The sequence below is a fragment of the Kogia breviceps genome, chromosome X (assembly GCF_026419965.1).
Source record: "Kogia breviceps isolate mKogBre1 chromosome X, mKogBre1 haplotype 1, whole genome shotgun sequence".
Classification (NCBI taxonomy): domain Eukaryota; kingdom Metazoa; phylum Chordata; class Mammalia; order Artiodactyla; family Physeteridae; genus Kogia; species Kogia breviceps.
This window is the reverse complement of record NC_081330.1, coordinates 87788560-87932738: the sequence shown is the minus strand read 5'-3', so window position 1 is coordinate 87932738 and position 144179 is coordinate 87788560. Positions and strand designations below refer to the sequence as shown.

Here is a 144179-nt window from a genome sequence, read left to right as displayed (position 1 = left end):
TGTTGCTCATCGTTGCTTGCTTCCTCTTTATTTCTTCTAGGTCCCTGTTAACTGTTTCTTGCAAATTGTCTATTCTATTTCCAAGATTTTGCATCATCTTCACCATCATTATTCTAAATTCTCTTTCAGGTAGATTGGCTATCACCTCTTCATCTGTTAGGTCTGGTGTGTTTTTATCTTGCTCCTTCATCTGTTGTGTGTTTTTCTGTCTTCTCATTTCGCTTATCTTACTGTGTTTGAGGTCTCCTTTTTGCACGCTGCAGGTTCGTAGTTCCTGTTGTTTTTGGTGGCTGTCCCCAGTGGCTAAGGTTGGTTCAGTGGGTTGAGTAGATTCCCTGGTTGGGGGAACTAGTGCCTCTGTTCTGGTGGATGAGGCTGGATCTTGTCCTTCTGGTGGGCAGGTCCTCGTCTGGTGGTGTGTTTGGGGATGTTGGTAACCTTATTATGATTTTAGGCAGTCTCTCTGCTAATGGATGGGGCTGTAGACCTGTCTTGCTCTTTGTTGGGGATAGGGTGTCCAGCACTGTTCTTTGCTGGTCCTTGAGTGAAGCTGGGTCTTGGTGTTGAGATGGAGGTCTCTGGGAGATTTTCGCCGTCTGATATTACGTGGAGCTCGGAGGTCTCTTGTGGACTAGTGTCTTGAGGTTGGTTCTCCCACCTCAGGGACACCGCCCTGGTGCCTGGCTGGGGCGCCAAGAACCTTTAATCCACACGGCTCAAAATAAAAGGTAGAATAAATAGAGAGGAAAGAAACGGAAGGAAGGAGGGAGGGAGGGAAGGAAGGAAGAAAGGAAGGAAGAAATGAAGGAAGGAAGCAAGAAAGCAAGGACGGAAGGTGCAGAGGAAGAAAGGGAGGAAGGAAGAGAGGAAGGGAGGAAAGAAGGGGGAAGGAAGGAAGAAAGGAGGGAAGGAGGGAAGAAAGGAAGAAAGAAAGGGAGAAGACAGAGTAGTATAAAGTATAGTTATTAAAATAAAAAATAATTATTAAGAAGAAAAATTTCCTTTTAAAAAACAATACAAAAACAAAAACAAACAAACAAACAAACAAACAAAAAACAGAAAAATGGGTCGGTCTAACCCTAGGACAAATGGTGCAAGCAAAGCTATACAGACAAAATCTCACACAGCGGCACACACATACACACCCACAAAAAGAAAAAAAAAAGGGGAAAATAATAGTATATCTTGCTCCCAAAGTCCACCTCCTCAACTTGGGATGATTCGTTGTCTATTCAGGTTTTCAACAGATGCAGGGCACTTCAAGTTGATTGTGGAGCTTTAATCCGCCGCTTCTGAGGCTGTTGGGAGAGATCTCCCCCTCTCCTCTCTGTTCGCACAGCTCCTGGGGTTCAGCTTTGGACTTGGTCCCGCCTCTGCGTGTAGGTTGTCCGAGGGCGACTGCCCTTCGCTCAGACAGGACGATGTTAAAGGAGCAGTTGATTCGGGGGCTCCAGCTCACTCAGGCTGGGGGGAGGGAGTGGCAAGGGGGCGGGGCGAGTCCGCGACGTCAGAGGCCGACGTGACGCTGCACAGGTCCAAGGCGCGCCGTGCGTTCTCCCGGGAAAGCTGTCCCTGGATCCCGGGACCCCGGCAGTGGCGGACTGCACGGGCTCCCGGGAGGGCCGGTGCGGAGAGTGATGTGTGCTCACACACAGGCCTCTTGGTGGTGGCAGCAGCAACCTTAGCGTCCGACACCCGTCTCTACTGTCCGTGCCGACAACCGCGGCTCGCGCCCGTTTCTGGAGCTCCTCTACGCGGTGCTCTTAATCCCCTCACCTCACACCCGAGGAAGCAAAGAGGCAAGAAAAAGTCTCTTGTCTCTTCGTCAGCTCCGCGCCCGGTTCTAGTGCTCCTTTAAGCGGCGCACTTAATCCCCTCTCCTCGCGCCCAGGCAGCAAAGAGGGAGGAAAAGGTCTCTTGCCTCTTCGGCAGCTCCAGACTTCTCCCGAACTCCCTCCCGGCCAGCCGTGGCGCACTAGCCCCCTTCAAGCTGTCTTCACTCTGCCAACTCCAGCCCTTTCCCCGGGATCCGACTGAAGCCCGAGCCTCAGCTCCCGGCCCCGCCCGCCCCGGCGGGCGAGCAGACAAGCCTCTCGGGCTGGTGAGCGCCGGTCGGCACCGATCCTCTGCGGGAATCTCTCCGCTTTGCCCTCCGCACCCCTGTGCCTGAGCTGTCCTCCGCGGCTCCGGAGCTTCCCCCTCCGGCGCCCGCAGTCTCCGCCCGCAAAGGGGCCTCTAGTGTGTGGGAGTCTTTCCTCCTTCTCGGCTCCCTCCCACTGGCGTAGGTCCCGTCCCTATTCTTTTGTCCCTGTTTATTCTTTTTTCTTTTGCCCTACCCAGATATGTGGGGAGTTTCTTGCCTTTTTGGAGGTCCGAGGTCCTCTGCCAGCGTTCGGTGGGTGCTCTACAGGAGAAGCTCCACGTGTAGATGTATTTCTGGTGTCTCTGTGAGGAGGAAGGAGATCTCCGCGTCTTACTCTTCCGCCATCTTTAAGCCGTCTCCTAATACTTACTATTTAGTGAGTGCCTACATGTTATACATTTTATCCCTGGTCCTAATACAAACTTGGCCAAATATGTTTGGTTTTTTGTTGTTGTTTTTTTAAAAAAATATTTATTTATTTATTTATTTATGGCTGTGTTGGGTCTTCGACCTCTCTTGTTGTGGGGCACAGGCTCCAGATGCGCAGGTTCAGTAGTTGTGGCTCACGGGCCTAGTTGCTCCATGGCATGTAGGATTTTCCCAGACCAGGGCTCGAACCCGTGTCCCCTGCATTGGCAGGCAGATTCTCAACCACTGTGCCACCAGGGAAGCCCCAATATCACTATCTTGAAGAGATATCTTCACTCCCAAGTTCATTGCAACACTATTCACAATAGCCAAGATGTGGAAACAACCTAAAGTGTTTTTCAATGCAAAAACCAAAGCCTGAATCATGAAGAGTAAACTTTATGAAATGGACTTTGTCAATATTACAAACTTCTGCCCTTTGAAAGACATTATCAATAAAATGAAAAGGCAAACCACAGACTGGGAGTATATATTTGCAATGTCTATTAGAAAGAAAATCCAGAATAAATAAAGATCTCTTAAAAGTCAACAATAAGAACACACAAAACCAATTAAGAACTAGGATAAGCAATGCTAAGTGAAGGAAGCCAGGTTCCAAATCATACAATATGACATTTTGGGAAAACAAAACTATAGGATGGAGAACAGATAAGAGGTTGCTAGGAATTAAAGTTGTTTGGAGGGTTTGACTACAAAGGTTTAGTATGGTGGAATTTTGGGGGGGTGATGGAACTGTTTTGTTTCTTTTTATCATAAGGGTAATTATATGCATCTATGTATTTGTTAAAATCCATAGAACGTACACCAAAATATAAAATTTACCACATGTAAATTAAAAACAAATTAAAAATTGGGCTAAATATTTGAACAAATGCTTCACAAAAGAACATGTACAAATGTGCAGTAAGCATGTGAAAGATGTTTAATGTCACCACCTCTAAGGTAAATGAGAATTAAAACCACACTAACACACCACTACACAACCACTGGATGAATAAAATTAAAACACTGAAAATTCCAAGTGCTTATGAAGATGTAGAACAATTGAAACTCTCATGCATTGCTGGTGGGAGTGCAAAATGTTGTGGCTACATTGGCAAACAATTTGGAAAAAATCATGAGTTTAAATATACACTTACCATATGTCTCAACAATCTCATTCTTAAGTATTCACTCAAGAGAAATAAACTCATGTCCATAAATGACTTGCACAGAAATGTTCATAGAAGCTTTATTCATAATAGCCTCCAATCTGGAAAAGAGCTAACACTTTTTGATGGGCAAATGAACAAACATAATGGTATCTTTATATAATGTAAATCTACTCAGCAATAAACAGAATAAACTTATGTATGCAAAATCATGGAGAAATCTCAAATACATTATGATGAGTTTAAAAAGCTGTTCTCAAAAGAGTATATAGTATATAATTCCATTTATATGATATCCTTTTATAAATTCTTTTTGTAAATTCTTTTATAAATTCTATTTATATGACAAAATAATATTTTTTTGACAGAAAGAAGATAAGTTGTTGCCTAGGCCTTGGAGCATGAGGGAACTTTTTTTTGGGTGATGGAAATATTCTATATCTTGATTGTGGAGGCTGTTTCATGGGTGTAAACATTGTCAAACTCATTAAACTGTAAATGAAAAATGGCTGCATTATCCTGTATACAAATGATGCCTCAATAAATTTGATCTTAAAAACAAAATGATTGTTATTCTTTGCATTACCATAATAAAGCAAAAAATGGCCATCTCAGTAGATGTACCAAGAGAATTGATAAAGTCAATACCTGTTCAGGATTAAAATTCTTGGCAAACTTGATTTCAATCTGATAAAAGGTATTTGAATCTTACTTAATTTGTGTCTTACTTTGCATTTTTATCTTAATTTATCATTATTATTTCTTTCATCAGAGTATTTTAGTTTTCCACATATAGATCTTGCACATATTTTGTTAGGTTTACAACTAAGTGTTTAATTCTTTTGGTGCTAATGTAAATGGCATTCTGCTCTAATTTCAAATTCCAATTGTTCATTGCAGGTGCATAGGAAAGCAATTGAGTTTTGTATATTAACCTTGTCTACAGTCTTGCTATAATCATTATTTCCAGGATGATTTTCTGCTGATTATTTGGATTTTTTTACATAGACAATTATGCTATCTACAAAAACAAAAAACCAAACAAAACCAATTTTAGATCTTCCATCCAACTATGTATGCCTTTATTTACTTTTCTTGTCTTATTGTATTAGCTAGGACTTGCAGTATGATGTTGAATAGGAGTGGTAAGTGAGGATACCCTTTCCTTGTTCCTAATTGTGGGAAAGCATCTCTAGTTTCTTGCCATTAAGTATGATGTTAACTGTAGGTGTTTTTGTAGATGTTATTTACCGAGTTGAGAAAATTTCTCTCTATTCCCAGTTTGCTTAGAGTTTTTTTTTTTTTTATCACAAATAGGTGTTGAGTTTTGTCAAATGCATTTTTTGCATCTATTGATAGACTTTTCTTCTTTAGCCAGCTGATATGGTGGATCACATCAATTGATTTCATTAGTTGAAGCAGCCTTCAGACCTAGAATAAATTCTGCTTGGTGTGTAATTCTTTTTATACATTGTTGGATTCTATTTGCTAGTATTTTGTTGAGGATTTTTGAATCTATGTTCATGATATATATTGGTCTGTAGCTTTCTTTCTTATAATGTCTTTGACTTGTTTGGTATTAGGGTGATACTGCCTTCATAGAATAAATTAGGAAGTATTTCCTATACTTCTATTTTCTGGAATAGATTTTAGAGAATTAATATACTTTCTTCTTAAATGTTTGGTAGAATACACCAGTGAACTCCTCTGGGTCTGGTGCTTTCTGATTTGGAAGGTTATTAATTGTTCATCCAATTTCCTTAATAGAGATAAGCCTGAGTGACATCAACAAAATGATGGATTGGGAAACTCCAGGTCCCGGTTCTCCATAGAAACATTAAAAAAAACCTAGATAATAATAAAAAATGTCTTTATAGGAGTTCTGGAAAACAAGAAAGGATCTACAATACCCAAGTGATTGCCCAATCAAGAAAATGCCACATTCAAAATGATAGAAAATTCCATGATATATTTTTTTGCTTTTATGCCACACCCTCGAAGGCATGGCATGTCCTGGTCTGGAGGAAGCAGCAGCCCACTTCCCAATATCCTCTTTTAAATTAGAGGGAGCAGAGCAGACTTTATTTGCCACAATTTAACTAGTCTAAGGGATGTCTAATGGACTGTTCTCTATTTTTCTCAATTTTGTTCTCAGGCAGGAGAAGCAGTGGGGACACCTTGGGAAGGCTGCAGGAACATTGACAAGTGAAACATATACCAGACCATCAAAGTCTTCAAGAAAGACTCTTTCAGAAGTTATGATATTTAAAAGCAACCAAGTATGTGGAGAAATTTAAAAAGCTACACAGAGGCTGAGTCAAGACACATGCTCAAAAAAGGCCCAAGGAGATATTAAGCTTTTTCCTCATGCTTATCAGAAGCCTCAGAACCAAGGCCCAGCTGATTAGTGAAAGACTTCCCCAGCACAGAGCCAGTCTGCAAAGATTGAGAGAGTTGGCAGTTTTTTTTTCAAATGCCCAATTTTCAACAACAGCAACAGCAACAACAAAATTACAAGGCACACAAATAAACAGGAAAACATGGCTCATTATAAGGGAGAAAAGTAAAGATGGCACCAGAAACCATCCCTGAAGACATGCAGGCTTCAGACTTACTAGACAAAGACTTTAAAACAACTGAATTAAATATGCTCAAAAAGCTAAAACAACAACAACAACAAAGAGAAGAACTAAAGGAAATCAGGACAATGATATATGATCAAAATAAAAATATCAACAAAGAGAAATTATAAGAAGGAAACAAAAATTCTGGAGTTGAAAACTATAACAACAGAATAGAAGCATTCACTAGGGAAGTTCAACAGACTTGAGCAGGCAAAAGGAAAAATCAGTGAGCTTGAAGATAGGACATTTGAAATTAGTGAGTCTGAGGAGCAGAAATTTAAAAAAGAATGAAAACAATGAAGAGAGCCTAAGGGACTTATGGGACGCAATAAAGCAGGCCAATATACGAATTATGGGAGTCCCAGAAAGAGACATGGGAAGGTAACAAAGAGTTTTTGAAGAAATAATGGCTAGAAATCTGCCAAATGAAAGGAAAGATATGACTCTACAAGTCCAAGAACTCAACAAATGTCAAGCAAGATAAACACACAAAAATACATACCAAGAAATATAATTCAATTGTTGAAAGCTAAAGACAAAGAGAGAATTTTGAATGTAGCAAGTGAGAAGCAACACAACTTATGAGTCCTCAATAAGTTCATCAGCCAATTTATCAGCAGAAACCTCAGAAACCAGAAGACAGTGGAATAACATATTTAAGATGCTGAAAGAACTGTCAACTGAGAATCCTTTCTTTTTCATGTTTAAATGGACTTTATTCCCCCCCACCACTTTACTGAAGTATAATTGACAAAGAAAATCATATATATGTAAAGTGCACAATTTGATGAGTTGATAAACATAAACATTGTGAAATGATTAACACAACCATTAATTAACACATCCATCACTTCACATATTTTTTGTGTGTGTGGTGAGAATGTTTAAGATCTACTCTCTTAGCAAATTTCAAGTATACATTAAATGTTATTAACTATAGTCATCATGCTGTACATTAGACACCCAGAGTTTATTAATCTTATAACTGAAAACTCGTATCCATTGACCAGCATATCCCCATTTTACTAGCCTCCCAGCCCCCATTAATCACCATTTTACCCCCTGTTTCTATGAAGTTTCACTGTAGGACCCCCACTGTTAATGCACCTGTGAAGTGTGGGGTGTGGCCCTGCCATAGCAGCCTCATTCTTAACGTGTTCACAGGGGATACAGCAGACCTCTGGGATTCTGCAAGCACCAGAGGGTTGCCCCCACATGGAAGCAGGGCTGAAATCTAAGTGGATTCCTTGTGGGTGTGTGACTTCAGCAGATTCATGCTGGTGGCTTTGTGAGTGCAGCACCTGGGAAAATCTGAACTGATTACTGTGCTCTCATGGCTAAGTTGTGTTGGGTGCTAGCAGCAGTAGGCTTTGCAGGCACACAGGCAGAAGCGAGGCTGAAATCTGAGCTGATTACCAGCATCCCCACAGTGGAGGAGGGGCCGAGGGCAGTGCCAACAACAGTGTACTTTGTGAGCAAACACACTGGGTGACAGGTGATGTCATAGAGTTTTATGTCCTGAGGGGCAGCTCCTGGGGAGGAAAACACAGCAGCTCCTTTTCCAGTGGGAGTGCTCCAGTCCCACTTATGTCACACCATAGTGTAGAAATGGATCTAGGGACCTCTACTCCAACAACTGGGGAGCAAACCCTGCTCCTGACAGAGCAAAGAGGAGGTCCCAACCAACATCCACTGCAGGCTTTGGTCACCACAACGTCAATCACACCACTAGCAAGGGACTAATGAACAACACATTCTGAGAAAGGACATGGCAGGCATCCATACCAAATACAGCCCTTGCACCAAAATATTGAACTCACAGCCTACACAAGGATGTTCCTACATTAAAACAGCCCTTCAAGACCACAGTAGGTAAATGTATCTCCTAAATTCATAGAGTCAGAGGAATATAAGTAAAATGAAAAGGCAGAGGAACCACTCCCAATTAAAAGAACAGGAGAAAGCCCCTGAAAGAACAATGAAACAGACCTCTCCAGTCTACCAAACCCGAGTTCAAAAAGGCTGTAATAAAAATTCTGAAGGAATTAAGAAAGACTATTGATAGAAATGCAGATCACTGTGGCAAGGAACTAGAAATTATAAAGAGGAGCCAATCAAAATTAGACAACTCTATTGCCAAGATGAAAACCAAGCAAAAGGCAACAAATGAAAAACTAAATAATACAGAAGAACAATTAAGTGGTCTGGAAGATAGAATAATGGAAATTAAGCAGAACAGGAGATAGAAGCATATTATACACACACACACACACACACACACACACACACACATGCACCCGATACAGGAGCACATAAATATATAAAACAAATGCTAACAGACATAAAGGGAGAAATTGACAGGAATTCAATAATTGTAGGAGACTTTGCACCCCACTGACATCAATAGGCAGGCCATTCAGATAGAAAAATCAATAGGGCAACAGAAGTTCTAAATAACACAATAGACCAGTTGGACTTAACTGATATCTACAGGACACTACATCAACAAAACAAAAAAACCCAGAAAACACAGTCTTTTCAAGTGCTGATAGAACATTCTCTAAGGTAGACCACATACTAGATCACAGAAGAGCAATTTTAAATTTAAGAGGATTGTCATTATTTCAAGCATCTTTTCTGACCACAATAATATGAAACTAGAAATCAACAACAGAAAGAAAAACAGGAAAAGGAACTAACACAGGGAGACTAAACAGCATGCTACTAAAAATGGGTAAATTATAAAATCAAAGAAGAAATCAGAAAATACCTTGAGACAAATGACAATGGAAACACAACCTTACAAAATTTATGGGGTAAAAGCAGTTGTAAGGGGAAAGTTCATAGCGATACAGGCCTTCCTCAAGAATAAAGGAAAATTTCAAATAAACAGCCTAAGCTATCACCTAAAAGACTTAGAAAAAACAACACACAAAATCCAAAGTCAGCAGGAGGAAGGAAATAATAAAGATCAGAGAGGAAATAAATAAAATAGAGATAAAAACAATAGAAAAGATCAATAAAACCAAGAGCTGTTCTTTTTTAAAGGATAAACAAAATTGACAAACCTCTAGCTAGGATCACCAAGAAGAAAAGAGGATCCAAATAAACAAAATAAGAAATGAAAAAGGAGAAATAACATCTGATACCACAGAAATACAAAAAACAAAAAGAAAGAAAGAATACTATGAACAGTTATATGCCAACAAACTGCACAACCTAGAAGAAATGGACAAGTTTCTAGAAATAGGCAGGCTCCCAAAACTGATTCAAGAAGAAACAGATAATTTGAACAGACTGATCACTCGAAGCAAAATAAAATCTCTAATAAAATAAGTTGTTGCAAACAAAAATCCAGGACTGGATGGCTTCACTGGGGAACTCTGCCAAACATACAGGGAAGAACTTATATCTATCCTTCTCAAACTATTCCAACACATTGAAAGGGAGGGAATGCTCCCAAATTCTATGAAACCACCATCACCCTTATACCAAAGCCAGACAAAGAAACTACAAAAAAATTACATATACAATAGAATATTACTCAGCCATAAAAAAGAACAAAATAATGCCACTTGCAGCAATATGGATGGACCTAGAGATTGTCATACTATGTGAAGTAGGTCAGACAGAGAAAGACAAATATCAAATAATATCACTTATATGTGGAATCTAAAACAATGGGTACAAACGAATTTATGTACAAAACATAAGTAGAGTCACGGATGTAGAAAACAAACTTATAGTTACCAGGGGATGGCGAGGGGGAGGGATAAATTGGGAGATTGTGATTGACATATACATACTACTATATATAAAATAGATAACTAATAAAAACCTGCTATATAGCACAGGGAACTCTACTTAATACTCTGTAATGGCCTATATAGGAAAATAATCTAAAAAAAAAGAGTGGATATAAGTATATGTATAACTGATTCACTGTGCTGTACACCTGAAACTAACACAACATATTAAATCAATTATGCCCTGATAAAAATTAAATAAAAAATTACAGGCCAACATCTTTGATGAATATAGATGCAAAAATCCTCAACAAAATATTAGGAAAATGAATCCAACAATACATAAAAGGACCATATACCATGATCAAGTTGGGTTTATTCCAGGGTCACAAAGGTGGTTCAACATATGCAAACCAATTAATGTGATACACCATATTAACAGAAGGAAAGACAAAAATCACATGATCATCTCAATAAATGCAAAAAAGCGTTTGACAGAATTCAATATCCATTCATGATAAAAACTCTCACCAAAGTGGGTATAGAGGGAACATATCTCAACATAATAAAAGCCATTTATGACAAACCCACAGTCAACATAATCCTCAATGGTGAAAAGCTGAAAGCGTTCTCACTAAATTCAGGAACAAGTCAAAGATGTCCACTCTCACAACTTCTATTCAACATAGTATTTAAGTTTTAGCCCCAGCTGTCAGACCAGAAAAAGAAATAAAAATATCCAAATTGGAAGGGAAGATGTATAACTGTCACTATCTGCAGATCACATGATACTCTATATAGAGAACCCTAATGTCTCCACACAAAAACTATTAGAACTGCAAGGTAGCAGGATACAAAATTAATATACAGAGATCTGTTGGATTTCTTTATGCTAACAATGAAATATCAGAAAGAGAAAGTTTAAAAAATCTTGTTTAAAATCATGTCAAAAAATAAAATATCTGGGCATAAACTTAAGCATGAAGTGAAAGAACTATACTCTGAAAACTATAAAACATTGCTAAATGAAATTGAATATAACTCAAAGAAATGGAATGATATCCCATGCTCTTGGATTGGAAGAATTAATAATGTTAAAATGGCCATACTACCCAAAGCAATCTACAGGTCTAATGTAATCCTAATAAAAATACCCATGACATTTTTCACATACCTAGAAGAAATCATCCTAAAATTTATATGGAACCACAAAAGACCTAGAATTGCCAAAACAATCGTGAGAAAAAACAAACAAAGCTGGAGTCATAAGTCTTCCAGGCTTCAGATGATACTACAAAGGTACAGTAATCAAAACAGCATGATATAGGCACAAAAGCAGAAATATAGATCAATGCAACAGAATAGAGAGCTCAGAAATAACCCCACATAACTATGGTCAATTAATCTACAACAAAGTAGGCAAGAATGCACAATGTAGAGAAGACCATCTCTTCAACAAGTGGTGTTGGGAAAGGTAGACATGTAAGTCATGTAAATTAATGAAATTAGAACACTCCCTCACATCATACAAAAATAAACTCAAAATGGTGTAAAGACCTAAATATAAGTCATGACACCATAAAACTCTTGGAAGGGAACATAGATAAATCCTTCTCTAACATAAATCGTAACAATATTTTCTTAGATCTGTCTCCCAAGGCAAAGAAATAAAAACAAATGGGACCTAATTAAACTTAAAAGCTTTTGCACAACAAAGGAAACCATCAACAAAATGAAAAGGCAATACATGGAATGGGAGAAAATATTTGGAAATGATATCACTGATATTGGGTTAATATACAAAATATAAAAACAGCTCATACAATTCAATACCAAAAAAACCCCCACAAACAGCACAATAAAAAATGGGCAGAAGACCTACATAGACAGTTTTCCAAAGGAGACATACAGATGGCTAACAGGCAACTGAAAAGATGCTCAACATCGCTAATTATTAGAGAACTGCAAATCGAAACCACAATGAGGTATCATCTCACAACAGACAGAATGGCCATCATTAAAACGTCTACAAATAGTAAAGGCTGGAGAGCATATGGAGAAAAGGAAACCCCTCTAAACTCTTGGTGGTAATGTACATTGATGCAGCTACTATAGAAAATTGTATGGAGGTTCCTTAAAAAAACTGAAAATAGAGCTACCATATTATCCAGCATTTCTACTCCTGTGTATGTAATCAGAAATAACAAAGGCTCTAATTTGAAAAGATACATCCCCAGCTCCATCTGATCCTCCCAGCTCCATTTTTATTTCTCAATATTGCTTTAGATATTCTGGGTCTTTTGTATTTCCATATAAATTGTGAAATTTTTTGTTCTAGTTCTGTGGAAAATGCCATTGGTAGTTTGACAGGGATTGCACTGAAGTTGTAGATTGCTTTGGGTATTATAGTCATTTTCACAATGCTGATTCTTCCAATCCAAGAACATGGTATATCTCTCCATCTCTTTGTATCATCTTCAATTTCTTTCATCAGTGTCTAATAGTTTTCTGCATACAGGTCTTTTGTCTCCTGAGGTAGGTTTTATTCCTAGGTATTTTATTCTTTTTGTTGCAGTGGTAAATAAGAGTGTTTCCTTAATTTCTCTTTCAGATTGTTCATCATTAGTGTATAGGAATGGAAGGTATTTCTGCACATTAATTTTGTATCCTGCTACTTTACCAAATTCATTGATTAGCTCTAGTAGTTTTCTGATAGCATCTTTAGGATTCTCTATGTATAGTAACATGTCACCGGCAAACAGTGACAATTTTACTTCTTTTCTGATTTGGATTCCTTTTATTTCTTTTTCTTCTCTGATTACTGTGGCTAAAACTTCCAAAATTATGTTGAATAATAGTGATGAGACTGGGCAACCTTGTCTTTTCCTGATCTTAGAGGAAAAGATTTCAGTTTTTCAACATTGAGAATGATGTAGGCTGTGGGTCTGCCATATATGGCCTTTACTATTTTGAGGTGAGTTTCCTCTATGCCTTCTTCCTGGAGAACTTTTATCATAAATTGGTATTGAATTTTGTCAAAAGATTTTCTGCATCTTTTGAGATGATCATATAGTTTTTCTTCTTCAATTTGTTATTATCACATGGATTGATTTGTATATATTGAAGAATCCTTGCATTTCTGGAATAAACCCCACTTGATCATGGTGTATGATCCTTTTAACGTGCTGTTGGATTCTGTTTGCTAGTATTTTGTTGAGGACTTTTGCATCTATGTTCATCAGTGATATTGGCCTGTAGTTTTCTTTCTTTGTGACATCTTTGTCTGGTTTTGGTGTCAGGGTGATGGTGGCCTCGTGGAATGAGTTTGGAAGTGCTCCTCCCTCTGCTATATTTGGGAAGAGTTTGAGAAGGATAGGTGTTAGCTCTTCTCTAAATGTTTGATAGAATTCACCTGTGAAGCCATCTGGTCCTGGGCTTTTATTTGTTGGAAGATTTTTAATCACAGTCTCCATTTCAGTGTTTGTGATTGGTCTATGTATATTTTCTATATCTTCCTGGTTCAGTTTCAGAAGGTTGTGCTTTTCTAAGAATTTGTCCATTTCTTCCAGGTTGTCCATTTTATTGCCATATAGTTGCCTTTAGTAATCTCTCATGATCCTTTGTATTTCTGCAGTGTCAGTTGTTACTTCTCCTTTTTCATTTCTAATTCTGTTGATTTGAGTCTTCTCCCTTTTTTTCTTGATGAGTCTGGCTAATGGTTTATCAATTTTGCTTATTCTCTCAAAGAACTAGCTTTTAGCTTTATTGTGCTTTGCTATCATTTCTTTTTCATTTATTTCTGATCTGATTTTTATGATTTCTTTCCTTCTGCTAATTTTGGGTTTATTTTGTTCTTCTTTCTCTAATTGCTTTAGGTGTAAGGTTACATTGTTTATTTGAGATATTTGTTTTTTAAATTTATTTATTGATTTTTGGCTTTGTTGGGTCTTCATTTCTGTGCGAGGGCTTTCTCTAGTTGCAGTGAGTGGTGGTTACTCTTTATAGTGGTGCATGAGCCTTTCACTGTTGGGGCCTTTCTTGTTGCAGAGCACAAGCTCCAGATGCGCAGGCTCAGTAGTTGTGGCTCACGGGCCTAGTTGCTCCACGGCATGTGGGACGTTCCCAGACCAGGGCTCGAACCTGTGTCCTCTGCATTGGCAGGCAGATTCTCAACCACTGCTCCACCAGGGAAGCCTTGAGATATTTCTTGTTTCTTGAGGTAGGATTGTATTGCTATAAACTTCCCTTTTAGAACTGTTTTTGCAGCATCCCATAAGTTTTGGGTCGTTGTGTTTTCATTGTCATTAGTGTCCAGGTATTTTTTGACTTCATCTTTGATTTCTTCAGTGATCTCTTGGTTATTTAGTAGTGTATTGTTTAATCTTCATGTGTTTGTATTTTTTACAGTTTTTTTCCTGTTATTGATATCTGTTCTCATAGCGTTACTGTTGGAAAAGATACTTAGTATGATTCCAATTTTGTTACATTTACCAAGGCTTGATTTGTGACCCAAGATATGATCTATCCTGGAGAATGTTCCATAAACACTTGAGAAGAAAGTGTGCTCTGTTGTTTTTGGATGGAATGCCCTATAAATATTAAATAAGTCCATCTTGTTTAATGTATCATTTAAAGCTTGTGTTTCCTTGTTTATATTCATTTTGGATGATCTGTCCATTGGTGAAAGTGGGGTTTTGAAGTCGCCTACTATGATTGTGTTACTGTCGAGTTGCCCTTTTATAGCTGTTAGCATCGGCCTCATGTATTGAGGTGCTCCTACGTTTTGTGTAAAAATATTTAAAATTGTTATATCTTTTTCATGTATTGATCCCTTGATCATTATATAGTGGCTTTCTTTCTCTCTTGTAATAGTCTTTATTTTAAAGTCTATTTTGCCTGATACGAGAATTTCTACTCCAGCTTTCTTTTGATTTCCATTTGCATGGAATATCTTTTCCATCCCCTCACTTTCAGTCTGTATGTGTCCCTAGGTCTGAAGTGGGTCTCGTATACACAGCATATATATGGGTCTTGTTTTTGTATCCATTCAGCCAGTGTATGTCTTTTGATTGGAGCATTTAATCCATTTACATTGAAGGTAATTCTTTTTGTTTGTTTTTCCCTAGCTTTATTAGATAAAATTGACATATAACATTGTTTAAGTTTAAGGTTTACACTGTTTTGATTTGATACACGTATATTGCAAATTAATTACCATCATGGTATTAGCCAACACCTCCATCATGTCACATAATTTTGTTAACATCTTTATTGGAGCATAATTGCTTTAAAATGGTGTGTTAGTTTCTGCTTTATAACAAAGTGAATCAGTTATACATATACATATGTTCCCATATCTCTTCCCTCTTGCATCTCCCTCCCTCCCACCCTCCCTATCCCACCCCTCTAGATAGTCAAAAAGCACTGAGCTGATCTCCCTATGCTATGGGACTGCTTCCCACTAGCTATCTATTTTACGTTTGGTAGTGTATATATGCCCATGCCACTCTCTCCCTTTGTCACAGCTTACCCTTCCCCCTCCCCATATCCTCAAGTCCATTCTCTAGTAGGTCTGTGTCTTTATTCCCGTCTTACCCTTAGGTTCTTCATGACATATTTTTTTCTTAGATTCCATATATATGTGTTAGCATACGGTATTTGTTTTTCTCTTTCTGACTTACTTCACTCTGTATGACAGACTCTAGGTCCATCCACCTCAATACAGATAACTCAATTTCGTTTCTTTTTATGGCTGAGTAATGTTCCATTGTATATATATGCCACATCTTCTTTATCCATTCATCTGTTTATGGACACTTAGGTTGCTTCCATGTCCTGGCTATTGTAAATAGAGCTGCAATGAACCTTTTGGTACATGATTCTTTTTTTTTTTTTTTTAACATCTTTATTGGAGTATAATTGTTTTACAATAGTGTGTTAGTTTTTCCTTTACAACAAACTGAATCAGTTATACATATACATATGTTCCCATATCTCTTCACTCTTGCATCACCCTCTCTCCCACCCTCCCTATCCCACCCGTGTAGGTGGTCACAAAGCACAGAGGTGATCTCCCTGTGCTATGCAGCAGCTTCCCACTAGCTATCTAATTTACATTTGATAGTGTATATATGTACCTGCCACTCTCTCACTTCGTCACAGCCCACCCTTCCCCCTCCCCATATCCTCAAGTCCATGCTCGAGTAAGTCTGTGTTTTATTCCCGTCCTACCACTAATCTATTCATGATATTTTTTTCCCTTAGAGTCCATATATATGTGTTAGCATACGGTATTTGTTTTTCTCCTTCTGACTTACTTCACTCTGTATGACAGACTCCAGGTCCATCCACCTCATTATAAATAACTCAGTTTCATTTCTTTTTATGGCTGAGTAATATTCCATTGTATATATGTGCCACAACTTCTTTATCCATTCATCTGTTGATGGACACTTAGGTTGCTTCCATGTCCTGGCTATTGTAAATAGAGCTGCAATGAACATTTTGGTACATGAGTCTTTCTGAATTATGGTTTTCTCAGGGTATATGACCAGTAGTGGGATTGCTGGGTCGTATGGTAGTTCTATTTGTAGTTTTTTAAGGAACCTCCATACTGTTCTCCATAGCAGCTGTATCAATTTACATTCCCACCAGCAGTGCAAGAGGGTTCCCTTTTCTCCACACCCTCTCCAGCATTTATTGTTTCTAGAGTTTTTGATGATGGCCAATCTGACCGGTGTGAGATGATATCTCATTGTAGTTTTGATTTGCATTTCTCTAATGATTAATGAGGTTGAGCATTCTTTCATGTGTTTGTTAGCAATCTGTATATCTTCTTTGGAGAAATGTCTATTTAGTTCTTCTGCCCATTTTTGGATTGGGTTGTTTGTTTTTTTGTTATTGAGCTGCATGAGTTGCTTATAAATTTTGGAAATTAATCCTTTGTCAGTTGCTTCATTTGCAAATATTTTCTCCCATTCTGAGGGTTGTCTTTTGGTCTTGTTTATGGTATCCTTTGCTGTGCAAAAGCTTTTAAGTTTCATTAGGTCCCATTTGTTTATTTGTGTTTTTATTTCCATTTCTCTAGGAGATGGGTCAAAAAGGATCTTGCTGTGATTTATGTCGTATAGTGTTCTGCCTATGTTTTCCTCTAAGAGTTTGATAGTGTCTGGCCTTACATTTAGGTCTTTAACCCATTTTGAGTTTATTTTTGTGTGTGATGTTAGGGATTGTTCTTATTTCATACTTTTACATGTAGCTGTCCAGTTTTCCCAGCACCACTTATTGAAGAGGCTGTCTTTTCTCCACTGTATATCCTTCCCTCCTTTATCAAAGATAAGGTGACCATATCTGTGTGGGTTTATCTCTGGGCTCTCTGTCCTGTTCCATTGATCTATATTTCTGTTTTTGTGCCAGTACCATATTGTCTTGATTACTGTAGCCTTGTAGTAGAGTCTGAAGTCAGGGAGCCTAATTCCTCCAGCTCCATTTCTCGTTCTCAAGATTGCTTTGGCTATTCGGGGTCTTTTGTGTTTCCATACAAATTGTGAAATTTTTTGTTCTAGTTCTGTAAAAAATGCCAGTGGTAATTTGATAGGGATTGCATTGAATCGGTAGATTGCTTTGGGTAGTATAGTCATTTTCACAATGTTGATTCTTCCAATCCAAGAACATGGTATATTTCTCCACCTATTTGTATCATCTTTAATTTCTTTAATCAGTGTCTTATAGTTTTCTGCATACAAGTCTTTTGTCTCCTTAGGTAGGTTTATTCCTAGATATTTTATTCTTTTTGTTGCAATGGTAAATGGGAGTGTTTTCTTAATTTCACTCTCAGATTTTTCATCATTAGTGTATAAGAATGCCAGGGATCTCTGTGCATTAATTTTGTATCCTGCAACTTTACCAAATTCATTGATTAGCTCTAGTAGTTTTCTGGTAGCATCCTTAGGATTCTCTATGTATAGTATCATGTCATCTGCAAACAGTGACAGCTTTACTTCTTCTTTTCCTATTTGGATTCCTTTTATTTCTTTTTCTTCTCTGATTGCTGTGGCTAGAACTTCCAAAACTATGTTGAATAAGAGTGGTGAGAGTGGGCAACCTTGTCTTGTTCCTGATCTTAGTGGAAATGGTTTCAGTTTTTCACCATTGAGAACGATGCTAGCTGTGGGTTTGTCATATATGGCCTTTATTATGTTGAGGAAAGTTCCCTGTATGCCTACTTTCTGCAAGGTTTTTATCATAAATGAGTGTTGAATTTTGTCAAAAGCTTTCTCTGCATCTATTGAGATGATCATATGGTTTTTCTCCTTCAGTTTGTTGATATGGTGTATCACGTTCATTGATTTGCGTATATTGAAGAATCCTTGCATTCCTGGGATAAACCCCACTTGATCATGGTGTATGATCCTTTTAATGTGCTGTTGGATTCTGTTTGCTAATATTTTGTTGAGGATTTTTGCATCTATGTTCATCAGTGATATTGGCCTGTAGTTTTCTTTCTTTGTGACGTCTTTGTCTGGTTTTGATATCAGGGTGATGTTGGCCTCATACAATGAGTTTGGGAGTGTTCCTCCCTCTGCTATCTTTTGGAAGAGTTTGAGAAGGATAGGTGTTAGCTCTTCTCTAAATGTTTGATAGAATTCGCCTCTGAAGCCATCTGGTCCTGGGCTTGTGTTTGCTGGAAGATTTTTAATCACAGTTTCAATTTCAGTGCTTGTGATTGGTCTGTTCATATTTTCTATTTCTTCCTGGTTCAGTCTCAGCAGGTTGTGCATTTCTAAGAATTTGTCCATTTCTTCCAGGTTGTCCATTTTATTGGCATACAGTTGCTTGTAGTAATCTCTAATAATCTTTTGTATTTCTGCAGTGTCAGTTGTTACATCTCCTTTTTCATTTCTAATTCTATTGATTTGAGTCTTCTCCCTTTTATTCTTGATGAGTCTGGCTAATGGTTTATCAATTTTATTTATCTTCTCAAAGAACCAGCTTTTAGTTTTATTGATCTTTGCTATTGTTTCCTTCACTTCTTTTTCATTTATTTCTGATCTGATCTTTATGATTTCCTTCCTTCTGCTAAATTTGGTGTTTTTTTGTTCTTCTTTCTCTAATTGCTTTAAATGCAAAGTTAGGTTGTTTATTCGAGGTGTTTCCTGTTTCTTAAGGTATGATTGTATTGCTATAAACTTGCCTCTTAGAACTGCTTTTGCTGTATCCCATAGGTTTTGGGTCATTGTGTCTCCATTGTCATTTGTTTCTAAGTATTTTTTGATTTCCTCTTTGATACATGATTGTTTTTGAATTATGGTTTTCTTGGGGTACATGCCCAGTAGTGGGATTGCTGGGTCATATGGTAGTTCTATTTGTAGTTTTTTAAGGAACCTCCATACTGTTCTCCATAGTGGCTGTATCAATTTACATTCCCACCAACAGTGCAAGAGGGTTCCCTTTTCCCCACACCTTCTCCAGCATTTATTGTTTCTAGATTTTTTTGAAGATGGCCATTCTGACTGGTGTGAGATGATATCTCATTGTAGTTTTGATTTGCTTTTCTCTAATGATTAATGATGTTGAATATTCTTTCATGTGTTTGTTGGCAATCTGCATATCTTCTTTGGAGAAATGTCTATTTAGGTCTTCTGCCCATTTTTGAGTTGGGTTGTTTGTTTTTTTGTTATTGAGCTGCATGAGCTGTTTGTAAATTTTGGAGATTAATCCTTTGTAAATTGCTTCATTTGCAAATATTTTCTCCCTTTCTGAGGGTTGTCTTTTTGTCTTGTTTATGGTCTCCTTTGCTATTCAAAACTTTTAAGTTTCATTAGGTTCCATTTGTTTATTTTTGTTTTTATTTCCATTTCTCTAGGAGGTGGATCAGAAAGGATCTTGCTGTGATGTATATCATAGAGCGTTCTGCCTATGTTTCCCTCTAAGAGTTTGATAGTGTCTGACCTTACATTTAGGTCTTTAATCCATTTTGATTTTATTTTTGTGTATGCTGTTAGGGAGTGTTCTAATTTCATACTTTAAATGTAGCTGTCCAGCTTTCCCAGCACCACTTATTGAAGAGGCTGTCTTTACTCCAGTGTATATTCTTGCCTCCTTTATCAAAGATAAGATAACATATGTGTGTGGGTTTATCTCTGGGCTTTCTATCCTGTTCCATTGATCTATATTTCAGTTTTTGTGCCAGTACCATACTGTCTTGATTACTGTAGCTTTGTAGTATAATCTGAAGTCAGGGAGCCTGATTCCTCCAGCTACATTTTTTGTTCTCAAGATTGCTTTGGCTATTCCGGGTTTTTTGTGTTTCCATAAAAATTGTGATAGGGTAATTTTTGATATCTATGTTCCTATTACCATTTTCCTAATTGTTTGGGGTTTGTTATTGCAGCTCTTTTCTTACTCTTGTGTTTCTTGCTTAGAGAAGTTCCTTTAGCATTTGTTGCAAAGCTGGTTTGGTGGTGCTGAAATCTCTTAGATTTTGTTCTCTGTAAAGATTTTCATTTCTCCATCGAATCTGAATGAGATCCTTGCCGGGTAGAATAATCTTTGCTGTAGGTTTCTCCCTTTCATCACTTTAAATATGTCCTGTCCTCCCTTCTGGCTTGCAGCGTTTTTGCTGAAAGATCAGCTGGTAACCTTATGGGGATTCCCTTGTATGTTATTTGTTGCTTTTCCCTTGATGCTTTTAATATTTGTTCTTTGTATTTAATTTTTGATAGTTTGATTAATATGTGTCTTGGCATGTTTCTCCTTCCATTTAGCCTGTATGGGACTCTTTGCACTTCCTAGACTTGATTGACTATTTCCTTTCCCATATTAGGGAAGTTTTCAACTATAACCTCTTCAAATATTTTCTCAGTCCCTTTTGTTTTCACTTTTTCTTCTGGGATTCCTATAATTCTAATGTTGGCATGTTTAATGTTGGCTCAGAGGTCTCTGAGACTATCCTCAATTCTTCTCATTCTTTTTTCTTTATTCTTCTCTGTGGTAGTCATTTCCACAGAGACATTTATTCCACCTTTCCATTTATTTTATCTTCCAGGTCACTTATCCATTCTTATGTCTCAGTTATTATTCTATTGATTCCTTCTAGAGAATTTTAAATTTCATTTATTGTCTTGTTCATCATTGTTTGTTTGCTCTTTAGTTCTTCTGGGTCCTTGTTAAACATTTCTTGTGTTTTCTCCATTCTATTTCCAAGATTTTGGATCATCTTTACTATCATTACTCTGAATTCTTTTTCAGGTAGACCCCTTATTTCCTATTCATTTGTTTGATCTGATTTTTACTTTGCTCTTTCATCTGCTGTTTAATTCTCTGTCTTTTCATTTTTCTTCAGTTACTGTGTTTGGGATCTCCTTTTTTCAGTCTTCAGGTTCATGGTTCTGGTTGTTTTTGGTGTCTGCCCCCAGTCGGTAAGTTTGGTTCAGTGGGTTGTGTAGGCTGCTTGGTGGAAGGGACTCATGCCTGTATTCTGGTGGATGAAGCTGGATCTTGTCTTTCTGGTGGGTAAGACCACATCTGGTAGTGTGTTTTGTGGTGTCTGTGAACTTATGATTTTAGGCAGCCTCTCTGATAATGGGTGGGGTTGTGTTCCTGTCTTACTAGTTGTTTGTCATGGGGTGTCCAGCACTGGAGCTTGCTGGTCATTGAGCTGAACTGGGTCTTAGTGTTGAGACGGTGATCTCTGGGAGAGCTCTCAGTGATTGATATTACATGGGGCTGGGAGGTCCCTGGTGGACCAATGTCCTGAGCTCGGCTCTCCCCCCTCAGAGGCTCAGGCTTGACACCTAGCTGGAGCACCAAGACCCTGTCAGCCACACAGCTCAGAAGAAAAGGGAGAAAAAAATAGAAAAATAAATATACTAAAGTTATTTAAATAAAAATTTAAAAATATTATTAAAATTAAAAAATAGGTAAAAAAAGAAAAGAGCAACCAAAACAATAAAGAAATCCACCAATGATAATATGTGCTATAAGCTATACTAAGATAAACTTAAAAATCAGAAACTAGTCAGTCACATACAGCAAACCCTAAGCCTACAGTTGCTCCCAATGTCCACCACCTCAATATTGGGATGATTTGTTGTCTATTCAGGTATTCCACAGATGCAGGGTACATCAAGTTGATTGTGGAGATTTAATCCGCTGTTCCTGAGGCTACACAGATAAATTTCCCTTTCTCTTCTTTGTTCGCACAGCTCCTGGCTGTCACCTTTGGATTTGGCCCCATCTCTGCATGTAGGTCGCCCTCTGGCGTCTGTTCTTCACGCTGAAGCGAGGGGGTTAAAGGAGCGGCTGATTCACTCTGACTCACTCAGGCTGGGGGGAGGGAGGAGTATGGAATATGGGGTGAGCCTGCGTTGGCAGAGGCTGGTGTGATTTTGCAACAGCCTGAGGTGTGTTGTGTGTTCTCCCAGTAAGCTGTCCCTGGATCATGGGACCCTGGCAGTGGCAGGCTGTACAGGCTCCTGGAACGGGAGGTGTGGATAGTGATCTGTGCTTGCACACAGGATTCTTGGTGGTTGCAGTAGCAACATTAGCATTTCATGCCCGTTTCTTGTGTCTGTGCTGATAGCCGTGGCTCACATCCATCTCTGATGCTTCTTTAGGTGGTGTTCTGAATCTCCTCTACTTGTGCACCTCAAGACAATGGTCTCTTGACTCAGGCAGTTCCAGATTTTTTCCCAGACTCCCTCCTGGTTAAGTGTGGTGCACTAGTCCCCTTCAGACTGTGTTCATGCAGCCAACCCCAGTCTTCTCCCTGGGATCTGACCTCCAAAGCCCGAGCCTCAGGTCCCAGCCCCCACCCACCCTGGCAGGTAAGTAGACACGTCTCTCAGGCTGCTGAGTGCTGGTTGTCACTGATCCCCTGTGTGGGAATCTCTCCACTTTGCCCTCTGCACCCCTGTTGCTGCACTCTCCTCTGTGGCTCTGAAGCTTCGCCCCCACCCACACCCTGTCTCCTCCAGTGAAGGGGCTTCCTAGTGTGTGGAAACATATCCTCCTTCACAGCTCCCTCCCAGAGGTGCAGGGTCCATCCTTATTCTTTTCTCTCTGTTTTTTTTTTTTTTTTTGCCCTAACCAGTTATGTGGGGAATTTCTTGCCTTTTGGGAAGTCTGAGGTCTTCTGCCAGCATTCAGTAGGTGTTCTGCAGGAGTTGTTCCACATGTAGATGTATTTTTGATGTATTTGTGGGTAGGAAGGTGATCTCCATGTCTTACTCCTCCACCATCTTGTAGGTCCTCTATATCCATTGTATATGTTTTGATTGGAACATTTATTCCATTTACATTTGAAGTAACTATTGACAGTTATATATTTATTGCCACTTTGTTAATTGTTTTTTATAAGAAAAAAATTTTATTGATCTTAAGAATATTTTATTTTTTAATTATATAATGTTGCAAAACTTCTAAAGACAGCTTAGCATGGGCCTCTTTTTTCAATGTAAAATGTGCTATAATACTGTTAATTATTTTCTGTTTTTTGTTGTAGTTCTTTTTGGTTCCTTTCATATATAGAATTATTGTATATTTAATAAATAGAAATATAATAATAATAATTTTATATTGATGGTTTTTTAAGTTCAAATGCTTTCTAACCACCCTATCTCTCACTTTTAATGTTTTTTATGTTGTATTTTATATATTTTTGTTTTGTGTATCCCTTATATACTTTTTGTGGTTATAGTTAATTTTACTACCCTTGTGTTTTAACCTTCCTACTAGCTTTATAAGTGGTTGATCTACTACTTTTACTGTGTGTTTGTTTTTACTAGTGAGACTTTTCCTTTCATAATTTTAATATTTCTAGTTGTGGCCTTTCCTTTATTTCTACTTAGAGAAGTCCCTTTAACATTTCTTGTAAATTTGGTTTTGTGTTGCCTAATTTATTTAACTTTTGATTTTCTGTGAAACTCTTTACCTCTCCTTCAAAATCCTTTCAACACTGAATATATCATGCCACTCTTCTGGCCTGCAGAGCTTCTGCTGAAAAGTCAGCTCATAGTTTTATGGGAGTTCCGTTGTACCTAACTAGTTGCTGTTCCCATGCTGCTTTTAATATTCTCTTTTTATCTTTAACTTTTGCCCTTTAAATTACAATGTATCTTGGCGTGGTCCTCTTTTGATTGATCTTATTTGGGACACTCTGTGCTTCCTGGACCTGGATGTCTGTTTCTTTTCTCAGATTAGAGATGTTTTCAGCTATTATGTCTTCAAATATATTTTCTGCCCCTTTCTGTCTTTTCCTTCAGAAACTCCTATAAAGCGAATTTTAGTACACTTGAAATTCTCCCAGAGTTCTCTTAAACTGACCTTATTAATTTTTTTTCTGTTCATCTTGAGTGCTTTCCCCTACTCTGTCTTCCAGTTCACTAATCCATGCCTCTGTATCATCTAACCCACTGTTGACTCCTTCTAGTGTATGTTTTATTTCAGTTATTGTATTCTTCAGCTCTGTTTGGTTTTCCTTTATATTTTCTCTTTCCTAACTTCTCACTGTGTTCGTCCATTCTTCTCCTGAGTTGTCTGAGCATCTTTATGATCATTACCTTGAAATGTTTATCAGGTAGATTGCTTATCTCCACTTCACATAGTTTTTCTTCTGAGGTTTTATCTTGTTCTTTCTTTTGCAACATATTCTGTCACCTCACTTTGTCTAATTTTCCGCTTTTATTTCTATGTATTTCATAAGTTGGTTCAATTCCCCAATCTTAGAGAAGTGGTCTTATGTAGGAGATGTCCTATGGGGTCTAGCATCACACTCCCCTATGGTTACCAGAGCTATATGCTCTAGGGGTGCCCTCTATGTGAGCTGTGTTACCTTTTCTGTTGTGGTGAGCTGACTACTGTGGGTGCACTGATAAGCATTGTTGACCTATGGTTTGGTTGGTTGCCAGGCTCTGCCTAGTGTAGAGGCTGCTGGCTGCTGTTGGGCAGGGCTGGGTCATGGCACAGCTGGTTGTACACCCTATAGAGTTCTTGTTCTGGTGTCAGCCAACTGGTGGGCAGGCCTGGGTCACAAGGCTGCTGGCTGTGAAACCCTGCTGGTCTTAGGGCTAGTGCTGGCCCATTGGCAGATGTGCTTGGTCCTGACACTGCTCCCTGTGGGACCTTGGTGCTTCTGGGGCTGTTGTCTGCCTGCCAATGTGTGGTGCCATAGCCCAGGGGGTCCTGTGGCTGGTAGCAACCCACCAGTGGGTGAGGACATGTTCTGGCACTAGTGTTGGCCCACTAGTGGGTGGAGATAAGTCTTGAGGATCTTACTACAGGGGGTTCCAGACCTGGTGTCAGCCCACTGGTTGCCAGAGCCAGGGCCCAGGGAGTCTTGGGGCTGCTGCCTGCCCTCTGGTGTGTGAGGTCAGTCCCAGGGCTAATGCTGACCTGCTGATAGGTAGAACGCATCCTGGAGTCTGTGGCTGTGGGGCCCTGGGGTCCTGGAGCTGAAGTAGGCTTGATGATGAAAGGGGCTGTGGCCCATGGCATCCCATGGCAGATGCCCACTCACTGGTGTGTGAGGCTAGGTCCCAGAGCTGGTGTCAGCCTGCTGGTGGTCAGGGCTGTGTCCCAGTGGCTGGCTGTGGGGCCCCAGGATCCTGGGGCTAGTGTCAGGTCACTGGTGGGCAGGGCCAGGTCCTGAGCCCTCTAGTGGATAGGGCCGTGTCCTGAGGCAGCTGGGACCTCAGGGGTTCCTACAACAGCCAGTCTGCTGGTGGTTAGAGCTGTTTCCCCACCTGGCTAGCTGCTTGGCCTGGGGCATCCCAGAACTGGTGCTGATTGGCTAGTTGTCATGGCTGGGCCTTGGCCCTAATATGCTAGAGAAGGGATTCCAAAAGGGGTTTTGCCAGCAGCAGTTCCCTCCTGGTAGAATGAGCCCCTCAAAATGGCTACTGCCAGCATCTATATCTCCAGAAATAGTCCTAGTGGCCTCCTGCCTTTACAGGAGGCTCTCTAAGATCTTAAGTTTGTCTGACCCAAGCTCCCTCCAAATTACTGCTTTTGCGCTGGGTCTCAGAGCATGTGAGATTTTGTGTATACCCTTTAAGTACAGAATCTCTATTTTCTGCAGCCCTCTGGTTCTCCCAAAACTAAGCCCAACTGATCTTCAAAGTCAAAAGTTCTGGGGGTTCATTTTCCCAGTGTAGGACCTCTGGGCTCAGGAGTACAATGTGAAGGTCATATCCCTTGCTCTTTTGGGAGAAACTCTTCAATTGTAATTATCCTCCCATTTGTGGGTCACCTACCCAGTGGTATGGTCTTGAGGTCTTGAGTATATTGTGTCTCCGTCCCTCCTACCCATCTCCTTGTGGTTCCTTCTTTATACCTTTAGTTGTAGAAGATTTTTCTGCTAATCTTCAGGTCGTTCTCATCAATACTTTCTCTGTAAATAGTAATTTTGGTGTGGCTATGGGAGGAGGTGAGCTCAGGGACTTCTTACTCTGCCAACTTCAAATATGTGGAAATTAAAGAATACAGTCCTAATTAACTATTAGGAAATTATAAGAGAAATTAGAAAATACTTAGATAGAAGTAAAAACAAAAACACAATATACCAAAATTTATGTGATGTAGCAAAAGCAGTCATAAGAGGAAAATTTATAGTGGCAAATGTCTACATTAAAAAAGGATATCAAATCAATAACCTTACTTTACACTTTAAGGAACTGGGAATAGAAGAGAAAACTAAATCCAAAGCTAACAAAAGGAAGGAAATACTAAACATAACAGCAAAGATAAACAAAATAGAGAACAGAAAAACAACAGAGAAAATTGATGAAACTGGAAGTTTGTTCTTTGAAAAGGTGAACAAAATTGATAAACCTTTAGAGAAAAAGAGAGAAGACAAAAAAGTAAAATAAAAAATGAAAATGAGAACATTACTACCAACCTTACAGAGATAAAAAAGGATTATGAGAACAACTCAACAACAAAAAACAAATAAATAATGAGCAAATGACTTCAATATAAATTTCTCTGAAGAAGATATACAAATGACCAAGAAGCATATGAAAAGATGCTTAACATCACTGATATTAGGGAAATGCAAATCAAAACTTCAATGATATCACCTCATATCTACTAGGATTGCTATGATGAGAAATAACAATTGTTGGCAATGATGTGAAGAAATTGGAAGTTTTGTACATAGTTAGTGCAAATGTAGAATGGCACAGCTGATGTGGGAAACAGTTTGGTTGACCTAAAAAAATTAAGTGTAGAATTATCACATGACCCAGCAAATCCACACCTAGGTATACACCCAATACAATTGAAAACAGGTGTTCAAACAAAAACGTGTACATGTAGGTTCATAACAGCACTATTTATAATAGCCAAAAGGTGGAAACAATACAAGTTCATCAAAATGTGGTATATTCATTCAATGGAATATTATTCAGTCATAAATATGAATGATGTACTGATAAATGACATAAGATGTATGAACCTTGTAATCATTTTTCTACGTAAAAGATGACAGACACAAAAAGTCACATGTTGTATGATTCCTTTTATATGAAACATCCAGAAAAGATAAAGCCTTAGATATAGAAAGCAGTTTAGTGGTTACCAGAAGCTGTGGGAGAAGGAATGGAGCTTGACTGCTAAATGAATTCAGGATGTCTCTTTTGAGGTAATGAATATGTGGAACTAGATAGAGGTGTTGGCTGCACAATGTGAATATACTATGTGCTATTGTATCATATACTTTTAAAAGATTAATTTTATATTATGTGAATTTTACCTCAAAAATTATAGGAGACTACATATATTTATGCAAATAAATTAGAAAACTGAGATGAAATGTATAATTTCCTAAGGAAATATGGATTATTAAAATTGACTTCATTAGGGATATAATGCTTAAGCATTGAATTTTCATACAGGAAATAGAAAAAGATATCAAAGCAAAAAGCACCAGGTCACATGGTTTCACAAGGGAATTCAATGAAAATTTCAAAGACCAGTCAGGTCAAATTCTCTATAAATTGTCCCAGAAGATTGAAAAGGAAGGAAAAGTGTTTTTATTCCAACCGAGAAAGAGTAAGCACACTTCACCCTTTCTTTCCCACTGAATGCAACTAGCAGTTATCTAAAGACTCTTTAAATAAATAGTAAGCCTGCCACTTACAATTGGGGAAGAAAACCAGAACTCAAAGTATAACTGGACTAATGGTGGGTTTCCAATTTTTTTCCTTCAGTATATCCCAGTCTAGACTCAAACACAGCCTAAAATTGTACACTGGTGTGGAAATAAAGGGCTGAAGGAAAGGTTACTGTTTCTGGTCTGAAGAGCAGGAAAGGGAACCCCTATGGGTCAGAAACAGTAGGTGATATCCTCTGTTTATTTTTCCATAAACTACCACTCTATTTCCTAGGGAATTTTGTGGCATCAGTAGCAGCAATAGTAGCAATGTCTAGCCAGGCAACAAAACTCTAAGGGAGACAAACACTTCTCTTTGACCAGAATAACAATTGTCCAAAGAACATGGGGGTACTCCCTGTTGCTTTTAATTTTTCTCTTTTCTCTTGATGCTTGATCTCAGAGGTATATGTAGTAGATGGGAAGTTCATAGCAGAGTGGGAGAAATTAAAGCCCTGGTTTTCTAGTCAGAGGGCCATTATTGGGGGGGAGTATTATCCTGAGAACCATAAAGAGTCACAGAGATAATGGAGATGAGAGAGCTCAATAAAACCATCTCATACATTTGTGTATGAGCTTCTGACCTTAAGCAACTTACCAAAGGCTTTGAGAACCAAACTATGGGGTAGACCACTACCCACAGCCTAGAAAAGCTGTTGGATGGCACACATGCATGACAGGTTGGAATAACACTACAAAGGCTTTGAAAGTTAAATTTATATTGGAAGCACAGCTCACATATCATAGTCCATTCATGGGCTGATATAACAAACATAGCATAGACTGGGTGGCTTAAATGACAAACATTTATTTCTCCCAGTTCTGGAGGCTGGAAAGTCCAAGATCAAGGTGCTGGAAGATTTGGTGTGTGGTGAGGGCCTTCTTCCTTGTTCATAGGTGGCCATCTTCTCTCTTGCTCTGTATCCTCATGTGGTAGAAGGGGGGTGAGAGAGCTCTCTGGGGTGTCCTTAATAAGGGTATTAATTCTATTCATGAGGGTTCCACTTTTGTGGCCTAGTCACCTCCTAAAGGCCCCACCTTCAGATACCATCACATTGGTGATTAAGATTTCAACACATAAAATTTGGGAGGACATAAAACTGCAGTCCATAGCATCATAGAATGCAAGTAGAAGCTTGCCACCTGAAACTAATTGGGTCAATCTTGTGTTAAAACATAAAAAAAAATCAACATTCTTCATAAGATTTAAACAAGACCTAGAATGTTATAACATACTATTAAAAATGTCCAGGATTCAATCCAAAATTACTTGAAGGATAATCTCAACATCTCACAAGGGAAAAGACAAGAGTTATCATCTCTGGGGTGACACAGAATATTGAAATTATCAGAGACTTTAAAGCAGCTATTATAACCATACTCCAAGTAGGAAGTGTGAAAAATCTTGAGACAAATGGAAGGCTAAAACTTAACAGAGAAATAGAAGGTATAAAAAAGGAAGGAATCTTCTTCATCCTTTTAACAAAGCAAGAACAACATTTGTACCTAAACCTGATAAACTTAGTACAAAAAAATAAAATAAAACTGCAAACTAATATCATTAATGAATACTGATGCAAAAATACTAAATAGTGTATTAACAACAGAATCCAGCATCACTGTGACCATGAATTTATTCCAGGAATACAAGTTTGTTTCAATATTAGGCAATTTATTAATAGAAAATATCTTATTAGAAGAGCAAAATAAAAGTATCATATACTTATCTTTATATATGCTGAAAAGCCTTTGACAAAAGTCAACACCAATTCTTGATTAAAAAGTGAGGAAAATTGGAATAAATTGTGCTTATAGGGTATTATATCATCATTAAAAATGAGTTAAATCTGTATTAGTTGGCTTGGCAGAATCTCAGTGATATTCTGTAAGGAAAAGCAATATATAGAAATGCATATATAATCTGGTCCCAAATTTTTGAAGTACCACCCAGCTAATTGCTTTGATTCTTATCCTAAGGGATAATATCCTAAGGCATATAATGTTAAATTGAGAGCTAAGGGAGAGCCATTTCTAAAGTAAATATAACAAAGAAAAAGAAGCTTTAAATGGATGGTCTCATTCTGGATGTCCCTTTTCATAGACTGAGGAATTCAAAGGGTAGGACTGAATTCCCTCAAATAAGCTCACAGGCAAAATTTTAACAAGCAACATCACCGGGAAAATCCCAAAGCTGGGTGTTTAACGTGAACTCTAGAGTATACAGGGTTGTTTTCCTAAGATAACTGTCATTGCCTCACTATAAGCAGGACTCCAATCCCATGAAAGCAGTTGTTAAAGCATGACACATTAAGAGACAGTTGGAGGGATCCTGATAGGCTGAGTGGAGAAGTGAGCCATGATGACCCCTCCCCACATACTGAACTAAACTGGTATGTAGCTGCTGAGGATCAACTCAGCTCAGCCCTTTCTATTCCTACTCTTTCTCTGTCACAAAAGGTGATTACATCAAAAGGTGCTCCCAAAAGGTGATTACATAAACTCACTTATCCCCTTCTCAGATGCATTTGACTTGTTTCATAGGGATGGAACTGTAATGGCGGAGCTCAGGAGCAATGGGAAGCTACTTCGGGCAGGCTGGCAATTATGGGTGTGGTTTTGTATATTTCCCCTGGATTTCTGGGGATATTCAGGCCCTTTGCAGCCCAAGGGCATGTAACATCCTGGTTTATTGTTTATTTGGGGGACAGTGATAATGCTTTGATAGCAATAATAGGGGGAGTGGTTCCAAAGGGCAAACCCCCAGGGTTGTACTTCTGGATTTCCCTGTAGTATACCTCCTTGCTGACCCTCAGAGGTCAGTACCCATGCACAGCTTTTACAATAGACCTGAAATGGTTTAGTGAAAGTGGATGTATCAATTTCCTACTGCTATTGTAACAAATTACCACAAATTTGTTGCCTTCAAAGGACAGAAATGTATTATTTCACAGCTCCGGAGGTCATAAATTGCAAATTTCACTGGGCTGAAATCAAGGTATGAGCAAGGCTGTGGCCCCTTCAGAGGCTCTAGAGAATGTTTCCTTCCCTTTTCCAGCTTCTAGAGCTATATTCCTTGCATTCCTTGGGTCACACTTTGATGCCATTATCTAAGCAATCTTTATCCAACCGAGATCACAAGGAGTTTCTACTGTGTTTTCTTCTAGAAATTTTATGTTTACTTTTGGATTTATGATCCATTTTGAGTTACATTTTGTACAAGAAACTTTGTTGAAAATTAATTGACCATAGTTGTGTGGGTCTATTTCTGGACTCTGCATTCTGTTTCATTGATATTTGTGCTTTCTCTAACACCATGATATCTTGATTCCTATAGCTTTATAGTAATTCTGGAGATCAGGTAGTGATGGTTCTTGTATTTTCAAAACCCTGTTGGCTACTCTAGTATCTTTGTCTTTCTACATAAATTTTAGGAGAAGCTTGCCAAATTCTACAAAAAATCTTTCTGGGATTTTTATTGGAACTGCATTAAATATGTAGATCAGTTTAGCATGAATTGATATCTTAAAAATTTTGAGTATTCCAATTGGTGACCATAATATATCTTTCCATTTGTTTAGGTAGTTGTAGTGTTCGGTATACAGAACCTATATTTTAAAATATTTATACCTAAGTAATTTATGTTTTTGGTGTTATTATAAGTGGTAATGCTTTATAAATTTCAATTGTTTTCAGTACATTTTCAATTGTTCCTTGATAGTATATAAAAATTTAACTGTTTTTTTGGTATTGACCTTGTGTCCAGTGACTGTTGGTTTGAGGATTTTGCCCTGAGGTATGGGAGAAAGTATTCATTCTTTCATCATAAACTTTGATGTTAACTCTAGTTTTTTTGTAGATGACCTTCATCAGATTGAGGTAGTTTTCTCCTATTCCTAACTTGCTGAGAGTGGTTTTTTTAAAAAAATAATTAATGGTTCAGTTTTGATGAAGACTTTTTCTACATTGCATTAGTTTTCTACTGCTGCATAACAAATTACCACAGGCTTAGCAACTTAAAACAACACCTATGTGCTTCCCTGGTGGCACAGTGGTTGAGAGTCTGCCTGCTGATGCAGGGGACGTGGGTTTGTGCCCCGGTCCAGGAAGATTCCACATGCCGCGGAGCGGCTGGGCCCGTGAGCCATGGCCACGGAGCCTGTGTGTCTGGAGCCTGTGCTCCGCAACGGGAGAGACCACAACAGTGAGAGGCCCGCGTATCACAAAAAACAAACAAAAAACAAAACACCTATTTATTAGTTCACAGTTCTGTAGGTCAGAAGTCTGGCACACTGCAGCTAGGTTCTCTGCTCAGAATCCTGCAAGCCTGAAATCAATTTGTCAGTCAACTCAGTTCTCATCTGGAGGATTTGAAGAAAAAGTCACTTCTCAGCTCTTTCTTGTTATTGACAGATTTCAGTCCCTTGAGTTGTAGGACTGAGGTTCCTATTTTCTTGTTGGCTGTAGGCTGGGGATTGCTTTCAGCTCCTAGAGGCCACTCTCAGGTCCTTTACACATATACCACTCTATGTTCAAGCCAGTGACAGTGTGTCAAGTCCTTCATATGCTATGAATATCTGACTTTCTCTTCTTGGACCAGCCAGAGAAAATGCTACGTTTTTAAAGGGTTCTTGTGATTAAGTCAAACCCACTTGGATAATCTTTTATTCAAATCAACTATGCCATATAACATAACCAAATTATGGGAGTAAAATCCATCAAATTGACCATTTAAGGGACTATGGATAGCTTGTACATGTGGAGGTGTGCTAGAAATCTTTGGAACCATTTTAGAATTCTGCCAACCATACTACACTACAATACAGATATGAAAAGAAATATTTTTCACCTTTAGTCTGTTGATGTGGTGAATTATATAGATTAATTTTCAAGTGATGAATGATTCTTGCATTCTCAGGATAAACCTCAATTAGCCATGATGTATTACCCTTTTTTTGTATTGTTGAATTTGATTTGTTCATATTTTGTTGAGAATTTTTGAGTCTCTGTTTATGATGATCATAAGTCTGTATTACTATGTTTTTGTAAATTTAATGTCCAGCTTTAGTATCAGGGTAGTTCTGGCCTCAGAAGATAACCCTGGAAGTTTCTCTTTCTTTCTATATTCTGGAAGAATTTCAATGGAGTTGGTGTCATTTTTTCCTTAAATATCTGGTAGAATTAATCAGTGAAGGCATCTGAGCCTGGGGTTTTCTCTGTTCGGAGGTTTTTGTGTTTTTGTTTTGTTAAAAGAAACTAAAAATTCAATTTCTTTAATAGATGTAGTACTATGCAGATTATATATATATATATATATATATATATATATATATTAGAACAACAAAAATTTATTCTCTTACAAGTCTGGAAGCAGCAAGTCTGAAATCAAGGTATTAGCAGAGGTATGTTCCCTCTGAAACCAGTACGAGAAGGAGCCTTCCTTGCCTCTTCCAGCTTTTGGTAGTTTACCGGCAATTTTTGCCATTCGTTGGCTTGTAGATGCATCACTCCAATCCTCCATCTTCACGTGGGCATCTTCCTTCTCTGTGTACCTGCTTTCTGTGCCCAAACTTCTCCCATTTATAAGGACATCAGTCACATTAGATTAGGTGACACCTTAATGACCTGATTTTTTTAAAGGTATTTTTAAAATTTTATTTATTTATTTTTGACTACATTGGGTCTTTGTTGCTGTGCGCAGGCTTTCTCTAGTTGCGGTGAGCGGGGGCTACTCTTCATGGCAGTGTGCAGTCTTCTCATTGCGGTGGCTTCTCTTGTTGCAGAGCACAGGCTGTAAGTGCCCGGGCTTCAGGAGTTGTGGCTTACGGGCTCTGGAGCGCAGGCCCAGTAGTTGTGGCGCATGAGCTTAGTTGCTTTGCGGCATGTGGGAATCTTCCCAGACCAGGGCTGGAACCCATGTTCCCAGAATTGGCAGGCGGATTCTGCCAATGCAGGGGACCACTGCGACACCAGGGAAGCCCTAATGAATGGATTTTAACTTGATTACCTCTGTAAAGACCCTATTTCCAAACAAGGTCACATGCTGAGGTACTGGGGGCTAGGACTCCAACAAATCTTTTTCTTTTTTTTGGGGGGTGGGGTGAGCAGACACAATTCAACCCATAACAGAAGTCAAAGAGAACAAAAAGCATATAATACCAAGCAAAGGTCCTGTGCTCTGCCCCTCAGCACCCCATTCTCATTTTAAATGTTTCTAGTTTCAGTTCGTCTGATAGTTTGCATCTAACTTTGTAAATACTAGGCTTATATCTACATCAACTTTTTTATGTTGTCAACTTTGGACATTATCTGCTGACTTCCTGCTATGCTAGATGAGATTATAGTTCAGTCATCCTTTCATCTTTTTGCCTATATTTTTAACTTTTGATTATGGTAATTGATCAAACATATACAAAAGTAGAGAAAATAGTATAATAAAACTAACATGCTCATCACTGAAGTTCTTCAGTTATCAATTCATGACCAATTTCATTTCATCTCTCCCTACCATTACAATTTTCCCTCATAATATATAGATATATCACTATTTTCAGGTCTTCTATTGGCTACTTTTAAAAAATATCTTTATTGGAGTATAATTGCTTTACAATGATGTGTTAGTTTCTGCTTTACAACAAAGTGAATCAGGTACATATATATACATATATGTTCCCATATCTCTTCCCTCTTGCATCTCCTTCCTTCCCACCTTCCCTATGCCACCCCTCTAGGTGGGCACAAACCACCTAGCTGATCTCCCTGTGTCATGCGGCTGCTTCCCACTAGCTATCCACCCTACGTTTTCTGGTAGCATCCTTAGGATTCTCTATGTATAGTATCATGTAATCTGTAAACAGTGACAGCTTTACTTCTTTTCCGATTTGGATTCCTTTTATTTCTTTTCCTTCTCTGATTGCTGTGGCTAGAACTTCCAAAACTATCTTGAATAAGAGTGGTGAGAGTGGGCAACCTTGTCTTGTTCCTGATCTTAGTGGAAATGGTTTCAGTTTTTCACCATTGAGAACAATGCTGGCTGTGGGTTTGTCATATATGACCTTTATTATGTTGAGGAAAGATCCCTCTATGCTTACGTTCTGCAGGGTTTTTTTTTTTTTATCATAAATGGGTGTTGAATTATGTCAAAAGATTTCTCTGCATCTATTGAGAGGACCATATGGTTTTTCTCCTTCAGTTTGTTGATATGGTAGTATCACGTTGATTGATTTGCATATATTGAAGAATCCTTGCATTCCTGGAATAAACCGCACTTGATCATGGTGTATGATCCTTTTAATGTGCTGTTGGATTCTGTTTGCTAGTATTTTGTTGAGGAATATTGTATCTATGTTCATCAGTGATATTGGCCTGTAGTTTTCTTTCTTTGTGACGTCTTTGTCTGGTTTTAGAAACAAGGTTATGGTGGCCTCATAGAATGAGTTTGGGAGTATCCCTCCCTCTGCTATCTTTTGGAAGAGTTTGAGAAGGATAGGTGTTAGCTCTTCTCTAAATGTTTGATAGAATTTACCTGTGAAGCCATCTGGTCCTGAGCTTTTGTTTGTTAGAAGATTTTTAATTACAGTTTCAATTTCAGTGCTTGTGATTGATATGATCATATTTTCTATTTCTTCCTGGTTCAGTCTCGGCAGCTTGTGCATTTCTAAGAATTTGTCCATTTCTTCCATGTTGTCCATTTTATTGACATACAGTTGCTTGTAGTAATCTCTAATAATCTTTTGTATATCTGCAGTGTCCGTTTTATGTCTCTTTTTTCATTTCTAATTCTATTGATTTGAGTCTTCTCCCTTTTTTTCTTGATGAGTCTGGCTAATGGTTTATCAATTTTATTTATCTTCTCAAAGAAGCAGCTTTTCGTTTTATTGATCTTTGCTATCGTTTCCTTCATTTCTTTTTCATTTATTTCTGATCTGATTTTATGATTTCTTACCTTTTGCTAAATTTGGGGGGTTTTATTCTTCTTTCTCTAATTGCTTTAGGTGCAACCTTACGTTGTTCATTCAAGGTGTTTCCTGTTTCTTAAGGTAGGATTGTATTGCTATAAACTTCCCTCTTAGAACTGCTTTTTTTAAAACATCTTTATTGCAGAATAAGTATTCTACAATAGTGTGTTAATTTCTCCTTTACAATAAAGTGAATCAGTTATAAATATACATATGTTCCCATATCTCTTCCCTCTTGCGTCACCATCCCTCCCACCATCCCTATCCCACCCCTCTAGGTGGTCACAAAGCACAGAGGTGATCTCCCTGTGCTATGCGGCAGCTTCCCACTGGGTATCTAATTTACATTTGGTAGTGTATATATGTCCCTGCCACTCTCTCACTTCGTCACATCTTACCCTTCCCCCTCCCCATATCCTCAAGTCCATGCTCTAGTAGGTCTGTGCTTTATTCCCATCCTATCAGTAATCTCTTCATGACATTTTTTTTCTTAGATTCCATATATATGTGTTAGCATACAGTATTTGTTTTTCTCCTTCTGACTTACTTCACTCTGTATGACAGACTACAGGTCTATCCACCTCATTACAAAACACTCAGTTTCATTTCTTTGTATGGCTGAGTAATATTCCATTGTATATATGAGCGACATCTTCTTTATCCATTCGTCTGTTGATGGACATTTAGGTTGCTTCCATGTCCTGGCTATCATAAATAGAGCTGCAATGAACATTTTGGTACATGACTCTTTTTGAATTATGGTTTTCTCAGGGTATATGCCCAGGAGTGGGATTGCTGGGTCGTATGGTAGTTCTATTTGTAGTTTTTTAAGGAACCTCCATACTGTTCTCCATAGTGGCTGTATCAATTTACATTCCCAACAGCAGTGCAAGAGGCTTCCCTTTTCTCCACACCCTCTCCAGCATCTATTGTTTCTAGAGTTTTTGATGATGGCCAATCTGACCGGTGTGAGATGATATCTCATTGTAGTTTTGATTTGCATTTCTCTAATGATTAATGATGTTGAGCATTCTTTCATGTTTGTGGGCAATCTGTATATCTTCTTTGGAGAAATGACTATTTAGTTCTTCTGCCCATTTTTGGATTGGGTTGTTTTTTTTGTTATTGAGGTGCATGAGTTGCTTATAAAGTTTGGATATTAATCCTTTGTCAGTTGTTTCATTTGCAAATATATTCTGCCTTTCTGAGGGTTGTCTTTTGGTCTTGTTTATGGTATCCTTTGCTGTGCAAAAGCTTTTAAGTTTCATTAGGTCCCATTTGTTTATTTTTGTTTTTATTTCCACTTCTCTAGGAGATGGGTCAAAAAGGATCTTGCTGTGATTTATGTCATAGAGTGTTCTGTCTATGTTTTCCTCTAAGTGTTTGATAGTGTCTGGCCTTACATTTAGGTCTTTAACCCATTTTGAGTTTATTTTTGTGTGTGGTGTTAGGGAGTGTTCTAATTTCATACTTTTACATGTAGCTGTCCAGTTTTCCCAGCACCACTTATTGAAGAGGCTGTCTTTTCTCCACTGCATATGCTTCCCTCCTTTATCAAAAATAAGGTGACCATATGTGTGTGGGTTTATTTCTGGGCTCTCTATGCTGTTCCATTGATCTATATTTCTGTTTTGATGCCAGTACCATACTGTCTTAATTACTGTAGCTTTGTAGTATAGTCTGAATTCAGGGAGACTGATTGCTCCAGCTCCATTTTTCGTTCTCAAGATTGCGTTGGCTATTCGGGGTCTTTTGTGTTTCCATACAAATTGTGAAATTTTGTGTTCTAGTTCTGTAAAAAACACCAGTGGTAATTTGATAGGGATAGCATTGAATCTGTAGATTGCTTTGGGTAGTAGAGTCATTTTCACAATGTTGATTCTTCCAATCCAAGAACATGGTATATTTCTCCACCAATTTGTATCATCTTTAATTTCTTTCATCCATGTCTTATAGTTTTCTGCATACAAGTCTTTTGTCTCCTTAGGTAGGTTTATTCCTAGATATTTTATTCTTTTTGTTGCAATGGTTAATGGGAGTGTTTTCTTCATTTCCCTCTCAGATTTCTCATCATCAGTGTATAAGAATGCCAGAGATTTCTGTGCATTAATTTTGTATCCTGCAACTTTACCAAATTCATTGATTAACTCTAGTAGATTTTTTGGTAGCATCCTTACGATTCTCTATGTATAGTATCATATCATCTGCAAACAGTGACAGCTTTACATCTTTTTTTCCGATTTGGATTCCTTTTATTTCTTTTTTTCCCCTCTGATTCCTGTGGTTACAACTTCCAAAACTATATTGAATAAAAGTGGTGAGAGTGGGAAACCTTGTCTTGTTCCTGATCTTAGTGGAAATGGTTTCAGTTTTTCACCATTGAGAACAATGCTAGCTGTGGGTTTGTCATATATGGCCTTTATTATGTTGAGGAAAGTTCCCTGTATGCCTATTTTCTGCAGGGTTTTTATCATAAGTGGGTGTTGAATTTTGTCAATAGCTTTGTCTGCATCTATTGAGATGATCATATGGTTTTTCTCCTTCAGTTTGTTGATATGTTGTATGACTTTGATTGATTGTGTATACTGAAGAATCCTTGCATTCCTGGAATAAACCCCACTTGATCATGGTGTATGATCCTTTTAATGTGCTGTTGGATACTGTTTGCTAGTATTTTGTTGAAGATTTTTGCATCTATGTTCATCAGTGATATTGGCCTGTAGTTTTCTTACTTTGTGACATCTTTGTCTGGTTTTGGTATCAGGGTGATGGTGGCCTCATAGAATGTGTTTGGGAGTGTTCCTCCCTCTGCTATCTTTTGGAAGAGTTTGAGAAGGACAGGTGTTAGCTCTTGTCTAAATGTTTGATAGAATTCGCCTGTGAAGCCATGTGGTCCTGGGCTGTTGTTTGTTGGAAGATTTTTAATCACAGTTTCAATTTAAGTGCTTGTGGTTGGTCTGTTCATATTTTCTACTTCTTTCTGGTTCAGTCTTGGCAGGTTGTGCATTTCTAAGAATTTGTCCATTTCTTCCAGGTTGTCCATTCTATTGGCATACAGTTGCTTGTAGTAATCTCTTATAATCTTTTTATTTCTGTAGTGTTAGTTGTTACATCTCCTTTTTCATTTCTAATTCTATAGATTTGAGTCTACTCCCTTTTTTTCTTGATGAGTCTTGCTAATGCTTTATCAATTTTATTTATCCTCTCACAGAACCAGCATTTACTTTTATTGATCTTTGCTATTGTTTCCTTCATTTCTTTTTCATTTATTTCTGATCTGATCTTTATGATTTCTTTCCTTCTGCTACATTAGGGGTTTTTTTGTTCTTCTTTCTCTAATTGCTTTAGGTGCAAAGTTAGGTTGTTTATTTGAGATGTTTCCTGTTTCTTAAGGTATGATTGTATTGCTATAAACTTCCCTCTTAGAACTCCTTTTGCTGTATCCCATAGGTTTTGTGTCGTCGTGTCTCCATTGTCATTTGTTTCTAAGTATTTTTTGATTTCCTTTTTGATTTCTTCAGTGATCACTTCATTATTAAGTAGTGTATTGTTTAGCCTCCATGTGTTTGTATTTTTTACAGATCTTTTCCTGTAATTGATATCTAGTCTCATAGCTTTGTGGTCAGAAAAGATACTTCATACGATTTCAATTTTCTTAAATTTGCTAAGGCTAGATTTGTGACCCAATATATGATCTACCCTGGAGAATGTTCCATAAGCACTTGCTACAAATGTGTATTCTGTTGTTTTTGGATGGAATGTCCTATAAATATCAATTAAGTCCATCTTGTGTAATGTATCATTTAAAGCTTGTGTTTCCTTATTTATTTTCATTTTGGATGATCTGTCCATTGGTGAAAGTGGGGTGTTAAAGTTCCCTACTATGATTGTGTTACTGTCAATTTCCCCTTTTATGGCTGTTAGTATTTGACTTATGTATTGAGGTGCTCCTATGTTGGGTGCATATTTACAATTGTTATATCTTCTTCATGGATTGATCCTTTGATCATTATGTAGTGTCCTTCTTTGTCTCTTGTAATGGTTTTTATTTTAAAGTCTATTTTGTCTAATATAAGAATTGCTACTCCAGTTTTCTTCTGATTTCCATTTGCATGGAATATCTTTTTCCATCCCCTTACTTTCAGTCTGTATGTGTCCCTAGGTCTGAAGTGGGTGTCTTGTAGACAGCATATATATGGGTCTTGTTTCTGTATTCATTCAGCCAGTCTGTGTCTTTTGGTGGGAGCATTTAATCCATTTACATTTAAGGTAATTATCGATATGTATGTTCCTATTACCATTTACTTAATTGTTTTGGGTTGTTCTTGTAGGTCTTTTCCTTCTCTTGTGTTTCTTGCCTAGAGATGTTCCTTTAGCATTTGTTGTAGAGCTGGTTTGGTGGTGCTGAACTCTCTTAGCTTTTGCGTCTTTGTAAAAGTTTTAATTTCTCCATCAAATCTGAATGAGATCTTTGCTGGGTAGAGTAATCTTGGTTGTAGGTTTTTTTCCTTCATCACTTTAAATATGTCCTGCCACTCCCTTCTGGCTTGTAGGGTTTCTGCTGAAAGATCAGATGTTAACCTTATGGGAATTCCCTTGTGTGTTATTTGTTGTTTTTCCCTTGCTGCTTTTAATATGTTTTCTTTGTATTTAATTTTTGACAGGTTGATTATTATGTGTCTTGTCGTGTTTCTCCTTGGGTTTATCCTGTATGGGACTCTCTGTGCTTCCTGGACTTTGTTGACTATTTCCTTTCCTATATTAGGGAAATTTTCAAGTATAATCTCTTCAAATATTTTCTCAGTCCTTTTCTTTTTCTCTTCTTCTTCTGGGACCCCTATAATTCGAATGTCGGTGCATTTGATGTTGTCCCAGGGGTCTCTGAGACTGTCCTCAGTTCTTTTCATTCTTTTTTCTTTATTTTGTTCTGCAGTAGTTATTTCCACTATTTTATCTTCCAGGTCACTTATCCGTCCTTCTGCCTCAGTTATTCTGCTATTGATCCCATCTAGAGTATTTTTCATTTCATTTATTGTGTTGCTCATCATTGCTTGCTTCCTTTTTATTTCTTCTAGGTCCTTGTTAAGTGTTTCTTGCAATTTGTCTATTCTATTTCCAAGATTTTGAATCATCTTTACTATCATTATTCTGAATTCTTTTTCAGGTAGACTGGCTATTACCTCTTCATTTGTTAGGTCTGGTGTGTTTTTATCTTCCTCCTTCATCTGCTGTGTGTTTTTCTGTCTTCTCATTTTGCTTATCTTACTGTGTTTGGGGTCTCCTTTTTTCAGGCTGCACGTTTGTAGTTCCCGTTGTTTTTGGTGACTGTCCCCAGTGGCTAAGGTTGGTTCAATGGCTTGAGTAGGTTTCCTGGTTGGGGGGACTAGTGCCTCTGTTCTGGTGGTTGAGGCTGGATCTTATCTTTCCGCGTCTGGTGGTGTGTTTGGGGATGTTGGTAGCCTTATTATGATTTTAGGCAGCTTCTCTGCTAATGGATGGGGCTATAGACCTGTCTTGCTCTTTGTTGGGTATAGGGTGTCCAACACTGTTCATTGCTGGTCCTTGAGTGAAGCTGGGTCTTGGTGTTGAGATGGAGATCTCTGGGAGATTTTTGCCATTTGATATTGCGTGGAGCTGGGAGGTCTCTTGTGGACCAGTGTCCTGAGGTTGGTTCTCCCAACTCAGAGACAGAGCCCTGACTCCTGTCTGGAGCGCCAAGAGCCTTTAATCCACATGGCTCAAGATAAAAGGGAGAAAAATATAAAGGAAAGAAAGGAAGGAAGGAAGGAAGGAAGTTACGAAGGAAGGAGGGAGGGAGGGAGGGAAGGAAGGAAGGAAGAAAGAAAGGAAGGGAGGAAGGAAGGGCAGAAGGGCAGAAGGAAGAAAGGAAGGGTGGAAGGAAGTAATGAAGGAAGGAAGAAAGCAAGAAAGGAAGGAAGGAAGGAAGGAGGAGAGGAAGAATGGAAGGAAGGAAGAGAAGAAGGAAGGGAAGAAGAAAGGGAGGAAGGAAGGGAGGAAGAAAGGGAGGAAGAAAGGAAGGAAGGAAGAGAGGAAGGAAGGGAGGATGGAAGGAAGGAAGGAGGGAAGAAAGGAAGAGAGAAAGGGAGAAGACAAATTAAAGTAGGATAAAATATAGTTATTAAAATAAAAAATAATTATCATGAAGAAAAATTTCTATTAAAAAAAAAAAACGGGTTGGTCTAACCCTAGGACAAATGGTGCAAGCAAAGCTATACAGACAAAATCTCACACAGCAGCACACACATACACACTCACAAAAAGAAAAAAGGGGAAAATAGTAGTATATCTTGCTCCCAAAGTCCACCTCCTCAACTTGGGATATTTTGTTGTCTATTCAGGTTTTCCACAGATGCAGGGCATTTCAAGTTGATTGTGGAGCTTTAATCTGCTGCTCCTGAGGCTGCTGGTCGAGAACTCCCCCTCTCCTCTTTGTTCGCACAGCTCCTGTGGTTCAGCTTTGGACTTGGCCCCGCCTCTGCATGTAGGTCGTCCGAGGGCGTCTGCCCTTCTCTCAGACAGGACGGGGTTAAAGGAGGAGCTGATTCGGGGGCTCTGGCACAGGCCGGGGGGAGGGAGGGGCACGGATGCGGGGCGAGGCCGCAGCGGCAGAGGCCGGCATGAGGCTGCACTAGCCCGAGGCGCGCCGCGCGTTCTCCTGGGGAAGGTGTTCCTGGATCCCCGGACCCCGGCAGTGGTAGACTGCATAGGCTCCCGGGAGGGGCGGTGTGGAGAGTGACCTGTGCTCACACACAGGCCTCTTGGTGGCGGCAGCAGCAACCCTAGCATCCCACACCCGTCTCTACTGTCCGTGCTGACAGCCGCGGCTCGCGCCCGTTTCTGGAGCTCCTTTACTAGGTGCCCTTAATCCCCTCTCCTAGCGCCCCAGGAAGCAAAGAGGGAAGAAAAGGTCTCTTGCCTCTTCGGCAGCTCCAGACTTCAACCGGACTCCCTCCCGGCTAGCCGTGGCGCACTAACCCCTTCAGGCTGTTTTCACTCTGCCAACTCCAGACCTTTCCCTGGGATCCGACTGAAGCCCAAGCTTCAGCTCCCCGCCCCCGCCCGCCCTGGCCGGTGAGCAGACAAGCCTCTCGGGCTGGTGAGTGCCGGTCGGTACCGATCCTCCATGCGGGAATCTCTCCCCTTTGCCCTCTGCACCCCTGTGGCTGCGCTCTCCTCTGCGGCTCTGGAGCTTCCCCCTCCGCCACCCGTAGCCTCCTCCCACGAAGGGGCTTCTAGCGTGTGGAAATCTTTCCTCCTTCACAGCTCCCTCCCACTGGTGCAGGTCCCGTCCCTATTCTTTTGTCTCTGTTTATTCTTTTTTCTTTTGCCCTACCCAGGTACGTGGGGGAGTTTCTTGCCTTTTGGGAGGTCTGAGGTCTTCTGCCAGCATTCAGTGGGTGTTGTATAGGAGAACTATTTCTTTAATTTTTATTTATTTTTTATATTTTCACTTTCTAAAGCATTCACAAGAAATGCATTTATTTTGTGGAGAACAACTATTTTATTTGCAAGTAAGTAACCTAGAGAACGCTACTACAAGACCAGGGCACACTCCTGCTTTTGCATTCAGTTACTTCTGACTTCAAAACGAAGACTTATAATGGACTGTGATGCTGTAAATGAGATTGCCTTTAAACTACCTATGAACATCTAAAACGTCATATCCACTAGCATTTTCTAGGCCAATAGTTTTTTTAATTAGCTAATAAACATAGCCTACGTTATACAACCCTGGGCCTTGTCTCACTCACCCTTTTGAACATACTTCATACAAGATATCCCACTTAATGAGTTATATTATTGTCAGAGTGCTTGGGATGAAAAGGTTTCTCCTTGATAGTGTATGGTTTTGACACTTGAAACTGCTATCTTACTATAGAAGCTTTTTCCTTACTGCACTTGATTTTAGAAAGAGAGCAAATTATTTCATCAGAAGAGAAATGAGATTTTAAGCACTTCAGGATTGAGAAAGACCCATAAAATATAAATCCTTTTCACCATCCTCCTGATACCTCAAAGAAACTTCTCATCAGAATGCTTATCCTATTTACCAGTTACAAAGCTCATTCTTTTTCCTCTGACCATTCGATATAAGCTTAGTGCTGATACCCGTGGAAGACAAATGAGAACAGGCCCATGCTCTGCAAAACTGAAACCCTTGTAAGTTCAAGTACACGGCAAAATAAAATTACATTTATAAAAGACTCTGACCAAGGGTCTCCCGCTAAATGACATTTACAAAAGCACCACACAAAAGTCCTAGGGTCTAGGTCTGTGTGAAAAGGCAGGATTTTAGATTAGTTCGGGCCATAATGAAATCTGCCTGCATACACTGTAACCAAAGAAGTTTCAGTTGAGTCCAGCAGAGATTTTCCATAGCGCATTCTATTTGGAGATAGGCATCAGGACCACCTGTGGGGTTTTTTGTTAGTTTGATTCACATGCACATGCTAGGTCCCCATCCTGAGAGGTTAACTCAGATAGGCACAGGTTGTCCTGATACCCAACCACTATCCAAACAATTACTTGTGTGCCTACTATGTACAAGCAGGTACTTTGCCAGGGATACTTAGGGATTCAGCCAACAGCTAATTCCTGAGCCCAATCAGGAATCCATCCTCTTTGAGGATGACAGCGTTAAGCTATTGCAGTGACAGGAATGTAGCAATGAATGTGGACCAGGGAAATAGAAGAGGCTACTTAAAATGAATGGCATCTGAACTGGACCTTGGAGGACGTGGAGAATATTAATAGGATGGGTGTGACAAAGGGAGAGAACAACAAGAACACAAGCAGGGTGAAGAGGAGTCTTCCAGGAGACAAAGCTAGTAATTCAATGTGGCTGGGGCCTCCCGGAGAGGAGTTTGTGGGAGACAAAATATGCATGAGAAGGTAGAGCTAGGTTATCAAGGGCCTTGGATGTCATGCTGAGAAGTCTGTCAGAATAGGTACTTGAGCCTAAGAGACATGTTCTGATCTACATTTAGGAAGAGGATTCTAATGGATGAATGGAGTAGGAGGAGAATGAGAGCACAGAGACCACGGAGGAATTTTCTGCAATACATTTAGCAAGAGGCAATGCAGGTCTGAATTAGGATGGTGGAAATATAAAGGAAGGCATATATGCGATACACACCAGAAGTAGGATAGCAGGGGTCATGGAGAAAATGACAGAGACATTTAAGTTTACCCCAAGCACCCAGGACAGGTGGGGTCTGAGAAGCCAAGTTTTAGTGAATAGTTGCATGAAGAGGATGAGAAATAACAGGCAGTGAAAGCAGATTACAGCTGGGAGGTAAAAGGGGAGAAATGATCCATTACCTTGAGAGAAGAATAAGGTAGACAGAAAATTAGTTAGGAGAGAGAAAGAGCACATTATCAGGCTAATGAAAGAAGCAGTGAATAAATAGAATCTGAAGAGATGAGGAGGAATATTCATTAAAGAGCATCTTCAACAAAACAGAATGGGAATGCATATGTATATTTACAACAGAGAATTACGTAATTCTCCTTAAATGTAAAAGCAGATTAAGCTGGTATTTTATTTTCTCTTAAGCCCTAGCTTCCCTCTCAACTCCATCCCTCCATGCCTTAGAGCTTTTCATTTATGTGAACCTCAACAACAAAAAAATTTTTCACCCCTAGTACATATCCCATACCTAGAATCGTAATATGATGTTTATTCTAAGGCAGCTGCAGAAACTAAATTAAGCAAGTCCATCCAAGCACTTAAAAAGTATGTTTTCCCCAAGTTCCAAAACATTTGAAATGAAAGACTCGTTCGTGTTCGCTAAAACCAATGAAACACTGTAGAATCTTATGAACCATAGGATACCAAATCAATTTGGCTGCTGAATTACAATTACTTTCCAAATTAGCGAGGCAAAGGTACTCATGTGTTAACTTCTCTCTGTCAATGGGTAAATAATGTACACTTTTCTGTACCTCAGTTTCCCTCATAAAATGAAGTTGAACTAGACATTGAGTTCTAAGTTGTTTTCCAGGTCAAAAATTATATTCATAATAGAATCTATATAAGTATAAAACAATTTAAACAACTTCACTTTGTTTCAACTCAGTTAATGGCATTTGAACAAACAAAAGATTGATAGGTAACCATCATCTGTAGAAAAACATGAGTGCGTGTGTATCTTCAATTCTTTAAAAGAACTTAGATTTTAACATCCAGTTGGAATATAAAACTGCTCGGGATTGCTTGGTATACAACATGAGCAAAGTTTCATAAAATGTATGCAACAGATTAGGCCATTTTTGGAAAGGGTTTCCCCTGCATTTTTGAATGTATCTTTTAAATGGAGGATAATTTCAGTAGTTCACATTTTGCCATGGGTTATAAAAACAGGACTAACAACGATTATTTTGTTCAATGACAGTTTCATCCGAAATAGGTCTCCCAAAGCAGTTCTGTGTCTTAGAATGTGTATAATTAAAGGCGATGTGAATACCCAAATCTACAGTCAACCTAAGAGAAAACATTTTTTCAAAAATTATGCCAAATGTTCTAGTTGTCTTATGAATTGACACTACTTCAAACAATGACCTGACAAAGAGACAGCTCCTACCAGCTTAAAAAAGGGGGTGGAGTAGATTTTATAGAATTCTAATTTTTAAACATAGGTGGGGCTCCTGGTTCTCTTTCTCTCTCATTCGTCTCGCTTCTGATGCTCCCTTGGAATTCTAGCATTGGGATATCAAATCTTTTCCAATTCAGGTACAGAAGAGAAAAAGGCAGAGATATGTTCCTGATAAGCCAATTCTGTTCATATCTACACATTTTTTCACTCTCAATTTTTTGCTACTATTTGGCAATCTGAAATATAAAATGAATGGTCTGGGCAAGTAAGAGAGACTAATACAAAAAACATTAGTGTCTTTGTGCTTGCACTTTCCAGAAGGCTTATACTTATGTACGAGGGCACAGATTTACAGGAAAAGTGGTGATGTAATTTGTAAAGATGTAAGGTTGAACAAAAAAGAGCAGTACTCCTGAACATGCAAAGATATTCAACGAAAAAGGCCAGCATCTAAGAGAGCAAGTTACATGAGTCATACCTAGCTACAATTTACCCATCCAAGTAGCTGCCCAGGATCTGGGACTATCACCACCTGCGTACAGGTTCCAGGAGGAGGACAGGGATGGGTAATCATTTCACTTTTTGCCCAGAAAAGGGACAAGTGAGCACTACTTAGTCATTAACTAATAGGATTCATACATAAAGACTTAACAAGGTTCCTTTAATCCTCTCCTAGTAAACTATACCTCAATTAAAACAATACTATGCTAATGCCACAAGTCATTAAAATTCAAGTTCTTCCATTTAAGCACCATTAAAGCTTTGCAAAATCACCAGACTCCCCCATCCTCAATTTCCTTTTCACTTTTCCTAACCAGAAATCAAGAATCTCCTTCTAGCCAACAGCACATCATTATACTCCTGAAAATGTATTCTCCATCTAAAAATAAGGGAGGAGGATAAGATGATTATCCCCTGCTCCTATGACTGGAGAAAAGTTTAAGACCTAGCTTTTCCTGATTACATTTTCACTAAGTCTTTTTCTGTGCTTCCTTACCACCTTCTGTGAGATACAGCATACCATGGCTAAGGTCTCCAGCTCAACAGCCATTGCAATCAAGTAAGAATACTTTTTTGAAGGTTTCTTGGAATGATACATTTCTTCTAATTACAGGGCACCAATTGGATAATGTAACTTAGGCAGTGGACGAACTAGAGAGAGGCTATCTGACCACATTCCTACCTCTACATCCTGAGACTCCTAAAAGACAGGGTTTGTCTTTCTCCTTTTGGACTGCAGAGAATCGTGATTGTCCTCTTTATCATGATTCCTTCTTCTTTTCCTGAAACTAAACCACAAGAGAGAGGAGAAAATATCACCCAACAATTGATCTTTTGGACACTTAATTTGTGAGCCAGTGGCATACATATATGTGAAATCTTGTCAGAGAAAATACAAGTCATCATCTGCTACTCCAATAATTTAAAGTCGGAAGCACACATCACCTGGCACGAAGAAGAAAAATATGAAACAGGAACTCTAAGTTGAAAAGTCAAGCTGTAAATTTCATTTCTAAACATTAGCTTCATAATTTTAAATGACTCTTGGGAATAAAATAAGAACAGGAAGAATTTAATAGCTACATTTTCAGCATCTTCCTCAGTAGGTCCATTGTCTTCGTTTCCTGAAGTTACAATTCCACGTTAAGTGATTTTTAACCCCTTCTACATAGCACTTAAGACAGATGTGGCTGCCTGTGTCTATTTACTGTTAATGCTCCTGTGAAAGTGGTATAGGGACAGACAACGGGGAGACTCTCCAAGTGTGCTGTTGGTCAATTATTGTTGCCGTATCAACTACTATTATGACATAATGCTTACTTCACTAGATTGTCATCATGAGATTGTGACTGATTACTAACTTGAAATACAGCCTCTCAAAAATGTTTCTAATGGTTGGTAAGATTACATCTTCAGCCCCAATTCCCCTCTCAGTAAGTAATCAGATTGAAGCATTTGACAATGCAGTTCTTGCAGACACCCTATAATTGAACAGACATTCTTCCAAGCCATCTACTTAGAGGGTACTTTTAAGTTTATGGTACCCCTAAGGATAGCTGAATCTACCCGTTTTTATAATTTCATTTCTCTTCAATCTTTCTCCCATCTCTGGGAGACCGAGTACTGATCCCATAAACCAGTGATTTCAAACTCTTTGTTAAAGTAAAAGAAACTCCTTTCTTAACAAAACAAACAAACAAACAAACAAACAAAAAGCAATAATAAATAAGAGAAAAAAGAGGAGTCACTGCACTGAAAACACAGGCTCTTTACCCACACCCTCCCCTGGATCCCCCTCCCTGTGCTACCCATTAGTTTAGCCTGACTCTTCTTAAAACTGAGGAAACAGCAGGCCCAAAGAAGCAAAGTGACTCAGAGCAAAATAAAAGGCTGGTAGAGCTGGAACTGCAAGGGAAGTTCTCTTGAGCCCTGGCCCAAGGCCCTCCACAAAGCCCTACAGGAGGAAAACTTTAGTAAAGAACTGCACGTCCAATCAAACGATGTCTTTATGATAAAGAAAGCGTCAGGAAAAATTAATTCAGATAATATGTGTGCAGTGCTGTTACGAAAACTTTTTTTTGGTAGAAAATATGTGCTATTTTTTCAGATGTATGAGCATGCCAAGGAACCTTCAGAAATGTTAGCTGGACTTGGTAAGAGAAAGACCATTGCAATCAGTTCAGACTTCATTTGTACATACTGCTTATTGTCCAGTGACTGTGTTCCTAATTCCAAAAGCATGTCCATAATTGGGCCCCTACACTCATATTTAGGACCAGAGAACACACTAGTACCAGCCAAAGTGGCCCTGGCGATATTGGCTGAAGGAGCAAAGTGGGATGATGGTGAGGACCAGAGATGGACCGGTACAGGCCACAGTTGCCCAGACAAACATTTTGGGCACTGCAGCCTTCCTTAGTCCCACTCCCGGAACCATGGCAACAGGGGCAGGAAGTCCTGGTGCCCTGGAAAGTCGCGAGCCCGGGGGGCGGGGCTGCGCGTCGGTGGGCGGGTTCTGGGCCTGCGCGCCTGTGCCCAGTAACGTCAGTGCCAGTCTCCCCGCCCGGGTCCGCTAAGAGTTGGAGCTGATCCTGTTTCCTGCTGTGGTGGTGAGACTCCTAGGGCCTTCATTCCCTGTAGTGGGAATGTGGAAATTGGTTGAGTCCAGAGCCAGGGGTTCTACCATGAAGGAAACCTAACCTGTCTAAGGGGCTTAGATGACCCTGCAGCTGAAGCTGTGGAGTCGACACCCTGCACAGGGGTGGGATGGAGGATGCGACCCAGATTCAGAGGGGTCTGCACATGCCAGCAGAGTGAGCTGAGGCTGAGTTGGCCAGGGAGCACCAGGACCCGACCAAGAGGAGAGAGACAAAAATGCAAGTTTTACCAGGCCCACTCATGGGTGGTGCAGGTCAGCATCACCAGCTGGACCCTGGAGAGGAGAGTCCTCCTTCTCTCAGAAACCACCAAGGATACTGTGAGCAGCATAAGAATTTCATAGACCCCCACCCCTTCCCACATCACCCAGGAGATTTGTAAACCATACATATGCCTTCCCCACCTTGGGAAGGAGCAGGGAAGTGGGGTGGAGATCTGAGCTACTGAGCATTTCATCAAAACGGACAGCATTATTTTAAACTAACCATTCACATGATAGCATCAGATTGCACTTACCAGATTAGATATAAATTCAGTGTTGTTTTTTTTGCCACTTACTATCCACTCCAGAGAGTGGGCACTCATGATAAAGATCACATCATATCGGCCAGAGAGAATAAGTTAACCAAAGTCCGCATGCCGTCTGAGGAGTGCCAGTGAGTCTGTGATTTCAGCACACCATCCCCACCAGCTCCTCCTCTGCCCACCATCTCATCGGTCCATGTTTGAGGAGATTGGGGCATCCTCGCCTCATCCACCCCTTTAACTGAGGACAACGTTTCACATCCCATAAAGAGAGCCCCTACCAAAAAAAAAGGGAGCACAGAAGGAAGAACGGTCCAGACAGACACACAGAGTGGAGTAACAGATGAGAGTTGTCACTGATGTGAGCAGGGCCTCCTCAAGGCCATCCTTGCCCTCCATAAGCGATGTCAGGCTCCATTCTCCTTTAACAAACAACACAGGCCCCATTTTCTGAGGCCTGAGGCATGGAGCTTGGCTTCAGAAAATGGTTGTAGCACTGTGTACTGCTGGAGAAAATCACGGAACCACATGTTAGAGCCACTGTGCTTTCATAGTCTTCATTGTCTCCCGAGATCGGAGATCGCAGTGCTGTACAGAAAGCTTTCTTTGTGACTCCCGCACCTCCCCCAGTCCCTTCTGAAGGCTCCCAAGATTTCACCTCTCTCCCTAAATTCTCTGCCATGCATCTATCTCTTCACTCTTAGCCAAAGCACATTCCCATTCTCTGCTGAGATCCAAGCGTGCAGGGAGGGGGAGGGAGAAGTGCCTCAGTGCTGGACAGGAGTGGGGGATTCTGTTGTCTTGGCAACGTTCTTCTGCTCATCCTCACTGGATCACTCATTTCAGGGAGCAGCCCAGCTGGAAGGGCCATGACCGATGGGAAATTCTTCTCTCCATCTTGCTCTCTTTCTGTGACCAGACGCTGAGATAAAACACCGGTGTTGGTTACCAGGGAAACTGAAGCTTAATCCATCTGACTCAAGAGAAAAAGAAACCAACAAAAGAGTGGAAACTAAGGCACAGGATGTATTGTGGGAGGCCATGCACAGACATGGAATTGTGGCTCTCAATAGATGCGCTTGTCCTAAGTGTCCTGTGCATGCACAAACGTGTACTCACGAGCACCCCTTCCAGCCCAGAGCAGCACAGTGACGGTGGCATAAGGTTTGCAAGGGGGAGGCAATGAGGCAGGAATGGAGGCAAAAGCCAAATCCTGAGAGAGGAGGAAGAGGCACTACCTATCCTTTGAAATTATTGCCTACCATTTATCTCAATGTTTTTAAAAAATAATAGACTTTATTTCTTTTAGTGGTTTTAGAGTTACAGAAAAATGAGCAAGAAGTACAGATGATTCCCAAATCCTCCCACCCTCACCTCCATATCCAGTTTCCTCTGTTAGGAACATCTTGCATTAGTGTGGTACATCTGTTACAAGTGATGAGCCAATGTTGATACCTTATTACTAGCTGAAGTGTACATTTTATATTCGGTTTCACACTTTGACTTGCACTGTCTGGGTTTTGATAAATGTATAATGTATATTGACATGTATCCACCATCATGGCATCATACAGTATAATTTTACTGACCTAAAAATCCACTGGGCTCCTCCTATTCATCCCTGCTTCTTTCTTCCTAAAAACCTCTGACAACCACTGATCTTTTTGCTGTAATTTTGCCTTTTCCTGAAAGTCAGAGTTGCACTGATATGTTGTAAAACCTTTTCAGATTGGTGTTTTTTACACTGTAATATGCACTTATGGGTCATCCATGTGTTTCTGTGTCATGATGGCTCATTTCTGTTTATCACTGAATAGTATATTATTATATGGCTGTACCACAGTGTCTATCCATTCACTGACTGAAGGACATCTTGGTTGCTTCCAAGCTTTGGCAATTATGACTAAAGCTAGATAAACATTCATGTGCAGGTTCTTGTGTGGACAAAATTTTAAGCTCATTTGAGTAAATATCGAGGAGCACAACTTTTGGATCATATGGTAAGTGGATGTTTAATGTTGTAAGAAACTGCCAAACTGTCTTCCAAAGTGGCTGTACCATTTTCCATTGCCACCAGCAATGAATGAGAGTTCCTGTTAACCCACATCTTCAACCACCGTTTGATATATTCAGTGTGTTGGATCTAACCATTCAAATAGGTGTGTAGTGGTATCTCACTGTCATCTTAATTTGTAGTTCCCTAATGATACATGATATTGAATATCATTCCGTAGGCTTATTTGCCATCTGTACATCTTATTTGGTGAGATGACTGTTCAGATCTTTTGCCCAATTTGAAATCGTGTTGTTTTCTCATTTTTGAGTTTTAAGAGTTCTTTGTATATTTTGGGATACCAGTCCTTTATCACATATTTTTTACAAATATTTTCTCCCAGTCTGTGGCTTGTCACTTCATCCTCTGGACAGTGTCCTTCACAGAACAGAAATATTTAATTTTAACAAAGTCCAATTTATCATTTTTTTCTTTTGTGGGTTGTGCTTTTGGTGTTGTTTTTAAAAGGTCATTCATTGCCAACCCAAAGTCACCTAGATTTTTTCCTATGTTGTCTTCTAGGAGTTTTATAGATTTGCATTTTACATTTAGGTCTGTGATCCATTTATTTTTTTTTTATTTTTTATTTTTTATTTATTTTTTTTTTTTTGCGGTTGTGATCCATTTAAAGTTAATTCTTGTGAAAGTTGTAAAGTCTGTATCTAGATTTTTTTTTGGCATGTGGATGTCCACCAAGGCTTATGTTGATGTTGCATTAGGCTCATCTACAATTGTTTACAACTATTTATTTAGAGAAAACTCTACACTAAACCAATTTCATCTAAAAGAAAGTGCAGCCCTCTTTCAAACAGCTTATGAACAGAAAAAGCAAACATATCCTCTGTTCAGATAAATCAGGCTGGAATTTACCTACTGATAAACTGAATGAGCAAATTGATGGTGAGACGGTTATTCAATACAGCAGCAGACTTAACCTACACTTCCAAAAAAAAAAAAAAAAAAACTGACCCCCAAATTGTACCTTTTTAAACACGGCTTTAGATGTTGCACTTCCTGCTCCAGGATGCATATGAGTTGAAAAGCAACATTCACGTGGATATGTGGCTCTTAGGTCATGTGGTACTAGGGACTTTCTAGTTACTTGCTCTTTGTCAGTAGGAGGAAGCCCAGTGATTTATCACCTGGAAAGATGTGTAAAAAGCCTGGTTGCCTCTGAAATCTTTTGTTTATGAGCTGGAGACAAATATGTCACAGAAAACTCAAAGGAGGCAATGGGCCTGGAAGAGACCACAGAGGATCAGAATTTCAAAATTAGGGAAAAAGTCCTTTCAAAGGGTCCCTCATAGGATGATGCTGAAGCTTTTTAGTGCCATGTGGACTGTAGTTCAGTTCATGGCCTATGGAGGATCTCAAAGCATAGTTTTTAGATGGATAATAGATGGATGGATTCATGATATCATGCAAGCATGGGTGGATCGCTGGACACTTAAATTCCTAGGTTCTCTGATGAGGTCACAAGGGTGATTTCCAGTCCCTGCTAATTTACATGTTTTATATTTGCTTTCAGACTTAAAGTAATAATCATTGATATTCACCAGGAAGAAGTTCTGTGTGCCAATCTAGTTAGTTGCCCATCAGAAGAATACTGTGATCTGAGCTGAGTGCCTATCAGAGGATGCTACAGAAAACCAGTTAATCAATATAATCTGTCATGCATCATGAAAAGTAGAGATGCACATCTATAAGCTAATGTATATGCACATGCTCTAGTATCTATGAAGCCAGCATAACAATTCTATTCATTTCATCCCACAGGGGAATACTCAGGCATGAGGACTGGTGTCTGAAGTTTCCCAGCTAAGAGCAGGAGCCACAACATGCCAGTGTTCACCATTGTGAGGAGGAATCTCTGATTCCCACTGTGGGGAGAGTGTACCACCTGCCTGCCTCTGGAGGCACTTCCTCTGTCCAATGCTTGGTTTGGGGTTTGGTTTAGTCATTCACTCAGATTATATCTTTTTTTCCTGTGTTTGAGTCACTGCTCCTGACCTTCAGTGGAATCCAGGAGGGTATTAGTGAGTTTTAGGACACACTAATTTAAAATAATCCACTCACCATCTTAGTATTTTATAACTTCAAATAGAATCTAGAATCTAAAAATCTATTCAGACCACCAGGTTGACACAACTTAAAATTGAGCTTTATCCTCCATAAACTCCCATGAGGAGGTTCTGCTTCTGGCTACCATGGAGTAAGCCCAGTACTGCCTATCTCCCCTGCTGATTACAACTAAAGACTCTAGATAAATACACAAAGCATGTATATACCCAAGGAATCAGAAAAGTAGGCAAAATAGATGAACTGTGGTAAAGAATCAAAACATGGAATCCATCCAAATGTATATCTTGAGACCCAGACTTGTCTAACCTACCCGACTTCCCTGTTTGGATGACTCAACATGTCTGAAACAGATCTCTTGGGTTTGTTGTATATTGTTTTGTTTTGTTTTTTTTTTTTACTAATATCCATCAGCAAGCGCTCTTGATTCTATATTCAAAATATACCCTGAGGGCAGCTATTACTACCACCATTCTACAAGGAATTCCCATTGTCCTTTGAATGAAATCCATTCTCCTTAGTGCGGCCTGACAAACCCTACACTTTCTGGCTTCTGCCTACCTCTCCAACCTCTCCCCTCATTCAGTACAATCTAGCCACACTGGTCTTTAACTCTTCCTTCATCATTCCGGACTTGGTTCCTTCATCATTCCAAACTTGTTTCCTTCATAAGGCTTTTCAATTTTCTGTTTCTCTGATGTGTTATTTTTCTATTGATGTTTTCAAATTTTCCTTTCAGGCTTTGGCTTTCAGCTTGTGCTTTTCTTTGTTTCTCCTGCTTAGAGTTATTTAGTTTCCTAGACTAGATCAGTAATTTAATCCTTTTACCAAATTTGGGAATTTTTTGGTCATTTTTTTCAAAAAATCTCTTCTGCCACTTCTGTTTCTTCTGTCCTTCCTGTATTACAATTGCACATATGTTGGGATGTCTGATATTTTCCAACAGATCTCTGAGGCCTTGTTCACTCTTTAATCTCTGCTCTTCAGATTGAATAATTTCTATTGATCTATCTTCAAGTTTTGTGATTGTTTCTTTTGTTTGTCTGTTTGTTTTATTGAAGTATAGTTGATTTACAATGCTGTGTTAGTTTCAGGTGTACAGCAAAGTGATTGTGATTGTTTCTTTTGCCATCTCAGTTATGCTCCTGAGCAAATCTAGTGTTTGTTTGTTTTTTTTCATTTCAGTTATTACACTGTGCACCTGTAGAATTTCAATTGTTTTTCTCTCATAGTTTTTAATTTCTTTGTTGATATTCCCGATTTTTGATCCAGATCCACAATTGTTTTCCTTGAATTTTTAAACATTTATTTCTTAAATTGGTTTGACATATTTGTAATAACTGCATTGAAGATGCTATCTGCTAAATTCAAAATCTAGCCTCACATAGAGTCAGATTCTATTGACTCATTTATTTTCTTGACAATGGGTTATACCTTCCAGTTTTTTTCACTATTCTAGTTAATTTTTTGAAAGATGAACGTTATAGATAATATGTTCTAGTGACTTTGTTTTGTTTTTCTGAACGTTGCTGGCTTTTTTTGTTTTGTATTAATGGATAATTATTGTGACCTCACCTGGGCTCATACTGCTAAAACTGTCTCCCACATCCTGTGTGGGCAGTGATATCTCTACTTGGCAGTCTCCCCTTCACCTGTGTAGTTTTGTATTCAGCCAATCATCCGGGTAGAGTTTGTTAATACACCTCAATCCTAGGGTTGCCAGATTAACATACCAGGTGCCCCATTAAATTTGAATTTCAGATAAGCAATGAATAATATTTTAATATCTTTAAAATTCAAATTTAACTGGGCATTCTCTATTTTTATTTGCTAAATCTTGCAACCCTACTCAAGCCATAAGGTCACCTCTCTCTGCCACACAAGGGGCGTGTGGGTTGAGGAATACATCCAAATGCACAGCAACATCCACCCCTCACAAGCTGTCCCAGACTTTCAATTTTTGCCTGGCTCCCTGCGGTCTCCCACATGCATGCATATTTTAGCAGTCAGAGGGTTGGAGAATTTAACTTCTTGGCCCTTTCATGACTCTTCACTTCCAAATTCTCCCTGTAAAATTTCTATCTGGCCTGTCAACATCCCCAGATTGAGTCCACCACCTCTATACAGTAAAGGTGTGGATTTTTACCTTCTGAGCTGGAGTGTAAGGATGAGACCACCCCCAGGAAAAAGGCCACAAGGTCACCTTCTTACCCAACACAGTAGCAGTATTTCATAAAGAAACACTTCTCAGGTTATTGTCTGTCAGTGCCACGAAATAGTTGTTTTCAATAATTTTGCCCAGGTTTTTACTTGTGTTCTGTCAGCATGAATTGTGCAAACTCCTCACACCACCATTCTTGGAAGGAGAATCTCCACAGGGTCGATTTTTTTTTTTTTTTTTTTTCGGTACGCGGGCCTCTCACTGTTCTGGCCTCTCCCATTGCGGAGCTCAGGCTCCGGACGTGCAGGCTCAGCGGCCATGCCTCACGGGCCCAGCCGCTCCGTGGCATGTGGGATCTTCCCGGACCGGGGCACGAACCCGTGTCCCCTGCATCGGCAGGCGGGCTCTCAACCACTGCGCCACCAGGGAAACCCCCACAGGGTTGATTTTTAAAGACAAACAGAAAGCCCAGATAAGTGAGTCAATCGGTGCTACTTGAGTACCTACACAGTGCCTACATCCACTTAACTGGATGTCACAGGTACATAAGAGTGATGCATTGTGGTCACTGTCTTCAGTAAGCCTACAGTTGACCTGGGAAGTCATCTGTAATGACACTGTACACTGCTAAAACAAAGCACAGTTTTTCTGAGCAGAAAGGTTTTGCAGTTGCTTATGAGTGAAGGTGGATTTTAAATTACCAAAGCCTGGTATATGCAGCCCTAAGGTATTCTGGGTACTGAAAACTGTGATTCTCTCTGTGTGAGATGGCCAAAAAAAGTCAAAGTTGTAGCCATGCAACATATTCACAACTCGATACAGGAACCTCTCTAGCACCTAGGACCTACACAGATAATATCTACATTAGAATTTACAGAAAAAAATGGGGTATTCCTTCTATCAGAGCCATCACAAAGATAAATTTGTCTTTGTAATGTAAGCAAATAGTTATGCCACCATGTTCCAGGGATATTCTAGAAGTGGGAAATGAAAGAATAGATCCTAGTCCATGGCATCTGGGATCTCACAATCACTTGGGGCAGAGAGACCTATAAACAGAAAAGCAGTAGAAGTGCAAAGAGAGGACACAGGGGAAGGGGACTCTGTAAGAAAACACACACAGAAGATGTGGCCAAAGAAGCAGGAGGAAGACAAAGAGTGAAGTTTCACTTTGAGTGTGAAAGAGCTTACCTGCACTCATCCAAGGTCACTGAGCACTGAGGTCATGTCCTTGATCATGCTGTTGTAAGCCTGAGTGACATCTACAACCACTCACTGAAGAACGAAAGTAACCTGATGGCAGTGTTATATTCATCAAACAAGTATTTATTGAAGCCCAACTCTGTTCATCAGTCATTTTGTATTTAGGTTTACAAAGGGGAAAAAGTGGAGAATACAATGGTATCAGAGTATTCTGGACAAAATATGGGGATACAAGCCATCACTAACCACTACCACCCCCAACCCCATTCTCATGAACATAAATTTAAGCAGAGACTTTCTATGTTCACTCATTTTCAATATATTATTTCTTATGAACAAATTGAACCTATAATAATAGCTATAGTGTTTTGGGTGAGTAGCATGTGTCACCATCACTCATCTGCTGCGTACCGGGCTCCAGGCACTGGGTCAGGCAGGATCTGGAGACACAGGGATGATTCTTGCAGGGAAACAGTGTTTGAATAGCTCATAGTCTAGTAAGCAGACAGGCACAAATTAAATAGTTGAAAAATAAATGTGATGAGAGTCATGGCAGGAGTGAGCTAGGGACACTCAGAACACAGAGAAGAACCATGTAATCCAGGTGGTCGGGGACAGCTTCACAGAAGGAGTAATATAATATTACTACTCACATTTACAGATGAGATAACTGAGGATCAGAGAGGTTAATTCTTTCACTCAGCATTATGTACCCAGACAGTGATGGAGAGTTATCCACCTAAGCCTGTTTAAATGCAAAGTACAGTGAAAATGCACCACGCATTACAAGAATCCTTCCCTCTTTTTTTAAAAAAATATTTGTTTATTTATGGCTGAATTGGGTCCTTGTTGCTGCGTGTGGGCCCTCTCTAGTTGCAGCGATCGGGGCCACTCTTTATTGTGGTGCACGGGCTTCTACTGTTACTCAGCACGGGCTCTAGACGCGCAGGCTTCAGTAGTCGTGGCATGTGGGCTCAGTAGTTGTGTCTCGCGGGCTCTAGAGCACCGGCTCAGTAGTTGTGGCCCGTTGTGGCACACAGGCTTAGTTGCTCTTCGGCATGTGGGATATTCCCGGACCAGGGCTCAAACCCGTGTCCCCTGAATTGGCAGGCGGATTCTTAACCACTGCAGAACCAGGGAAGTCCCCTTCCCTCTTATTATTATCCTCTTTTTCAATCCACATTCACCACCTCTACTTCAACTTGGTCCTGATTTTCCTTTGATTCTTGTCTTTCTATTTTTTATTTTGAGATTTTATTGCAACAGTTGTAAATTCACATGCAGTTGGAAGAAGTAATACCGAGAAGATTTTGTAAAACTACAGTACAATGTCACAAATTGATATGGGTGCCGTCCACTGATCTTATTCAAATTTCCCAGTTGTACTCGTTTGTGCATGTGTTTGTGTGTACTTAGTGCTGTAAAATCTTATCACATGTGTAGGTTTGTGTATCCAACACCACAATAAACATACTTCAGTATTCCTTCATCACAAGGATTCCACCTATGATTCTTTGATAATGACACACGTTTCCCCACCCTACCAACCTTAAACCCCTTAACCTGGAAGCTACAAATATATTCTATGTTTCTAAAATTTCATCATTTCAAAAATGTTGCAAAAATGAAATCATACTGTATGTAACCTTTGGGGTTGTCTTCTTTTTTTTTTCCTTCAGCATAATTTCCTGAAAATTAATCCAAGTTGTTGAGTGTATCAAGAGTTCTTTTTTTATTTCTGAGTAGTGCACTGTGAAATAGATGTATCACAGTTTGTTTAACCATTCACCTGTTGAAGGACATCTGGGTTGTTTCTAATTTGGGGCTATTACAAATAACACTGCTATGAACATTTGTACAACAGATTTTTGTGTAAACATAAATTTTTATTTCTCCACGGTAAATGCCCAAGAATAAAATTGCCAGGACCTCTGGAAATTGCATAATTAGTTTTGAAGAAGCAGCCAACCCATATTGCAGAGTGGCGATATCATTGTACACTCCTATTGAAAATGTACGAGAACGAGTGATCCAGATTATCCAAATCTTTACCAGTGTTTGGATTGTCACTAGTTTTTATTTTGGCCAGTCCGATAAGTATGTAGGGCTATCTCCTTGTCATTTTCATTTGCTTTTCTCATGGTTAATGGTGTGTAATATATTTTCTTTTTTAAAAAAATATCTTTATTGGAGTATAACTGTTTTACAATAGTGTGTTAGTTTTTCCTTTACAACAAAGTGAATCAGTTATACATATACATATGTTCCCATATCTCTTCCCTCTTGCATCACCCTCTCTCCCACCCTCCCTATCCCACCCCTCTAGGTGGTCACAAAGCACAGAGGTGATCTCCCTGTGCTATGTGGCAGCTTCCCACTAGCGATCTAATTTACATTTGATAGTGTATATATGTCCCTGCCACTCTCACACTTCATCACAGCTTACCCTTCCCCCTCCCCATATCCTCAAGTCCATGCTCTAGTAAGTCTGTTTTATTCCCGTCCTACCACTAATCTCTCCATGACATTTTTTTCCCCTTAGAGTCCATATATATGTGTTAGCATACGTTATTTGTTTTTCTCTTTCTGACTTACTTCACGCTGTATGACAGACTCCAGGTCCATCCACCTCATTATAAATAACTCAGTTTCATTTATTTTTATGGCTGAGTAATATTCCATTGTATATATGTGCCACATCTTCCTTATCCATTCATCTGTTGATGGACACTTAGGTTGCTTCCATGTCCTGGCTATCGTAAATAGAGCTGCAATGAACATTTTGGTACATGACTCTTTTTGAATTATGGTTTTCTCAGGGTATATGCCCAGGAGTGGGATTGCTGGGTCGTATGGTAGTTCTATTTGTAGTTTTTTAAGGAACCTCCATACTGTTCTCCATAGTGGCTATATCAATTTACATTCCCAGCAGCAGTGCAAGAGGCTTCCCTTTTCTCCACACCCTCTCCAGCATTTATTGTTTCTAGAGTTTTTGATGATGGCCAATCTGACCGGTGTGAGATGATATCTCATTGTAGTTTTGATTTGCATTTCTCTAATGATTAATGAGGTTGAGCATTCTTTCATGTGTTTGTTAGCAACCTGTATATCTTCTTTGGAGAAATGTCTATTTAGTTCTTCTGCCCATTTTTGAATTGGGTTGTTTGTTTCTTTTTTATTGAGCTGCATGAGTTGCTTATAAATTGTGGAGATTAATCCTTTGTCAGTTGCTTCATTTGCAAATATTTTCTCCTGTTCTGAGGGTTGTCTTTTGGTCTTGTTTATGGTATCCTTTGCTGTGCAAATGCTTTTAAGTTTCATTAGGTCCATTTGTTTATTTGTGTTTTTATTTCCATTTCTCTAGGAGATGGGTCAAAAAAGATCTTGCTGTGATTTATGTCATAGAGTGTTCTGCCTATGTTTTCCTCTAAGAGTTTGATAGTGTCTGGCCTTACATTTAGGTCTTTAATCCATTTTGAGTTTATTTTTGTGTGTGGTGTTAGGGAGTGTTCTAATTTCATATTTTTACATATAGCTGTCCAGTTTTCCCAGCACGACTTATTGAAGAGGCTGTCTTTTCTCCACTATATATCCTTCCCTCCTTTATCAAAGATAAGGTGACCATATGTGTGTGGGTTTATCTCTGGGCTTTCTATCCTGTTCCATTGATCTATATTTCTGTTTTTGTGCCAGTACCATACTGTCTTGATTACTGTGGCCTTGTAGTACAGTCTGAAGGCAGGGAGCCTGATTCCTCCAGCTCCATTTTTCGTTGTCCAGATTGCTTTGGCTATTCGGGGTCTTTTGTGTTTCCATACAAATTGTGAAATTCTTTGTTCTAGTTCTGTAAAAAATACCAGTGGTAATTAGATAGGGATAGCATTGAATCTGTAGATTGCTTTGGGTAGTAGAGTCATTTTCACAATGTTGATTCTTCCAATTCAAGAGCATGGTACATTTCTCCACCTATTTGTATCATCTTTAATTTCTTTCATCAGTGTCTTATAGTTTTCTGCATACAAGTCTTTTGTCTCCTTAGGTAGGTTTATTCCTAGATATTTTATTCTTTTTGTTGCAATGGTAAATGGGAGTGTTTTCTTAATTTCCCTCTCAGATTTTTCATCATTAGTGTATAAGTATGCAAGACATTTCTGTGCATTAATTTTGTATCCTGCAACTTTACCAAATTCATTGATTAACTCTAGTAGTTTTCTGATAGCATCCTTAGGATTCTCTGTGTATACTATCATGTCATCTGCAAACAGTGACAGCTTTACTTCTTCTTTTCCTATTTGGATTCCTTTTATTTCTTTTTCTTCTCTGATTGCTATGGCTAGAACTTCCAAAACTATGTTGAGTAAGAGTGGTGAGAGTGGGCAACCTTGTCTTGTTCCTGATCTTAGTGGAAATGGTTTCAGTTTTTCACCATTGAGAACGATGCTAGCTGTGGGTTTGTCATATATGGCCTTTATTATGTTGAGGAGAGTTCCCTGTATGCCTACTTTCTGCAGGGTTTTTATCATAAATGAGTGTTGAATTTTGTCAAAAGCTTTCTCTGCATCTATTGAGATGATCATATCGTTTTTCTCCTTCAGTTTGTTGATATGGTGTATCACGTTCATTGATTTGCGTATATTGAAGAATCCTTGCATTTCTGGGATAAACCCCACTTGATCATGGTGTATGATCCTTTTAATGTGCTGTTGGATTCTGTTTGCTAATATTTTGTTGAGGATTTTTGCATCTATGTTCATCAGTGATATTGGCCTATAGTTTTCTTTCTTTGTGATGTCTTTGTCTGGTTTTGGTATCAGGGTGATGGTGGCCTCATAGAATGAGTTTGGGAGTATTCCTCCCTCTGCTATCTTTTGGAAGAGTTTGAGAAGGACAGGTGTTAGCTCTTGTCTAAATGTTTGATAGAATTCGCCTGTGAAGCCATGTGGTCCTGGGCTTTTCTTTGTTGGATGATTTTTAATCACAGTTTCAATTTCAGTGCTTGTGATTGATATGATCATATTTTCTATTTCTTCCTGGTTCAGTCTTGGCAGGTTGTGCATTTCTAAGAATTTGTCCATTTCTTCCAGGTTGTCCATTTTATTGGCATACAGTTGCTTGTAGTAATCTTTTGTATTTCTGCAGTGTCAGGTGTTACATCTCCTTTTTCGTTTCTAATTCTATAGATTTGAGTCTTCTCCCTTTCTTTCTTGATGAGTCTGGCTAATGGTTTATCAATTTTATTTATCCTCTGAAAGAAACAGCTTTTACTTTTATTGATCTTTGCTATTGTTTCCTTTATTTTTTTTCATTTATTTCTGATCTGATCTTTATGATTTCTTTCCTTCTGCTAAATCAGGGGTTTTTTTGTTCTTCTTTCTCTAATTGCTTTAAGTGCAAAGTTAGGTTGTTTATTCGAGATGTTTCCTGTTTCTTCAGGTATGGTTGTATTCCTAAAAACTTCCTTCTTAGAACTGCTTTTGCTGTATCCCATAGGTTTTGGGGTGTCATGTCTCAATTGTCATTTGTTTCTAAGTATTTTTTGATTTCCTCTTTGATTTCTTCATTGATCACTTCGTTATTAAGTAGTGTATTGTTTAGACTCCATGTGTTTGTATTTTTTACAGATCTTTTCCTGTAATTGATATCTAGTCTCATAGCATTGTGGTCGGAAAAGATACTTGATACGATTTCAATTTTCTTAAATTTTCCAAGGCTAGATTTGTGACCCAATATATGATCGATCCTGGAGAATGTTCTATGAGCACTTGAGAAAAATGTGTATTCTGTTGTTTTTGGATGGAATGTCCTATAAATATCAATTAAGTCCATCTTGTGTAATGTATCATTTAAAGCTTGTGTTTCCTTATTTATTTTCATTTTGGATGATCTGACCATTGGTGAAAGTGGGGTGTTAAAGTCCCCGACTATAATTGTGTCACTGTCGATTTCGCCTTTTAAGCCTGTTAGTATTTGCCTTATGTATTGAGGTGCGCCTATGTTGGGTGCATAAATATTTACAATTGTTATATCTTCTTCATGGATCAACCCCTTGATCATTATGTAGTGTCCTTCTTTGTCTCTTGTAATAGTTTTTATTTTAAAGTCTATTTTGTCTGATATGAGAATTGCTACTCCAGCTTTCTTCTGATTTCCATTTGCATAGAATATCTTTTTCCATCCCCTTACTTTCAGTCTGTATGTGTCCCTAGGTTTGAAGTGGGTCTCTTGTAGACAGCATATATATATGGGTCTTGTTTTTGTATCCATTCAGCCTGTCTGTGTCTTTTGGTGGGAGCATGTAATCTATTTACGTTTAAGGTAATTATCGATATGTATGTTCCTATTACCATTTACTTAATTGTTTTGGGTTTTTCTTGTAGGTCTTTTCCTTCTCTTGTGTTTCTTGCCTAGATAATTTCCGTTAGCATTTGTTGTAGAGCTGGTTTGGTGGTGCTGAACTCTCTCAGCTTTTGCTTGTCTGTAAAGGTTTTAATTTTCCATCAAATCTGAATGAGATCTTTGCTGGGTAGAGTAATCTTGGTTGTAGGTTTTTTTCCTTCATCACTTTAAATATGTCCTGCCAGTCCCTTCTGGCTTGTAGAGTTTCTGCTGAAAGATCAGATGTTAACCTTATGGGGATTCCCTTGTGTGTCATTTGTTGTTTTTCCCTTGCTGCTTTTAATATGTTTTCTTTGTATTTAATTTTTGACAGTTTGATTATTATGTGTCTTGGCATGTTTCTCCTTGGGTTTATCCTGTATGGGACTCTCTGTGCTTCCTGGACTTGATTGACTATTTCCTTTCCTATATTAGGGAAGTTTTCAAGTATAATCTCTTCAAATATTTTCTCAGTCCCTTTCTTTTTCTCTTCTTCTTCTGGGACCCCTATAATTCGAATGTTGGTGCATTTGATGTTGTCCCAGAGGTCTCTGAGACTGTCCTCAGTTCTTTTCATTCTTTTTTCTTTATTCTGTTCTGCAGTAGTTATTTCCACTATTTTATCTTCCAGGTCACTTATCCGTCCTTCTGCCTCAGTTATTCTGCTATTGATCCCATCTAGAGTATTTTTCATTTCATTTATTGTGTTGCTCATTGTTGCTTGCTTCCTCTTTATTTCTTCTAGTTCCTTGTTAACTGTTTCTTGCAATTTGTCTATTCTATTTCCAAGATTTTGAATCATCTTTACTATCATTATTCTGAATTCTTTTTCAGGTAGACTGCCTATTTCCTCTTCATTTGTTAGGTCTGGTGTGTTTTTATCTTCCTCCTTCATCTGCTGTGTGTTTTTCTGTCTTCTCATTTTGCTTATCTTACTGTGTTTGGGGTCTCCTTTTTTCAGGCTGCAGGTTCATAGTTCCTGTTGTTTTTTGTGGTGGTCCCCAGTGGCTAAGGTTGTTTCAGTGGGTTGAGTAGGCTCCCTGGTTGGGGTGATTAGTGCCTCTGTTTTGGTGGATGAGGCTGTATCTTGTCTTTCTGGTGGGCAGGTCCACGTCTGGGGGTGTGTTTGGGGATGTTGGTAGCCTTATTATGATTTTAGGCAGCCTCTCTGCTAATGGATGGGGCTGTAGACCTGTCTTGCTCTTTGTTGGGGATAGGGTGTCCAGCACTGTTCGTTTGCTGGTCCTTGAGTGAAGCTGGGTCTTGATGTTGAGATGGAGATCTCTGGGAGATTTTTGCCATTTGATATTGGGTGGAGCTGGGAGGTCTCTTGTGGACTAGTGTCTTGAGGTTGGTTCTCCCACCTCAGAGACACAGCCCTGGTGCCTGCCTGGGGTGTGAAGAGCCTTTAATCCACACAGCTCAAATTAAAAGGGAGAAAAAAATGGAAAGGAAAGAAATGGAAGGAAGGAAAGAAGGAAGGAAGGAGGGAGGGAAGGAAGGAAGAAAGGAAGGAAGAAATGAAGGAAGGAAGAAAGCAAGAAAGGAAGGAAGGAAGGTGGAGAGGAAGAAAGGGAGGAAGGAAGAGAGGAAGGGAGGAAGGAAGGAAGAAAAGGCAGGAGGGAAGAAAAGAAGGAAGAAAGGAAGAAAGAAAGGCAGAAGACAAAATAAAGTAGGATAAAGTATAGTTATTAAAATACAAAAATAATTATTAAGAAGAAAAATTTCTATTAAAAAAAAAAACAGAAAAACGGGTTGGTCTAACCCTAGGACAAATGGTGAAAGCAAAGCTATACAGACAAAATCTCACACAGAAGCACACACATAGACACTCACAAAAAGAAAAAAAATGAGAAAATAATAGTATATCTTGCTCCCAAAGTCCACCTCCTCAACTTGGGATGATTCGTTGTCTATTCAGGTTTTCCACAGATGCAGGGCACTTCAAGTTGATTGTGGAGCTTGAATCCGCCGTTTCTGAGGCTGCTGCCAGGGACCTCCCCCTCTCCTCTTTGTTCGCACAGCTCCTGGGGTTCAGCTTTGGACTTGGCCCCGCCTCTGCGTGTAGGTCGTCTGAGGGCGTCTGCCCTTCGCTCAGACAGGATGGGGTTAAAGGAGCAGCTTGATTTGGGGGCTCCGGCTCACTCAGGCTTGGGGGAGGAAGTGGCATGGGTGCGGGGTGAGTCCACGGCAGCAGAGCCCGACGTGACACTGCACATGCCCAAGGCACGCCGCGCGTTCTCCCGTGGAAGCTGTCCCTGAATCCCGGGACCCCGGCAGTGGCGGGCTGCACGGGCTCCCGGGAGGGCTGGTGTGGAGAGTGACCTGTGCTCGCACACAGGCCTCTTGGTGGTGGCAGCAGCAACCTTAGCGTCACACACCCGTCTCTACTGTCCGTGCTGACAGCTGCGGCTCACGCCTGTTTCTGGAGCTCCTTTAATGCGGTGCTGTTAATTCCCTCTCCTCGCACCCGAGGAAGTAAAGAGGCAAGAAAAAGTCTCTTGTCTCTTTGGCAGCTCCACGCCTGTTTCTGGGGCTCCTTTAAGCGGCGCGCTTAATCCCCTCTCCTCGCGAACCAGGAGGCAAAGAGGGAAGAAAAGGTCTCTTGCCTCTTCGGCAGCTCCAGACTTCAACCGGACTCCCTCCCGGCTAGCCGTGGCGCACTAACCCCTTCAGGCTGTTTTCACTCTGCCAACTCCAGACCTTTCCCTGGGATCCAACTGAAGCCCGAGCCTCAGCTCCCGGACCCCGCCCGCTCCAGTGGGGGAGCAGACAAGCCTCTCGGGCTGATGAGTGCCGGTCGGCACCAATCCTCTGCGGGAATCTCTCTGCTTTGCCCTCCGCACCCTGTGGCTGCGCTCTCCGCCACGGCTACGGAGCTTCCCTCTCTGCCACCCGCAGCCTCCTCCCACGAAGGGGCTTCTAGTGTGTGGAAACCTTTCCTCCTTCACGGCTCCCTCCCACTGGTGTAGGTCCCATCCCTATTCTTTGTCTCTGTTTATTCTTTTTTCTTTTGCCCTACCCAGGTATGTGGGGAGTTTCTTGCCTTTTGGGAGGTCTGAGGTCTTCTGCCAGCATTCGGTGGGTGTTCTATAGGAGAAGTTCCACGTGTAGATGTATTTCTGATTTCTCTGTGAGGAGGAAGGAGATCTCCACTCTTCCACCATCTTTAAGCCGTCTCCCACTGTAATATATTTTCATGTGTGTGTGTGTGTGTGTGGTTTTTCTTTTGCCATTTAATATCCTTTACAGTGAAATAGCCATTCATATCTTTTGTCTATTTTCCATTTGGTTTATTTTATTTATTTATTTTTTTTAACATCTTTATTTGAGTATAACTGTTTTACAATAGTGGGTTAGTTTCTCCTTTACAACAAAGTGAATCAGTTATACATATACATATGTTCCCATAACTCTTCCCTCTTGTGTCACCCTCCCTCCCACCCTCCCTATCCCACCCCTCTAGGTGGTCACTAAGTACAGAGGTGAACTCCCTGTGCTATGCTGTAGCTTCCCACTAGCTATCTAATTTACATTTGGTAGTGTGTATATGTCCCTGCCACTCTCTCACATCGTCACAGCTTACCCTTCCCCCTCCCCATATCCTCAAGTCCATGCTCTAGTAGGTCTGTGTTTTATTCCCTCCTACCACTAATCTCTTCATGACATTTTTTTTTTAGATTCCATATATATGTGTTAGCATACGGTATTTGTTTTTGTCCTTCTGACTTACTTCACTCTGTATGACAGATTCCAGGTCTATCCACCTCATTACAAATAACTCAGTTTCATTTCTTTGTATGGCTGAGTAATATTCCATTGTATATATGTGCCACATCTTCCTTATCCATTCATCTGTTGATGGACACTTAGGTTGCTTCCATGTCCTGGCTATCGTAAATAGAGCTGCAATAAACATTTTGGTACATGACTCTTTTTGAATTATGGTTTTCTCAGGGTATATGCCCAGGAGTGGGATTGCTGGGTCATATGATAGTTCTATTTGTAGTTTTTTAAGGAACCTCCATACTGTTCTCCATAGTGGCTGTATCATTTTACATTCCCACCAGCAGTGCAAGAGTGTTCCCTTTTCTCCACACCCTCTCCAGCATTTATTGTTTCTAGAGTTTTTGATGATGGCCAATCTGGCCGGTGTGAGATGATATCTCATTGTAGTTTTGATTTGCATTTCTCTAATGATTAATGATGTTGAGCATTCTTTCATGTGTTTGTTGGCTATCTGTATATCTTCTTTGGAGAAATGTCTATTTAGTTCTTCTGCCCATTTTTGGATTGGGCTGTTTGTTTTTTTGTTATTGAGCTGCATGAGTTGCTTATAAATTTTGGATATTAATCCTTTGTCAGTTGCTTCATTGGCAAATATTTTCTCCCATTCTGAGGGTTGTCTTTTGGTCTTGTTTATGGTATCCTTTGCTGTGCAAAAGCTTTTAAGTTTCATTAGATCCCATTTGTTTATTTTTGTTTTTATTTCCATTTCTCTAGGAGATGGGTCAAAAAGGATCTTGCTGTGATTGATGTCATAGAGTGTTCTGCCTATGTTTTCCTCTAAGAGTTTGATAGTGTCTGGCCTTACATTTAGGTCTTTAACCCATTTTGAGTTTATTTTTGTGTGTGGTGTTAGGGAGTGTTCTAATTTCATACTTTTACATGTAGCTGTCCAGTTTTCCCAGCACCACTTATTGAAGAGGCTGTCTTTTCTCCAATGTATATTCTTGCCTCCTTTATCAAAGATAAGGTGACCATATGTCTGTGGGTTTATCTCTGGGCTTTCTATCCTGTTCCATTGATCTATATTTCTGTTTTTGTGCCAGTACCATACTGTCTTGATTACTGTGGCCTTGTAGTATAGTCTGAAGTCAGGGAGCCTGATTCCTCCAGCTCCATTTTTCATTCTCAAGATTGCTTTGGCTATTCGGGGTCTTTTGTGTTTCCATACAAATTGTGAAATTCTTTTTTCTAGTTCTGTAAAAAATGCCAGTGGCAATTTGATAGGGATTGCATTGAATCTGTATATTGCTTTGGGTAATACAGTCATTTTCACTATGTTGATTCTTCCAATCCAAGAACATGGTATATTTCTCCACCTATTTGTATCATCTTTAATTTCTTTCATCAGTGTCTTATAGTTTTCTGCATAGAAGTCTTTTGTCTCCTTAGGTAGGTTTATTCCTAGATATTTTATTCTTTTTGTTGCAATGGTAAATGGGAGTGTTTTCTTAATTTCATTCTCAGATTTTTCATCATTAGTGTATAAGAATGCCAGAGATTTCTGTGCATTAACTTTGTGTCCTGCTACTTTACCAAATTCATTGATTAGTTCTAGTAGTTTTCTGGTAGCATCCTTAGTATTCTCTCTATATCGTATCATGTCATCTGCAAACAGTGACAGCTTTACTTCTTCTTTTCCTATTTGGATTCCTTTTATTTCTTTATTTTCTCTAATTGCTGTGGCTAGAACTTCCAAAACTATGTTGAATAAGAGTGGTGAGAGTGGGCAACCTTGTCTTGTTCCTGATCTTAGTGGAAATGGTTTCAGTTTTTCACCATTGAGAACAATGCTGGCTGTGGGTTTGTCATATATTGCCTTTATTATATTGAGGAAAGTTCCCTCTATGCCTACTTTCTGCAGGGTTTTTATCATAAATGGGTGTTGAATTTTGTCAAAAGCTTTCTCTGCATCTATTGAGATGATCATATGGTTTTTCTCCTTCAGTTTGTTGATATGGTGTATCACGTTGATTGATTTGCGTATATTGAAGAATCCTTGCATTCCTGGAATAAACCCAACTTGATCATGGTGTATGATCCTTTTAATGTGCTGTTGGATTCTGTTTGCTAGTATTTTGTTGAGGATTTTTGCATCTATGTTCATCAGTGATATTGGCCTATAGTTTTCTTTCTTTGTGACGTCTTTGTCTGGTTTTGGTATCAGGGTGATGGTGGCCTCGTAGAATGAGTTTGGGAGTGTTCCTACCTCTGCTATCTTTTGGAAGAGTTTCAGAAGGATAGGTGTTAGCTCTTCTCTAAATGTTTGATAGAATTCGCCTGTGAAGCCATCTGGTCCTGGGCTTTTGTTTGTTGGAAGATTTTTAATCACAGTTTCAATTTCAGTGCTTGTGATTGGTCTGTTCATGTTTTCTATTTCTTCCTGGTTCAGTCTTGGCAGGTTGTGCATTTCTAAGAATTTGTCCATTTCTTCCAGGTTGTCCATTTTATTGCCATAGAGTTGCTTGTAGTAATCTCTAATAATCTTTTGTATTTCTGCAGAGTCAGTTGTTACATCTCCTTTTTCATTTCTAATTCTATTGATTTGAGTCTTCTCCCTTTTTTTCTTGATGAGTCTGGCTAATGGTTTATCAATTTTATTTATCTTCTCAAAGAACCAGCTTTTACTTTTATTGATCTTTGCTATTGTTTCCTTCATTTCTTTTTCATTAACTTCTGATCTGATCTTTATGATTTCTTTCCTTCTGCTAAATTTGGGGTTTTTTTGTTCTTCCTTCTCTAATTGCTTTAGGTGCAAAGTTAAGTTGTTTATTCGAGTTGCTTCCTGTTTCTTAAGGTATGATTGTATTGCTATAAACTTCCCTCTTAGAACTGCTTTTGCTGTATCCCATAGGTTTTGCGTCGTCGTGTCTCCATTGTCATTTGTTTCTAAGTACTTTTTGATTTCCTCTTTGATTTCTTCAGTGATCACTTCGTTATTAAGTAGTGTATTGTTTAGCCTCCATGTGCTTGTATTTTTTACAGATCTTTTCCTGTAATTGATATCTAGTCTCATAGCGTTGTGGTCAGAAAAGATACTTGATACGATTTCAATTTTCTTAAATTTGCCAAGGCTAGATTTGTGACCCAAGATATGATCTATCCTGGAGAATGTTCCATGGGCACTTGAGAAAAATGTGTATTCTGTTGTTTTTGGATGGAATGTCCTATAAATATCAAGTAAATCCATCTTGTATAATGTATTATTTAAAGCTTGTGTTTCTTTATTTATTTTCATTTTGGATGATCTGTCCATTGGTGACAGTGGGGTGTTAAAGTCCCCTACTATGATTGTGTTACTGTCGATTTCCCCTTTTATGGCTGTTAGTATTTGCCTTATGTATTGAGGTGCGCCTATGTTGGGTGCATAAATATTTACAATTGTTATATCTTCTTCATGGATCGATCCCTTGATCATTATATAGTGTCCTTCTTTGTCTCTTGTAATAGTTTTTATTTTAAAGTCTATTTTGTCTGATATGAGAATTGCTACTCCAGCTTTCTTCTGATTTCCATTTGCATGGAATATCTTTTTCCATCCCCTCACTTTCAGCCTGTAAGTGTCCCTAGGTCTGAAGTGGGTCTCTTGTAGACAGCATATATATGGGTCCTGTTTTTGTATCCATTCAGCCAGTCTGTGTCTTTTGGTGGGAGCATTTAATCCATTTACATTTAAGGAAATTATTGATATGTGCGTTCCTATTACCATTTACTTAATTGTTTCAGGTTGTTCTTGTAGGTCTTTTCCTTCTCTTATGTTTCTTGCTTAGAGAAGTTCCTTTAGCATTTGTTGTAAAGCTGGTTTGGTGGTGCTGTACTCTCTCAGCTTTTGCTTGTCTGTAAAGGTTTTAATTTCTCCATCAAATCTGAATGAGATCCTTGCTGGGTAGAGTAGTCTTGGTTGTAGGTTTTTTTCCTTCATCACTTTAAATATGTCCTGCCACTCCCTTCTGGCTTGTAGAGTTTCTGCTGAAAGATCAGATGTTAGCCTTATGGGGATTCCCTTGTGTGTTATTTGTTGTTTTTCCCTTGCTGCTTTTAATATGTTTTCTTTGTATTTAATTTTTGACAGTTTGATTATTATGTGTCTCGGCGTGTTTATCCTTGGGTTTATCCTGTATGGGACTCTCTGTGCTTCCTGGACTTGGTTGACTATTTCCTTTCCTATATTAGGGAAGTTTTCAACTATAATCTCTTCAAATATTTTCTCAGTCCCTTTCTTTTTCTCTTCTTCTTCTGGGACCCCTATGATTTGAATGTTGGTGCGTTTAATGTTGTCCCAGAGATCTCTGAGACTGTCCTCAGTTCTTTTCATTCTTTTTTCTTTCTTCTGCTCTGCAGTAGTTATTTCCACTATTTTATCTTCCAGGTCACTTATCCGTCCTTCTGCCTCCGTTATTCTGCTACTGATCCCGTCTAGAGTATTTTTCATTTCATTTATTGTGTTGCTCATCGTTACTTGCTTCCTCTTTATTTCTTCTAAGTCCTTGTTAACTGATTCTTGCAATTTGTCTATTCTATTTCCAAGATTTTGCATCATCTTCACCATCATTATTCTAAATTCTCTTTCAGGTAGATTGGCTATTACCTCTTCATCTGTTAGGTCTGGTGTGTTTTTATCTTGTTCCTTCATCTGCTGTGTGTTTTTCTGTCTTCTCATTTTGCTTATCTTACTATATTTGGGGTCTCCCTTTTGCAGGCTGCAGGTTCGAATTTCTATCTATTTTTGGTGGCTGTCCCCAGTGGCTGAGGTTGGTTCAGTGGGTTGAGTAGGTTTCCTGGTTGGGGGGACCAGTTCCCCTGTTCTGGTGGATGAGGCTGGATCCCGTCTCCCTGGTGGGTAGGTCCACGTCTGGGGGCGTGTATGGGGATGTCGGTAGCCTTACTGTGATTCTAGGCCGCCTCTCTGCTAATGGATGGGGCTGTAGACCTGTCTCGCTCTTTGTTGGGGATAGGGTGTCCAGCACTGTTTGTTGCTGGTCCTTGAGTGAATCTGGGTCTTGGTGTTGAGATGGAGATCTCTGTGAGATTTTCGCCGTTTGATATTACGTGGAGCTGAGAGGTCTCTTGTGGACCAGTGTCCTGAGGTTAGTTCTCCCACCTCAGAGACACAGCCTTGACACCTGAGGTCTGAGGTCTTCTGCCAGCGTTCGGTGGGTGTTCTATAGGAGAAGTTCCACGTGTAGATGTATTTCTGATGTATCTGTGAGGAGGAAGAGTGATCCCCGCGTCTTACTCTTCCGCCATCTTCTCGCTCCCCCAAGATTTGATATTATCCATTTGGTTTATTTTTTAACTTTGTTTTTTAACGAATTCTTTATGTATTCTAAATACTAAAACTTTTTCAAATATGGGGCTTGCAAATATTTTCTCCCAGTCTGTAGCTTGTTTTTTCATCATATTCACATGAGTTTTCTCAGAGCAAAAAAGTTTTTAATTTTGATGAGGTTTAATTTATCATTTTTCCTTTTATGTATCATGCTTTTGGTGTCAAGCCTAAGAACTCTTTTCCTAGCCCTATACCTCAAAGATTTTTCTATGTATTTGAAATATTTTTATTGTTTTATGTTTTACTTTTATATCCATAATCTATTTTGAATTAACTTTTATATAATGTGTGAAGTTTAGATCCAGATTCATTTCTTGAGCCTATGAACCTCTGATTGCGCTAGAATCATTTATTGAAAAGGCTATCCTTCTTCCATTGGATTCCTTTTGTACCCTTCTCAAAATTCAATTCAGTGTATTTGTGTGGTTCTATTTCTGGACTCTATTCCACTCACATATATATCTATCCCTCAGCAAGTATCACACTGTTTGGATTAGTGTAGTTAAATAGTAAGTCTTAATATAACACCTACTTTACTCTTAATCAAGATTATTTTAGCTGTCCTTGGGCCTCTGAATTTCCATATAAATTTTAGAATAGATTCATCTATATCTACAAAACATCTTTCCTGGGATTTTGACAGGAATAACATTAAACCTATAAGTCTGTTTGGAGAGCCTTGACCTCTTTTCTAGTAGAACGTTCCAATCCATGAACATGGTAGGTCTCTCTGTTTAGGTCTTCTTTAGTGTAATTTGTCAATATGTTATGATTGTCATCATGTGGATCCTGCAAATGTTTTATCAAGTGTATAGGTAAGTGTTTCATTTTTTTGGAGTGATTTTAAGCAGTAATGTGGGTTTAATTTTGGTGTTCTCTAAGCATTTTTAGTGTATAGAAATGCAATTATTTTTTAACCTTGATAAAAATGTTTATTTAAGGTCATATTTTAAAGATGGAAGTGAATCTCAGATTTACAGAACAGTTTGCAACCAGCAGTATTTTGGGTAACAGAAACATCAACATGGCCAAAAGGTTAATTCTTTTCACTTTAGTGTTATTAACAAACTAATATTTGTAATATAAAATGTTACTGAGCAGGTATAAACACTGGAATTATTTTGTTTTGCTTTTAAAATCACTATTTAATAAATAATATCATAGCCCAAAAAGGCACATTCTGAAAAGTTATGAAAATTAGGGGAGAGGAAGCTTCAGTTCCATTTTTTCACATGTCTCAGTCATCATTCTTTCCTGTTTGTAAAAGTATGATTCTTATTGTAGTTGTAAGTTTTGATTAGTTTTAACATGACAACATATTAACAAATTAATTTTTCCCAGCTTTATTGAAATATGAATGGCATATAATAAATTATTTTTGGTGTAGGATTTTCAGTTTGCTCAAGATTATGAATTGTAAGTGGAATGAAGCAGCATTTCCAGTTGATAAGTGGATCTACAGGTAATGTGGTATCTCCCAAATTAAGCTTGTGACAATCAAACCAATAAACTTCAGCAATGAGAAAACTATTGAGAAAATACAACCAGGGAACGTTCATCTCAGTGTAGGCTGGAATGTGTATTTTAAGTAAAAGGATGGTTACTTGAAGTAGTGCAAATGGCAACCGGGTACCAAGAAAACAGATACTAGCTTGGTCAGGAATACTTGTTTAGAGCTCACAGTGTAACTAGCAGAATGAAAGGGAAAATATAGGATAGTCTCACTCATATAGGAAGTTATCCTAATAGCCTGTACCAAGGTAATGACTTCTGACCAAGAGGTTATAAAAGCCACAGATAAAATCATCACCATGGAAAATGACAGACTGTAACTAAACACTGAAGTAGGAAGGACATTCAAAAGAATAAACATTCTGTGCCTTCAGGCTTTGGTAGATAGCTGCATCTCCCAAAAGATAAGCAAGGACTGAAATATAAATTCAAATAACTGTGAAGAAATAAAATCATTTTTGACGATTAAATGGAAGCTTGGCAGTTTTGGAGAGATTCAGGTAATAATTTGTACAAACTCTCAGGAAAACTGTAAAATAGAAAAAAACCATAAGTAAAGGAAATAATTTGACTAAATAGGCAGATGTGATATTTAGTAAACCTAATGCCTAAAAGTACAACACTCCATGAAGTAGGATAGCATGGAAATGTTTACCAAAAATAAAAGATGAATGTTAGTGAGATGCAAAAAAAAAAAAGAAAAGAAAACAAACAAACAAACAAAAGATTGTAAAATTCTGTTATGTGTTTTTTTCTTCTCATTCCTAGCTGGAAGATATTTAATAATATGTTCCCAAGTATAATGAAGAATAACAAACAGCTGACATCTAGGAGCTGGTTGGTTTGATTGAAGTGGCAGTGAAAAGAGCCGTCTTCTAAAGAAAAAATAGTCATTTTTAAGAAAATTTCAAATGGCCTGCTGAGGGCTTCCCTGGTGGTGCAGTGGTTGAGAGTCTGCCTGCCTATGCAGGGGACGTGGGTTTGTGCCCTGGTCCGGGAAGATCCCACATGCCACGGAGCGGCTGGGCCCGTGAGCCATGGCTGCTGAGCCTGTGCGTCAGGAGCCTGTGCTCTGCAATGGGAGAGGCCATAACAATGGCCCGTGTACCGCAAAAAAAAAAAAAAAAAAAATAGGCCTGCTGAAATACATATGATAAAACACTGCTTTATTTTATTTTCCATCTTTTGCTTTCTCCAGTGGGTCTTTCTGATGATGTTTATGTTTTATTTCAGCTTTACTGCCTTCAATTATCTTACTTTTGATTCCTTGCATTTCATTTTGCTACACCACAATGCCCGGTGAATAAATTCCGAGTCACTTACACAAGTGTGGAGGAAGGCAGTGCATTTCCTCTTAGCTATACTTTTACCAGCAGACCAGCTCCAGCTGGTTGCATCCCCCTGAATGTGGAGGAATGTCCCCTGCAGCCACCTCTGGACACCACCCCAGACATAGATCCTCTGGCTGGTGCTGGGCTTCCCAGGCACTGGGGGCCCGACCAGATGTGCCATGAGGTCACCGCCCGAGCTCCAGAAACCCTGGACCCCAGGTGACTGCCCCAGGGAGGGGCAGGAACCCTTCACACCCTCTTGGCTCTGTCCCGCCCATCCTGTGCAGTGCCCTGGAGCAGAGGCAAAGGCGGGGGGCAAGGAGCAGGGTCACTGGAACCAGTTACAATCCTGTCCAAGTTCTGAGGGTTCTGAGGGCTCTTGACCAGGAAGTGCAGGCCTAGGCTCCAAGCCAATTGACTTTTGAGTGCTGATTTTGTATCCACAGATCTGATTTAACTCAATTTTTGTTTTTGCTTTTTGTTTTGGGGGTTTGTGGGTGCTTGGGCTTGTTTTTTTTTGTTTAGGTTCTCTTTTGTAGTTTTCTTGCTATTTTCTATGTAGACAATGTCATCTGCATATATCGGCAGTTTTATTTCTTCATTTCCCATCTATATGTTTTTCATTTCTTTTTCTTATCTTACTTATTTTAGGGGCTAGAACTTCCTTTTTTTGAATAAGAGTGGAGATGTTGGTCATCCTTTCCTTCTTCCCAGTCTTAGTGGTAACTATTCAGTCTCTCACTATTAAGTATGAAGTTAGCTGTAGGGTTTTTGTTGATGTTCTTTACCAACCTTAGGTAATTAATTACCATCCCTAATGTTCTGAAAATTTGTTATCATGAATTGGTGTTGGATTTTGTCAATAATCTTCTCTGTTCCTGGATGTAATCATATTATTTTTGTTCTTTAGCCTTTGTGGACTACATTAATTGATTTTTTTGAATGTTGAAACAACACTGCAAACCTGGAAAAACTCTCACTTGGTCATGATGTATAATTTTTTTATACAGTGTTAGATTTGGCTTGCTAATATTTTGTTAACAAATTTTGTGCTTATATTCATGAGGGATTTGATACATAATGGCTTTTTTGTTATTGTCTTTGTCTGGTTTTTGTGTCAGGTTAATAATGGCCTCATCAAATGAGATGGGAAGATTTTCCTCCTTTTAATTTTTGACAGAGGTTGTGTGGATTGGTGTGACTTCTTTAACTGATTCAAATAATTTTCTATTTAAATCATCTGGGCCCAGAAAATTTTTTTGGAAGTTATTTTTTAATTAAAAATTCAAGTTCTTGAATAGTTTTAGTGCTATTCAGATGTCTACTTATTTAACCTTATTTGAGTTTTGATACTTTTTGGTTTTTGAGGAATTGGTCCTTTTCTTCCTAACTGTTGAGTTTATGAGCGTATTCATAGTATTCCCATATTATACTTTGTAATAGTTGCAGACTCTGGAACCATATCCTCTGTTTAACTCCTGGCACTGGTGATTTGTGTCATCTCTCTGGTATTTTTGTCAGTCTTGCTAGAGGGTTGTCAATTTCAGTGACAGTTTTGAAAAAAATAACAATTTCTTTGATAGTCTCTGTTGTTTTCCTATTTCCAATTTGATTTCCATTCTGGTGTTTATTATTTCCTTTCTTGTAATTTCTTTTGGTTTATTTTTCTCTTTTTTCCTAGTTTCTGGGGATAGAAATGTTTGCTTGAAGTCTTTTCTCTTTTCTAATATAAGCATTTAGTGCTATAAATTTCCCTGTCGGCACTGTTCCAGCAATTTCATTTTTATTCTGTTCCATGTATATTTTATTTCCTTTGTGATCTCCTTCTTGATCCATGGACTATTTATCAATATGTTGTTTCATTTCAATGTGTTCAGAGATTTTTCCTGTTGTCTTTCCATTATTGATTTCCCATTTTGTTCCATATGGTCAGAGGACACACTCTGTATGAATGATATCATTTCTTTTCAACTTGTTAAGGTTTGTTTCATGGTCCAGGATAAAGGTCTATGTTGGTGAATGTTCTGCGGGAACTTGAAAAAAATGTATTCTGCCTGTTATTGACTGGAGTGTTCTATATATGTCAATTAGATCATGTTTTAGTTGACTGTTTTTTCAGATCTACAATATTCCTTTTGGTATTCTATTTATCAACAGTTGTTTTATTAGTTGCTCAGAGGACTTTCATTTGTCAATTCTCCCTTGATGACTCTTCTCTCTTTTCTGCTCTTGGGGAAGCTGTTCAGGTAGACAGGTCTGGATGGCACCAGGGCTGAGGGCCAATTTGCTAGGACAAATTAATTAATACCTACTTAGCTTCAATAGTGTACAAAATACAGCTCCTATACAGCTCTTTCCATTATTTCTTCAAATATTCTTTCTGCCACTTTCTCTCTCTCTCCTCCTTCTGGGATTTCTGTAATGCACGCATCGGTGCTAACAATGGTGCACCATAGTTCTCTTGGTCTCTTTTCATTTTGCTTCATTATTTTCTCCTTCTGATAGTCAGAATGGATGATCTCAAGTGCCTGGCCTTCAAATTTACTGTTTCTTCTGTGATTTTAAATCTGCTGTTGAAAACCTCTACTGAATTAAAAAAAATTATTTCACCTCTTTTTACTTTTCTTAATGTGGCCACAAGAATGTTTAAAATTATCTATGTGGCTCCTGTTATATGTTCCTTTGTGTGTGTGTGTGTGTGTGTGTGTGTGTGTGTGGTGTGCATGTTGGGTTTTGTGTGTGTGTGTGTGGTACGCAGGCCTCTCACTGTTGTGGCCTCTCCCATTGCGGAGCACAGGCTCCGGACGCACAGTCTCAGTGGCCATGGCTCACGGGCCCAGCCACTCGGCAGCATGTGGGATTTTCCCGGACCACGGCACGAACCCGCGTCCCCTGTTTCGGCAAGCGGACTCTCAACCACTGCGCCACCAGGGAAGCCCGCATGTTTATTTTTAACAGCAATTTTAGTTTCACAGCAAAATTAAGAGAAAGGTACAGAAATTTCCCAATTACTCCCTGCCTCTACATATGCATAGCTTCCCGCATTATCAACATCTCTCACCAGAGTGGTACATCTGTTATGATTGGTGAACTCGCATTGTCACATCCATCATAAGCACCCAAAGTCCATAGTTTATACGAGGGTTCGCTCAGTACTGTGCATTCTATGGAAATGCACATTTATACATGTATAAATGGAAATGCATTTATACACTTGGAAAAATGTATAAATGACATATATCCATCATTATAGAATCATATAGAGTGTTTTTACTGCCCTAAAATTCCTCTGTGCTCCACATATTCATGCCTCCTCACCTGAAACCCTGGCAACCACTGATCTTATTGTCTCCATAGTTTTGCCTTTTCCAAAATATCATGAAGCTGGAATCTTACAGGTGTGTAGCTTTTTCAGATTGGTTTCTTTCACTTAGTAATATGCATTTAAGGTTCCTCATTGTCTTCTCATGGCTTGACAGTTCATTTCTTTTAAGCACTGAATAATATTCCATTGTCTGGATGTACCACAGTTTATGTTTCCATTATACCTACTGAAGATTGAACTTCAAGGTTGCCTCTAAATTTTGACAAACATGAATAAAGCTGCTATGAACATACATGTGCATGATTTTTTGTGGACATAAGTTTTTAAATTCTATGGGTAAATACCAAGGAGTGTGATTCCTGGATAATATGTTAGAGTGTGTTTAGTTTCATAAGAGATTGCCAAACTGTCTTCAAAAGTTGGCTATACCATTTGTATTTCTACCAGCAATGAATGAGAGGTCCCATTGCTATACATTCTCACCAGCATTTGTTCTTGTCAGTATTCCAGATTTTGTCCATTCTAATAGGTGTGTAGTGGTATTTCATTGTTTTAATTGGAATTTTCCTGATAACATATGATGTGGAGCATCTCTTCCTACCTTTATTTTCCATCTGCATATCTTCTGAGGTGAGATGTTTGTGAAGGTCTTTGGCCCATTTTTTGATTGAGTTTTTTGGTTTTTTATTGTTGGGTTTTAAGTGTTTGTATGTTTTGGATAACAGTCCTTTATCAGATATGCTTTTGTAAATATATTCTCTCAGTCCATGGTTTGTGTTTTCATTCTCCTGATAGTGTCTATTGCAGAGAAGATGTTTTAAATTTTAATTAGGTCCAACTTATCAGTTGTTTTTAATGTATTGTTCCTTTTCTCTTTTATCTAAAAAGTCACCGCAATATCCAAAGTCTTCTAGATTTTTTTAAATGTTATCTTCTATGAGTTTTAGAGTTTTACATTTTATATTTAGGCCTACAATATATTTTAGTTAATTTCTGTGATGTAGTGAATTTTTCATTTGTTATCTGACATTCCAGCTCCAGAATTTTATTGGTTCCTTTTCAGAGTTTCAATCTATTTATTACAATTTTCTATTTTGTGAGACATTGTTCTCCTGATTTCCTTTAATTCTTTATTCATAGTTTCCTTTATCTTTTTGAGCATATTTAAAGCAGGTATGTAAATGCCTTTTCTAGTAATTCCAATATCTGTTCTTCCTCAAGGACTGTTTCCACTAGTTATTTATTTTGTAAATGGTACTGTGGACAAAGAATGTCACCTGCCATATCAGTAAATAAAGGATGTTGCAGCCATCAAGCCATCAGCCACTGCAGATGCCCCTCACCCTGAAGGTGTACTCTGAGGGGATTCAGGGTGGAGAAAACAGGATACTGCCCCTAGACAGTTAAGGTGCACATCAAAGGAATGATTTCAATGAGCCCCAACTCTTGCATCTTCCCTTACGTAGAAAAGTGCCTAATTCATTAACTTGAGATGTCTGGTTTTTCCTTCCAACTACCTACTGTTTTTTGGCGGAAACTCCTATATATCCCGGCTCCTTCCTTACCTTGCTAGAGTAGTCCCTGATTGCTGAGAGGCTGTCTCCCAGGCTTAAGTCCTCATTATGTCTTCCGAAGAAAACGCATTTCTCAACTGTTAGCTTGTGCATTTTTTGTCAGTTGACAGTACATAGGTTCTTATCTCTTCTCATGCTTTGAAATTTTCGTTGAAAACTACATTTGGAATGTTATAAAGAGGCAACTCTGGAAATGAGATTCTCCTCCCTTTCTTGAGTTTATTGTTGTTTGTATTTTTAGGGACTTTTAAAAATTATTTTTGAGAGACTCTATCCTTTGCCATATGTGGTCATTGAAGACTCTATCTCATTACCTTTGTTCATTAGCTTTTATTAGTTCATTTATTTGTTCATTAGCTTTTATTTCATTAGCCAGTGTTTTCACAGAGAACCCCTTAAATGTCTGGATTAAAAAAAAACAACTCAGTCTTTTCAGGTAGGCTATGTGTGTGCATTTGGGCACAACTTCAACACTTACCTAGGCAGATTACAACTCTGCGTTCACCTTCATTTCTTGTTTATACACACACACACACACACACACACACACACACAAACACACACACACTGCACATACATAAAAAGAGACAGAGAAAGAGAGAAGGAATTGAAGCATATAACTTGTAAGACAGAATAGCAGGCTGAAAATTCAGGTGAAAGATGATTTTACAGTCTTGAGTCTGAAATCAGCAGGAAAAGCCATCAGGTAGGAAACTCAGGCAGGATTTCTATGCAGCAGACTTGAGGAAGAAAAAAAGCTTGTTCAAAAAACCTTAGACTTTGCCCTTAGGGCTTCGCCGCGGATGATGCCCACCCAAATAATGAAGAGTAATCTGTTTTACTCCAAGTCTACTAACTGTAAATATTAATCACATCTAAAAATATCTTCACAGCAACATCCAGAGTGGTGTTTGGCCAAACAACTAGGCACCATAACCAGGCATGTTGACAAAAAATATTAACTATCACAATTTGCATGTAAATGTTTTTGAGGAACACTGTCCCCAAAGTCACTTCTCTGAGATGAGAGAGATCTGAATTAGGTGAAAAAAAGGTAAGTCCTTTGCATTAGACCTTCAGGGAGCCACCAGACATTTCCAAACGGACCATCACAATACTTTCAGAACAAGGATCTGCTGCTTTCAGCAGCACCAGGAAACCACACTGGGAACATGGGTTGACATAAAACCCGGGAGGTGGGGTGGGACAAAAGTGAGTTAAAATGTCAAAATGCACTCCTACCAGGTTTTAGACACCTTTTTCTTGTTTAAGCATTTGATTGGTTGCTATAAACCTTTGACTGTTTTCCAGACATCTGAAAAGTTGATTTTGACATTGATTTTACCAGTGTTTTTGTAGAGGGATGGTCCTTTGGAACTCCCTACTCTGACATTTTTGTTGATGTCACTACTATCAAGATGCATTTTAAAGAACATTTTTAAAAAAGAACGTTTTTAAAAGAAAGCTTACCCTCCATAGAATGCAGTTTATTTTTTGTCATCAGTTGACCATAGTCTGGAAATTTTTACAGTAGTAGACCTACTCATAACCATAGTACTGACTAGAATTAATATGATTTGTTGAGCATTTTACTCTGAGCAACTGATGCCCAAATTGCTTCACATGTGTGATCTCCTTTGATCCACACAGACACTGAAGCAATATGTTCTATTTAACCTAAGAACAGAAGAGGCAGATCATATAGGAACGTTCCCTATTTTATTGAAGAAGAAACTGAGGATTAGCCACTGACACAATATCAAAAGGAGACAATATAGCAAAATTAGGTTGTCACTCAATTTGGGAAAAGTCAACTTCTTGACCCTTGTAAAATGGTCCATTGTAAAATGGCAACAAGAATATCTACATGCTAGGAAAGTTCTGAAGGTATAATGGTATAACATATGTTCAATTGCTAGCAGACATATGCTCAACTAATATTTAGACTAATATTTACATTCCATCCAAAAACAACAGAATACACATTTGTAGCAAGTGCTTATGGAACATTCTCCAGGGTAGATCATATATTGGGTCACAAATCTAGCCTTAGCAAATTTAAGAAAATTGAAATCGTATGAAGTATCTTTTCTGACCACAAAGCTATGAGACTAGATATCAATTACAGGAAAAGATCTGTAAAAAATACAAACACATGGAGGCTAAACAATACACTACTTAATAATGAAGTGATCACTGAAGAAATCAAAGAGGAAATCAAAAAGAACTTGGAAACAAATGACAATGGAGACACGATGCCCCAAAACCTATGGGATACAGCAAAAGCAGTTCTAAGAGGGAAGTTTATCACAATACAATCATACCTTAAGAAACAGGAAGCATCTCGAATAAACAACTTAACTTTGCACCTAAAGCAATTAGAGAAGGAAGAACAAGAAAACCCCTAATGTAGCAGAAGGAAAGAAATCATAAAGCTCAGATCAGAAATAATTGAAAAAGAAATGAAAGAAACAATAGCAAAGATCAATAAAAGTAAAAGCTGGTTCTTTGAGAAGATAAATTAAATTGATAAACCATTAGCCAGACTCATCAAGAAAACAAGGGAGAAGACTCAAATCAATAGAATTAGAAATGAAAAAGGAGATGTAACAACTGACTCTGCAGAAATACAAAAGATTATTAGAGATTACTACAAGCAACTCTATGCCAATAAAAAGACAACCTGGAAGAAATGGACAAATTCTTAGAAATGCACAACCTGCCAAGACTGAACCAGGAAAAAATAGAAAACATGAACATACCAATCACAAGCACTGAAATTGAAACTGTGATTAAAAATCATCCAACAAAAAAAAGCCCAGGACCAGATGGCTTCACAGGTGAATTCTTTCAAACATTTAGAGAAGAGCTAACACCTATCCTTCTCAAACTCTTCCAAAAGATAGCAGAGGGAGGAACACTCCCAAACTCATTCTATGAGGCCACCATCACCCTGATACCAAAACCAGACAAAGACATCACAAAGAAAGAAAACTATAGGCCAATATCACTGATGAACATAGATGCAAAAATCCTCAACAAAATATTAGCAAACAGAATCCAACAGCACATTAAAAGGATCATACACCATGATCAAGTGGGGTTTATTCCAGGAATGCAAGGATTCTTCAATATACGCAAATCAATCAACGTGATACACCATATCGACAAACTGAAGGAGAAAAACCATATGATCATCTCAATAGATGCAGAGAAAGCTTTTGACAAAATTCAACACACATTTATGATAAAAACCCTGCAGAAAGTAGGCATGGAGGGAACTTTCCTCAATATAATAAAGGCAATATATGACAAACCCACAGCCAGCATTGTTCTCAAAGGTGAAAACCTGAAACCATTTCCTCTAAGATCAGGAAGAAGACAAGGTTGCCCATTCTCACCACTCTTATTCAACCTAGTTTTGGAAGTTCTAGCCACAGCAATTAGAGAAAATAAGGAAATAAAAAGAATCCAAATAGGAAAAGAAGAAGTAAAGCTGTCACTGTTTGCAGATGACATGATACTATACATAGAGAATACTAAGGATGCTACCAGAAAACTACTAAAACTAATCAATGAATTTGGTAAAGTAGCAGGATACAAAATAAATGCACAGAAATGTCTGACATTCTTATACACTAATGATGAAAAATCTGAGAGGGAAATTAAGAAAACACTCCCATTTACCATTGCAACAAAAAGAATAAAATATCTAGGAATAAAGCTACCTAAGGAGACAAAAGACTTGTATGCAGAAAACTATAAGACACTGAGGAAAGAAATTAAAGATGATACAAATAGGTGGAGAAATATACCATGTTCTTGGATTGGAAGAATCAACATAGTGAAAATGACTCTATTACCCAAAGCAATCTACAGATTCAATGCAATCCCTATCAAATTACCACTGACAATTTTTACAGAACTAGAACAATGAATTTCACAATTTGTATGGAAACACAAAAGACCCCGAATAGCCAAAGCAATCTTGAGAACGAAAAATGGAGCTGGAGGAATCAGGCTCCCTGACTTCAGACTATACTACAATGCTACAGTAATCAAGACAGTATGGTACTGGCACAAAAACAGAAATATAGATCAATGGAACAGGATAGAAAGCCCAGAGATAAACCCACACACATATGGTCACCTTATCTTTGATAAAGGAGGGAAGGAAACACAGTGGAGAAAAGACAGCCTCTTCAATAAGTGGTGCTGGGAAAACTGGACAGCTACCTGTAGATGTATGAAATTAGAACACTCCCTAACACGATACACAAAAATAAACTCAAAATGGGTTAAAGACCTAAATGTAAGGCCAGACACTATCAAACTCTTAGAGGAAATCATAGGCAGAACACTCTATGACATCAATCACAGCAAGATCCTTTTTGACCCATCTCCTAGAGAAATGGAAATAAAAACAAAAATAAACAAATGGGATCTAATGAAACTTAAAAGCTTTTGCACAGCAAAGGATACCATAAACAAGACCAAAAGACAACCCTCAGAATGGGAGAAAATATTTGCCAATGAAGCAACTGACAAAGGATTAATATCCAAAATTTATAAGCAACTCATGCAGCTCAATAACAAAAAAACAAACAACCCAATCCAAAAATGGGCAGAAGAACTAAATAGACATTTCTCCAAAGAAGATATACTGATAGCCAACAAACACATGAAAGAATGCTCAACATCATTAATCATTAGAGAAATGCAAATCAAAACTACAATGAGATATCATCTCACACCGGTCAGATTGGCCATCATCAAAAACTCTAGAAACAATAAATGCTGGAGAGGGTGTGGAGAAAAGGGAACCCTCTTGCACTGTTGCTGGGAATGTAAAATGATACAGCCACTATGGAGAACAGTATGGAGGTTCCTTACAAAACTACAAATAGAACTACCATATGACCCAGCAATCCCACTACTGGGCATATACCCTGAGAAAACCATAATTCAAAAAGAGTCATGTAGCAAAATGTTTATTGTAGCTCTATTTATGATAGCCAGGACATGGAAGCAATCTAAGTGTCCATCAACAGATGAATGGATAAGGAAGATGTAGCACATATATACAATGGAATATTACTCAGCCATAAAAAGAAATGAAGCTGAGTTATTTGTAATGAGGTGGATATACTTGGAATCTGTCATACAGAGTGAAGTAAGTCAGAAGGAGAAAAACAAATACCGTATGCTAACACATATATATGGAATCTAAAAAAAAAAGTCATGAAGAGATTAGTGGTAGGACGGGAATAAAACACATACCTACTAGAGCATGGACTTGAGGATATGGGGAGGGGGAAGGGTAAGCTGTGATGATGTGAGAGAGTGGCAGGGACATATACACACTACCAAATGTAAATTAGATAGCTAGTTGGTAGCTGCAGCATAGCACAGGGAGTTCACCTCTGTGCTGTGTGACCACCTAGAGGGGTGGGATAGGGAGGGTGGGAGGGAGGGGGACACAAGAGGGAAGAGTTATGGGAGCATACATATATGTATAACTGATTCACTTTGTTGTAAAGGAGAAACTAACACACTATTGTAAAACAGTTATACTCAAATAAAGATGTTAAAAAAAGAAGAAAAAATGAGGATATAAGTTGCTAATATAAGAAATGAAAGAGAAGAGATCACTACAGATCCCATAGGCACTGAAAGGATAACAGTATATAATAAACAACTGTATGCCCACAAACTTCATAACCATGACCAATTCCTAAAAAGACACAATTATCCAATACTCCTACAAGAAGAAATAGACAATCTTAATAGTCTTCTATTTATTAAAGGAGTTGAATTAATGATTAATACCTTCCAAAGCAGAAAACCACAGGCCAAGATGGGTTGGTCATTGAATTCTAACAAATAATTGAAGAAGGAATTATACCAGTTCTGTAAAAGCTACTCCAGGAGATAGAACAAGGTAGAATACTTCCTAACTCATTCTATGAGTCTAGCCTTGTCCTACTACCAAGCCCAGGCAAAAACATTTTAAGGAAAATACACATCATTATCTTTCATTAACACAAATGCAAAATCCTCAATAAAATAGTAGTAAATCAAATACTATAATTTTAAGAACAGTGAATATATCATGAACATTTGAGATTTTGAATTTACCAAAAGAAAAGTGACTCATTCCCTACAAGAGAAACTCTGTAAGACTGGGTTTCTCAGTAGAAACATTGCAGGTCAGGAGAGAGAATGATGTATTCAAAATGCTGAAAGAAAAAAAAAAAGCCTACCAAGACTACTTTACTCAGCAAAGCTGTCCTTTGCATATAAAGGAGAGATAAAACTTTGGCAGCCAAACAAAAAATGAGGTAATTAATCACCACAAAACCTGCCTTTACAAGAAATCCTAAAGGGAGTCTTCAAACTCAACCAAAATTATGTTAATTAGTAACATGTAAACCTGTATAAAACTCACTGGTAAATGTAAGTATATAGTGAAACTCAAAATACTCCAAAACTGTAATGGCAGTGTGTAAATCACATTTAACTCGAGTGTAAAGGTTAAAAGACACACACACAAAAATAAATTTAAAATAACTTTAGCTAAATAATTTGATAATGGATACACTAAGTAAAACAATATAAATCGTGACATCAAAAACATAAACGTGATGGTAAAGTAAAAGTATAGAGTGTTTGTATGCAATCAAAATTAAATTGTTATTGCCACATAGCTCGCAGTGCCATGTTGGCTGGGTTGTCTGGAATGACTCTGTTTCAGAGGAGAGAAGACAAGATGGTGGAATAGAAGATCCTGAGTTCACCTCCTCCCACAAGAACATCAAAATCACAACCAACTGCTGAACAATCAACAATAAAGAAGACTGGAAACTACTGAAGACAAAGAAGAAATCACAATGAGATGGTAGGAGGGGTGCACTCACAATATAATCAAATCTCATATCCCCCAGTGGGTGACCCAGAAGAATAATTATATCACAGAAGTTCTCCCATGGGTGTGTGAGTTCTGAACCCCATGTCATGCTCCCCAGGCTGGGGGTCTGGCTACAGGAAGAGGAGCCCTAAGAGCATTTGGCTTTGAAGGCCACCAGGTCTTGTTTGCAGGAGCTCCGGAAGAGTGGGGGAAACAGAGACTCCAATATTGGACTATGAACACAAGGTCTCATTTGCACCAGGACCTGGTACAATGTAGGAGCCTGGGCCAGACCTACATGATGGTCTTGAATTTATTCAGATATGCAAGGGTGGTTCAAAATTTGAAAATCAATTGATATAATCTATCCTATCAACAGTCTGAAGAAGATAATTGTATGAATATATATGAATATATATATATATATATGCAGAAATTGGATTGAACAAAATCCAATGCCTGTTCAGCAAAGTAGGACCATGGGAACTTCCTCAATTTGAGAAGTTCATCTACAAAAACCTACCATTAATATGACATTCAGCAAGATGGTGGAATACCATCCTTTCTACCGTCCTCTTCCCACAGAGGGATAGATTTTCGTAATCACCCCAGCATAACAGTACCTTTGTGGAAGTTCTGGAGTCCAGAGAAGTTCCAGCACACCAATGGAGCAAAAAAAATCCAAGAATAGACACACTGAAGAGGGTAAGAAGCACAGTTTCACCTGACCCACATCACCCCTCCCCCAAGGCAGCACAGCTCAGTGCCAAGAGAGATCCCCTCAACACAATTTCTCCCACAAGGGAGAGTCAAAACATAGTGAGTGAACTCATGGCTTCCCCAGCAAGAAGTCCACTTCTTTCTTGCCCCACCCAGAATACTGAGGTAGGTGGAAGTGTTTGGGTGGAGGGAAAAGAAGTGGGGACTCAAAACAACCAGGGCTCAGAATTCAATAATGAGCCATAGATCCTATTGTCAGCTTCACAGACCACAACAGGAGGCACACCTATGAGTCACTTGGTATGTCTCAGCTTCAGAATACTCCCTCCCCCAACTGGCCCACAGGAATTCCCAAAACACAGCTGTATCCAGCCTCCCCTGTGGCTGGCTCCCATTGTTTGACCCCACAGATGGCAAGTGTGATCCTCTGCAGACAGCTTGAGAAAAATGCCAATGGCCATCTCAACTCTGCAGAATTGGGAGAAGGCTCACCAACTTGAGCATTTCAGGGAACCGCACTATGGTAAACAAACAGGAGGCTCTCAGCACCTTGCCTGGTATTGTGGGATCAAGAGAGGCATAAAATCTTAGGAATTCCCTCCTCCTAAGAGGGAACAAGAAGTGCAGAGTTGGTGCATCCATAGAAATGGTTTGAAAGTGGCTCAAAATCCATAGCTGGGCAGACTGGTGAAGGTGTTTCTCTCCTATAGACAGTCTGTAAGAACTGTAGGAGGTGACTACATCTTCAAATGTGAAAACAGCAACACAGGACTTCAAGGTTAATGGAAAATCAAGAAAGCATGATACTACCGAAGGAACATAATAATATTTGAGTAACTGACCCCAAAGAAATGAAGAGCTATGAATTGTCTGACAAAAATTCAAGATAGTTGTTTTAAGGAAGTTGGTGAGCTACAAGAGAACACAGATAATTCAGCAAAATCAGGAAAACCATACATGAATAAAATTAGAATTTCAATAAAGAAATATAAATAATGAAAAAGAACCAAAGAGAAATTCTAGAGCTGAAGAAAACATCAAATAAAGAAAACTTCCATAGAGAACACCAAAAACAGACTTCATCATGCAGAAGAAAAATCTGTGAACTCAAAGACAGGTCATTTGAAATTATCATGTCAGAGGACAACAAAGAGTGAAAGGACCAAAGATAGCCTACAGGATTCATCAGACACCATGAGGGAACTAATATACAGATTATGAGAGTTCCAGAAGAAGAGAGCAAAAAAGAGATGTAAAGCTTACTTAAATAATGGCTGAAAACATTCCAAATCTTGAAAGAGCTATTTACGGATATCCAGGAACATGAAGGTCAAAGGTGCCCAAAGAGGTTCAACTCAAATTGAACTTCACCAAGACACATTACAATCAAACTGTAAATAATCAAAGACAAAGAGAATTTTGAATTCACCAAGAGAAAAGTGATTCATTCCATTCAAGAGAAACTCCATAAGATTCTAGATTTCTCAGTAGAAACCTTGCAGTTCAGGAGAGAGTGAGATGATATGTTCAAAATGCTGAAAGAAAAAAAAAAAGCCTACCAAGAATACTTTACCCAGTAAAGCTGGCCTGTGGAAATAAAGAAGAGATAAAACTGCCAGCCAAACAAAAAGTGAGGTAATTAATCACGACTAAACCTGCCTTTACAAGAAATGCTACAGGAAGTTCTTCAAGCTGAACCAAAATGATGCTAATTAGTAACATGTAAACCTATAAAAGTATAAAACTAAAAGTATAAAACTCACTGGTAAATGTAAGTATATGGTCAAACTCAAAATACTACAAAACTTTAATGGTGGTGTGTAAATCACATTTAACTCGAGTGTAAAGGTTAAAAAAACAAAAGAATTAAAAATAACTATGCTGGGGGCTTTCCTGGTGGTGCAGTTGTTGAGAGTCCACCTGCTGATGCAGGGGACATGGGTTCATGCCCTGGTCCAGGAAGATACCACCTGCCACGGAGCAGCTGGGCCCATGAGCCATGGCCGCTGAGCCTGAGCGTCTGGAGCCTGTGCTCTGCAATGGGAGAGGCCACAACAGTGAGAGGCCCGTGTACTGCAAAACAAACAAACAAAAAACTATGCTGGGAGGACCTTCAAGATGGTGGAGGAGTAAAACGTGGAGATCACCTTCCTCCCCACAAATACATCAAAAATACATCTACATGTGGAACAACTCCTACAGAACACCTCCTGAACACTGGCAGAAGATCTCAGACTTCCCAAAAGGCAAGAAACTCCCCCCGTACCTGGGTAGGGCAAAAAAAAAAGACAACACAGAGACAAAAGAATGTGGACTGGACCTGCCCCTCTAGGAGGGAACTGTGAAGGAGGAAAAGTTTACACAAACTAGGAAGCGCCTTCACTGGCAAAGACGGGGGCATGGGTGGGGGGGGGAAACTTCAGAGCCATGGAGGAGAGCACAGCAACAGGGGTGCAGAGGGCAAAGTGGAGAGATTCCTGCACAGAGGATCAGTGCTGAATTGCACTCACCAGCTTGAGAAGCTTTTCTGCTTAACCAGGGGTGGGTGGGGGGGCTGGGAGCTGAGGCTCAGGCTTCGGAGGTCAAATCCCAGGGAGAGGACTGGAGTTGGCTGTATGAACACAGCCTGGAGGGGGCTAGTGCACCACAGCTAACTGGGAGGGAGTGCAGGAAAAAGTTTGGAACTGCCTACGAGTTAAGAGAATTGTTTCGGGGTGCACAAGGAGAGGAGATTCAGAACACCACCTAAATGAGCTTTAGAGATGGGCTTGAGGCACGGCTATCAGCGTGGACACAAGAGATGGGCATGAAATGCTAAGGCTGCTGCTGCAGCCACCAAGAAGCCTGTGTGTAAGCATGGGTCACTATCCACACCTCCCTCCCTGGAGCCTGTGCAACCCACCACTGCCAGGGTCTCATGATCCAGGGACAACTTCTCCAGGAGAACACATGGCACACCTCAGGCTGTTGCAACAGCACACCGGCCTCTGCCCTCACAGGCTCGGTCCACATTCCATACCCCTCCCTCCCGCCAGCCTGAGTGAGCCAGAGCCCACTAATCAGCCGCTTCTTTAACCCCCTCCATTCTGGGTGAAAAACAGATGCCCTCAGGTGACCTACATGCAGAAGTGGGGCCAAATCCAATGCTGAACCCCAGGAGCTGTGTAAACAAAGAAGAGAAAGGGAAATGTCTCCATGCAGCCTCAAGAGCACCAGATTAAACCCCCACAAGCAACTTGATGTACCCTGCATCTGTGGAATAACTGAAGAGACAACGAATCATGCCAAAATTTAGGTGGTGGACTTGGGGAGCAACTGTAGACTTGGGGTTTGCTGTATGCACCTGACTAGTTTCTGATTTTTGTTTATCTTATCATAGATTTAGCACTTCTTATCATTGGTGGATTTGTTTATTGGTTTGGTTGCTCTCATATATTTTTTTTTACTTAAAAAAATTTAATAATACTTTTTTAGTTTTAATAACTTTATTATTTTTCTTTCTTTTATTTCTCCCTTTTCTTCTGAGTAATGTGGCTGAAAGGGTCTTGGTGCTCCATCTGGGTGTCAGGCCTGAGCCTCATAGGTGGGAGAGCTGAGTTCAGGACATTGGCCCACCAGAGATCTCCCAGTTCCATGTAATATCAAATGGTGAAAATCTCCCAGAGATCTCCATCTCAATGCTAAGACCCATCTCCACTCAACGACCAGCAAGCTACAGTGCTGGACACCCTATGCCAAACAACTAGCAAGATAAGAATACAACCCCACCCACTACCAGAAAGGCTGCCTAAAATCATAAGGTCACAGACACCCCAAAACACACCACCAGACACGGACCTGCCCACCAGAAAGACAAGATCCAGCCTCATCCACCAGAACATAGGCATTAGTTCCCTCCACCAGAAAGCCTACACAACCCACTGAACCAACCTTAGCCACTGGGGGCAGACACCAAAAACAATGTGAACTACCAACCTGCAGCCTGGGAAAAGGAGACCCCAAACACAGTAAGTTAAGCAAAATGAGAAGACAGACAAACACACAGCAGATGAAGGAGCAACATAAAACCCCACCAGACCAAACAAATGAAGAGGAAATAGGCAGTCTACTTGAAAAAGAATTCAGAGTAATGATAGTAAAAATGATCCAAAATCTTGGATTTTTCTTTGTATTTAATTTTTGATAGTTTTATTAATATGTGTCTTAATGTGTTTCTCCCTGAATTTTTCCTGTAGGAATGGGACTCTGTCCTTCCTGGACTTGGTTGACTGTTTCCTTTCCCATATTAGGGAATTTTTCAACTATAATCTCTTCAAATATTTTTCAATACCTTTGCTTTTCTTCTTCTGGGACCCCTATAGTTTGAATGTTGGTGCATTTAATGTTGTCCCAGAGGTCTCTGAGACTGTCCTCAATTATTTTCATTCTTATTTATTTATTCTGCTCTGCAATAGTTATTTCCACCATTCTATCTTCCATATCACTTATTAATTCTTCTGCCTCAGTTATTTTCCTATTGATTCCTTCTAGTGTATTTTCCATTTCAGTTTTGTGTTCTCCATCACTGATTGTTCTTTAGTTCTTCTAGGTCTTTGTTAAATATTTCTTGTATCTTCTCAATCTGTGCCTCCATTCTATTTTTGAGGTCTTGGCTCATCTTTACTGTGATTACTCTGAATTCTTTTTCAGGTATATTGCCTATTTCCTCTTCATTTATTTGGTCTTGTGGGGTTTTACCTTGCTCCTTCTTCTGTGATATATTTCTCTGTCATCTCATTTTGTCTAACCTAGTGTTATGGTCTCCTTTCCTCAGGCTGCAGTGTCTGTAGTTCCTCTTGCTTTTGTTGTCTGCCCCCAGTCAGTGAGGTTGGTCCAGGGGCTTGTGTAGGCTTCCCAGTGGGAGGGACTGGTGCCTGTACTTGGGGGTGTGAAGCTGAGTCTTTTCCCTCTGAAAGGCAGGGCCACAACAGGTAGTGTGTTTGGGGGTGTCTGTGATCTTAGTATGACTTTAGGCAGCCTGTCTGATGATGGGTGAGGCTATGTTCCTATCTTGCTGGTTACTCGGTGTGAAGTGTCCAGCACTGGAGCCTGCAGGCTGTTGTGTGGGGCTGCATCTTGGTGTTGATATGGATACCTTTGGAAGTACACACACCAATTAATATCCCCTGGGCCCAGCTATTCTCTGGCGGTCCAGTGTGCTGGACTTAGTACTACCACCCCAGAGGCCCAGGACTGACCCCTGGATGGGAAACCGAGTGCACACAAGCTGCTCAATGTAGCCAGAGATAAAAGAAAGAACAGAAACAAAACCTAAGGCAAAGAGCAAAAACAACAGCAAACAAACAGCAGCAACAACAACACAACACACACACACACAGAATAAAATAAAATTAAAACATTTTAAAAAACAGGAGAACAAACAAACAAAAGAATTCAAACATGGGAACAGTCAATAGGGCCTTAACCAACAAAAATTTAAAAATGAAAAATAAAACAAAAACTGATAGCAAACAACAAGAAAAGTGAAGAAAACATAAAATATACACATATAAACAATCAAAAAATAAAGAAAAAATAAAATGAAAAAACAAAGAACAAAACAAGAAAAGAAACAAGTAAATAAATATAGAAAAAATATATATATTTAAAAAATAAAAATAAATGATAAAAAGTAATAAAAGGAACAACACCAACAACTGAACAAAATGAAACAAACAAACAAAAAATAATAGAATTAAGAATATTTTCCTGGGCCCTCCTCTGTCAGTGTCCTTGCTCCCTCAGTGAGCCACAGTCAATCCCCACCTTCCCAGGAGGACCTCCAATACCTCTAGGTAGGTCTCTGGACCTGCTGTGGGCACTGTGGGGCCAGCTCAGACTCTGACCTGGCTTGACTCCCACATGTATGTTTCCTCAAACTCCAGTCCTGTGAAGGCTAGATCGGTCTCAATTGTGGGAACACTCATTGTCTATTCAGGTATTCCACAGAGTCTGGATTTACCAAGCCAATCTTGGGGATTTAATCCATGGCTTGTGAAGCTGCAAGGAAAGACTTCCATTCCTATTCCTTAGTCGCATGACCCCTGGGGCTCAGTTCTCATTTTGACCCCACCTCTGCATGTGTACCACCCTCAGGCATCTGTTCCTTGCCCAGGTGTGAGTGAGTGAAAGCAGCGGCTGCTTGGGGCACACTTACTCAGGCCAGGGAGGGGTATGACGGCCACAATTCTGGTGTTCATGAGTTGCCTGCAGCAGTGGGGACCAGCAGGCAGTTGCAACAGACTGGGGCATGTTCACTCTGGTAGGAGTGCCTGGCAGTACCTGCAGAGGCAGGAGCTGGCATGTGGGGGCAGTGGTGGCTCCGCCCCCCCACACCTCTCAACAATGGTGCCCCACTTTCCAGGCAGTGCATACTTCCTCTAGGGGCATTCCCAGCTGTGCATCCCTTCACTCCTGTCCCCACTGCTATATCCATGCAGCTTACAGCACTCCTCTGCCCAGATCCATTCTCCCAACTCCATGCTTTAGCACTCAGCCCCAGCCAGCATTGGCAGACGCTCATCCCAGGCAGGGGAGCCCAGGGCTGATTCCCAAGGAGGTTTTGGTATGGGCAGCACTCAGGCCCCTGGAGCCCACATGGGCAGAGGAGACCCTGGCCCAAGGGATGGGTGTCCCCGCTCAGATGGTAGACCTTCCTAATGCCCATGGAGGCTGAAGAAGTAGGCAGGTGGGGAAAGGCGTTATAATGGCAGTTCTGCCCTTTGTATGCCACTCAAAAATGATGCCTTGCTTTTATGGTGTCCCAGGTTTTTCTGCAGACTTTCCCAGTTGTGCAGCTCCTTACTCTCGTCCATTCAAGCTATCTTTTCACAGCCCAAAGCTGTCCCCTCCCTGGGTCCATGCTCCAAACCCCAATTTCCAGTACCCAGCCTCCCTTCGCAACAGGTGACTCATGACTCAGGATGGAATGTGCAGAGCTGCAGTGTAGACCATGCAGGTCTTACTTGTTCCTGCCTTCCAAAGACTGTCCACTGCATTCTCCTTTGATCCCCTGAAGGTCCTTTTCTGTCCCAGCTGATTTCCCCATCATGAGACAGTTTTTCTACGTGTGAGGACCTCCCCTCACCTTCAGCTTCCCACCAGGGTTGGTGGTCCCTTTTATGATTTCTCTTTTCTTTTTTTCTTCTTTCTTTCATCCTAGCCAGTTGTGAGGGGATGTTTCTTGTGCTTTTAGGTGTCCAAAGTCTTCCAATAATGTTCAGAAGGTGCTCTATGAGAACTGTTATGTTTGTAGTTGTATTCGTTTTTTTTAACATCTTTATTGGAGTATAACTGTTTTACAATGGTGTGTTAGTTTCTGCTTTACAACAAAGTGAATCAGTTATACATATACATATGTTCCCATATCTCTTCCCTCTTGCATCTTCCTCCCTCCCCCACCCCCATCCTACCCCTCTAGGTGGTCACAAAGCACAGAGCTGATCTCCCTGTGCTATGCGGCTGCTTCCCACTAGCTATCTATTTTACATTTGGTAGTGTGTATATGTCCATGCCACTCTCTCACTTCGTCAGAGCTTACCCTTCCCCCTCCCCAAATCCTCAAGTCCATGCTATAGTAGGTCTGTGTTTTATTCCCATCCTACCACTAATCTCTTCATGACATTTTTGTTCTTAGATTCCATATATATGTGTTAGCATATAGTATTCATTTTTCTCCTTCTGACATACTTCACTCTGTATGACAGACTACAGGTCTATCCACCTCATTACAAATAACTCAGTTTCATTTCTTTTTAAGGCTTAGTAATATTCCATTGTATATATGTGCCACATCTTCTTTATCCATTCATCTGTTGATGGACTCTTAGGTTGCTTCCATGTCCTGGTTATTGTAAATAGAGCTGCAATGAACATTTTGGTACATGACTCTTTTTGAATTATGGTTTTCTCAGGGTATATGCCCAGTAGTGGGATTGCTGGGTCGTATGGTATTTCTATTTGTAGTTTTTTAAGGAACCTCCATACTGTTCTCCATAGTGGCTGTATCATTTTACTTTCCCACCAGCAGTGCAAGAGTGTTCCCTTTTCTCCACACCCTCTCCAGCATTTATTGTTTCTAGAGTTTTGATGATGGCCATTCTGACTGGTGTGAGGTGATATCTCATTGTACTTTTGATTTGCATTTCTCTAATGATTAATGATGTTGAGCATTCTTTCATGTGTTTGTTGGTAATGTATATATCTTCTTTGGAGAAATGTCTATTTAGTTCTGCCCATTTTTGAGTTGGGTTGTTTGTTTTTTGGTTATTAAGCTCCATGAGTTGCATATAAATTTTGGATATTAATCCTTTGTCAGTTGCTTCATTTGCAAATATTTTTTCCCATTCTGAGGGTTGTCTTTCGATCTTGTTTATGGTATCCTTTGCTGTGCAAAAGCTTTTAAGTTTCATTAGGTCTCATTTGTTTGTATTTATTTCCATATTTCTAGGAGGTGGGTTAAAAAGGATCTTGCTGTGATTTATGTCAAAGAGTGTTTTGCCTATGTTTTCCTCTAAGAGTTTGATAGTGTCTGGCCTTACAGGTAGGCCTTTAACCCAGTATGACTTTATTTTTGTGTATGGTGTTAGGGAGTGTTCTAATTTCATACTTTTACATGTACCTGTCCAGTTTTCCCTGCACCACTTATTGAAGAGGCTGTCTTTTTTCACTGTATATCCTTCCCTTCTTTATCAAAGATAAGGTGACCATATGTGTGTGGGTTTATTTCTGGGCTTTCTATACTGTTTCATTGATCTATATTTCTGTTTTGGTGCCAGTACCATACTGTCTTGATTACTGTAGCTTTGTAGTATAGTCTGAAATCAGGGAGCCTGATTCCTCCAGCTCCATTTTTCATTCTCAAGATTCTTTGTGTATTTGGGGTCTTTTGTGTTTCCATACAAATTGTGAAATTTTTGGTTCTAGTTCTATAAAAAATGCCAGCGGTAGTTTGATAGGGATTGCAATGAATCTGTAGATTACTTTGAGTAGTAGAGTCATTTTGACAATGTTGATTCTTCCAATCCAAGAACATGGTATATCTCTCCATCTATTTCTATCATCTTTAATTTCTTTCATCAGTATCTTATAATTTTCTGCATACAGGTCTTTTGTCTCCTTAGGTAGGTTTATTCCTAGATATTTTATTCTTTTTGTTGCAATGGTAAATGGGAGTGTTTTCTTAATTTCCCTCTCAGATTTTTCATCATTAGTGTATAAGAATGCCAGACATTTCTGTGCATTTATTTTGTATCCTGCTACTTTACCAAATTCATTGATTAGCTCTAGAAGTTTTCTGGTAGCATCCTTAGGATTCTCTATGTATAGTATCATGTCATCTGCAAACAGTGACAGCTTTACTTCTTCTTTTCTGATTTGGATTCCTTTTATTTCTTATTCTTCTCTGATTGCTGTGGCTAGAACTTCCAAAACTCTGTTGAATAAGAGTGGTGAGTGTGGGCAACCTTGTCTTTTTCCTGATCTTAATGGAAATTGTTTCAGTTTTTCACCATTGAGAATGATGTTGGCTGTGGGTTTGTCATATATGGCCTTTATTATGTTGAGGAAAGTTCCCTGTATGCCTACTTTCTGCAGGGTTTTTATCATAAATGAGTGTTGAATTTTGTCAAAAGCCTTCTCTGCATCTATTGAGATGATCATATGGTTTTTCTCCTTCAGTTTATTGATATGGTGTATCACGTTGATTGATTTGCATATATTGAAGAATACTTGCATTCCTGCTATAAACCCCACTTGATCATGGTGTATGATCCTTTTAATGTGCTGTTGGATTCTCTTTGCTAGTATTTTGTTGAGGATTTTTGCTTCTATGTTCATCAGTGACATTGGCCTGTAGTTTTCTTTCTTTGTGACATCTTTGTCTGGTTTTGGTATCAGGGTTATGGTGGCCTCATAGAATGAGTTTGGGAGTATTCCTTCCTCTGCTACCTTTTGGAAGAGTTTGAGAAGAAGAGTTCTTTTTAGAGCTCTTCTCTAAATGTTTGATAGAATTCACCTGTGAAGCCATCTGGTCCTGGGCTTTTATTCGTTGGAAGATTTTTAATCACAGTTTCAATTTCAGTGCTTGTGATTGGTCTGTTCATATTTTCTATTTCATCCTGGTTCAGCCTCGGCATGTGCATTTCTAAGAATTTGTCCATTTCTTCCATGTTGTCCATTTTATTGGCATACAGTTGCTTGCAGTAATCTCTAATAATCTTTTGTATTTCTGCAGTGACCTTTGTTTTGTCTTTTTTTTCATTTCTAATTCTATTGATCTGAGTCTTCTCCCTTTTTTTTTGATGAGTCTCACTAATGATTTATCAATTTTATTTATCTTCTCAAAGAATCAGCTTTTAGTTTTATTGATCTTTGCTCTCATTTCCTTCATTTCTTTTTCATTTATTTCTGAGGTGAGCTGTATGATTTCTTTCTGTCTGCTAAATTTGGGGTTTTTTTTTCTTCTTTCTCTAATTGCTTTAGGTGCAAAGTTAGGTTGTTTATTTGAGATGTTTCCTGTTTCTTAAGGTAGAATTGTATTGCTATAAACTTCCCTCTTAGAACAGCTTTTGTTGCATCCTATAGGTTTTGGGTCGTGTGTCTCCATTGTCATTTGTTTCTAAGTATTTTTTGATTTCCTCTTTGATTTCTTCAGTGATCACTTTGTTATTAAGTAGTGTAATGTTTAGCCTCCATGTGTTTGTATTTTTTACAGATCTTTTCCTGTAATTGATATCTAGTCTCATAGCGTTGTGGTTAGAAAAGATAATTGATAGGATTTCAATTTTCTTAAATTTACCAGGGCTAGATTTGTGACCCAATATATGATCTATCCTGGAGAATGTTCCATGAGCACTTGAGAAAAATGTGCATTCTGTTGTTTTTGGATGGAATGTCCTATAAATATCAACTAAGTCCATGTTGTTTAATGTATCATTTAAAACTTGTGTTTCTGTATTTATTTTCATTTTGGATGATCTGTCCATTGGTGAAAGCGGGGTGTTAAAGTCCTCTACTATGACTGTGTTTCTGTCAGTTTCCCCTTTTATGGCTGTTAGTATTTGCCTTATGTATTGAGGTGCTCATATGTTGGGTTCATAAATATTTACAATTGTTATATCTTATTCATGGATTGATCCCTTGAAGTTTATGTAGTGTGCTTCTTTTTCTCTTGTAATCGTTTTTATTTTAAAGTCTATTTTGTCTGATATGAGAATTGCTACTCCAGGTTTCTTCTGACTTCCATTTGTATGGAATATCTTTTTACATCCCTCATTTTCATTCTGTATGTGTCCCTACGTCTGAAGTGGGTTTCTTGTAGACAGCATATATATATATGAGTCTTATTTTTGTATTCATTCAGCCAGTCTGTGTCTTTTGGTGGGAACAATTAATCCATTTACATTTAAGCTAATTATCGATACGTATGTTCCTATTACCATTTACTTAATTATTTTGGGTTTGTTCTTGTAGGTCTTTTCCTTCTCTTGTGTTTCTTGCCTAGAGAAGTTCCTTTAGCATTTGTTGTAAAGCTGGTTTGGTGGTGCTGAACTCTCTCAGCTTTTGCTTGTCTATAAAGGTTTTAATTTCTCCATCATATCTGAAGGAGATCCTTGCTGGGTAGAGTAATCTTGGTTGTAGGTTTTTCTCCTTCATCACTTTAAATATATCCTGCCACTCCCTTCTGGCTTGCAGAGTTTCTCCTGAAAGATCAGCTGTTAGCTTTATGGGGATTCCCTTGTGTGTTATTTGTTGTTTTTCCCTTGCTGCTTTTAATAAGTTTTCTTTGTATTTAATTTTTGATACTTTGATTAATATGTGTCTTGGCGTGTTTCTCCTTGGATTTATCCTGTATGGCACTCTCTGTGCTTCCTGGACTTGATTGACAATTTCCTTTCCCATATTAGGGAATTTTCCAAGTATAATCTCTTCAAATATTTTCTCAGTCCCTTTGTTTTTCTCTTCTTCTGGGACCCCTATAATTCGAATGTTGGTGCGTTTAATGTTGTCCCAGATGTCTCTGAAACTGTCCTGAGTTCTTTTCATTCTTTTTTCTTTATTCTGCTCTGCAGTCATTATTTCCACTATTTTATCTTCCAGGTCACTTATCCGTTCTTCTGCCTCAGTCATTCTGCTATTGATCCCATCTAGAGTATTTTTCATTTCATGTATTGTGTTGCTTATTGTTGCTTGCTTCCTTTTTATTTCTTCCAGGTCCTTGTTAACTGTTTCTTGCATTTTGTCTATTCTATTTCCAAGATTTTGGATCATCTTTTCTATCAGTATTCTGAATTCTTTTTCAGGTTGACTGCCTCTTTCCTCGTAATTTGTTAGGTCTGTTGGGGTTTTACCTTGCTCCTTCATCTGCTGTGTGTTTTTCTGTCTTTTCATTTTGCTTACTGTGTTTGTGATCTCCTTTTCGCAGGCTGCAGGTTCGTAATTTCCATTGTTTTTGGTGACTGTCCCCAGTGCCTAAGGTTGGTTCACTGGGTTGAGTAGGTTTTCTGGTTGGGGGGACTAGTGCCTATGCTCTGGTGGATGAGGCTGGATCTTGTCTTTCTGGTGGGCAGGTCCACGTCTGGTGGTGTGTTTGGGGATGTTAGTAGCCTTATTATGATTTTAGGCAGCCTCTCTGCTAATGAATGGGGCTGTAGTGCTGTCTTGGTATATGTTGTGCATAGGGTGTCCAGCACTGTATTTTGCTGGTCCTTGAGTGAAGCTGTGTCTTGGTGTTGAGATGGAGATCTCTGGGAGATTTTTGCTGTTTGATATTGCATGGAGCTGGGAGGTCTCTTGTGGACCAGTGTCCTGAGGTTGGTTTTCCCACCTCAGAGTCACAGCCCTGATGCCTGGCTGGAGCACCAAGAGCCTTTAATCCACATGGCTCAAAATAAAAGGGAGAAAAATGAAATGATAGGAAGGAATGAAGGGAGGAAGGAACAAAGGAAGAAAGGAAGGAAGAAAGAAAGGAAGAAAGGAAGAAAGCAAGGAAGAAGACAAAATAATGTAGGATAAAATATAGTTATTAAAATAAAAAATAATTATTAAGAAGAAAAATTTTATTTAAAAAATGAGTTAGTCAGAACCCTAGGACAAATGGTGAAAGCAAAGTTATACAGACAAAATCTCACACAGCAGCACACACATACACACTCACAAAAAGACAAAAAGTGGAAAATAATAATATATCTTGCTCCCAAACTGGAGCTCCTTTATGCCTGTGCTTAATCCCCTCTCCTTGTGCCCCAGGAGGCAAAGAGGCAAGAAAAAGTCTCCTGTCCCTTCTGCAGCTCTGCGCCCGTCTCTGGAGCTCCTTTAAGCGTTGCGCTTAAACCCCTCTCCTCATGCACCAGGAAGCAAAGAGGGAAGAAAATGTCTCTTGCTTCTTCAGCAGCTCCAGACTTCTCCCAGACTCCCTCCCGGCTAGCCGTGGTGCACTAACCCCTTCATGCTCTTTTCACGCTGCCAACACCAGACCTCTCCCTGGGATCTGACTGAAGCCTGAGGCTCAGCTCCCAGCCCCCGCTTGCCCCGGCGGGTTTGCAGACAAGCCTCTCAGGCTGGTGCGTGCCAGTCGGCACCGATCCTCTGTGCGGGAATCTCTCTGCTTTGCCCTCCATACCCTGTTGCTATGCTCTCCTCTGTGGTTCTGAAGCTCACCCCCTCCGCCACCCACAGTCTCCGCCTGTGAAGGGGCTTCTAGTGTGTGGGAACCTTTCCTCCTTCACCACTCCCTCCCAATGGTGCAGGTCCTGTCCCTATTCTTATGTCTTTGTTTATTCCTTTTTCTTTTGCCCTACCCAGGTATGTGGGGCGTTTCTTGCCTTTTGGGAGGTCTGAGGTCTTCTGCCAGCGTTCAGTGGGTGTTCTATAGGAGCAGTTCCACTTGTAGATATATTTGTGATGTATCTGTGAGGAGGAAGGTGATCTCTGTGTCTTACTTTTCTGCCATCTTCTCTCTTCCCTGTAGTTGTATTCTTGATATACTTGTGAGGAGTGACGAATTCCGCATCCTCCTATTCCACCATCTTGACTCCTCCCCTCTCTTGTTTCTTGATGTAGGCATTTATCAGTATAAATTTCCCTCTTATAACAGCTTTTATAGAAACACATGGGTTTTGATGTGTTTCAATTTTAGTTTCAAGATATTTCTTGATCTCACTTTCAATTTCTTCTTTGACCCATCAATTGTTGCTGAGCATGTTGTTGTTTAAAAAATCTTTATTGGAGGGCTTCCCTGGTGGCGCAGTGGTTGAGAGTCCGCCTGCCAATGCAGGGGATATGGATTTGTGCCCCGGTCTGGGAAGATCCCACATGCCGCGGAGCGGCTGGGCCTGTGAGCCATGGCTGCTGAGCCTGCACATCCGGAGCCTGTGCTCCACAACGGGAGAGGCCACAACAGTGAGAGACCCGTGTACTGCAAAAAAAAAACAAAAAACAAACAAACAAACAAAAAAAAACTTTATTGGAGTATAATTGCTTTACAGTATTGTGTTTCTGCTATATAACAAAGTGAATCAGCTATACGTATACATATATCCCCATATCTCCTCCCTCTTGCATCTCCCTCCCACCCTCCCTATTCCACCCCTCTAGGTGGTCACAAAGCACTGAGCTGATCACCCTGTGCTATGCAGCTGCTTCCTACTAGCTATCTATTTTACATCTGGTAGTGTATATATGTCCACTGAGCATGTTGTTTAATTCCCAACTATCTGTTAATTTTCCAGCTTTCCTCCTGCTATTAATTTCTAATTTCATACCATTGTCATCAGAAAATATACTAGCTATAATTTCAATCTTTTTAAAATTTTGGTAAGATTGTTTTGTGACATATTATATAATTTATCCTGGAGAATGTTCTGTGTGTGCTTAAGAAGAATATTCTTCTGCTCCTGGATGGAATATTCTGTACATGTCTGTTAGTTCCATTTATTCTATAGTATGGTTCAAATCCAATGTTTATTTTTTGTATAGATGTCCTATCTGTTGAAAGTGGGGCATTGATGTCTCCTACTACTATTGTATTGCTGTCTATTTCTCTTTTCAGAACTGTTAGTATTTGCTTAATATATGTAGATGCATATATATTTACAATTGTTATATCTTCTTTTTTATTTAATTTATTTTATTTTTTATTGGAGTATAGTTTCTTTACTATATTGTGTTAATTTCTACTGTACAGCAAAGTGATTCAGTTATATGTATACATATATCCACTCTTTTTAAGATTTCCTTCCCATTTAGGTCACCACAGATCATTTAGTAGAGTTCCTTGTGCTATACAGTAGGTTCTCATTAGTTATCTATTTTATACATAGTAGCATATATATGTCAATCCCAATCTCCCAATTTGTTCCACCCTCCCTTCCCCCCTTGGTAACCATAAGTTTGTTCTCTACATCTGTGACTCTATTTCTTCATTGCAAATAAGTTCATCTGTACTATTTTTCTAGACTCCACATATAAGCTATATTATACAATATTTGTTTTTCTCTTTCTGACTTACTTCATTCTATATGACAATCTCTAGGTTCATCCACGTCTCTGCAAATGGCATTATTTCATTCCTTTTTATGTCTGAGTAATATTCCCTTGTATATATATACCACATTTTCTTTATCCATTCTTCTGTCAATGGACATTTAGGTTGCTTCCATGTCCTGGTTATTGTAAATAGTGCTGCAATGAACATCAGGATTCATGCATCCTTTACAATCATTATATTTTCTTGACCCCTTTATCATTACATAATTACCATATTTGCCTTTTGTTACTATTTTTTGCTTAAAGACTATTTTGTCTGATATACATATAGCTACCCCTCCTCTCTTTGGGTTTCTACTTGCATGAAATATCTTTTGTCATCCCTTTACTTGGAGCCTATGTGTGTCCTTAAAGTTGAAGTGAGTCTCCATAAGCATCATATAGTTGGGTTCTATTTTTTCATCCATACAACCACACTTTGCCATTTTATTAGAGAATTCAATCATTTACATTTAGAGTAATTCTTAATAGGTAAACGATAGGTAAAGACTGACTAATGCCATCCTATTAATTGTTTTCTGGCTGTTTTGTAGCTTGATTGCTCTTTTCTTCCTTTCTTGCTGTCTGACATTGAGGATTGATAATTTTCCAAAGTGATATTGTTTGATTCCCTTCTTTCTATCTTTTTTTTGTAACTGCTTTGCAGTTAACAAGGAGGCTTACATAAATCTTCATATATATACAACAGTCTATTTTATACTGATAACAATTTAACTTTGATTGCATGGAAAAATGATATACTTTAATCCCCTTTCCTTTTATACTTTTTATGTCACTATTTTAATCTTTTTTTATTGTATATTCGTTAACAAATTGTTGAAGCTATAGCTATTTTGGGTACTTTTGTTTTTTAACCTTTATGCTAGAGTTAACTAGTTAACACATCACCATATTACAGTATCAAGATGTTTCGAGTCTAATTATATGTTCACTTTTGCCAATGTGTTGCTTATTTTCGTATGTTTTCATGTTAGTAATTAGCATTCTTTTGTTTCAGCTTCAAGAACTCTTTTCAGCATTTCTTGTAAGGCAGCTTTAGTGGTGATGAAATCCTTCAGCTTTTGCCTGGGAAACTCTTTATCTCTCTTTTATTTCTGAAGGACAACTTTGCTGGCTAAAGTATTCTTGGTTGGCAGTTTCTTTTAGCACTTTGAGTATATCATCCCACTCTCTCCTAACCTGTAAGTTCACTGCTGAGAAATCCACTGATAGCCTTATGGGTGTTCCCTCGTTGTAGAAATTTTTTTCCTGTTTCTTGTAAAGTTCTCTCTTTGTCTTTGGTTTTAAACAATTTTATTATTATGTATCTTGGAGAACATTGTTTTGGATTGAAATTTTGAGGTGACCTATTAGCTTCATGAACCTGAATATCTATATCCCTTCCCAGGTTTGTGAAGTTCTCAGCCATTATTCTTTTAAATAAGCTTTCAGCCCTTTCTCCATCTCTTCTTCTGGGACTCCAGTTAAGTATAACATTTTTTTTGATGGTATTTAACAATTTCCATAGGCTTTCATCATTCCCTTTCATTCATTTTTTTTTTTTTTTTTGCTTCTCTGATTGGATAATTTCAATTGATCTGCCTTCTAGCTCACTGATTCTCTCTTCTGTTTGTTAAAGTGTGCTGTTGGAGTTCTCTATTGGACTCTTCCATTCAGTGATTGTATTTAGCTCCAAAATTTCTGTTTGGTTATGTTTTATATCTCTTTATTGAACTTCTCCTTCTGTTCTTGCACTGTTTCCCTCACAACATTAAATTGTTTATCTGTGTTCTCTTATAGCTTTCTGAGCATCTGTAGAATAATTATTTTGAATTCTTTGTTGAACACTTCCTTGAGCTCTATTTCTCTGGGGACAGTTGCTTGTGGTTTACTGTATTCCTTTGGTAGAGATATATTTTCCTGATTTTTTTCATGATTCCTGTAGCCTTGACTATGTATCTGCACATTTGAAGGAGTGGTCAACTCTTCTAGACTTTATGGACTGACTTCAGTAACAGAAGCATTTCACCTATGAATAGAGGCACACTGTATCATGCTGTGACCTGGGTCTAGTGGTCCAGGGCGTCAAGTATGGGGGTTTGTGGTAGCACTGCATCTGGGAAGCATGATGTCTCTTCAGTTTAGGCCAATTTTGTCCACAACACTGACAACTATGTGGTCCTTGGTGAGCATGGCACAGTGTGAGGGTGTACACAGTGGATGCAAGGACTGTTGGACTCCTTAGTGGCACCTCAAGATCTAGCAGCTAGGGACCAGGGCAGTCAGTGGTGCTGGTCAGAGCCAGTGGTGTGCACACACTCAGCTGCAGAGGCTAGCTGCAGACACCTGTGCCTGCACACTTTTTCCTTAAGCATGTGTGCTTCAGTGGAGGCCGATGGTGGAAGTTGGGCTAGGGGCTTGCAGGTACACAGCTAGAAGGGCTAGCTATGGGTAGGTGTGATGTTGCCAGCCAGTGATTAATCCAGGCCCACAAACAGCTGCAGGGGCTGTGGCGTTCCATGTGATCACCTGTGGCTCCAACTCTCCCTGCCCATCTCACCCCAGGCATATGTACTGCAGTGGAAGCTGATGGCTGATGACAGGATCCAGGCTGGAAGCATGCAGGTGCACAGCTGAAGCGGTTAGCTATGGGTGGGTGTGGTAGTGCTGGACAGTGACAGAAGACAGGGCCTGATCTGGGCTCAGAAGCTGCTCCACGAGCCCTGGCTTTTGGTGTGCCCACTGTGGCTGCATGCTTTTCCTCAGGGTATGAAAGCTACAGTGGAGACATCAGGCTATTTCCATGTAGATGCACAGCTGGAGGCCCCAAGCAGAAGCACAGTGGTGAAAGTCACCCAGGGTGCTTCGGCTGGCATTTTGCACTCATGCAGATGCAGAGGCTCAACATGGCTATGTGTGTGGCTCCTGGGCTCTGGCAGTAGCAGGGAGGGATTCAGGAAGCTGGCAACTTATACTTTCATAGCTTCAGGACCCTGGATGGCTGTTGGTATGATTCCTGGGCTCTTGTAGGGGTGGGAGGAGGAAAGGAGTGGGAAGGAACTCAGATGGCTGGCATCAGCAAATGCAAATACCTGTGGAGTGAAAGCTGGTGAAATATGCAGGCAATCCACAGAGACTGTGTTGGCTGTTGGTTTCCTCAGTGGTGAAATTTGCTGAATTCGTCTGCAGAGCAGGTCTTTGTAAACTATGATTGTTTCTGCTGCATGTCTGCTAATAATAGCCTCTGCTTTTCTTCCTTATTCCTAGCTGGCTCTATACATTTCAGCTTTGCTGGTCTAGGTGGGGTGAAACCAAAGTAGGAACTTTCTGCAATGCCTCAAGAGTCTGGATAAGCTGTTTGCTCACCCCTACCCTTCCTTTCCTAGAGAGAGGAACTCTTTCTTGGTGGAAGTTCTTTCTTGGTGCTGAACAATGCTACTTTGGGAGATGGGATGCTGCAGGTGGAATGAAGTTGTCTTCTTTCTCTGCTTGTATGGTTCTAAAAAATCCTCAGTTTTTTGTTCCACTGTGTTTCTAAAATTCCTAGGTGGATTCTAGATGTTTTCCAGAGCTGTTTTTATTCATGGATAGCTGTTCAATCATTGAACTTTTTGTTTTTTGTTTTTTGTTTTTTGCTGTATGTGGGCCTCTCACCGTTGTGGCCTCTCCCGTTGCGGAGCACAGGTTCCAGACGCGCAGGCTCAGCGGCCATGGCTCACGGGCCCAGCCACTCCGCGGCATGTGGGATCTTCCCGGACCAGGGCACGAACCCGTATCCCCTGCATCGGCAGGCAGACTCTCAACCACTGCGCCACCAGGGAAGCCCCAATCATTGAACTTTTTGGGGGGATGTTGGGGAAGCAGGGTTCTCCTGAATTTCAGTTTTCCCCAGAAACTAATGGCTGATTTTTCATAAAAAACCATGGAGGCCAGAAGGAATACTTGAAGTGTGAAAAGAAAAAAAAAAAAGTCAACTAAGAATTCTATATCTGCCAAAACTTTTCATCAGAACTGAAGGAGAAATCAAGACAGCCCCAAACAAACAAAATCAGAAGAATTTGTCACCAGTACACTTGCCCTACAAGAAATTCAAAAGGGAGTCCTTCAGGCTGAAAGTGAAAGATGCTAGATAGCCATATATAGAAATAAAGAACACCAGTAAAGGTAATTAAATAGGTAAGTATAAAATTCAGTATTATTTTATTATTGGTTTGTAACTTTTCTTTTTTACTACATGATTTGAAAGACAAATTCATAAAACAATAATTATAAGTCAATGCTAGTGGATACACATTGTATAAAGATGTAAGTTATGACAATAACATCATAAAGGGGAAAGGACAGAGGTGTCTAGGAGTATAAGAGCAGAGTTTTGCATGCTACTGAAGCTGTTAGTATTAATTCAAACTAAAATGTTATGAATTCAATATGTTACTTATAATCCCCAGGATAACCACGAAGAAAATAACTCAAAAATATACAAAAAGGAAAATGAGAAGGGAACCAAAATGGAACACAACAACAAAAAATCAATTAAACACAAATGAAGGCAGTAATGGAGGTAATGAGGAAGGAAAAGCTATAGACATATAGAAAAAAATAGCAAAATGGCTGAAGCAAATTCTTCCTTATCAGTAATGTTTAAATGTAAATAGAGTAAACTCTGCAATCAAAAGGCATAGATTGGCAGAATGGATGAAAAAATTATTATCAAATTATATGCTGCCTACAAGAGACTCATTTTAATCAAAAGAAACTGGAGGTTGAAAGTGAAATTATGGAAAGAATACTCCATGCAAATAGTAACCAAAAGAGAACTGGGGTAGTTATACAAATATCATACTAAACAGACTTTAATTCAAAATGTGTTTCAACGTACAACGAAGGACATTACATATTGACTAAAAGGTCAATTCACCAAGGAGCTATAATTATAAACATACACACAACTAACAAGACCATCATAAAATATATGAAGCTAAAACAGGCAAAACAGAATGGGGAAATAGTTCTACAATAATAGTTCTGTACTTCAATATTCCTCTGTCAGTAATGGGTAGAACAACAACCCATAAACAGAAGATCAATAATAGAGAACTTGCAAAACACTATAAACCAACTAGAACAGATAATATATACAGAATGCTCTGCTGGCAATAGCAGAATACATATTTTTCTGAAGTGCATATGGAGCATTCTCCAGGATACACCATAAATTGAGCCCCAAGTCTCAGTTAATTTAAAAAGAATAAAATCATACAAAATATCTTCTGTGGTGACAAAGGAATGAAACTGAAAATCAATAACAAGTGAAACTGGAAAATTCACAAATATGTGGAAATGAAACAACACACTATTAAACAATCAGTAGGTCAAAGAATACATCACAAGGGAAATTAGAAAATACTTAGAAATGGATTAAAATGAAAATACAACCTATCAAAACATATGGGATGCAGCAAGGCAGTGCTCAGAGACTTATAGTTATAAAAACATTTTTAAAAAGAAACAATATATCAAACCAATAACCTAACTCTACACCTTAAGGAAATAGGAAATTAAAATAGCAAACTAAATCCAAAGTTAGCAGAAGGAAGGAAATAATAAAAATTCATTATAATATTGTAAATGAAGTATATTTCAGTTAAGTAATTAATTAAGTTTTTAAAATGGTGTTGGCAAGTTTATGAGCGAACAGACACAAACACTCTTCTGCACCATTATTGGGGATGTATAGCAAATGTATAGGGCAAATTAGCAGTATCAAAAATTTTAATGTCTATATATCCTTTGACCCAGGAATTTTTTTAGGCTGTTACCATATAAAAAATATCCTCACATAAACCCAAAGATATTTATTGCAACATTATTCATAATAGAGGGGGGAAATCCCTGGAAGTAACTTAAATTTACATTAATAAGTGAGTGTTTAAATAAATTATGTTAACATTCAGATTCTTGAATAGTATGACTCCATGAAAAAGAAAGAATTTATATGGAAAGACCTACATGGTATGTTGCCATGTGGTCAAATGGAAAAAAAGGAAATTGCAGATCATTATAGAGTATGATTCCATTTATGTTAATATACTATTAATGATGATCATCTGCTCCACAGATGAAATTGCCTGGTTATGACATAGTCCTGCTGCCATAGGATTGAGAAGAAAAAGAGAAGAAGATAGTGAAGAGAAGAAAATTACAAAGGGATAAGGAGTTGGTAATAAAAAGAGGAAATAGAGAACTTCAAATTTTTAACTGTATATCCTGAAAGGGAGAATAGTGCTTAAAAAGTATAGGTTCTAGAACCAGACTGTCTGAGTTCATAGTTGGACTCTGAACTTACTATCTGGGTATTATCAGTTAGTTGTCTCACTTCTCTGAGCCCTAGTTTCTACATCTGTAACATGGGAATAATAATACCTTTCTCATAAGGTCCTTATGAGGATGGGTTAAATTTATCCATGTAAAGCACTTAACAAAGGTGCATAGTAAGCACTCAATCAAAATTAGCTGTTATTTCTTTGGACCAGGCACTGTGTTGTGTTTTCTGTACATGATGTTATTGAATTGTTACAATGACCTGGATGTCATCTATGGAAGCTAACTGTTACAGAGCCTTTCCCTCTTGTGCTACAGTTGCTTCTGACTTTTACTGCCCTCCTTTTATAGTTGAGGAAAATGAGGGTCAGAGAGATAGATGGTTTTGCTCAAGGTGCCCTAGCCATATAGGGATGGTCTAATTCCAAAGCCCAGCAAACCCATTTTACTACTCTAGAGGGAGAAGGGAAAGAAAATAGAGAGGGGAGAGTTGGTGCTGGGTGAGGGTGGGGGAGACAAGAGGGGACTACATTGGGTTTTATCTCTAGCAAGGGCTTGAGATACCTTTGGGGCCAATGCAGGGCCAGGCCAGCAGAAGGCGGGGTGGGTGGAGCTGAGCCAAGGGAGAAGGGATAAAAACCAGGTCCTAACCCACAGCACCCAACCCGTCGTTCGTTCGTCCTCAGTGCAGGGCAACAGGTAAGTGTTGCTTTCAGTCTGGTGCCCTCTTTCTTGGTCTGCTTGCCCACCTCAAGGTTGTATATGCTGACTCTCTGGTCTGACTAGATCTGACTTTGTCTGTTCCTTAGAATCTGTCACTCTGTCATTTTCTTTTCCCCCCTATGTCTCTTCCTATCTTTCCCAGTTTTCAGCTTTCCTTTGTCTTTTTTCCTCCTTGTTTCTTCTCCTCTGTTAGTTTTCAAGATCACTCACTTTACTTCATCATTCTCTGACACTCTAGCTTTCTCTTATTTTTCCTTCATCTGAGGTATATATATATCTTTTCCTCTAAATCTCTCTCTCCCTTTCCATCTCTTTCTTCTACTCTGTATCTTTCAGTCTCACTGTTTTTCTATTTCTTCCATTCCTTCTCTGTCTCTCAGGAAGAGGTCTTGGTATTTTTTTTTTTTTGCAATTCTCCATTCCTCCCTCATTTTGACTCCTTCTCTCTCCTTGGCTGACAGCAGAGCTCAATGGGTCAGACCCCAGAGGGCCAGAGGTAGGGAGAGAAAACAAAGTGAATGTGGGGTGGTGGAAATGATGAATTGGTAAGGGAGAGATTTGGGGGAATTGAGAGATGAATAATTATCAGAAATAAGGGGAGATGATGGGAAAAGAATGGGGCCCTATGCTGAAAGTCAATTGATTTGTTTTCTCACCCTAATTCACTGTGAGGCAAATCATTCACCCTTTGAAAAAAAGGGCTTGGCCTATGATTTCCACAACCTCTTCTAAGTTTGATTTTGTGGTCTTCTAAATTTTTGTTTCTAAGAATTTCTGATTCTGATTCCAGGAATCTAAAATTCTTTATGATTCCTCCATGATAGGGAGAGGGTGCTAGGAAGGGAAGTAAATCCTGATGCTTCCAACTCCTGAAGAGAAGTGACCACATCCCCTCCAGACTTAACTGATTCTCTCAAAGCAGGCCACAAAGGGGAGAGAGAGATTGAGGAACACTGCAGTGAGTGGTTTCTGGCTCTCTCCTGGGGTAGAGTTGTGGTTGGCCCCTCTGACCTCTGGGACTGCAGATTGGCTGCTGACACGAGAGAGGATTTTAAGGTGTAGGGAAAACCTTCTATTAATGCTCTATCACTTGGCCCAAAATTTCACAGTTATCTCCTTGGGTAAAAGCATTGTTTTAAGAAGACCCTGGCAAAGATTGGTGCATAAGTTGTTAAATAATGGAATGAATGAATGTATGAATGAATGAATGTTCACCAGTGCCTGAAATTCTGCTTCAGTTAGAAATCTGTTCCTGTGGTAAAGGCATTCGTTACAACTCAAAATCAAGTGTCCCAGAAAGGGACCTGTTAGTGTAGGAGAGTGGATTTATGCCTGGAGTCAGGCTCTCAATCAGGATAATGTGTAGTAATATTAGAATCATAGATCCATAGTGGTTAAGTTAGTAGGCTCTGGAACCAGATTGACTAGGTTCAAATCCTGGTTCTCCTATTTAGTAGCTCTGTGACCTGAACAGGTTACTTAATCTTTTGGGCCCTCAGTTTCCTCATCTTTGAAATAAAGTTGATATTAGTATATAACTCACAGGGTTGTCATGAAGATTAAATAAGTCAATGTATGTGAAGCATTTACAAAGGGGTATGGCACAGTGAGAACTCTGTGAGTGTTTGACTGTTAGAACCAGATGGAATCTATGGAGCTATCTGGTCCAAGGTTTTTGGAGAAACTGGGCCCAGAGAGGGAAAATACAGAGCCCAAGTTCATATAGTAAGTTGTAACAGAATCAGGACAAGAACCAGGATTGAGACAAGAATCAGCTTTCCAGACCTGGTCTGGTGTATTCATGATGTTACTTCCCTTGGCTATACCTTCACTTTCCCTACATAGAAACTGTAGAATATAAAATATAACAGATAACACTTTTTCAGCATTTACTCTAGGATAGGCACTCTTCTATATACTTTATATATATTATCTTACTGAATCTTCACAACATCCCTGTGAAGTAGATTGTCCTTGTTATTGTCTACATTTTAAAGATATAAGACATAGAGCAGAGACATGACTTTTCTAATGTCCCAGAGCTAGTGAGTGGTAGAGCCAGGATTCAAATGCAAGTAGTCTGGCTCCAGAGGCTGTGCTCTTAATACCCTAAATTGTCTAAAATACTCCTTTGATTCGATTTTACTCACTCCAGTCTCATGATACGTAGTAAGATAGAATGGAAACAGAACCCAAGATGGGCAGGCAGAGTGAGGCAGGGCAAATTCCAGGAAAGGAGTGTCAGAACAGAGAAGCTGGAACTGAAGCTTGAAATAACTTGATAATTCAACAAATTCCAAGAAGTAGCCTATATTTTCCCAGGTCCCTGAGAATATCATGGCTAAAAGCCCCTTAGAGATGATGTGTGTATTGAACTTCTGTTTTTATACCTGGGGGTGGGATTCACAATCACCCTAAGGCAGGACTGGACTTTGCTTCCAATCTTGGGGATTTTTCTTCACATTACATACCCCAATGTTGTCATTATTGTTGTTAATGTTGGGGAAAGGAATTTGCAGGAGCCTGGAACTTGGCCGTCTGCTTTGCCTCCTCTCCCTGGGCCATTTGCCCCCCTTACCACCAATAGTTAGGGTCAGCCCCAGCCAGATGCACAGACATGATTCTAGAAAGGAACTCCTCTTCTCTTCCACACCCTGGTCTCAGCTTGGGGAGTGGTCAGACCCTAAATGTGATAAACTCTGGGAGCCTTATCTGTGGTCTGCAGGCTCGGTCCCAAGCACTTTAGCCTTTGCAGGAAGGCAGGAGAAGGGAAACTCATATCTCCAGATATAAGGTAGGCATCAAATCCAATTCATTACGTACCATGTGAGGTAGACATAAATACCTTACATTTGACAGCTGATGAAAGCTGAGACCCAAAGAGGGGAAGTGACTTTCCAAGAACGTCCAACAAGGAGTTAGGAAGCTGGAATTGAAATAAGAAAAGCTAAGATTTTGTTTTAGGCACTTTCCTAAAGTCTTAACATGAGTTTCATTAGGCCTTTCAACACCCCTTGGCCTTTCCCAATTTCAGGACCCACACACCCTACCCCACATACCAACTTATGTTCTTATGACAGCCTGTGAGAGTTGGAGGGAGGATGCTCTGGGATGGGACAAGGGGAAGAGGCTACTTTGTGAGTTAGGAGGAGAGGGTTTGCTCTATGAGATCTAGAAGGGAGGGGTATTGCTCTGTAAGAGGTGAAAGAGGTTGTCATATGATGACATGGCCACGAGCTCCTCCTGTTCACTTTTCCCTCACAACATAAAGCCTTAAATACTAGAGGTGCAGTTAGGTTCTACTAAGTAACTCTCCTGGTGGTGGGAGGGCCTTAGTCTTGCCACATTCCTCCATCTCTTTCCCATTATACTGTCCCATATCTTGTCTCACCCTCTGATGCTGGATATCTAGTTTGTCCTTTTTCTTTTAATCTATTTCTCCCTCTTGCTATCTTTAGCTCTCTTTGTCTTTATATGTCTCAGCCCTCCCTCATCCCAACCCCCAACCCACCTTAGCCATCTCTCTGTCTCTATACTTTGATCTTAGCTCTAACTCAGTCTCACTCTCATCTCCCTCAGTAGGGAGGGCCAAGATCCTCTTCCCCTAACTCTTCTTTGTTGTTCTCCCCCACGCACACAATCTCTGACAGAATTTCTCCTTTACCTTTGTGCCGGACTGACTCTCTGCCTCTGCTGGATTCTCTCCTCTCCTGCTCTCAGTTTTCTGAGTCTTTGTATATTCCTCCATGCTCCTTGATTTCACCTCATATCCCTTTTTTGTCCCTCTGTCTATCTGTCTCTAACTCTACCTCTGCTCTGTTTCTCTCTCTCTCTCTTCTCTCATCTTCTCTCTTCCATTCTCTCTTTCTCTCATCTCAGTCTCTTTCCCTACCTTCTGTATTTCCCATAATCCTCTTGTCCTCTGCTTTTCTGGATCAGTCCTCTTCTCCCTGTTCTTATCTCTACCTGTCCCCTTTCCTCTAGCTTTTATCTCTCTCCCACAATTTCTGTTGTAACTCCACTACTACCATTGCACCTTTGTTCTCTATTACTTTCCTCCTTTTATCTTGCCTAATTTTTCTTTATTTATGACTCTTCCTCTATTCTCTCTCCTCCATTTGAGTCCCTGCTCATTCATTAATTTACTCCCCAATTCAACAAATATTTATTGAATGCCTACTATGTGTTTTTTTCTTATATTTTCCCCACCCCTATTCTCTCCTCCATCTTAGCCTCTGCCTCTTTCATTCACCCATAGACTTGTTTCCCAGATCCCTTGGGTCTTGCTTTCACTTACATCTCTATCTGCTTTTCCAAAATCCAGGAGAAAATCCAAAGACAGTAAAATACCTGTCTGGTGGCACATAGTGCCCTTTTTTCCTATTCCCTGAATCTACTTAAGCTGGTACCTATGGCCTCAAGCTCCTTGTCTCTCTGACTGGGTCTGCTCAGGAAACACTGAGTGAAGCCTCATGGCATCTGTCTACATTAACAGGTTGAATCTTCATTTGGCTGAGGCCAATATTCTTAGAAAGAGCCTTAGCCTTAAGTGTTGATCAAAGGGTTGGTGGGTTGTCAACACTCATCCTGCCACACACAATCACACTTCAATGATCCTTACCATCACAGAGGGGGTCAGTGGCAGAGTCTGAATCAGAATTCAGGCTTTCTGACCTCCAGTGGGAACTCTTTTCTTCACCTCTTTTGTCTAATGATCTGTTTCCTGTTTCTTCCTCTCTGATGCCCTATTAGTACATTTTAATATTTGGAAAGTTCTTACCCTGAAATGACAATAAAGGCATGTCTGGGGAGGGAGGCAAGCATTGGGTGAGAAGCTAAAGGCAAAGGATCAAACACAAGAATGACCCTTGGCTTTCAGCCAGGTCTTCATGGTGAAATCTCATCTCTTCCACATCTTATGCAGAACTTCGGGCTCAAGAGGGTGGCAGCAGCCATGTTGCTACAGCGTTGCCCAGTGCTTATCCGGAGCCCCACAGCCCTCCTGGGCAAGATGATTAAGACTCACCAGTTCCTGTTTGGTATTGGACGCTGTCCCATCCTGGCCACCCAAGGAACAACCTGTTCTCAAATCCACCTTAAGGCAACCAAGGCTGGAGGGGGTAAGAAGTCACTGCTGGCAAATGGGGGAGAATGTCTGGGTCCTAGAGATAAGGTTCCAAGTCATACTGGTCATCATTACCTAATAATTGGAAGGGTTCATGTGAAAAGTATCAAGGAAGAATGAACTTGCCTAAAAATACACTGGCCTCTGACTTCTGGCAGTATCTCTAAAAGGAGTTTCACTCCCATGCCCCTCACATTCTGTATACTCCAGTCATGCTGAAACTACTTAAAGTTGTCTGGATTAACTCTGTTTTCTTAAGTTTCTGTGTCTTTGCACCTGTCAAATGACTCTTTCCCATTATCTTTACTAGAGTATCTCATACTTCTCATGCAACATTTAACTTGGGCATCACCTCCTCTATTAAGTCTACCTAGACTTCCAGCCTGTCCAAATCCAATTCTGGGTCATGTTCCTTTCCTCTTCTAGCCCATGTCCTCCCTCTTATCCCAGCACTGTTCATAATGTGTCTTCAGTATGTGCCATTCCCAATAACATAGGAACTCCCCTAGGGACCAGATACATCCATCTCTGTGTCTCTACCATAGCCTGAGATAGAGCTTTGACATATAGTACTTCTCAGTGACCACCATTAAACTTACAGCTAGAAGCTCACTGCCACTTACTCTTTTAACTTTGCATAGACTCTCCATCTTGGGTCAAGAGCCACTGTCCCTTCATGCTGTTGGAACTCCAGGATGGGAAGAGTAAAATTGTGCAGAAGGCAGCCCCAGAAGTCCAGGAGGATGTGAAGAGTTTCAAGACAGGTTGGAGTTAAGTTCCACCTCATGTAACCTCTACACCTAATGCTTGATTTCACTTTATTACGGTCCTGAGCTAGGCAGCTCAGGGCAGCTAGTATATATTTCATGATGGAAGTCCAGTCTTTTCCAGGGGAACCATGGTACTCAATAGCATAGACTGTGCACTGAAATGTACCCTCCCCAACAGACATACATGCTTCTGTAATTTTTAGCTATTAGTCTAAAATGAGCCCTCTAGAGTTCTGCCTCCTCTCTCCCAAGTGGCTAAATGGATTCCAACAGGTTGGGCTCCCACATTTAAGCAATACCACTCTATGACAATCTGGATTTGCATAAAAGAGTGAGTTTTGGAAGCAGGTACAGTCTTTAGAAGGGTATGGAACCCAGGTGAACTCATTTGGTGCAGACAACTGAATGCCACACTTGAGAGTTGGTCACACTTGAAAGTTGGCCATACAGTCAACATCTTTCATAGACCATTTTGGGATATAATTAAGAGTAAAAATTTCAAAATTGAATTTTAATGACTTTCATAAAAGAAGAGTAAGGTACACTGTCCTTCATCTACCTTCCAAGTGCAAGACTCAGCATTGTTGGTCCAGTTATCTCACCCAAGGGAAAGTCCTAGTGAAGAGAAGTGTAATTCAGCCTATGGATGGTTTCCTGACATATAAGTCTCCACTTGGGGAGATGAGAAAGGGCTCACTTTGCAGAATATTTCTTCTCTCTGCACAAGGGTTCCCTCCTTCTTAAACTTGAATTTTTATATGTTGTATTGCATTTAAAGAGATAGCACATGCTTTCTTTTCCCCCCCCTTTTTTCATGGCCAATGAATCCCATACTCCTTCTCAGACCTGCCCATCTCCCTGTCCTCAACCAGCCTGAGGAAGCCATTCTTCAGTCCCCAGGAGTCAGAAAAAAATTCAGAGAAGGTCACGCACCTGATTCAGAACAACATGGCTGGTGAGTTTGCTGAGGAGGAAGTAAAAGCGGTAGGAATATGGAAGGAATACTGAAAGGGCTTCTGACGCAGTAGAGGCAATGGCAAGGAAGCACTTTAGAGCCAAAGGGAATAGGAGTTTAAATTTTACTGCTGGCACTTGCTGTATCTGCATGCTTTAGAAAGTAAGTCACTTCCCTCCAATGAGGTTTTAATAACTCAACAAGTTATTATGAGAAGGAAATAAAATTACACTTATGGAAGTGCTTCTAACTTGTTATGAAGCTTCATTAAATATTAGGTGTATTCCTATTATTTCTTCTCCATGTTTCCCTCAAAAACTCTCAACCATCGCAGAGAGCCTTTTCCCCCTCTCTTATATGTGTTTATATTCATTTTTCATAATAGAATTTGTTTTATTTTCCCAACATAAAAAGAATATAAAGAGGGAAATTTAAAGCACTCAGAGTTCCACCATCCACCATTAGCTTTTTGTCATACTTTTTCCAGATATTTTCCTATGACTAAACACACACACACACACACACACACACACACAACTACACTTCCCCCCACACACGTTTTTATTAGAAATGTGATCTTATTCCACCTGGAGTTTGTTATTACACTTTGTTCACTTAACAATATGTCATGGGCATTATTCCATGTCCCTAAATATAGAGCTGTATAATAATTATTAATGGTTGAAATGTGTTCTGTAGCATGAATGCAACATCATTTAGTTAACCAAGCACCTATATTTCAGGTAATTGTTTCCAATTTTTTGTGTGTATTCTTCCACTCTACATTGTATGTTGGTTTTACATACATATAAATGTATCCAAAGATAATATATAGTATTATCTTAGACTTAGTGTGGCTGTACTAGAGAATATTTAGCTATTCCTCTATTGGGTTGCTTCCAATTTTTCCTATTACAAACAGAGGTGCAACAAACATCCTTGAATGTACCTCATGTACATAAGTAAGTGTTCCTCTAGAATAGACACTGAGGTGACAATTCTCAGGATGTAAGGGTGTGTACATTTTCAATATTAATAACTATTGCCTATTAGTCCTCCAAAGTGGTGTACCAGTTATCAAAGAGAATCCATATTCTCACACGCTCTCCAGCACTTAGTATTATCACATTTTAAAATCTTTATCAATTTGATGAGTGAAAATTTGTTTTTGCAGTTTGATTTTCCCCGATTAAGCATCTTTTTCTACATTTATTGAATTGTCTTGTTTATATTCTTTGCCCACTTTTTTATTGGATTAAAATTTTCCATAGTAATTGTTCAGAGTTTCTAAAAAATAAATTCTGGATATAATTTTTCTGTTAAACATGCTGCAAATATTCCCCTAGGTATGTCAGCATGTGCATTTTAAAAACTCTTGGTACATATTTCGAAACATACCCGCAGCAAAGATGTTTCCAATTTACACCCCTACCATATAAGTTGCCATCTGCAACAATCATGATTTCTGTCTCATGGGTAGAGTTCTGGAGTTCAACAAGCCCACTGGCATGCATTACTGGCATGCATTATTTCAATTTATCCTAAAAGTAGGGTTGCTCCATTTTGTAGTGGTAATGGTTAAAGAAGTAGACTCTAGGTCACTTACCTGTAGGCCACTTATGTGCTGTATGACCTTGTTCAAGCTACCTAACCTCCATAAGCCTCTGTTTCCACACTTGTAAAATGGAGATACTAATAGAACTTTCCACATAGGGTTGTTATGAGGAATAAATGAAATAATATCTATAAGTTCCTAAGAGAGGGTATTACATGTAATAGGCACTTATTAAATGTTGGATATAATAATATTATTTAAAATTATTATTATTATTATTACTACTACTACTATATTACAATAATCACAATACTACTACTATGTGCCAGACACTAGTTTGGGTGTATTACATTCTGTTTGTCATCAGATGGTCACAATTCTGCAAGGAAGATATTATTAATCCCATTCTACAGATGAGGAAATTAAAACTAAGAAGATTCATGACTTGCTCAAGATCACACAACTAGGAAGTGGCAGAGCTATGACTAGAAACTAGACCCATCAACATTCTTCCACTGAAACTAGAAGTAGTGATTCTAGTAAGGAGGGTGCCATACTAACCTTGGGAAAAGAGATGAGGCCATGCCAAGGGTAGGAAGCCTGAGTGAATGTATAAATAAATTACTAAGTGAATGAGCCAGTGAGTAAGCAAAGGGATGGTTGAATGAAATAAGTAGAGAGTTAATGTGACCCAGTAAGTTAATGACTGATCAAATAAATGAAGAAATGGAAAGAGAATTGGAGAACACCAAATCAACAGCATGAATAAAATATGGACTAGCCAGGAAGTAATTTTAAATGAATTATTCTCACCCCCATTTCTACTCCTGCAGGAAACCATGTCTTTGGTTATGACCAGTTTTTTAGGAACAAGATCATGGAGAAGAAACAGGACCACACCTACCGTGTTTTCAAGACTGTGAACCGCTGGGCTGATGCATACCCCTTTGCTGAACACTTCTTTGAGGCATCTGTGGCTTCAAAGGATGTGTCTGTCTGGTGCAGTAATGACTACCTGGGCATGAGTCGGCACCCTCGGGTCTTGCAAGCCACACAGTGAGTAGTGGAGTCTGAGCCATGAGCTGTGGGGAGACAGCCAGAGAAGAGCTAAAGCCACACATGGAAAGAAAAGGCAGAGCTGACAGTGGGAACCTTGTTTCCACACAACACTCCTTTTGTCCAAGGTCCTCCAGCAAATCTAATCCTCAGATATGAACTAAGCCAACAAGCCATGTTTTCCAAACTCTTTGGTGTCCAGTGCTACAAAGGAAAGGATGAGAAACCGAGCAAGGCCCACTCTCTATGAGTTCTTACTCTGGCTGCAGAATGAATATTACCAGAGATAATGTGCGAACTCCTCTAGGTCTTCCAAGCTAATCAAGCTCAACCTGGCTTCTCCTTCCATCCCTGAGTGCTTTCAGCCTGAGAAGGAAAGTCCATTTCTCCCCATTGTCCCCAGCCTGCCCTCTACTTGGTTATATAGAACACAGCTCATAGAGAATCACCAAGTCAATACTGACCCCCTTCAAGGAAGATAAACCTACCCAGTTCCTCAGAATCTGACAAGAGTTTCTTCTCCTTGTTCCCCCTCTGTTTTCTCCTGGCCAGGGAGACCCTGCAGCGTCACGGAGCTGGAGCTGGTGGCACCCGCAACATCTCGGGTACCAGCAGGTTTCATGTTGAGCTGGAGCAAGAGCTGGCTGAGCTGCACCAGAAGGACTCAGCCCTGCTCTTCTCTTCCTGCTTTGTGGCCAATGACTCTACTCTCTTCACATTGGCCAAGATCTTGCCAGGTAAGCCTGGGGCCTGAGCTTTGTTCAGGGGTGGTATCCTGCACTACAGCATCCAGGTTTACTGCCTCCATCACTCCTTCCCTGTCTTTTGAGTTCACTTGTTCCCATTGCCCTTCCTTCTTACCCACCTTGCATCTCCTCAACACTGGATGACTATATCCCAACCTCACAGAAGGGTAACATAATAAATTTATCATTTCCCAACTCAACTGCACTCTTAACACTTATAAACAGTCCTTTTGTGTCCCTACATCAACTTTTTCAAACTGACTTCCCCCTTCTAAAACCTGTAGCTACCTCCTCCTTCACTCTTAGCAAATAACCTCACATCTTACAACACAAAGAAAACAGAAGCCACCAGACAGGAGCTCCTTTAACTTATAGCCACCAAATCCACAAATTCATCTGACTCTTCATGTACCCTTCTTTCATTCTTTCCTTTTACAAATTGAAAGTGCATCTTTCCTTCTGCCTAAAGCCAATCCCTTCACTTATATACTAGATCCCATCTGAATCCCATCTTCCCACTCCCCCATTCTCTAGCCAATAATGTCTTCAACTCATATTTCTGTCATCCTTCCATCATAGCCCAACCCTGGATGAATATAACTCTCTACCTTCTTTATGTCAATCCTGGTCTTATATATTTGCTCAGATGGGAGCCACTAAAAATTCATGATCCCCAACCTCTACCAGGTCCTCTATGCTGCCTGGCAATCCTGTTATCATAGTCAGCTCTCCAAGTACCCAAGGTAACTTTGCCAAACCCCGCTCTCCTCAACCTTCTTACACCTCCACCTCACCTTCAACCACAGCAAATGACTTCACTTCCTACCACACGGAAAATAGAAGACCCCACGCAGTAATGTCCTCAACATTTTGCCTCAGACTACTTGTAAACTCATGAGCATTCCCCCATGTCCTTTCCTCTCTCCTTCTCTCCTGTCACAGTAGAAGAGGTGCCCTTTTTCTTGTTGACTAATTCTTACATTGGTGCTCTGTGTCCTCTACCTCTTCAGGAACCTTGATTTATGAGTTCTCTCTCTCCCTCCTGTATCTTTAGACTCTCCCTATCTTTAAAAATGTGGAAGTCTTTTGCATCTCAAAAAAACCCCCAACTTTCCCTCATCACTCTCTAGCTACTGCCCTTCTCTCTCCTCCCTATAACAGGCAAACTGCTTGAGAGAAGTCTCCACACTTGTTATCCACTTCCTCACTTCCTGTCGATTTTTCAGCACACTGTAAACACCTCCACTGCTCCTCAGAAACTTTTTCCGAGATCACACATAACCCCAGCTAAAGCCAACATCTTTGGGAATGTTTTCAGTGAACCCCCTCTTCAGCCATTAGAATTCAACTTCTTTCCATTTCGTCTGCCACCACCCTCACCTAGACCAACATCATTTTCTTGATTTCACCTTTGCCCTCCTACAATATATTCTTCACAACAATCAGATCATATTTTAAAAATGCAAACCTATCTTTGTTACTCCCCTGCCCCAAATCCTTTAATAGATCCCCACTGCCCTTAGGACCAAATCCAAACTCTTTATAATACCTCTAAAGCCCTCAATAATCTGGCCTCTACCTATCTCTTCAGGCTCATCTTTTGACACCCCTCCTCTCACTCTTTCATTCAGTAATATATTAATTCATATATTCATTCACTCACTTAAAAATCAGTAACTTGGTTTTTTATCCGTTCATTCAGGAAAGGTTTGCTTAGCATCTAAAGTACATTTAGCCTTAATCTGGGTACCAGAGACAGAAAGATAAAAAGATGTGGCTCCTGCTCCCTAGAAACTCCCAGTCTACTTATCTTTCACAGCAGGTACTCCAGGAAGTCATGCCTGATGCCCACAGGTAGAAGTGATCCCTTACTCTAATGAGGGATTAGAGTAAGGGATCTAATCACAGTTCCTTGATGTCAGTGGAGTTTTGGGGGGCCAGGAATCAACTCCATCCACCAATTTCCCATCTCTATCTGTTCTCCCAGTAAAAAGCCCTGCATTCCTCAGGTCCTAGAGAAAGGTCTTCCCCTCTCTGGACCTTACCTTCCTCACTTGTACAGTAAAGGGATTAGATTCCATGGTCACCAATGGCCCTTCCAGCTCTGACTTTTCATGAGCTTATGATTCAAATTGTGAAAGTCTGATGAGTGTCTACCATGTAACTATAAGCAGAGGGATGCTACCTGGAAGAGGTGGGATTTCACCTAGATCAGGAAGAATCTAGCATCAGTCCAAATCAGCAAACATTCCCTGGGATAAACTCCTTTCCAAGGCTTAATCTTGGTGTCTAGGAGAAGGAACCTAGACCCTGTCCTCAGGAAACTCTGGAGCTTCTTGGGAAATTCAAATTTCCTCCACCCCAAGATAGTCAAAGGCCAGACCAGAGTTATAAATGGCTGGAGGGAAGAGTGTAGGGGTCAGAATTTCAGGGCAGAGGAATTCTTCCTAGAGAGGAAGAGGTACTACAAAGGCTTCCAGAGGATGGAGAAGCAGAGCAGAGTCTTTAAAGGGAGGAAAGGGTTGGCTCTCTGTCCCTGCCAAGTCAATCCTGAGGTTGAAATGTGAATACTGGCACAGAAGCTTAAGCATTATGCATCTGGTTCTTCAGGGTGTGAGATTTACTCAGATGCAGGCAACCATGCTTCAATGATCCAAGGTATCCGCAATAGTGGAGCAGCAAAGTTTGTCTTCAGGCACAATGACCCTGACCACCTGAGGAAACTTCTAAAGAAGTCCAACCCTGAGACACCCAAAATTGTGGCCTTTGAGACTGTTCACTCCATGGATGGTATGTATATGTGTGAGTGTATGTTTACTAAAATTGGTCTCACAAAAACTATGATGATGATGATAACAGCTAACATTTATAGAGTGCTTATTATGTGCCAAGCAAAGTTATTAGTATTTTACATGTATTAATTCACTTAATCTTCACAATGATTCTATGAAGTAGGTGCTATCATTATTTCTGTTTATTTATATGAGGAAACTGAGACATAAACAAGTGAAGTGACTTGCCCTAGGTCACTTGCCAGTAAATGTCAAAGGATGGAGGCAGCTATTACACTGATCTCAAAGGTTAAGAAACTAAAGTGCAGAGACAGTACGCAATTTGTCTTGGTTGGCTCAGTAAATTGGTGCCAAAGTGAGTACCTGCACCCTAGGATGTATGATTCCAATTCCTTCACATGACACTCCCTCCATTAGAAGTGCAAATCAATCATCCCAGTGTCTGGTTTCTGCAACAGAAAATTTAACAAACCATTGCCTGGGAGATTTTTCAGGGTCCAATATCATCCTACCTCTTTTCTTTCCCCAACTGAAACAATGCTCAAATCATTCTATTGTTGTCCCTTTTAAGCAGAAATCATGTGTTTTAGGCATAACCTTCTGGATTAATTAAAAGGAAGAGGTCCTCACTTCATTTCAACTTGTCACTTTTTCAAGTGAAACAAAGGAGAGTCCACTGTATTCTCTGATTTAGCCAATGTAAGTGCCATCACATCAAGCAATGGTGATGCACAGGCTGTTGAACCAAACTATCCATGTTCAAGTCCCAGTATGACAACTTACGAGCTTGGGCAAGTTTCTTAATTGCTCTGTGTCTCAGTTGCCTTACCTTTAAAAATGGAGATGATAATAATAGAGTAGCTGTGAGAATTTAAGTAAGTTAATTTATATAATGAACTTATTGTCATGCCCTCTTTCACAGTTCTACATCTAACAATGATTATATTTCTACCACTGAGACTACTCTAATTCACTCATTCTTTCTTCCTCTTTTTTTTTTTTTTTTTTTTTTTTTTTTTTTTTTTTTTTTTTTTTTGCCACACTGCACGGCTTGTGGGATCTTAGCTCCCCGACCAGGGATCAAACCTGGCTCCTCAGCAGTGAGAGCACAGAGTCCTAACCACTGGACCACTAGGGAATTCCCTCTAATTCATTATTTTTGTAGTGAAAGCCATATTGGAACCATTCTACTTGCTTACATTTGCAAATGAATGGTTCCTTATTCTTTTGGTGGAAACCCTGCCTAAATTGTCAACCATAGGGCTGAATTCCTCCCACTGAAATGATGCTTGAGCCATCACACTGTCCGCTTTGTCTTGGGCTCCAACTCCTGTGGTTTTCTCCCCTCCTGTTGCCCCAGCTCATATCCTTTTATCCAGGCCTGGAGTCCCTGTTCCCACCAGAAGAAGTTTCTTCTGTATTCCAACTCCCTGTACCATTAGTTTCCAGGGATGGGGAATGGCAGAAGTGTGGGTTCTTGTATATGTAGACTGGCCACAAAGTCTATATATGAGAATCACAGCCATTTGAAGACCTTATAAATGACTATCAGTATAGAAGATGTCTAGGATAACAGGGAAAAATGGTAAATCTGCATGGAAAATGTACAGGAACATACATGTTACTTCTAATTCACTTTCATTCAGTATATTGAGACTGAGTCTGTTGGTGGGGGCCCTCAGGTAACAATATTGACAGAGATGACAAAGAAATATATTCCCATAGAGACACAGAAAAGACAGAAACAGAAGCACAAAGAAACTCAGAAAGAGACAAAGATATAGAGAAAAAAAGTCTGAAGTCAGAAAGGTAGATAAAAAAGGGATACAAACAGTAAGAAAGAGAGAAGTGAGAGAGGAAGGTGAGGGAGGGAGTGAGAGACACTGACAAAGAGACAGAGGGAGGAAGGGGAGAGGAGGGAGAAAAACAAAGGCAGAGATAGAAAAATAGAGAAACAAAAATGGAAATAGCCACAAAAAGAGAGATAGTGACAAAAAGCCAGAAAGACAGAAATAGGGAGGACCAGTGAAGAATAACAATATTGACAGAGCTGTCAACAGTACTTGTCTGAGGGGGTGAGCAGGATCTAAAATCAGGACTACATTAACTTGGAACAAAAGGTTACTTTTTTTCAATTTATTTAAACAAAGGCATCATATAGGCTAGTGCCAATCCTAGATGGAAATACACAGACTTGTAGGGAAAAAAAAAGAAGCAGAGAGGCTGGCAAATAGCATAAACAAGATGACAGATATTATCAGAATGAAGTAAAAATAGAAAGAGAGGCAAGCCTTAATCACAGGTTGGGGAAAACACACACAGCTTGGGTGGGAGTGGGGTGAAATTAGTCAACACGTATAAATAGGTTTGGCATAGCTCCATCTGACAGTGCACACCCACCTCATTTCCCAACCTAAAGTAGTTATGGGTCACAAATTCCGTGCTGGAGATGGAGCTGGGGAAGGGTTATGATCTACCTCTATTTGTTGGCTTTGCTCAGGTGCCATCTGTCCCCTTGAAGAGTTGTGTGATGTGGCCCACCAGTATGGGGCTCTGACCTTCGTGGATGAGGTTCATGCTGTAGGACTGTATGGGTCCCGGGGTGCTGGGATTGGGGAGCGTGATGGAATTATGCACAAGATTGACATCATCTCTGGAACTCTTGGTGAGTGAGTCCCTTGGGTTGCCCTTATATACAATCCAGAAAGGAAGCCCCTAGAAAACCCTTTTCTTCCTCCTCCCCACAACTGCAGGAGCTATTCAGGTAGAATTTACAGCCCCAGGCTATGGAACTCCTGGATTCTCTCCTCCCACTCCCACCCCACTGCAGAGTTGCTGAGAAAGTCTGGGAGGGTTTTCTGAGAAGACCCCTGAGCCAGGCCAAATAGCTAAGTTCAACTCAGTGAGTGGAGAGTTGTGGTTCTAAACTCCTTCCCCACCCCAGCCCCAAGCTTCATTTTAGCTCCACTTTCGGACCTAAACTGTTGATGGTCCCCACCCAGCTCCTGCGTATCTAGTCATTGCATATGGCAGGCCTTGAAAGTCCTATCTCAAAGCAGCAGAATTATCAGTTCTGTTTGCCTTGTCATGGACAGGGGAGATGAACAGAGGCCTGTGAAGGGAGTCTGGAGCTCCAGCTTTTGGTATACCTCCTTGTGTTACCTGGTGCATGACCCTGTTCCTTGGGGGACTGATAATGGGGTCTGTGCATATCCTTCTCATTCTCCTCCTTGTCTCCAGGCAAGGCCTTTGGCTGTGTGGGCGGCTACATCGCCAGTACCCGTGACTTGGTGGACATGGTGCGCTCCTATGCTGCTGGCTTCATCTTCACCACTTCACTGCCTCCCATGGTGCTCTCTGGGGCTCTGGAATCTGTGCGGCTGCTCAAGGGAGAGGAAGGCCAAGCCCTGAGGCGGGCCCACCAGCGCAATGTCAAGCACATGCGTCAGCTACTAATGGACAGAGGCCTTCCTGTCATCCCATGCCCCAGCCACATCATCCCCATTCGGGTGAGAGCCCCACACTGCCCATTGCCTTCTCCACCTATCTCTTCTGGGAGCCTTCCCACACCCAGCAAACTGACACCTGTTCCTGTCACAACTCTGCTCTCTTGTTAACCATCCTCCTTATTGCCAGTTTTGTTGCCCTTTTTGAAAAATTATCAGTCATTCTGGATTAGCCAGTCTTTTTTTTTGTTTGCATTATCTCATGCTTATTTTGCATTAGCTAGTATCTCATGCTTATTAGAACTGTCCTGACCCTCAGTTTTTTCAAACTGTTGATCAAGACCATTAATGGGTCACAAAGTCAGTTTAGTGGGTTATGATTAGCATTAAAAAATAGAAGAAATAGAATAGGAAATGTTGGAGCACATCACACATAGTAAGGGTATCGTCTTATGAGAAATTTGTTTCAGTTGTGTATATGCACGTTTATGTGTGTATAGTACGGTCATGGTGTGAAATGTATTTCTTAACAGAGAACTGAAGTCAGAAAATAGAAAATCAAAAGCCATGGGGCTAGCTGCTACTTTGGATTCCCAACTATGTTTGTGCTTACTGCCTTTAAAAATGAACCGCTATTGTATGTATGTGTCACACCTTCTTTATCCATTCATCTGTCGATGGACACTTCGGTTGCTTCCATGTCCTGGCTATTGTAAATACAGCTGCAATGAACATTGTGGTACATGACTCTTTTGATGGACCTAGAGACTGTCATACAGAGAGAAGTAAGTCAGAAAGAGAAAAACAAATAGCGTATGCTAACACATATATATGGAATCTAAAAAAAAAAAAGGTTCTGAAGAACCTAGGGGCAGGACAGGAGTAAAGACGCAGACGTTGAGAATGCACTTGAGGACATAGGGAGGGGGGAGGGTAAGCTGGGATGAAGTGAAAGAGTAGTATATACATATATACATTACCAAATGTAAAATAGATAGCTAGTGGGAAGCAGCCGCATAGCACAGGGAGATCAGCTCAGTGCTCTGTGTTCACCTAGAGGGGTGGGATAGGGAGGGTGGGAGGGAGATGCATGAGGGAGGAGATGTGGCGATGTATATATATGTATAGCGGATTCACTTTGTTATACAGCAGAAAATAACACACCAGTGTAAAGCAATTATACTCCAATAAAGATGTTAAAAAATAAATGAACCGCTAATTCTTTCTTAAATGACATCTATTTGTGTGTGTCGGTACACTGGGGTATGGTAAGGACAATTTTTTGTGACCTTTATTGATGAGAATGGTCACTGTTCTTGGGCTAACCCAATGTTCCCTAGAAAGACTGCTTTTGTAAATATGTTTCTTTAATTAACCCAGTGACAGCACCCCAGAGGTGGCTTGGGGGTGTTTATCTTCTTACCCAGAACCACCCCAAATTAACATAATAGCTAAGTATGCTTGCTCTGCCAACAGCTTCAAGACAAGGTCCCTAGTGCCATCTCCACCTCCTTTCATTTTTTAAAAATTGCAGTAGAGTTGACTTACAATATTGTGTTAGTTTCAGGTGTACAGCAAAGTGATTCAGTTATATATATATATTTTTTCAGATTATTTTCCATGATAGGTTATTACAAGACAGTAATAGTTCTCTGTTATATATTTAACAGTTCCCTGTGACTATAGTTCCCTGTGTTATATAGTAAATTCTTGTTGCTTATGTATTTTATGTAGTTTGTATCTGTTAATCCCATACTCCTAATTTATTCCTCCCCTCCTCCCTTTCCCCTTAGGCATCCATAAGTTTGTTTCCTGTGAGTCTGTTTTCTTTATAGATTCATTTGTATTATCTTTTAGACTCCACATATAAGTGATATCATATAATATTTGTCTTTCTCTGTCTTACTTCATTTAGTATAATATTCCCCAGGTCCATACATGTTGCTACAAATGGCAATATTTCACTCTCTTTTATGGCTGAGTAATATTCCACTGTGTGTGTGTGTATGTGCTGCTATGAACATTGAGGTACATGTATCTCAAATTTGATTGCTGCCTCTGAGCAACTCCTTGATAGAAATTCTAGACCTGCCACTGACTAAGCCTCTTATGAAAAAATATGTCCCAAAATTCAGTGGTGTTCCTTGATCTGGTTCCCTCCACCTACTTAATGGAGCTAATGATAGTGGTGCCAGGGTGGCAGATACTGACAGTCTTTTCTCCTGAGCCCAGGTGGGTGATGCAGCGCTGAACAGCAGGATCTGTGATCTCCTGCTCTCCAAGCATGGCATCTATGTGCAAGCCATCAACTACCCAACTGTCCCCCGGGGTGAGGAGCTGCTGCGCTTGGCACCCTCCCCCCACCACAGCCCTCAGATGATGGAAGACTTTGTGGGTAAGTCCTCAACATGGGTGCCTACAGTACTCTCCTTCCCTTCAGCCCCACTATGTGAAGAAGTTGAGAATGGATGCCATTCAGTTTAAAAATATATTCCTGGAACATCTATTATGTGCCAGACCCTATACTAGGGTCATAAATGAATGAGAAACAGTCCTTATACTGATAGGGCTTCAGTTTGGTTGAGGAGATCATAGCAGACCCAAACAATGACTTCAAGGGCTGATCAAAGTTCAATAAAAACAATGTATGGGGGAGTTGTGGGAGCAGAGAGGAGGGGCCTGACCCAACCTGTGGGATTCAAGACAGGCTTCCTAGTGGAGGTGACACCTGAGCTGAGCCTTACAAAGCTGTGTGGTATTGGACCAAGAGAAGAAAGAGGGTGTAGAAGGGGTATTCCTAGCAGAAGGAAGAGTATGAAGAAAGGCAAGGAGGAGGGTGAGAAGCAGCCTGGGACTTATCAAGAACAATAAGCAGGTGTTACTGGAATGTAGGGTAGTAAGAATGGAGTGGTGGAGGGGAGTGTTTATGTATGAACCTACAAAGACAACACAAGATTTAGAGGCTTGTAGAGCTGAGTAGCTTGGGTTTTATCCTGAAAGATGCCAGTTTAGATGCTCCCTGGTGGTCTAGTGGTTAGGATTCGGCACTCTCTGAAAGATGCCAGCTTAGTCAATTCACCTAAAGTTTACTGGATTCCTGTTGGGTGCAGGGCCTGGCATAGAGCAGGTTCTCATTCTAGGTCTGTTGGGTGAAAGACACATAGGCAGTTGATGGTATAGCAAAGGAGACAGACATAAACATGGATCGTACTGGTCCAGTGTGATGAGTTCTAGTACTCTGGGAACTGGAAGGAGAGTGCTCATTTATGGCTAGAGAGGGTATAGGAAGGGTGAAATTAAGGAGGCTTTATTGGTAAGGAAGTCCTGCTGCACTTTGAAGTACATGTGGTATGGTGTAAGGACATTCCAGAATAAGGGAATTCCATGAGCATGGACCTAGAGATAGGAAAATAGAGGGCATGCATGGACAACAGTCATTCTGTTTGTCTGGAGCATAGGCAGAATGAGAGTCCCATGAAGAAAAGACAGGTAGGCACCATTCATTCATTCATTTAAAAACATCAAATAATGCTAGCCAACATTTATTAAGTACTTACCATGTGCCAAGAACTGTTCTAAACACTTTACATGTATTAACTCATCTAATCCTCATGGGGTACAGATGGTATTATTAGTATTTCCATTTTATACATGTAGAAATTGAGGCATACAAACATATAATAACTGGTCCAAAGTCACACAGCTATTAGATTTGAACTGGAGAGTCTGTTTCTACATCCATGCTCATACCACTAGATCTATATACTACCTCTGTGAGCTAATGATCTAGACTTCTGGACCTTTTGCTCAGTCCTTTCACTTGCTCCAGGCTTCAATTATAGACCTCTCAGTACTCTCAGTTCTCTGAGTGTCCATTTATGCTGGGCTTTTGCAGGAAAGAAATATGAGGCATCCATCATGACTCCACCAGTCAGTCCTTCAATGTCATAGACAACCCATCATGAAATCTTGCAAATGTTCTCTACAATCGCTCTCAAATGTCTTTTCTCCACTGCCACTTCTTTAAGCCATGTCAATGTGATTTCTTCCTAACTAATTTTCCTGCTTCTCTCTTGCTTCCTTCTAATCCCTTATCCATATTTACCACTAGAGGGATTTTTCTAACAATCTGACCATATAGCTCTCTTGCCTAAACCTCTTCATTTTTCTCTATTGTCTGGACTAGAGCAGTGGTCTCCAAGGTGAGGTATGCAAGATGATCCATAGGGTAAGGGGATTTATTAGAATTTTATGTTTACTTTTTATATTAAAAAATAGGAAATTAAGCATGACTGATATTGATCTCTAATATATAAAGTGACAATGATATATGTATGTAGTATATAAAAATACATACATTGGAGGTACATACTACAATTTTTGTACTAATAGGATGTGTAAGCCCCCAAATTGGAGACAACTGGCCTGGAGAACAGTCAAAGCTCCTTGGCATGGCATTCAGTGCCTTCAACATGGTGATCTCTATGCCCTTACTTCTTGCCCACATTCATTTTATTTCTCCAGCTACACTGAATGATTTATAGTTCCCTCATTTTGCTCTAGCCTCTTACCTCTGGAATTTTGCTAATGATGCTCCCTTCTGATTGGAATGCCCTCCCTCACCCCTTACTCTGGCTTACTTCTTTTCATCTTCTAGACTTAATCAGGCATCCTTTCATTCATTCTTTCAACACATATTTACTGAGTACGTACTGTATGCTAGACACTGTTCTAGGTGCTGGGGATCCAGTAGTAAACAAAACAGACACAAATTCCCTATCCTTCTGGAACTTACATTCTAATGGGAAGAGATAGTAAAAAAACACTTTAAAAAGTAAGTGCAAATTAAATAGCATGGTGGTTCTAAGCGCTATGGATAGAATGTGCTCATTGGGGGGGGTACATGGGCTAGCTTGGAGGAGGGTTGTAGCATTAAATGGAGTGTTATGGGTAGAACCACCAAAGTGACACTTGAGCAAAGATATGAAGGAGGTGAAGGAGTTAGCTGGGCAGAAATCTAAGAGAAGGGCATCCCAGGCAGAGAGAACAGCCTAAGACAAGGAAGACCCTAACACAGCAGTATTCCTTCTGTATTTGAAGAACAATAAGTAGATGAGTGTGGATGGAGTGGTGTGAGCAAGAGGGAAAGAGACAGAAAACTGTGGAGGGGCAATGTGGGCTAGACTGTGTAGGGTATTATAGGCTACTGGAAGGGTTATGGCTTTAACTCTGAAATGGAGAGGCTTCTGAAGGATTTAAGCAGAGGAGTAACATATCTGATTCATGTTTTAAAAGAATTTCTCTGACTTCTATGTTGAGAATAGACTGAAAGAAAGACTGGGAGCAGGGAGACCCATTAGGGGGCTACTGTAATATTCTGGGTTAAGAAATGATGGTGGCTCAGACCTGAAAATAGCACTGTAGGTGATGAGAAGTGGTCAGATTTTGAAGGTAGAGCCAATGGTATTTGCTGATAGACTGGATGTATGGTAGGAGAGAAACAGAAAAATAAAGGATGGCTCAAACATTTTTGTACTGAGCAACTGGAATTGCCATCAACTGAGATGGGTAAGGCTGAAAGTAGGGTAGACTTGGTGGAGAGTAGGGAGATCAGTAGCTCAGTTGTGCTCATGTTAAGTTACAGATGCCTATTAGATATCCAGGTGGAGATATAGAAAGGCAATTGGATATACAAGTCTAGAATTCCAGATAGAGCTTTGGGCTAGAGATGAAAATTTCAGAATCATCAGCACACAGATGGTATTTAAAGCCATAAAAGTAGATGAGATCACACAGGAAGTAGGCATGAAAAAAAGCCAGGGACAGAGACACAACTGAGGTACTTCTGACAGCAAGGTCAGGTTCTGTCCTCTAAGCTCCCACTCCCTCTAGGAAAAACCCCTGCCCCAGGCACAGGTCACCATACTATCGACACTGTGTGAGTAGTGTCAGTGTCATCTTCCTCACCAGGCTAGGAGTTTCCAACTAGATGGATTCACTTCTTGAGCCACAGCATGTCCTGTACTTAGGGCTTGGTTCAGGCCAGGCCAGTATAGCTTCAAATTATGTCACATGAGTACTTCTCAAACTTTTATACATCACAGCACCCATACACACATGCTAACATCCATAGCACACTGTGAAGCAAACTGAGGAGGATACTTCTGGTTCCGAGACATCTCAAAGGGTTGAGGGGATCAATATCTTGGCATATCTGTAATGTGACACAGGGATTAAGACCTACTCTAACCAATTATTTCCCTCCCCTCCCCTCACTACCTTCAGAGAAGCTGCTGGCAGCCTGGACTGAGATGGGGCTGCCCCTCCAGGATGTATCTATAGCTGCCTGCAACTTCTGTCGCCGTCCTGTGCACTTCGAGCTCATGAGTGAATGGGAACGTTCCTACTTTGGGAACATGGGGCCCCAGTATGTCACCACCTATGCCTGAGAAACAAACTGCCTTGGATCCCCACAGCACCTGCACCTCTCTTGGGGCTGGGCCGCCTCCTGTCCAATGCTTTGTTGTGTGCCTCTAGCTGACTTGAGCCTGAAAATAAAGAGCAAAGTGTAGCACTTGTAGCCCTTTGTTTGACAGAGAACAGACAACTACATTATACCTGACCCACTCAGACAAGTGGCAGAACCATGAGGAAACCACTGATCACCTGTTGGTCTGACCGTCCCATTTTACTGATAGGGAAACTGAGATCCAGAAAGAGGAAGAGGCCAAAAACTACAGTGAGTTAAACAAAGAGCCAGGACATTCGGCAGGTTTATATCAAATGGCTCTTTCCCCATGGTTTCAACAAAAATCCAGGGATTGACTCTTCATGCGTAGGCCCAGAAACTCGGGCCCCAGGTAGCCTCTGAAGCCAGGAGGTGGAATCAGCCCAAACCAATCTGCCTGGAGGAAAAGACTGGTTCCCCAAAACTTTGGAGGTATTTTCCAACAGAGAGAATGGATGTCCTCCTCAATCCATTATCCTCTTTGCTTCTCACAGCACCTTATAGAACAAGACTTATCAGTTCTGTTTCCCAAGGTGAGAAAGAGGCTTGGCTATAGCAAGCAACTTGTTCAAGGCAATGCTCCCAAACGTTCTAGGTCATAACACACTGAAAACATTTGCATGGCATGCTTGGGTGAATTAATGGTATTATTTGTCTAGGAGGCAATCTTTCCTGACACTTGTGCAATTCCTGGTCCTGCCTAGCAACTCTAGGGTTGAGGGACCCATTTCTTTCCACCCTGTAACCCATTTGTGGCAGCTGTGAGACACATCCGTTGAGAAACATTGGTTTAAAGCTACACAGCCCACATGAACTTTCTGCCCCACCACACCCACCTCTCTTGCTGATCCAACCTCAGCAGTTCAGGGAACCCCAACAACTCAACAGAGCACCTTAATGGTAAGCACCACTCCTCCTTCCTCCCCTCTCCCTGGAAGTTTATCATCAGGTTACAGGCAGTTGGCAAACCTGGGACTGAGATAACATCTCTGACTCAGCTTTATGGAGCACATCCAAAATGTCCACATGACATGGTGCACTACAACAAAGACACGGACTTTATTTAGGCACAGATACATTTCCCAGCAAGGAAGGAAAGGGTTTAAAATCACAACTTCCTGGGGCAACTGGTTCCTCTGTAATTCTGAGAGGAAGGTGGGAAGTGGGGTGGGGGACTGGGTCACAGCATTAAGGCAAAAGAAGCTCACCAGTGAGGAGGAGCTAGGCAGGAAGAAGAGAGAGGAAGGGAGGCCTTGGAGGAAGAAGAAAAAGAGGAAAGGGAAGGGTCCCTGAGGAAGGTGGGGGAGGAAGAGGAGGTGGGAAGGAGGTCTTCAGGAAGGAGGAGATAGCTTAGGAGGAGGCTGGCCTCAGACTATGTACAAGGTTAACCATGCCAGACATCCCTAGGCCTGGGTTGGTTCAGCCGGGCCTGCTCCAGAGGAAGAAGCTGCAGCGGGAGGAGGGGTCAGTGGGAGGACCCTGGGGCCTGGCACACACGTAAAAGTGGCGGCCCAGGTTGGGTCCTGGCTTCTTCACAGTTCGCATTACACATGGCTCCCTGTGGCCCCCACACAGGGGCATGGGCAAGGGCCCCCCCAGCAGAGACTTCCAGAATGAGGTCCGTACCTCCTTTTCATCCTTGGCCTGTGAAGCCTTGGCCTGCCCCTCCAGCACATTGGCCATCACATCTTCTTCTGAGGTCTTTGGGGCCACAAGGGTGCCCAGGCTAGGAAGCTCCAAGTTAGGAGAAGCTTGGGGACGACTGGAGGATGGCTGGAAGTAGCTCATCAGGTTTTTTTGGCCTCTACTGGAACCAGCTTGACTTGGCCGAGACCTGGTCGAGCGCACACGGGCTTTGTTTTGGCGCATCTGTACCGGTGCTTGATTGCTGAGCTGCAGCGCTGACTGCCTGAACACAGGATCTTGTTCGAGACGAACTAGGAATCTAAGGATCTTGAGCTGGGTGCCTGCAAACTCAGGGAGGAAGCGAGTGCACAGGGGTGGGCACTGTTTTGCCGGCACAGAAGACACGCTTAAGACTGCACCCACGGGGCAGTGGTCAGAGCCCATCACCTCAGGCAGCAAGAAGGAGGCCTGAAAGGTGTCCATGACCAGGGTCCTGTCCCCCAACACATAGTCAAGCCGAGAGCCATAGTTCAGATGGCGGGCACCACTGACTGTGGACCAGCAGGTGAAGGCCCCCTTCTGCTTTGGATGGAAGCATCGGTAGCTATCAATGAAGGGTCCCGTATGGGAACCAGCCTGGCACCCCAGGTTACCGAGCAAGTGGTCCATCCACTTGCGACTTGGGTCCTCTTCAAAGCATTCCTGGGGAAAGGGGAGGGGGACAAAGAAAGAGGCAGAACTAGATGCCTAGAACTGGAAGGGACTTAGATTAACTGCTTCATTTTACAGACAAGAAAATATGGTTGTTTCAAAGAAGAATGCTCAAGGTCATACAGTCCAGAACTGGCAGAGCTGGGATTTACTTTCCACCCTTACTGATTTAAAAGGGCACACTTCTTTTTCCCCTCTGCATCAGGCTACCTCTACCTTGTCATAAATCCCAGATCTGAAAGCTTGCTGTTAGTTAATGAAAGCAATTCTCAGAACTGCTCACCAAGAGAATGGAAAACAGCAAGTTAAAAGTGGTTACCTCCAGGAAGTAGGGCTGAGGTTAGGAGTTAAGAAGCCTGTTGCCTTTTCATGTAAACCCTCTGGTACTATTTGGCTTATCTTGTTGTGTGTGTCAAAGCCTTCACTGACCACCCCCCTTCTTGAGCTGAGGGGCTCCAGGGTTTCAGGTCTGAATACTTCCTTTGGCTCTGACCCCTAATTCATCATCCATCCAATCCACTCACCCATTCAATGCAACAAATGTTCAAAGAACACTGATTATGTGCCAGGCACGATACTAGAGACAAAGTGGGACCATGATCTTGTATTGGGGACCAACAAGGCTTCCTTTCAGGAAGTAATCTGGAGCTGAGAAGTGAAGGCTGAGCAAGAGTAACCCAGGCAGAGGGTGTTACAAATTGAGAGAACAACTTCTGTGATGGGCTTGTGGAGGGAGGGGACAGTATACCCAAAAGACTTGAGGGGCAACCAGACTGACTATCAAGAGATGATGGTCACTTAGACTAGGGTGGTGCCAGAGGAGACAAAATGAAATTAAGAGATGATTTGGAGCTAGAATCAACAGTACTCACTGACCAATTGAATGGGAAAGGGGGGTAGAGAAGGAGAACACTAACACAATTCCCTGGCTTCTGGTTGGAGCAACCAAGAGGACGATGGTACTATTTAGGGGGATGAGACTAGAAGAGCCGGTCTTGTGGGAAGTAGACATATTCTGTTATTTTGGAAAGATTGTGTTTCTCATGTGATCTGGTACTATTAGTTCTCTTTCCCTGTGAAAAAAATAAATGTAGGAAGTGCACTCAAGATATCTAAGATATTTCTAAACTAAGAAGATAAGGCATAAAAGTATATAACACTATCACAGGAATCAGCAAAAACAGACTAAGTAAACACCGAAAAGGAATAAGGTAGGGAGGATTGAAGGCTTGCAGTTTGTAGTGTACACTCCCTTCCCCACCACCACCACCACCACCAGTCTCTCATTATCTCATTTCTGATCATCTTCCCAGCTGGAAGACACATCTATGTTCCTGTGGCTCTTCTGCAAACGAATCAAGGAATCTTCCTACAGCCTCTTCTTTGAGCCAAGCCTACTGCTGAGTTGGACTGTGCCACCATAAGTTACTTATCCCTCCCCTTATGAGGCAAGCTATGATGAGAACTGACTTGGAGATTCTAGGGCAGTGGTCCTCAAGCCTGAATATACAATAAAATCAGCCTGGGAGCTTTTAAAACATACTGCTACCCTGGCCCCACACCCAATAGATTCTGATTTAATTGGTCTAGGGTTGCACCAAGGTATTGACATTTTTGTAAAAGCTCCTTGTACTAATGTACTTTCAGGGGTTGAGAACCATTGGCATAGAGGGACTCAGAGATGAGAGGTTCACACAAGAAAAGAAGACAGAGGGGGAGCATGCCTACCAATTAAGAGGACAGTGAGAAAAGACAAAATGAGAATAACTTTTGCAATGGGCAGAGAGGAGATGACCTGGCTGGAGTGGATGGAGTGTGTAGCAGTGCTGAGGATGGAAACGGAGACTGGGCGCAGAAAAGAAAGAGTTTTGAATGCCAGGCCTGTGTGTTTTCTCTGCATCACAAAGGTAACAGGGAGGTGTTGAAGGTTCATGAGCAGGAAACATAGTATATTAGGGAAATGATCAAGGCAATATGGAGTTCCAGGCCCTTGAAATCTGACTGAAACTCTCCAGCCCCATCTCCTGCTACTCACCTTCCTTCTCTGGCACACCCTAATAAGAATGGGACTTGTAGTTTCCAATGCACACCAGCCAAATTCTCACCTTTCAGCCTTTGCTCATCATGCTAGAATTCTTTGCTTCCCACCCCAAAGCTCTGTTCTACTCATCTTTTAAGATTCAGAGATTTTAAGATATCTCCCCCAATGTCCTGGCTGGCCCGAATCCTATTTCCGGGCTCTCCTAACCTCCTGGGCTGCTGTCTCTGCCTCAGCCCTGAAGACACCATTCTATAATTGACTGGTCATGTGTCCATACCCCACCACCATGCTGAGAGCTCTGAGGGGCCGAGCCAGAACTGACTACTAACTGAGTCCACAGCACAATCCTCAGTGCTTTGAGAATAGAATTTCAAACTAAGCTCTGCTTTTCCATGAAGGAAGCTTGTCCCTGGGCCAAAAAACCAGCATTGATTGGTTGGCTAAACAGAACCATAGTCAGGAGTGAGGTCAAAGGCCTCGAGGGAGCCTTACCAGGTTGACTGCATCCCAGTGGTCAATGGGGCGGTGAGCTGTATTCAGGTCCCCCAGAATGATAACATGGCTGAAAAACATAAAATGAATGTCCAGAAAGGGAAGCAGTAGTCCTGGCCCATCTACTTTCTCCTGGGCCCAAGATCTCAGATAGGCCACCTGCCACATAGAGGTCAAGGTGGGATCCAACGGCAAGTTATAATAGCCTGCCTCTCCAATTTTTGTATAACCTTGATGCCTTTTACAACTGACCAACCCAACTCTGATCTCCAAAGGTAACCCTGTTCCCTGTTTGAGATGATTGTCTCACTTATCTCTACCTAATGGCATCTTTCTGGTCCTTCAAAGATGAGCTCAGGTACCACTCCCTCTAGGAAGCATCCCTCGATTACGCCAACCTACCCTCACTTTCCTGTCCCTCCCTGGGATAAGACTTTTAATTTGTTCCCAAGTACGTTACCTTCCTCATCTCATTTTATCTTTAAAACTATACTCTGAGGTAGGGATTCATACACTTACTTTACAAAAGAGAAAATAGAGGCAACACTAGCCTTCGGGCTCACAGTGAGTAAAAGGAGGAGCTGGGATAGGTGCTCAGAGGTATCTGAGTACAAAACCCATATTTGTGTCACTTTACCTGGTCCCCACAGCTCTTAGACAGCAGGGCCTATTCTGGTGAGCCTGCTGGTGTCTACAACTAGGCTGTAAATGAACTCAAAAGACAAAGATCCCATATACCTCTCAATGGACCTTGACAGGGGCTGGGCACCCAGGACAAGCTCAAGGAAGCCTTGCTGCCCGGGTTTGCAGTACCTGCCAGCTGCCAGGAGGGCTTCTGCTCGGATCTGCAGCAAGCGATAGAAGCGCATCTTAAAGGCGAGCCGCTCAGGCTTCCCAGGGTCCGCATGGGGGCAGTACACGTTGATTAGGGTCAAGGTCTTCTCCTTCCCTTCCCATGTGCTGGGGAGAATAGAACCGGCCCCCAAAAAAGGGGTCACTTTCAAGCCACCCTTCCCCTCCCCACACCATGTGGCTTCCACTTAATGATTGTCTGTGGGATGGAAGTGAAGGAAAGGGATAGAGAGACATGGACATGCTGGCATACACAGGACTTGAGGACTGACTACATCTAGGATGACACTCAGGTAAACCAGGTGATGGTCCTGCCATTCACAAAGATAGGACACAGAAAGAGAGCAACCTGGGGAAGTAAAGTTGGCTAACTTACTTCTGAGGCACCTGTGGTAAAAAAGAGAGCTAGTCCTCCTGACCAGGCTCCCTCTCCCCACCGCCACCCCACAGAAATAGAGAACTCAAGGCTCAGAAGAGAATATGATTTGTTCAGGGTCACATAGCAGGTTGCCTTGCCAGGACTGAAGTCCAGGAAAGGCAAGTTTGGGAAGTTTTCCACGGTGAAATCACCACATTCACAGAGCTGAACCAGCAATGCTCGGTGACAGGCAGATATGGGCTATTACCAGATCTTGTGTTGTGTGAGGAGGGCCCGGCCCTCACTATCCAGAGCTCGAAGCTCCTCTTGAGTGAAGTCATCCATGTTTCCGTAGCAACCCACATTCCCATTCTGAGTGGCAAGTAGGCCACTCAGGCCTTCTTCAGCAGCCACTGGGGTAGCACTGTCCTTACAGAAGGTGGCTACACCTGGAGACAGAGAGGGTACTCTGAGCAGGGCTGGCAGCCAACAGCCTGTTGCACAGCCTATTGCCCCTGCACAGGTCACCCGACTCATCTTCATCAAGTGTGGCTCTCTTGATGACTCCCCCAACTCAAGAGCCATGGATGCCTGAGGCAACTCTACTCAAACCCTGGAGTTTCAGTTCCTTCATCTAGAAAAGCTGCAGATTAATAACAGCTAATATTCTAAGTGCTTTACATGGTAGGTGCTCAGAAAATGTTAGCTATTATTATCACATGGATTAATTAGTTTAGTCCTTGTAATAGCCCTAAGTACACATTATCCCCATTTTCCAGCTGAGGAACCTGAGGCATAAAGAGGTTAAGTAGTTTGCCAGAGGGTACGCAGCTAGGAAGTGAGCTTGGATCCAAACTCAGGCAGTGTGGCTCCAGAGCTCATACAACTAACCATCACACTACTGTGTTTCTGAGATCCAATATTATACATAAAAATTATCCTTCATATAACCTGATATGGCTTTAGCTCTGTGGATGAAAAGCCTACATTTCTTATTACTTTCTCATTAAATATTGAAAACCCTTTCCCACCTGTCTCCATCACTTTAAAGTCCCCAGAAAGCCCCATTTACCAGAATAGCCACTACGGTTGCGGCTGAAGCTGAAATAGGAGTTACAGCCCTCAATGATAGCCAGGGGCTCTGTCAGCACATCCCCTGGGAAAAAAAAAAAGATGTAAGATTACATCAGAGATAAAACTAGGACCCAGGACACAGAAAGGCTTGGAATTACAGCTGTAGGCTAATTTCTTGCACCCATCAGAGCCAGGGTAGAAGGAATATCAAGTATCTATGATAAGAAGAGAAGCTAAAAAGGTGGGGACTAGAGAGGGAATTGTTATCAGAATTACGAGAAAGGGGAAGACTACTGAATGGGAGGTGAAGAATTAGGTGGGAGGAGGCTAGGTGACTAGGTGACTGGAGGAAGTTGGGGGTGGGAAATGGACATATGGGAGAGAAAACTGGGAATCTGAGCTGGGAGTAGGAGGTAGGAGAGGGAATTCAAGGATTTGAACTGAGGACGGAGGGAAAGTAGGTAATGGGTCTTACAGGGAGGTGGGTGGGAGAGGGAAGGAATCAGGGGATTGGGCTGTGGGGGAGAAGGAATTAGAGGGTCTAAGTTTGGGGTGGGACATGAGGTAGAAATGATGAGAAGCTCACAGCTGGGGAGGAGAGATGGCGGTAGAGATAAGAGGAACTGGGGATCTGAGACAGAAGTTTAAAAAGGAAATTAGGGAGTCTAAACTTGGGGCAAAGATGGTGTGAGAATTAAAGGATATGAACTGGGGGCAGAAAAGGGGAATTGGGGGTGTCTCACTTAGGAGTGGGAGATGGAAAGTGTGTGGCGGGAGGAAATTTGGGGGACTGAGCTGTGTCAGGAGAATGAGTAGGAATTAGAGGATCTGAAAGAAGATGGAGATTGCAAGGGGGAGGGAATTATGGTTCAGCTGAGGCCAGGAGACGATGTTGGAATTAGGAGATCTAGCTGGAGTGCGAAATATAGGGGGGGGGAATCGGGATTCCAGACGGGCTCTAAGAGGAGGACTCTAAGGATAGAGAAATGGGAAAGTGAAATGATATGAAGTAGAGAGCAAAAGTTAGCGGAAAAGGGAAAGTGTGGTAGGGGTCCTGAATTCTTGAGCGCTCACTGGTTACTTTGGTTTCCTGAAGACAGACGATGTCAGCATCCAGCTTGTCCAAAATGCGCCTCATGGCCATGGCGGTACAATTGCTGGACTCCTCGTATCCCACCCCTTGCACGGGGCTCCGAATCCCATTGATGTTCCAGCTCACCACGCGCAACATGCTGACAGCTAACTGCAACGCCTTTAAGCCCGCGCCCCACGTAGGCGCGAGCAAAAAAACCGGAAACTCCTAAGTCCTCCAGGCCTGGCCTTCCGCGCGCACATTTGCGCAGAAGGGTCGGACGCACATGGGGCGGGGATTCAAGCCCTTCAGTTTTCATTGGCTGGAGAAGCGGAAGCTGAAGGGGGCGGTGTGGTCGCCTAGGGGCAATGAATAGTGGGAGGAAGGGCAGTGGTTGCGCCCTTTCCCCTACCACTGACAGTGGCTTACATTCCTGAGTCTGACTGCGTTTCTGCTCTGCTGTAAAGTCCCCTTGGTGCTTTCGATTACTTACAAACAAGATTTTACAACTTTTTAAGTGGCGGGACCGCGCAGCGACCGAAGCCCCGCCCCCAGTGTTCAGACTGCACCCCTGAGTACGAAGAGGGCTGAGGCACCCAGCGACTAGGGAGTGGCTGGCATAACCCCGCTTGTAAATGTGGGAGAGGGAATGCGCGAAGGGAACTTTGCGGCCGGAGGAGGGAGCAATAAGAAATGCACTCCATTTTGGAAATTAGAGCATGTACTTGAGGATATGGGGAGGCGGAAGGGTAAGCTGTGACGAAGTGAGAGAGTGGCATGGACATATATACACTACCAAATGTAAAATAGGTAGCTAGTGGGAAGCAGCCGCATAGCACAGGGAGATCAGCTTGGTGCTTTGTGACCACCTAGAGGGATGGGATAGGGAGGGTGGGAGGGAGGGAGACGCAAGAGGGAAGAGATATGGGAACATATGAGTATGTATAACTGATTCACTTTGTTGTAAAGCAGAAACTAACACACCATTGTAAAACAGTTATACTCCAATAAAGATGTTAAAAACAAAAAGATCTTACTGGTCGTTGGTCGTCGTTTGCAAATACTTTCTCCCAGTCCTTAGGTCGTCATTTTGCTTTGTTTATGGTTTCCTTTGTTTTGCAAAAGCTTTTAAGTTTGATTAGGTCCCATTTGTTTATTTGCTTTATTGCTTTTGCCTTGGGAGACTGATCTAAGACGATATTACCTGGAGTTATGTCTGAGAATGTTTTACCTATGTTCTTTTCCTAAGAGTTTTTTTAATGGTGTCACGCCTTATATTTAAGTCTCTAAACCATTTTGAATTTATTTTCATGTATGGTGTGAGTCTTCTAACTTTATTGATTTACATAAGGCTGTCCAGCTTTCCCAGCATCACTTGCTGTAGAGACTGTCTTTTCTCCGTTGTATGTTCTTGCCTCCTTTGTCCAAGATTAATTGAAAGTAGGTGTGTGGATTTATATCCAGGCTTTCTATTCTGCTCCATTGATCTATATGCTTTTGTGCCAAAAGAATCTTAATTAAAAATGTTTAAAATGGTA

The 144179-nt window shown here is 40.3% G+C and overlaps 2 protein-coding genes and 1 pseudogene across 5 annotated transcripts; 1 reads left to right on the top strand and 2 right to left on the bottom strand.

Annotated features, from left to right (window-relative positions):
• The first annotated feature begins 22620 nt into the window (after positions 1 to 22620).
• ALAS2 (5'-aminolevulinate synthase 2) lies at positions 22621 to 134478 on the top strand. 3 transcript variants are annotated; one of them, XM_067023871.1, is made up of 13 exons: positions 22621 to 22920; positions 108428 to 108594; positions 110537 to 110638; positions 116387 to 116582; positions 117229 to 117351; positions 118202 to 118312; positions 120701 to 120923; positions 121476 to 121660; positions 124280 to 124459; positions 126962 to 127126; positions 127702 to 127970; positions 130140 to 130302; positions 134193 to 134478. In XM_067023871.1, exons 4-13 carry the CDS (start codon positions 116417 to 116419, stop codon positions 134354 to 134356), a joined length of 1749 nt encoding a protein of 582 aa, XP_066879972.1. In that variant the 5' UTR covers positions 22621 to 22920; positions 108428 to 108594; positions 110537 to 110638; positions 116387 to 116416; the 3' UTR covers positions 134357 to 134478. The 3 variants fall into 3 exon arrangements, with proteins under 3 accessions (XP_066879972.1, XP_066879971.1, XP_066879973.1); XM_067023870.1 differs by lacking the exons at positions 22621 to 22920; positions 108428 to 108594; positions 110537 to 110638 and adding an exon at positions 111400 to 111438; XM_067023872.1 differs by lacking the exons at positions 22621 to 22920; positions 108428 to 108594; positions 110537 to 110638; positions 118202 to 118312 and adding an exon at positions 111400 to 111438.
• Positions 74829 to 75891, bottom strand: LOC131747779 (probable G-protein coupled receptor 160; annotated as a pseudogene).
• A 977-nt stretch (positions 134479 to 135455) lies between the features above and the next one.
• APEX2 (apurinic/apyrimidinic endodeoxyribonuclease 2) lies at positions 135456 to 142934 on the bottom strand. 2 transcript variants are annotated; one of them, XM_067023873.1, is made up of 6 exons: positions 142651 to 142934; positions 141568 to 141651; positions 140764 to 140944; positions 140099 to 140245; positions 139286 to 139355; positions 135456 to 136743 (listed from the first exon to the last, which is right to left on the bottom strand). In XM_067023873.1, exons 3-6 carry the CDS (start codon positions 140838 to 140840, stop codon positions 135835 to 135837), a joined length of 1203 nt encoding a protein of 400 aa, XP_066879974.1. In that variant the 5' UTR covers positions 140841 to 140944; positions 141568 to 141651; positions 142651 to 142934; the 3' UTR covers positions 135456 to 135834. The 2 variants fall into 2 exon arrangements, with proteins under 2 accessions (XP_066879974.1, XP_058905751.1); XM_059049768.2 differs by having other exon boundaries at positions 142644 to 142925.
• Between the last annotated feature and the right edge of the window lie 1245 nt (positions 142935 to 144179).

What these genes read in the sequence shown, in the direction of transcription:
- APEX2 (XM_059049768.2), bottom strand. Translation starts at nt 142,800, where the DNA reads ATGTTGCGCGTGGTGAGCTGGAACATCAATGGGATTCGGAGCCCCGTG. An exon ending in TCAGGAAACCAAAGTAACCA is followed by an intron (nt 141,652 to 142,643) that starts GTGAGCGCTCAA and finishes TTTTTTTCCCAG; the next exon opens with GGGATGTGCTGACAGAGCCC. An exon ending in CTCACACAACACAAGATCTG is followed by an intron (nt 140,246 to 140,763) that starts GTAATAGCCCAT and finishes TATTCTCCCCAG; the next exon opens with CACATGGGAAGGGAAGGAGA.
- ALAS2 (XM_067023871.1), top strand. Translation starts at nt 116,417, where the DNA reads ATGTTGCTACAGCGTTGCCCAGTGCTTATCCGGAGCCCCACAGCCCTC. An exon ending in GGCAACCAAGGCTGGAGGGG is followed by an intron (nt 116,583 to 117,228) that starts GTAAGAAGTCAC and finishes AACTTTGCATAG; the next exon opens with ACTCTCCATCTTGGGTCAAG. An exon ending in CATCATCTCTGGAACTCTTG is followed by an intron (nt 127,127 to 127,701) that starts GTGAGTGAGTCC and finishes CCTTGTCTCCAG; the next exon opens with GCAAGGCCTTTGGCTGTGTG.